This window comes from Anopheles marshallii, chromosome 3, assembly GCF_943734725.1.
Source record: "Anopheles marshallii chromosome 3, idAnoMarsDA_429_01, whole genome shotgun sequence".
Classification (NCBI taxonomy): Eukaryota; Metazoa; Arthropoda; class Insecta; order Diptera; family Culicidae; genus Anopheles; species Anopheles marshallii.
In genome coordinates, this window is record NC_071327.1 from 34,936,088 (window position 1) to 35,078,340 (window position 142,253).

A 142,253-nucleotide genomic window follows, 5' to 3' on the forward strand; every position below is an offset into this window, starting at 1 on the left:
GCACTAATGATGATGATGATTTACGCACATCCGGTGACATTGGACATTGGCGGGAAAATGATGAACCACACCCAAATAACGGTGCGCTGGTAATTAAATTGTTTGTTACCCGTGGATTGGAGTGGCAATGGAGCTGAGAGAGAGAGAGAGACATTTAACACAAAATTCTACAAGGATCCAATTCATGGTCTGCAGTACGAGTCGGAAAGTGGCGCTTCAAGCACAGCACCGCTTATTAGCTTTTTTGTTCTAATTAAAAATGAAAACAATGTAATGTAATTGTAATGATTCGCCCATTCGCGCTGTCTGGCCAATTGGTTTCAGTGGTGAAAATTCGAAGTAAAAATATCAGCGACACAAAAAATTCCTATCAGCGTTTGCATTGACCGTAGTTTTCGAGATCGTGTGTGAACTAAGGCAAACCCACGCACCTGTCGGAGTGAACCCGTGCTAGTGAACTCGTGGTTCCGGAGGAATAGTGTTTCGGTTGGTGCTTCTGTTCCGCCGCTGGTTTGCGAACCCAATTTCCCTGAGAGATCTCCAACAGCCGAGATGGCCTTTCGGAGGGCCAGTTACTGTTGTCTGGCGCTGCTGCTGCTGCTGTATTTAGCCGCCGCCCTAGCCGCCGGAACTACGACCGGAGGGCCTCAGCCACAGGCATCCCGTGGCCGTTCCAGCAACCCATCACCAAGGTTGCCCCGCACCAGTGCCAGCCAGCTGTCCGCACAGAACAATACCACCACGACGCGTGGTTCGACCTCGAGAAATCTGACCAGCAGTGCCGCTACTTCTTCCCAGGCAGCTCAAAGCCGGGGTAACTACAGAACAAGGTAGGTTCAAAGTAACAAACTTCATGTGTATAGTTTTGGTTTTTTTCGTTTTGAATTCATTCCAAAACGAACGATACGCATAAGATGCGAATTATGAAGTGAACATTTTTCGTCCATTCTGCGACCTAATCTCTCACTGTGACGAATGTGTGATAAGTTTTTTTGTGTTGGAATTTCCGCAATGTTGTGCCTGAATGGTAGTCTCCCGGTTCAGAGTCACCTTGAAAGCATCGCTATTCTATTCAAAAAGGCCAGCACTAATCAGTATTGTTTTGTTAATATATTAAGACTGGCGGGTGTTTGAAGATAATAATGCCAATCATGGTAGTGATTGAGATTTTAAATGGCAAAACAAAAAGCCGAAACATGAGAATGAATTAATTCTTAATAGGATATTGTGTTCAGTGTTTCTTTTTTGTGAGTTCACCATGAAATTATTATTAAATGGAAAACTTAAATAGAGTTGTTTGGAGGAGGGTTCTATGCGAATGATAAAACACTACTGTTGGTTTAACAGTTTTAGTATAAAATGTCAGTTTAATCAAGGTATTACTACTAATAAATTATTGACGCAGGTTTGTTTTAAGTTTTGCTCCAAAAAAATGTTTTCACATATTCCAATTCATGATGCTGAATGAATCGTAAACCCAAATTAATTATTCTGAAATCTAATATTAGGATCCTTTGCAGATTACACACCTGAAATTTTGTCTCTTCTATTTTGTTGTTAATAATTATAGAATATAGAATGAATAGAATTATAGAATGTAATAATTGTAGAATTTCAATTTGCCTCATACATTAGGACATAAAGTTCCATTATGAAGTATTTTGGGATTTTGCAGTTTACCGCACTTAACATTAAACAAGATACTTCTTTTCTTTATCGGCAACAACTACCTCAAGAGGTCTAGGCCTGTCATTCGTGGCTTTCTGTGACTTTATTTATCCTACTACTGGATACTGGATAGTCAGTCCTACGCACGGGAGATTAGTCAGGATGGGATTTTGGTCCGGTCCGTTCGTGTGAAGAGCGGCGTCAATACCATCATGCCACCGGGCCGCCAAAAACAAGTTACTATTTACGTTTAATTTCGGAATCCTTTTGATTGCACTGCACAGTGCAAGAAAATGTGGTGGAATGCAAGTGTACGCGAGTTTATCCATGCAGTGCAAATTACTTTTAATTACACTTGACAAGAGCCCAGGTGCTAAATGTATTGGATCGCCGATAAAGGCACACAAAGCACGGACACCGACACCCCAACCCGCAGAGGAAACGCGAGAGGAATGCGCATGGGTACGGCGTGTGTGGCTGTGTGTTTGGCCGATCATCTTCAAATTTGTTTCCATAGGTCAAAGTTAATCCTACCGAGAGTCGTCATATCAGACGACGAATCGATTGGATACCACCACCATATGCGAATCGGCAAAAAACCATCTCTTGCTCGATAGATCACAGCATTTTCGTCGCTTTTGCCGGTAGCTATGCGGCGCTTAACAGGTTTGCTGCCATCTCGGGGAGGACTGGTGCTTTAATCGGTCAGCGCAGCAGGTTGCTGTCGCTTCTTCAGCTCGACTAGAGAAACTTGTCAAAGGGGATGGAGTAAAGGCAAGAAAAAAATCAATGAAAGGTAAAATACCGGACGCCACGTTCCACGTTCGGTGCAGTCCACTGCGTGCGTACGGTAAACCGCCGTGTGCCTAGCTTATTTCGCCATCACTCAAATTAATGACACTTACCTAAGTCCTTTGCGCAGTTCCTGGCTCGGGGTTAAGAGGCAGCAGGGATACTATTCAACCACCAAAAAAGTAAAACACACACATGCAAACAACGTGCGTTTGTCTTTTTGCCAAATTAATTAATTGCAGAAAACGGTCGCGCAAAACCCACAAAATGGAGAAGTCAGATAAAAAATAAAACACATTTACATACACACATATGCGGTGCAAATTTGTGGCACGCATAAGGGAGATATAGCCACTCGTGGTATACTGATGGGAATAAAAAAAAACACACACACACCGCTCATAGTTGATTTTGACCTCCGGCCTGGTGGCATGCGGCCAAAACAGGTTGCGGTGATTTAGGAGGCATTTAGGAATTGTTGCAAAGTTGAAATTTGTCAGTGACGTTATTTTTTTTGTTCCATTTTCGCTTAGTTAGCGAAATCCAATGACCTTTCGTCTGACAGACGTAGATATGCAGAAAAAGCTAGAGGCACGGCTGTACGCAATCGTGCAATAAGTGTCATCGCTTAACACTCGTTGAAGTCTTCTGTTTTCTTTCTGGCTACGTTCTTTATTCCCACGGCCGTAGCTCTATTTACCATAAACTTTCAAGAAATTCATTTCAATGTAATGCCATCCTTTTAAAAATAATTCGTGGAATCTCAAGATTTGGTACACTTGTGGTAGTTTTAAATTGCCATTTCTCCACATTCGTCGGGGTCATTTTTTCAACACTCAAATCAATATAAGCTCAAATCTGGAAATCGAAATCAATCACTCACGCGCATAGCCAGCGGTACATGATTATGGCACTTTCTTCCTGGTGGCACTTTACCCAAACCACTCGAAGCGTTTGCGCTTGGGAGCTCACGATGCCACCGTACACAGATATGGTAACGAAACCTGCTTGATAAAAACAAACGGACGGTTTCCCAAAAGCGGTTGCCTATCATGAAACGGGCTTTACGATCATGAAACGATACGATAGCGATCAACAAACCCGTTGACAATCTCCATCGATTCCGACCGTTTGTGCCTCCATCGAAGCAATTTTTTTTTAATGTATGGGAGCGAGTGTTCGAGCCACGCGTGCTGCGCTCCGTCCAGTTGGTAGTTCGGAGGGAGCCCAATGGTTAGCTATTGCGTGAACGCATAAACATTTCTCCAAACTTGCTAAGCACCAAGCAACAACTTGACATCACACGCTCTATTTGGGCTTTTGGCAAATGATAAATCTACTGCCATGGCTCCCTCCTGTTCGTTGAGCCCGGTTTAATATTTCTCTTACACACATTGATCTTCTTCTTCTCGTGCGCATTGAAAACAACAACATCATGTTATACTACCATCTGGGGTTATTTCATTACTAAAATTATTTTTGCAACTAGAAAAGATGATCGCTAAAAATTGTCAATACGTGTTTCTTAGTTGTTTTTTATTTGTTAAATCGAAATCCTATACATCATCATCATTCATCAAGATCACCATCACCGTCATCATCGGCCGGCATCACGATCAGTATCACGAACGATTCCGTCTTGGGAGTGTTTTTTTATGCACAACATAAAAACATTCACCAGAAGAAAGAGCAACGTTTGATATTTGATGAACTCTCATCAAATTGTACATGGCTCCAAAAGCCTTATAGACCGATGCTACTTATCGCAAGATGTTTGAGTTCCTTGGAATAGGATGGGTTTTGAGTATGGCGCAGAAAAATAAAGCAGCGAAAAGAAAATTCATAGGTTGAAGTTCGCGATGCAGAGATGAACGAAGCTATTTGGAATTTTGTTTTGTGGGTTTTGCGTTGTATCGTGTTCTTTTTGCTTTTCACAAAACCAATATGGATGTTGTGTAATATTTTCTTTATTCTAAATATACTATTGATACAATTTTCGCATCTTTCACATCAGCTACATTTTATTAAATAATAGAGTGAAATGACCTGAATGACTTTCCATTCGCTGCAGTTGCTCAGTTCTCATCAGACATCCGCTCCCAATATGCGAAGCGCATAATAAATCTCCACGCCAAAGTATCTAAGGGGCAGCCCAACATGCAGAACAAACACACTGTCGAACCCCTTTCGAGCCGGCTTTCATCCGGACGGATTCGATTGTATCAGAACGGTGCCCCTTCGCGAAGGTTACCGGTGCTCGGGTGGAAACTAGGCGTCCTTGTCGTCACCGTCGCTGGTCGCATGTGTCGTTACACGGTACACATGTAGTAATGAATGCCGTCGGCACCGCCTACTCTGTTTCCAGGTCGATTTACCCGGTACAGCATGTTCTTCCACGTTGCCTCATGCTGATCGTTGGGGTCACCGGAGCTGGATCATGTTTCTAGAACTTCCGAAAACATTCTCCATCCATACGGTGTGCGGTTGCTGGGTGGATAATTGTATAATCGTGGTTAATGCTTTTGGTTGTCACTACTTCATTCGAGGTGATCCAGTTTCTTCCAAAAATCGCACATTGGACAAGAAGCCAAGTGTTACTTTCAATTCGCCTTTCAGAACATCCTGCAATAATCCCTCCTGGAGATCACACGGGGCAACATGTTTGTAAATCCTTCTCAACTGCTTAATGCATGTGCTCGGATGTGTTCAAGGACGAAGTAAGATCTAGCTATAGCTCCATTAGTTTGTAACGCTTCCTTTCACTTTCGAGCGGGTTATATTGTTCTTCTTTTTACATTTCATTATCAACTGTTCTTTCGATGATTGCAAGAGTTCGCTTATCCTCAACGTTCCCGTTAATATGTTTTTCTTCCCTACCTGAGCTCTTTATACTACGTAATACACTGTTTACTACGTCTTTAATACGTAAACACGTAAAAACTCTTCTTATCTACCCACTACTCTAACCTTGACCTATCGAACCGGCAGTTTCTTCCGTTTTTCTTTCTAAGCAGATCATCATCACCTGGGAAGCTTGTTTGTTTTTAAGCACTTTGATGGTATTGGATCAATCGGAAATCACGCTGTGCTTGATTCGCTTGACCAAATGTCTTGAGCGGAATGTAAATGAGCCACACGCCAATTGGGTGATGGTTACGGTATGGGAAAAAAATGACGCTCATCGTAAAATCCCCTATACATCCAAAGAACGCGTCAGGCAAAGAATGAAATCCAGATCGGCCTATAACTTAAAGCTTCTAATTGTAGCGACCCACCGCGCACACTGCCCCAGCGCTGGGCAGCTGCGTCATTCTTATTGCCCAAATAAAATAAAGCCATCGGAGCGTGGAACGGGTTTGAACGAATGTTAAAACTCTTTCTCATCCGATTCTATCACCATTTTCGCTTCGAAACAACTCACAGCTACTTCTCCTACACTGTCGGTATGGGGATAGTGTCTGCGATCGAAATTCAATCGGAATTTTCCGATTCGGTGAACTTGGACGCTTGGAATGGATGCATCGAACGAACCGTGAAGCTATTATCGCCAAATTTGCACATCATGTCGTGGGAGGTTTGAACTTTATGTTTCCGAGTCTTTTTTTACTGAGGAGCTGTAAAACAATGAAAATCAATTTCACAAACGCCACCACACAATATTGGATTTGTGAGTTGATTCCCAGAAATTTATGAGTTTAAAAGATACTTTAAGTCATGTGGCTCTCAAAATATTCATTAAGCGTTTAGGAACAACTGCTTGAAAATGTAAAGAAAGCAGAAAGCAGAAAACATATCAAGAGAAAATAATCATCTCAGTACAACAATTAATTGTAGAGGATTGCTGAAAAAGGTTCTAATTACTTATGGAAACCAAAGAGTTACAACATAAATAAAATTTTAATTACGATTGATTAATTTAAAGAGTATGTAAAAACGAACTAACTGTATTTACCTACCACATTAAGCAACCTATCTCAATGCCAAAGAAATCTTACAAACCGCACCAAATGTTGTCGCTTGGTTTTGGTGTTAGTGATCACATGTACGGGTCACATTTCGTGTACGCATTGGAGATGGCGATGAGCCTTAAAGCTAGAAATGGATGAATCCATGAGTTGGATCATTCAACGTTTTTTTATCGATGCCAGCCGGTTTTTTCAACTTTTTTTGCATTTCAAATGTTAATCTAATACAGCTGATGTTGATCGTGGCCAGCAATGGGGCCGGTGCAGAAACCATGGAACACAAGCAGAACGCCGTGGGGTGGAAAAACAAACCATGAACTTTGCGTTCGATCGCACCGTGGTAGTGGTCAACGACCATGCTCGAACGAATATGTTTGACTAGATGCCCCACTACAACGGAGCGTCTGCCGAGAAACGTAAAGAGTCTCCGGAGTATGTTATGTTTTTGGGTGGAAGTGTGAATGTGTTTGTTTGAAATATTCGCACCATAGAAAAGAAGCATTCGATCCGAAAAATCGATCACCTTGTATCGGTATGGGTTTTGTATGTCTTTTCGAAGTTTTGGCGAATAATCGTACATCCGTACGAATGGTGTCAGGTGAATTTGGTATCGCCGAAGCTATTGATAATAGTGAATTCATTTAATTTCACATTTAGCTCTGGAACTGTTAATGGTACATGACAAGGCATACATTCAATCCAGATTCCTGTGAATGAGACGGAATGGATGATAGGTTTCGCATACCAACGCTATCCTATGATTGATTCTTAAATTACAATTAGCAATGATTTTCGTTGAGAAACCTGTTTAGTGCATTTAATTATCATCCAAATGGGAAAAATGCAAATGCCTGATGTATAACCATATTTCTTCTCACACAATCCAAAACATAAACTCCTTCATAAAGACCCTATATGTTGAAGAATCGGAGTTGCGCTGTAGGAAACGCTGTAGTTAGGTTGAAGATTAAATGTGGAATCTTTTCCGAAAAAAGCCCAATCACCAACGAAAGGAGTGATGAAATAATAAAATACGATAGGGTTAACAAATATTGAGGTCCAAAAGGCCCACTGGCTTTTATCAAAACTTTAAAGCTCCATTATAGCTGCAATTGCGGGAAATGGAGCTATATGCAAAAGCTCGATGTAATTATTTCAGTACGCGACGGGTTTTTAAGGCCGAAGCAATGTTTTTATTGCTTCATTTGTAGGCCAAGCAAACAGCAAAGCAAGAAGAGATAGAGAAATTGAAACATTCAGCGATGATCTGCAACGAGACTGCAGCGAAAGATGCATTGTGCAAATATAATAATTCACATTGGCAATTAAAAATACATAACAGAATATATTCGGTTAGTAAATAATTGGAGAATCGCAAACTTTTGAGCGGATTAAATATTTTTATATTATAACATTATGGTTATTTGATGCTGAAAGGATTCAAAAAATCATACAAACTCAGTGTAAATGAGCTATGATCTGTAATTTACTGCAAAACTGGATTTGGTATTATTGCATATCATTTTGCATTGCAAGGATCCGTCACGAAAAACAAAACTAGATAAACAGAAGAAATCAAAAAAAGAAATCGAGACAGAAGACCGTGAAGCTGCGGGCAATCAACAGTTTACCCATTAAATGGAACAATTCACTTCCACGAGCGAAATCCGTGATTCACGAGTGGGATGCACGATTAGATCGCTAATGATCGGCTTACAGTCTGGCTTAAGGTTCGTTTACTTTCGGATGCAACACAAACGGAAGGAGCACAGCACAGAAATCCATCGAAACGATCACGGTGGCATCAAAGCGTTACAATCAAGCGCCTCGCAGCGGCGAGATCCGGAAGATGAGGCCAGATAAACCAATAGAACGGATAGCTGCTCGTTAGATGGCTGCTGAAGCCCACAGGGCGCTTACAATCTTACCCCATTTCCGTGCAACGTTTCGCCAAAGTTGCCCAAGTGGCAGGAAGCTACGGCGTCAATTGTTTTGTGCAATTGCGCAGCTGTGATTCACTGTGCGCTGTTTCGGGGGGGGGGGGGGGGGGGGTTTCTATTGGAATCATATTTTCGCCTAGATCGTAACTTCCTTTACCCAAAATACAATGAAAGGAAGCGCGGCCACACTTTGATTGCTGCGAGCATTAATCGATGAGCACACCTCGTAATAATCCCCTTGACACATTGCCGTCTGTGTTCTAAAACAAACTGCTGTTGATGGTGTACGGTACATTCTACGGTGCTCGATGCTCATTTCGTTAATCTCTAAAAACGAAGTTCATCTTGATGACTTCCTTTGGTGCGATATATCTATGAAGGGTACGCTTTGCACTTATCGCTGTATGCGAAGTGTTAACTTTGGTGTGTAAAGCGACAGCTAAGGAAGAAGATGCGGGCGGTACGTGGTTTCACGCAATCGTGCCAAGATAATGAGGAGATGATGATGATGATGCTCCTCAGACCCTTCGTACGTCAAGCCATCACTCAAATCGTTCCAATGCTCGTAGGCCATGATTGACGAGCTCGCAAGCTACAACCATGAATCAGACCTAGAAGTTCCTGGGAACCAACGGAGCTCGAGCGAGATCTGATGAGGACATCTAACGCGGTACATGCCTGAAATACAGAACCTGGTGGAATGAAATACAGGATTAAGGTCATCGCGGGACAACCGTCGGTTTCGTTGGACAGTCCCAATTGTTGAGAACCTGCAAAAGATTGAGTACAAGTCGCATTAACTCGCACGACCTCCCGAGTGCTCGTTGGACGGGTGGTTCTAACGATAATCCCAATCATGAATTAATGTGCACTCCGGTACCTTACACCCATGGCACACGCACGTATGCAAACAAACTCGCGTCACTACACAGTCTTTACAAACTGGTTGATTGTGTTCACCAGAACCAAGCACCCGTGGGTCTATCAAGGTCGCTGCATAAATCACGGCGAAACGATCCCGGTTCGAACGCAGCGGAACTGGCCAAGTTCTGCAATTGGTCGACGGGAGAGAGAGCGGGCACGGTGTTTGCCGGACCGTTTTGCATGCCGATTGTTGTCGTCTAAACGATTTGTTGTCTATTAGAAAGATATATTTCGTTAATGGCAGGAACCGACGGTGACATTGACAATGGGGTTCCTTGTATGGGCATGGCATAGAGCGGATTTTCATACGATCAGTAGCGTATACACCTGATGGATCGTTATGTTTTGCTGACACTTTGCACCGGCTAGGTCCCTAAAATGGCGCGACCTTTTTGTTTGTTTGCAGCTCTTTAGCGAAAAACGACAGAAAGGTTAATCAAACACCCTTAGGCTACGATATGATTAACGCATAGATTGTGATGTACTTACAATAAGTCGAACTATTTCGCAATTCCATGTTATAACATTTGTAACATTCTCATTACGTTTTCCTTCACATCCATTTAAACGTTATGTGGGTCTATGTGAGCTGTGATCTTCATCCTTAGATACATAACAACGTGATTTTACGATGTGGCTTTGATGGTGTAACACAGCATGATCAACAGCATGCCGACGAACGACAGAGTAGATCCAACTCATTTAGATTTGATCATCATCTGCAACGACGTACATCGACTCAGGTTAACGACAATAATGACTTCTCAGCACTAGTTTCCCTATACTACGACCCAAGTCGTCACTTATAAACAATAACTAATGAGGCACTGACGTTGGGGTCGAAAGTTCGTCATCTCGTTGCGTTTATAACCACTCTGCCTATCCAATGTAACTTGGCAAATGAAGGAAGCAAACAGCTTAATTCTACTACAGACTCCCATACGGAAAAGTGATACGATGCTACTTACGGTTATGCAACACTGTTGGGTGTAAGTTAAACTATATTAAAAGGCACTTTCTTTGAATTCCACACAAAACAGCTGAGAATACGATAGACAATTTACTACCTCGCCTGTACATTTATCACCATTTTGCATGGATCGGGCGAAAGTGAGTTTCATTTCAGGCAATCATGCAGTCCCAGTTCAAAACACTATCCCCGTGCATTGCCAACTCAGATTTATTGTCTACACGATTTGTTACCGGCAATGCAACAGTTGTTGATTATCAACAACGTGGTAAATGCTATTGATTGTGCCGTGACGTCGTGGAGCAGTTGGCGAAAGCTTTGTAGTTCTAGCGCTACAAAGAAAGGCAAAACCGACCCAATCATGAACGTTCCAATGACCGGAAAGGCACCTTGCACCTTGCAACTCAATGGGCATCAATCTTTGCTGTGGCATTATTTATGGAAGCGACCCTTGATGGTCGCAGGTTTCTGGCGCAAGTCTTGGGCCTGGGCGGCATTGCAAAGAACGTGAAACAAATGTCCGAAAAGCATAGCAAAGGCCTAGATCATTGAATGTTTTGCAGTAATCCCGTTTCGGTCACATAAATCTGACGTGAGTATCGAAATCTGATCGCACCGAGTGGATCGCACAATCACCGGCAAGAGAGATCTCGCAACAGATTACGTCCCAGGTGCCGCGACTGGTAGCAAACATGATGGCAAGCAGCAAATGCTTACCATCGGCCACCATGTTGCCACCCCGGGTCGCTGCCATTAAATGTGTAACGATTTGCTGGGATGTTTTCTTGTTCTGTTTTTTTCCTTCTTTTTCTCCTATTTCGAGCGACCTCCAAGATCGATGGCGAAAAGTTGTGGCAGGTGTGGTTTCGCAGAGCGGAGAGTGAAAATTGGCAGGTCCCTGCGAGTTGAATCTATGATTAATGCTTGTCAAATGTTGGTAACCCGGCGGCACCTGTACCATAGAGACCTTTACTACCATTTGCTCCATTTTTCAACCTACAAATCAGAATGTACGAACCGGTCAGATCCGTCCCGTTTCGAAGCGAATCCAATGGCAGCGGTGGTCGTTTTTAGGCGTGTAGTCTTTCAGACGTAGCAAGCATGTTGGTGGCGAACGAGCCCCCAGCTCGTACCCATCTTAGCGGTTTGTAGCAGGAAACCGTCTGTTAATCAAGGCACGGACTTCAAACTGGTTCAATCGGCAACACGCGCCATTGGGTCACGCCGAGGTTCCCCAGCGCGCGCTCCCGGTTCAGCAACACCCAGCGTGTTCTACCGACTTTGGGACAAAAGCTGGAAATTGCAAACACGTCGTTATGCAATCGGAGCGCGATCGGGTGCTGATCATATGGGAAGTCTCCGCGGGCAGCATGTGCCACCATCGCTCACATTCTGCAAAAGAGCCGAATGTACCCAATTGATTTGTGATGGGCTTCTGCAACCTGCTGAGGATGTTGATGGCCAGTGTGTGTGTATGTGTGTGTAAATGTGTGTTGTACGCTAGCGGCAGTAGCCATGTACGGTTGGGCTTATGAATTTTCCATCCACCCGGGGGACACTTGGTTGAGAAAACTAATCGATTTATCACTTCGCCATTTGTCGCTGGAATCAATATCTCGTGCAATGTGTTCGCGCGTTGCGAATAAGACACAGTTGTTCGAATCAACATCGAAGCGTTTGATAACTCTCACAGATATTTTTTCTATCTCTTACTCTATCTTTCCTAGTTTGTCGATCACCTAACCTGCTAAACAGTCCTTAGAAGGAAGGGGACCACAGTGATCGAAATTCCATTTATCGCCAATGCTTTGCCATTCGAGAGATAACAGTTTTGTTGCACACTGCGTGGAATTGATTTTCATAGACTTTTGTAGTGCATTTGTCACACATTCTCTTTTCAATCAAACCACGATTCAATCAAACTTATCCAGTATGGCGTCATCGGTCTTGGTCAATTTGTTCCAACCATGTTCTCGACATGCATACATGCATTCCACATGAGTACTTATGTTTTTTCTTTGGGTTGTGACGACTTATAAACACTGGTACAGTGTTATGAACCTACTAAATTAATTATATTGCGTAGCATCATCATTGATGCATTTATCTCAATTATTGAGCACTATTGAGCATCCTTTGTACACACTTACATCAAGAAAAATGATAACTGCACAAACAAACATTGTACGTTAGTCAAAATCATAAGCGAAAAGAATGACAATGAGAATAGTTTAGCGCCGCTGACCATCATCGCATGCCTGCTCTATTGGTAATTTTTTCGGAACGGTCTTAGAAAAGGCCGACACAAAAGATGTTTGTACGAGAAGTAGATGGACGAAGAGATGGACAAAAATCCTTGGCTTTTCCATATGTTATCCAAGTTGTGTTGTACTTTAAAAGTATTTACTCGCTTATGTCCCCTCTCAGCGAACAACAGAAGTTGTTCTCGATCAGACAATCACGATACTTATTTGATCGACGCTCAAATGTCGCCTGAAAGGTTACTCAACTGCATCATCTCAATGTGCGTTTGAATTTGAATGGATGGCAAGGAAAGGCAGAAATCAGAAAAGAAGGGACATTCCAATTCTATGTTCTATGTTGGCATAGGCAAGACTTTTTTTCGCAAATGTCGCAAGAGATGTCATTTAATTTATCGTTTATTATGTTTAAAAGGCACCAGAAGCTGGACTACACGTTTGTCCATAGACCGCTGTACCGCTTCCGTAATGTCCTAGATCTTCAAAACATGCCGGCAAGATGTGCATAGAAATATAGCAATTTGAATACATTATTTCTTCACGGGGCACGGTCAGTAGGTCGTCATAAGCAGCAAAGCAGATGCCTTCTGACCATTAACCCAGTGCGTCGAAACATGGGACATCCATCCAGGCGTAGAAAGATGAAAAATGCATTGATATCAACGATTAAAAGTGTGCTGACAAAAACAATATGTTTTGAACATTGACTTGTAGCACTCATTTCTCGGCACTGTTTTGGATGGCATCACGGCGATTGGAGATGAAGATACACTGCATGCATTTATCGCATTCGCTAACGTTGAACCATCTTCCTACAGTCATAATCGAGAGAGAAACTTGTTTTGTTGATCACGAGTTCGGCGCACGGGCGGCAACCTTGAAAGCGAAAGTGGCTCATGCACCGTAGCTTGCAGCCCTTTCGAGTGTTGATTGGAATGCCTTTCGTGTCGATTAATTTTGACGAAAAAAAAAACAAACCTCTCAAAATGCATTCCTTGTTGAAATTTGATCAAAATCTAACACAGTTCCCGGGTGGTAAACCCACCATTATAAAGGTACGAGCCTTCGGGTGCGAACGACACACCCACGGTACGGTGGAGCAGCATGCGGATGCCCTCTATTTTATCGCCCTCAATGGCCCCCGGGTCGTTGCCACAAATCCCCAAGTTCACACGTAATCAGTCGATGCCGAGCTTCACTCGGTCGATCTCGGTCACCGGCAGCCGGTCGTACGGTCGGTCTATCGGTCACGTCGGCCGCTTTGCCGAATGCAGACAATCGGTCGATTTTCCGCGGGGCGCGAGATGGTTGAATCCGATGGCGAAAACCCCCTCGAGGGAAGGCCGGTTGCCGCACATCAATCGAGCGGATCGACGTTCGATTTACGGATTCGGTGGAATGAATTCCTCCATCGTGTTGGGTAATGCTGAAACGATACCCGCAAAACAAACGACTGCGTTTAAAGAGAAGAAAATAAGCGACGAACCTACTGAGCGTTGTGCTGTGGTTCGAAATTCAGGTCGATTGAGACGGGTGAATGTTTGTAGAGAATTTTGGGCTGAGATGTGTTGTCTGGCGTTCATTTGATGAAAAAAGCATTTTAATCAACAATATTGAAATCGTTCTGAAGGGCCTGGATTATGAAATTCATAAACCATTTTTAGAGGTTTGTCCGTAATTGACATTTTGTTCTTATTTTTCCATTATGTAATACCATACTAAAATAGTACATATCGTGAAGTGATGCGAAGTTCAATATCAGCACGTCTGTCTTACCAAATCAAGCGCCCTTGCATCGGAAAGACGAAAAGCCCCCTTGGAGCCAAGCAGCCAAGAATCCGAAATGGAAAGTGTCCTTCGTGAGAACTCTCGCTTTAATACGGTGCGCCAAATTATGGTGCCAAAAAATCGAAATCACCCTACATTCAAAAACTAGTTCCATTAACCGTGTGTCAAAGCCCCGAAACAGTCACTGAGGCGTGTGGTTAGCCGTAAGCGAGAAGGCTCGCAACACCGAAACGGACCATCAGCATGGACAGCGATGATAACGGCGAATCGTGAGCGAAGGATAATTTTGTGCCCTGGCCAAGGCACACGTGTTCCATTTTTTGACATCATTTCAGTGAGCGAGCGATTCCTGTGGGTCGAACTCTTTTCCCGATCGTTCCTCTCACCTACTGGAGCGTGCCAATAGGACAAGGCGGGTGCAATTAAAATTAATGAATGCATAACAGTATCATGAAGGACATCGCACGAACTTACTATCAAGGAGATTATTTTAAACCAAAGTTTATTTTACTATTGATCCAACGCGTAGTGAAATGTGGAGTTGGTGGATTGTGGATTGCAAATTGGTGGGGATAAAATTGGTCTCGATGAGATACACTCTCAAGTTTTACGAGCAATGCAGTTAAATTATGACCGATCTGTGGAGATAGTATAACGTCTGCGACACAGATGTTCGATGATCGAGATTTTTATGTTTCCCGCACCTTACGCCAAAAATGTCTCCCGCGATGGTTACGGGTTCAGCTTTACGATCATTAAGAACGGTATACGGTGCCCGGGGCCGTTGATAATTGGTGAAACAAAGCCAAAGCGTTCTCTCACTTCGGTGTGTATCGAAGCGTCTGATTTTTACAGTCGCGATCAGGTGCACGGGCAACGAACGCCGCCGCTGACCTTGAGTGGATGAAATCACTCAATCCCGCCCGCTAGATAGCGGTTGATCGAAATGAAACGGAACCACCTTTCCCTAGAGCAGGATACTTATTTTTTTACCTTTACCTCGATACGGAGACTAATTTACAGCACGCCAAACAAAGCTACAATCAAGGTGGGATCGATGGTAGTCAGATGCAGGTGCAGATCCGATACATAATTCGTTCCAGCGACCAGCGAACAAAGCATCACCTAAAAAATAGAACGGAGACAAAGCGATTCGCACGTTCATCTATATTTGTTCTGTGTTTTCGGAGTCAGTCTGCAACTGCTCAATTTTGGAGGGAAAAGGCGTTGGCCATGGCGTTCCTCAGCCAGAGCAACGTAGAGGTTAAAAATGCACTCAAAAATTACCACCAATCTGCTATGAGCTCCATTCAAAGTGTCCGTTTCACGCTGTCGGTGCAGCATCCAATTAAGGACGTCATTGATGGTTTCCATTTGAGTGAGGTGTGTTCAGCGATGCTTGATTTCACTAGGTGAATGTTTGAAATGGTTCGCCGGATGTACATTTCACATGTATTTTGTAATTTCCCAAATAATCGGCACTATAATTAGTTGGTGGAAGTTTTGTATATTCTGTGTAACAACATTGATCAAAATATTGTAAATTGTGTTACTACTGCTATTTGCTTGTTGTTATGGTTGTGATGATACAGTATTTTAATAAATTTCTCCGTCAGTTTATGAACTGTTGCTACTGTATTAAGCTTTAAAATATATCTTTATAAATGCCAACGCAAAATTCTAATTCTAATATTCCTAATAAAACTATGACCACATTTCATAATTTTGTAGATTTTGTAAAGTTATTCAGCAAATAGTTCCTCCGTAATGATTCCATTTTGTTCGATTTGCATTGTTAAATTTCTCTTTCCATTTTACTCGTTTTCACCAACAATAATCCAGTCTCAATTACGCAACTAGATTAGCAAAAGCCGATAACTTTTCTCAGTACTTTCCTCTTTGCGACCATTTTCGGTAGCGATTGTTTGCAACAAACTTTTAACTATTCAACTGCCAAACAACGGCACACTCTAAGCTGCACGCATCACAAACATCGACAAAGAAATTTGTGTCATAATACGCACCCGAAAGCCGCGCGTGAAAGAAAGCGAAAATAATTGCACAAATGGCGTTGCACAAAAATCGGAGTAGTGCAGCAACGTAGGCGAGGTTATTCAATTGCAGGGGAAACTCTTAGCAACTTTTTTAGTTGAACTTATGCTATCCATCGGTGTAGGTGTATTATGGATGTTAATAGTGCTGTAAAATTGGTGAAATATATAATTTCAACTAACGCTATCTACGATGACATCTACGCAAAATTAGTTATATTAATGGGTAGTACAAAAAATTGCCATTGAACTCTTTAATCCAATCAATTTACTCGTTAATATGGTCTACCCTAACGAGTTGCATTTCATGCGTTTATCATTACATCTAATAAGTAATCGCTCTACTAAGAGCAACCACGCGATCCGTCCTAAACTACAAAAGTGAACAACCTTTCCCGCACAGTATGCAACCGACTTTTTATCGCTTCATCAATCAACGACAACATCAACGTCGACGACGAAACTATTAAGCAGCGATCGTGTTCTGTACCACGCACAACATGTTACACTTTTCGCACTGTTCGCATATCCATTAATGTGAGGCGAGCTGCGTAGTGGCACTGAGCTGGACAACTTCCCATGTTTTTTTTTCTACATACGTTCAAAATTGATCTAGTTGAACATCGGTGTAACGCTCCACAGCGGAGAAGGTGTTCTTCTGGTTCTGCAATCAAGACGCGGTGGAGAAGTCGGGTGGAATTTCAACGAAATAGTAGTAGTTAGATACACACATCTAAATAGTAATCAAATGTTTATCTACATTTTTACCCTTGCCCCGACTTGCCACGATTCCAGTAGGCCAACGGGCTGTGCGGCATTACGCAAGGACGGACAGAATTTTGCGTGCATGCAGTTTCATACGGTTGCGTACGTACGCATCATTAGCAAGCACCCGGTACGAATCAGTCGCAATCGAGTTTCCTGTGCCGCACCGCACTCGTTGCCAACCGTACGAAAACGGCAAACGGCCAAATAGCCGACCACACAAACGAAGAACTTCAATGTATGAGCCAAGCGACGAACCCCCGGAGCCAATCGTAACGAAATCAACTGCTGCGGCTACTGCTGTTGCACTTTCGATGTAAGACTGTGTTGTGATGCTGACCAAGAAAGCATCAATGTTACTTACACACTTATGCACACACGCAAACGAGACCCGCGCTGGAGTTAGCTGGTGTAAGTCTTCGCTAAAACGATAAAGGCTTCTCGCCACTGAGCTGCATTCTGGTTTGCTTACAAATTTAACAGATTGATTAAGTTAGTACTTCAAGTCCCTTTTGCAGTTCCATGTTAGTGCGAGAGAAACATTCTCGTTTGATCCTCGAACACATATCAAAGTTCTCCATGTTGCTTACCGAAAATCTAGCTGATATAAATAAGATTTTTAAGGATTTCATCGTGACAGTTGCATTGCATTGATAATTGTTACTCAATCCATCAATTAATGATTCCAAATACGGATAACTTAAGGTTATGTGGCGCCAATAATTGGTTTGCTAGCAATGAAAAGGTTGCTATGAAGTTTTCATGAGAATTTATGTTCATTATTATGATTATTGAAGCCGAGCTTTTGAAGAAGCTCTGGATACACACAAAAAAGGCGAACGCGCAGACGCTGCACTTACAAAATCGAAAATCAGATGGTGATGAAGAGATATACGATTATCAAATATTGTGTTGGAACCACCCCGAATCAGCATTTGGCACCACGATTCACAGCAGCCAGTATAGGCAGGTGACATTTTCGGCCCATAATGAGCGATTGATCTTCATGTTTAGCGTTGGCCGGATGACATTTGCGTTGAAGTTTTTCAGCTCAAACGACACCGGACAAACGATAGCGGCCAAGATGTGCTGCCCAATGCCTGTGCCAGATGAGCAGCGCTTCTTGGTCGACGCATAAACAACAACAGGCAGGGATGAGTTGAGATTTGAATGTGCTGGCAAGTGCATGGCATTCAGTAAACGAAGAAGATGACCCGCGGAGGGCAACGAAACGAACTTGACCGACCTTTCGAATGTATGCTGCACCTTTCACTGCGCTGACACTTCAATGAGCAATGGTTGATTCGAGCAGGAGCAATGGATGAAATGAAAGGAAATTGATGGAACACGAGTGGGTTGGGGTTGCTTTTTTTGCTGCTGGGTGCTCAATTTAAACATTTTATGCGCAGTACTTCTCGCCAAAATCGATAATTAAATAACAGATATTACTCATTGCTTAGCATGCCAAAAGGATTTGACAACTTATTTGTCAGCGCGCTACCCGTCAAACCACTGTTCAGAATAAGCAAATTTTGCAAAAAAAAACATTAACTTGTTTGCCGATGTGATAAATGGTCGGCAATTCTTTAATGTCTAGATAATGTGAAACTCCTCATGTTTTGCTAGATAACAGCGAGTGAATCGGCCCTGTTAAAAAGTATCGTTACAAAAGAACATAAAAACTACCACGAAACACAACAGCGACAACTTTTGTTTGATGTATTGAGATAAAATGTGTTTGTTTTTTGTGCTGCGCAACGTAAATATGCATCTTCATTTCTGCACACTTTGGAAATAATCCGTGCTAATGCTTCGAACTCGCAATCCTTCGATGATAAATTGATGCAAAAAGTTCTCGCGTGAATGTGGTTAATTCCTTAAATAACATGAAGAAATACAAAGGTGCATACTTTCATAAGTTGTTAAAACTGCGAAGCAAACTGAACCATACTTGGTGATTTCTTCTCGACGGTCGACTGTATTCATCCCATTCTTCTCCATCTGTTCGCACAACTACACATACACAGTGGAACGGCGGCCACACATAAATAATGTTCGTTTAACCTGTTGCGTGCGTGCTGGTTTCGAAAAACTACCAGCAGCCAAATTTCTCAGACGTGCAAGCACGCGTTCGCGCTCACGGATTCCGTTTTGTATGCAAATTGTGTCTTCTCATCAACCGCTGGTTCGGTCAGTGCGAGGATGCGACGCAGGTGGAAGGGGGAAGGGAAGTAGTTGTGATAACGTTGTTTGGGGCGGCCCAGCATAATATCATCAACACTACCAACAACACCAACACCATCATTATTATTATCATCATCGTCAAAGCTTTACCTTCCTTTCGTTTCGCCTGTGCTGTGCCGTTCAAAATCTGTGCATTCGACGAAACGTTCAAAGGAATCGATTAAAATCCATCCAAGCAGACCGTTATCTAACGTTCCTTTCGTCTCGATTTTCGCTCACCTTTGGCTCGCAGACGTTCCCTATATGTGTGTTATGCTTTTCGCCGTGCAATCAATCATTAATTTATTGTTTCACAATTCGAACCGCGCTCACACGTCCACGTTCGCACACAATGCGCTCCGTTTTTGACTGCGTGTCATCTATTTAATGAGCAATCTCCGGAGATTCGTAGAGCAATATTTTCAATTGTTTTGTACGATTCTTACTTGCTGATTTTTGCGAAAACATTTCCAATTTCGCTAGTAAAGTACTCTTATTGCTCATATTATTTGAAGTATAAATATTTTCATTAGTTCCGTTTCGAAGAACCTTTTGTGCCATATTTTTTGTGATCCTCAAGCAACATTTCTATTGTTATTAAAAACATTTACTTCACTAATCACTACACTTTACAGTCACTAACCAAACAAATTCGGAAAATTGGGTATTGCTGCTGAATGTCTCTACATAAATATTGTGTATCTGTTTGCACATAAACTTAATCAAAGTTATAAACTCCACTACTTAAGACGTGTGTCAATCACAAAAATATACCGCCTGAAATACAAGACGGTGAAATTCAAATGCATATCGATGAGCTATTTCATCACTCGGAAGCTTTCCTGTCGACCATATTTGGGGATTGATGATCCAATAAAGTTATTAATAAATTTCTCGCCACCTGTTCGGTGTACAAGACAGAGCGCATTTGCCGGCAGCAGTTGACAGAAAGGATGGATCATTTTTCGCTTGGCCCCAAACCCAATGCCCGAGGCTCACGGTGGGAAAGCGGAAAACATGCGACATCCCATAACCATCAAATCGAAATCATCATCGAAATGATCAAAACAAATTGGTTTTTTCGTTTTCGAAGCATTGGTTAGCTGGGAGTTGGAAGATTTTGTCACCCGTGATGCATTTTCGGGAGGAAACTCGTTTTCGGTCCTCTAATGGGGTTTGTAATGTGCGAAAACATAAAATCGCCCGGAATGCTTTTCAGCTGGTGTTATATCATTTGCTAATGATGGTCGAAGGTTTAAACGATGCGTTAATAGGATTCCGTTGAATGTGATCCTTTTGATCTTTTACACCTTTGCATGACAAGTAATCCAATATGTTCGATGGTAGCTGATAGAAACTCCATGTTAAGAAGTATGTTACAATTCCAAAACTCACCTTAGACCAAATATCTGTACATACTCCTCTTGTTTCTCTGCTACATGTTATTGGAATGATGTACGCAACAAGATCACCATGCCTTCACTTTCGCATCACTTTATTATGTCACATTTGTGTTGGAATGATTCAAATGGAAATCATTAATATGGATGCGAATTAATTAAAAGTGCGGGTTCAAATATGGGAATAAAAAATTATCAACCCGATGAAGTGCATGTGTCGCATATCGATCAAAACCGAGCATTGAACTTATCTGGTGCAAGCGTTTTTTTTTTTTTGTGCGCATTATCAACAACTGGACGGATACGCGACTGGGTTGCTGTAATGCAGACGGTCTGTTTTTAGAGTAAACACAAACATCGCTTCATTCACGGTGCACGATGGGTTCCACTGGGGACAATCCAAAAGAGGAAGCTCGTCCATAAAATGGACAGCGCACGCGTTGATCGAGTGGTTGCATTAGCTTTTGTGGTGATCTGCACGAATAGTACTACACTAGTAATAATGTTCTATGTGGTATATATTAACAAGGAAGATATTGTTTATTCGTTGATTAGATTGATTGGGTGTACTTGTTGTTGGAATGCAATGTTTGATGTCATAGGTTGTAAACTAAAAGAAATGTGTTAGTATCGTATTTTATAACAGGCATCTATCTAATTCAGATTCATATTACGTAAATTTTATTCGTTAGATTTAGCTATGCTTGACGGCAAAAAACAAAGCCGGAACGATTCACGTAAAATAACGTCTACAAACCAAATGGACAGGCTTGTAATCAATTTACTGTAGCGCTAATCGTCCTCATCTAATTGCTCGCAGCATGTAACGATTGTGTGAAAATTGCAAGTGACAGTAGCTAATTGATTTTCCACGTATCGAGTATCATTCGTTCGCTAGTGCGGTGTGCCGGTGCATTATAATCCACCCATCAACCGCCCGGATGCTGTTGAGTAACGCTGAGCCACACTCACCAACGAGCAAATATACACATGACAGTGAGGACAATGCTTGGAATTGGGAAAGGCTGTAACTGTTCCTAAAGAAAACTTGTTCCATAGAAAGATGGCTGTTTTTTTTTCGTCGATCCGTGAAATGGTTCGGGTATTTTCGGTACTTTTGCGTCTGAAAGTGTTTGCCACGGTTAAACAAAAAGTGCCATTTAGCGCAGGGCATCACAACGCATCGCTGTTGTGCGATAAATCCTCCTATTTCTCGCTTCACACCACTTTGGGAGGTTTATGTTTCCATATCTGATTTTTTCTTTTATTTTCCATGCTGTTCCAGCAGTAAGTAATAGAGCAAACATCAGTCTGAAGGTGTTAAATGTAAAGTGTGAAAGCCAGTACTAGCTTTCGGGTCGAGACCGCGAAATGTATGCTTTCCTTTCTGCAACACACACAATCACCCACAGTTTGTTCAGTTCCTTGGTGCGTGTAAGATGACGACAAGTTTTTGAGGGCTTTTCGCCTCTGCTATCTATGATGAGTTGTGGTTTAGATCGTGCTGCAAAAAAACACCCAAACAAGAAACCAGTTGGGTGATTTTGACCATCCTAAATCCACAATTGACCGCTTCATACGTGACACAAACGATGAAGGGCGGCCGAATGCAATTGTTGGAGCCGTGACAGGTAATTTTTCACCTGCAGTCTGGCCACCGACAAATGGTCATTTGTTCGTGAGTGTGCAAAATTGCGTCAGGATTTATGATACGTTTTTTTTTCTTTCACATCTTGAAGTTCCTTTCGTCGCGCTCGTTAGGTGACCACAAAGGTTGGTGCTAGTGAGCGGGTTGGGCGTCGATTTCTTTAGCATTTGTTCGGCGGACAATGAAGCAATAAAGGTGTTTTGCATACGGCAGAGAATGGACAATTTCGGTGCTTCGATTTGGATGTGTTAAGGCATAGGAATGTCAAATAATAAAACTATTCAAAAAAGAATATTTGCACGTACTGCTTTCAGTACACTCTTTTCATTACGCTTTCTTTGCGTAACCTCGCTTGATGGCGCTACACAATACAAACTAAACTGTTCTTTTCTTTGCATATTTGCCAACTGCCACCGAGGTTACTGTTGGGTGCTGTTTGTTGACATAAACGAGGTTCGTCGCTTGCTGTCACGCAAAAGCTTCTACTGCGTGCCAGTTATTATTGGTTTGAAACGCTTTTTAGGTGCACATCGTTATTTTTCACATGAACATTTTCAATCCATAGTTTGGTAAAAAAAAGTTTTTTTTTTCAGTAACATACCAAAAGGTAAAATAAATTTCCAAAAATGGCACTCTGTTTCAATCTCCAGGTTTTCTTTCGGTTTTCTATTTGCCCGTTTCTTAATCGCTTGAGTATTTCCTGCAGCTGAATCAGACACTCGTATTAAATAACTTTTTTGCACCTCCACTTGTGCCTTAATTTTTTATTGACTTTTTTTTTTGTTTTCTGTCTCAGTACTATTTCGTACCGGGCTTGTTGCATCTCGGCCAGTCCGCCACGCCGGTATAACGCTTACGTGTCGTAACATGTGCGATTGCTTTTGGATCGCGATCATAATGAATCGATAGCTGACCAACTGACTGACTGACTGACTGACTGAACTGGCCGTGCGGGAATGACTCGACGCGAAACTCGAGCAATCTCAAGATGGAGACGGTATAAAATGAGAGTGGAAAAATGAATTTGTAAAAAATAAAACCTTCCACCGGGTGAGCAACTCCCAAAAGAAACTGGTCAGTAGAAAATGAGATTGCGGAAAATTGAACAGCGTGGAGGCCTGCCTGCACGTGTTCAATGATTACCGGTGAAAGATTTCCACGCGAGTAGATGTGGATGTGTGTGGCTGTGTCACACATCAGTACGGAAATATGAAAATAACTATTGCATCATCGCTTGTTGATGCTCGGGAAGGAGCCTATACTGTGAGAAGAAATGACAGACAATTCATTTAAAAGGCATAGTCTTATGTTACATCCGGCCAAGTACGATAAGACAAGAAAATCGATGGTATAAGGAAAGTTACATGTTACGCATTTTACGCATCTTGGGACCCGCCCTCAGCAGCAGGAAAACTAATCACTCCGATCCACTACAATCACTCACAGCTACCTTCACTGTTTTGGTTGATTCAAAATGTATGCCACACAACTGCTCTGCTTCCTTTCTCTTCTGCACGCATTGGGTTTTCTTTCCCATTTGCATGCGGGCAAATGGGGGCATTGGTATGAAAAAGGTATATTTAACAAATTGCTTGTGTCGGTAGCTGAAAGTTTAGCTTCCGAAGCCCTCCACAAGTGTCCTAACAAATAGCTCCCGTTTTCCATAGGTTTGTTTTTGTCCGCCATGAATGGAAGCAGTTTTCGTTCCGTCATTATCGTCATATTGTTATTGATTGTTTCTTTTACTAGCCAGCTCGCAAAACTGGAAGGTCCTCTTCCACACATCTATTCACGCCAAGCCGGCACTATGTCACTAATTAGTGTCAATTATACTAATTCTTCTTTCTTTGTGACGTTTTTTTTTCTCTCTTTCTTTCCTACTCTTAGGTACGTTGCTGGCAAAACCATTTCCTGAAACTGACCCACAGCAAAAGCACATTAAGTTGATGGCGCTACTCTCCGGTATTTATGGCGCACTATGGTTCCAATGAGAAGTTACCTGATATTCGACCCGACTTGTCATGGAACGCCCGTACAGAAGAAACAAATAACCGTATCTATGGTCCAGTTTTCCGCCTTTTATGTTTTGTAACAGGAATGGGATAGGTTACATGATGCACCGCAGAAAAAAGGGTTATCCAAGAAGAATCGCCGTGAGAGTCGTGCTTCTTGGACTCGTTACGCGGTTGCACTGTGACAAGTAGCTAAACGCCCCGTTTGGAAATCAATTACAATCTAGGTAAACGATAGATTTTTCCCAGCTATCTTGGAGAGGCGGTTTTCTGCTGCTTATCCTTAGCAAACGAACAACAACAGAAGCAGAGCGAAATAGCCGCCGGTAAAAGTATCGGGACCCGGGGTTTTGTGTGCTTTGCGTGTGCATACTGTGCAAAGTGTAGCGCATTACATAATATTGCTGCTTGGTTGGGCGTATTGATTTTTCTCTCATATTTAACAGATTCGAATCAATAGAGCTCAAGAGAGAAACTACGGACGACCGCCTACCGTGTTGTTGATCAAACGATATTTCCCTGGCGCTTTATGAAAATCGTGCACATTCATTTTTGTCATTTGAGTGAGCTCATGATACTCAGGCCTGCAATGACTATTTATTGTGATATAGTTAAGGGTATATGACGTTTTCGTAGTAATGAATGCTACATATCAGCTATTTTTGAATAGTTCTATTTACTTCTTGTTTTGGAGACATATTTAGTATTAGTCCTTACCGTATTAACATTAATAAATAGAGAGATCTGATTAAGACTTTTTGTTAAAACTCAGAATAAATTGAATCATCTAGAATATATAATAATCTAGAGATCTTGAGCGATTTATCTACCTAACTCTGGACAGATTTCGTTTAACTGTCAATACTTAATTTTAAAATCATTAAAAAAAACTACAAATACTTCCTCTTAACGATGTTTTTTTCATGTGCTTTGTGTTTGCTTTGTCTGCTTTGCACGAAAACACTCCGACGTGATAAGTGTTCGTTGAATACCGTTAAATGTTACTTCATCACCATCACAGAATGAGTTGCATTTGCATGATTATGCAAATGGTGGCGGGAGTGAGAAACTTTTTGGCACATATATTCTTAACACAGTTTCTTCTCTTGCTGTACCTTCTCTCGTGACGCGTGCGGCACGAGGCACACATTGTTAAGCATAGATAAATTAACAACTTTCGTAAGTAACTCCCCCGCACTGTCTCTTTTCATCGAGCACTGCTTCCATGTTGAGACCCTTAGGTTTGAACGCTGGCATGGAATTGGAAAACCGAAATGGCAAAACAATCAACCAAACTTGGCAACAAACTTGCGTTCCTATCATGCACCTCTCACTCAGGGGAAAAACGCTCTGGTGGATAATTGCCACATGCACTGCCGCTGGATGCAGCACGCGTTGCTTTGGTTTTTAATTTTTCCCATGCGTATGGTGCGGCTGGAAAATGGACCACCCAAATGGCTGGCGATCACGAACAGTTGTGCTTTGGACGCGTTGTAATGTAATTAAAACTGTTCCAAAACAATCATGCCTCAATTTACATACGCTTAGTCACGTCATCTGCGTGCCGGTGGTTCTCGTACTTGTCCAAGAGGCGATTTATCTACGCGAGAAATATCAATCTTGGTAGGGACGGACAGAGAAAAGAGTTCGAGAACACGCAACACGATTTGCTCTAGAAGGCTATAAAGGCAAACGTTGCACGTCGGCTTAGCCGGTGATTTAAGCTAACTATCGAAAGCAACGAAAAAAAAAACAGAAGGAGGTAATACCTACTGCAGCTACCAAGTGCATAGTCTAACACTGGTGACAACGGCTGTAAATCCGACGGAACCCAGGGCAACCTATGCTACCAAATGACGCAGTTAATGTTCTCCACCCTTGTACAGTGTTGGCGTGCAGGGCAGGAATTTCATTAAGGTTGTCATTGATCGAGCTCGAGCAATAGAAAAAAAAGAAACATGAGGAATGGAATGGACACAGTGTGAGAGTACTGTGCAACAACACCTGAACACTCCAAGTGGTCCGCTGGGTGAGCTTCTTTGAGCTGGTCTGCCATCTGGGGGGCCAAATCTCTAGCGCGGTGACACGAATGACGAGATCACGATCCTACCCTGTTACCTACTGCAATCAAGATCCGTTCAATTACGATGGAAAACTATGTGCAATGTTATCGATGGTATGCTACGGAAGGTCAAAGGGATCAGTGCATATTGAGATCACGGAGTAGCGAGTAAATTGTAAGCTTTTTTTAAAAGATCCAATATTTGCGAGCCTGTGTATAGTAAATCAATACAAAAGCGTTTGCATAACTCGTACATGTCATAGCTGTTAATTTTATAACCCGATTGGTAGTTAATCCCGATGCTCGTATTTACCGAATACAATTTTCAAACAAACAGCACATAGTGGGCCGCGTTAAGGGCGTGTGAACCTTTGCTCTATTAGCAACACCGAAACGGAATGTTTGGTCCAACCATGGTTCAGTATGATTCAATCTAGATACCAGTGTGGGTGTAATGGGCAGCTGCTAATTAAAATTCTGCTGCAACAACCGTTCTATCGGTAAGATTTCCATTTGCGAGCTTCAGCTGAAAGGAACATGCTGTAGAAGAAACCCATTTGGTCGTTTCGCAAAAGTAGTTAGAAAAAAATCCAGAAGCTCATAACTTTAACTTTAATGAACAGTTTGCAATATTGACCACATCCACCCTTAATGAGGAACCGATGGAAAAACAGAATAACAAACAATTATATTAAGTTAACTACCGGCATAAGCCAAACACAGTCAACCCGTTTCTATCAAGCACAGCATCTGTGAACTTGTGCGTAGTTCATTCGGTAACGTCTTCTCGAAATCATACGATCTGAATTAATCCATTAGCGGCGGATTACGATCGTAAGAAATTGATCGTTTTTCGTTTGCCAAAACTTTTTTGTATTTTAATTTCGCCGCATGCGTTTAGCCGGTCCGGTTTCCCTATTTTTCATCCGTTGTTTACTCTGTTCCAGACAATATCGAATAAAGACTCTAAAGTATCCCGCTGCCACGGGAGTGAATTAATTATGGCTTTTCTGAAGTTTCCATCGTGATTCGTGTAAGCGGACCACGAAAACCGAAAACTTGGCCCCGCACTCCCGAAGATTATCTGGGAACAGATTGAATTTTATTTGTTTCCCGCAAAAATTCTGGAAGAAAATTTGCATAAAATCACTTTGCGCGTCTTTTCGATGGAGTCGCAAAAGTTGATTTGCGAAGAGTTACCTACCCAGAACGCATTTCGTGACCTTGGCGTGGTTAGCCTTCGACCGTTGACCTTTTGCGCGACGGTTTGAGATTCGGCGAAGTTTGCTATCCTAATCCGTTGTGCTATGGGTTGAAAGTGTTCCCGAGACGAAACCAATCCGACCCCTGGCTGGAATAATGGCCTGACCGATTGGCACTCAGTGGAGTTTTCTTAATTCCTTTCTTCTATGGTTCTTTTGATTGTGCTATAAATCTTGGAATAAATTATCGCCCGGCTTGGAGATGGACCGTACAATAGAGCGGGATACATTTCTGAAGAAAGAAAGGTCTGCACATAAAATATGCATTTTGATCGGTTTCGTTACTACATTCACCTGCAAATGAAGAAAGGTTATTCAACTCACATCTTTCGTTTTTACCTGATTGTTTTATTTCTTTTTTAAATCAATATAAAATAAACTTTGAAACTTGTTTGCATCAGATGGATACAATTAGTGTTCGAAACTGAACTCGTTTGCAGAGCAATAATACAGCCCAACCAAAACGTCGCCACTTGATCTGAGTAGAATGGAGAATGAAGTGGAGGTGTAATTCCACACAATTGTCAAGTTTGGACAAAAAGAAAAACTCCCTTTTGAACGGGCCACCTGTTTATTGCTGATTGCGCGAACACTAAAGTCTTTGGCAAAGCAAGACAAACCGCCGGGTGGTGGAAATCTTTGTGGTCATTGTGGCATCCGGACGTCCTTCACAGGGTTGCAGCAAATCGATCGATTGGATTGAGCAGCGTGACATGCGCGAAACTGGATCAAACCGTGTAGCAACCTGGCTGACGTAGTGCTGCCTAGTGATATGGCTTTAGATTGTGCTATGCCGAACGCGTAGTGTATGTGTGTCCCATTAATTTATCGCCGCCGGCTATGAAACGGGTTCCGGTAGAATGGTTCGTCGGGGAGGTCTCGATGCAGTGTTTATTTTATTTCTCACCATTCAATACTATTGTGCAACAGATCCCAGTAGAATGGTCGCTAGCTTTAATTTTGTTATGCAACCAGGATATCCTTTTGCAAGGTGTGGTAACCTTCAATTGGTAAGTATGGGATTCAAATTATTTACATAAACACATTTCTTAGAAACGCATCTTGTGCTCCATGAATATAGCAGACAAGCTGTTTTTATTATATTTTATAGTTATTCGAAATTTTGTGTGTTTTAAACAAGACTTTCCGATAATGAATACTCTTGCATCCATCCCCAACACATACTAAGACAGTTCAGCAAATTATCACGTCGATGTGCTAGTGCATAAATCATTGCTTCGTCACTTATGTTCACGGCGGTTGATGCTGATGTTGTTGATGATAACTCACGATGCTAATGAATTGCATGAATGAATGGAAGTTAATTGAACCATCCAAGCACGCGCACCGTCCACCGTGATGATGAAACTCGAATAAATCATCTATTCTTGCTAGGCCGGCAGCAGGAATAGCCGATTCCATACGAGTTGCATTTGCACCGCTACTTGGGCAGCACCGTAAACCGAGATGCATCGTTAGATGTGGTGTCTTTCTTCTTTGTAGGCCGACATCCGTTGTATACCGAATCAAGATTGGTTCCTGCATTGGGAACATCCGCTCGATGTGCTCCTCTACGATCTATTCAAAGATCCAGCAGTAGAGATACAGCTTTTAGAGGCCATTTTCATGCCTAGGGCCGCGGGATATGTAAGGTATGCGTTGCAGCAAGGTTTCCAGGGGAAGGAAACATTGCAAACAAGTGTGAAGGTCCTGCATTGCTGACCGCATCAAACGAGCTTCGTTCCACGCCGCTCTCTCTCTCTCTATCACTCGCTGAGATCCGCGACTAATCCAATTCGAGTGTGTCTACAATTGGTGATTGTCATCGGAAAACTGGTGTGACCAATGCAATTAAAATTGCAGCTATTTGTTTGCACTTTGAGGCTAAAGCTTAACCTCCAACTTTGGCACTGCGCCATTGTTGTGCGTAGAAGCTTTTATCAAAGGTGTTTCCTTTGCGAATCGTATTTTTTACGGTGCTTGTCTGATTGTATCAACTAAACCAGTGGCCTTGACTTGCTTTTCCTTCCCCCGAAAATTAGCGACCCGAGTGTTATGAAGTGCCGGTGGCGGTGGTGAAGGTATTCTCTCTAATAACACATTTTTATGACCTTTTTTCATTCCGGCATCATTATGACCACCGTTCGATTGGCTGCTAATTAGCGATGAGCTTCTGCACACTGGTACGGGCAGACGGGTTTTATGAATATCGTTCGCACGTCTCGCAGTTTCGTCGTTTCTTATAAAACACTGCATCGAACGCTTTAAACATGGCGTGATGCACTGTTACCTCTTCGATTGCAAAATATTGTTAAACAAAAAAGAGCCAAAAATCAATAAACCACGCTACATAGCAAAAGCTGGACAGCGATACGCAGCGAATGCAGTCCAATAATTGAAAACCGGTGGACGAAGGTGTTAAGAAATTTACTGCATTGCTTGCAACATTCTCCCATTTGATCGGATCTGGGCATTATAAATGGTGGGTTGTGTGATAGTGTTCTTTATCTTGACCATAATCACCTCGTGATATGAAAATTGCCAAAAAATGTTACGAATGTTTCAGGTTTTTTGTTTTTCGACTCACTTTGCGACTACGAATACGCGAATAGGTTTTGCGTTCGTTAAACATTTCACTATTTTTTTCTGTTTGTAAAGCGACGCGGGAATGGTTTTATTGTTTGTTACTCTTGCCGGATAACCTCCCGCACGTAATATTGTGATCGTAAAAGTTTATCACGGTGCAATTCCCCATTTTGGTACAAGATCCAGTCCACTGCCAGGTGAAGGAGTTTAAAGTATATTCGTTCGTGTCGGCAGTGGAGATCGTTTTCATTTATTTTTTTGGGAAACATAGATATTTTTATTCCACTTACTTCGATGGTATCGTTCCTTCCTTATTAGACGCAAGGTCAATGGGGTAATGGTACGTTTTTTGGTAAATTATGATCAAAAAAGACATTCCATTCCATTCCAAGGTCCTGGATTAGATTTTGCTGTTCGATGTGTGTTAATAGATAGTATTAGCGTTGGTGTTGACTATATCGTTACAAGAAATGATGAGAGATATTTGCAGATATGATTGCAGATTTTGTTTAAATTAGGTTAAAATAAAGAAATTTCCATCAGGTATAACTCTATTGAAAAATCATGTATGTAAATCTATGCAAAAACAAAGCTTTTTCATAGATGCAATACAGTGCGTATTCTAACTATACGAAAAGGAATAGTTACAGATACGGAAGGAAATGATGAATTATAAAGTTGTAAACTGTTTAAAAATATTTCATTTCATTTGCACTTCATAATTATTTAACTCATACGTTTGTGTGAAGATCTGCTACACAATAGACAGAGGAACAAGACTAACCTTAAGTGACTTTCTTTATGGCAGAATTGGAAGAGCAATAGGAGTTATAGAATATATGGCATACAAGCATGTTATATTGACAGAGAGAGGAGAAAATCGAATAAATTAAATTAAACAGTTGAATGGCACGTATATCATAGTATTAATACGACCATCTGGGGTAAGACTATTCAAAGCCTACAGAGATCCAAAGAACAGCACTTGTAATCGTAAACGGGTAAGCTAGCGGAACATTCATCAGAGTATTTGCGTTAAGGAAACCTATTGAAGAACCTCTGAACATGTTCGACACGATCGACGTTGATCCTTGTTGAGGAAAACCAGATTGCTGAACATTACCCGGCCTCGACCAGACCAACCATCAGAAAAGCACGCTGGTACTCAAAGGTTCATTATAGTTTCGGGCGATTTTTTATAAGACTGAGAATTCTTGGGGCTGAGCTAACAACGGAATCGATATGATGGTAAATATGGGACCACAGTTAGACTCAAAACACTTGTTCAATGGCAAGAGAATTAATACATATGCAAATATAAAAAAATCTTTACAGCTACGTAGGCCATCAATTTTTTTAACTGAGGTGCCCTTTCTCTGAATGGTAAAGGAAATGTCTTCAAACTTCTGTGAATTGTACCTTACGTTTTTATTAATAAAAAAGGGTTTGCTCTTACTTCGTACAGTTATGGTAGCAACATAAAAAAAAACAGAAAAGTTTTAATTTAAATAACTATATATTTCTTAATAATCTGGATAAATTTACGGCCAGGCCGCTCTTTCGTTAACAAAGAGATGATCATAGATGAATTTGCTGACACACATTACACACATTTTTTTTTATTTATCGGAAGAACGGCCGGGCGGTATATCTAATGACACACATTTTAACTAATGTAAAAAACTACAAAATCTATTTATATATTTTTTTTGTTAAATGAGTGATAAGTGCATTAAAATTAATGCAATTCTTATCCCGCAATTGGAATACAATAGACAAATAGCACATAAAATCATCAAACTGTTCTCATAAACCAGGAAGCGAGCCAACATTTTGACCGTTGAACGGTCGTTGTGAGACCGTAAAGCATAATCCACAACTGTTGTAGCTGATCTCTCCCCATTTTGTGGGTGGTATTTGGTCATTGTTGCGATCAGCTCGCTTACCCCAGTTATTATTGTTCCCGGCGTACCTATTTTATATTACATCCAATGCCGATTTATTGTGCCTTTTTTTGTTATGGCTGCCAACGTAACGATTAAGATTTGATAAATTGTCGTTCAACAACGTGTTACGTGCCATAATACTAAGCTGTAACCATTCCTTTGTAACATAATTTCTTTCTCGGACCCCATTCCACACTGGCGCATAAACGGCAAAAGTAACAGCGCTCGGCAAGGGCGAAATTATATGATCTCATCCGATAGTAGATCCACCCTCGAAAGGTCGACCCTGCCCGCCGGATGATCTGATGGAATGCTGGACAAACATTGACTTGTAGAGCAGTACCATTGAATGAAAACGAAAGGAATTTAAATTGATCTCCCCCTTCATTTTCCCGCCGTCTGGCTCTCTTAGTACCTTCCCAGTTCAAATGTCAGCTGTGTAAAGAAACTGTGAGTCAAAACATTGAACGGTTAGAAAAGTACCTTTGGGTTCGGTACCTAAAAAGGAAATCACGCCGATAAGCTAAAACAAGGGTACATTTCCAAGCAAATAGACAAAATAACAAAACACTTGGCTGCCAAACGTAACCTCACTTTCAAACGGTAACGGTGCTCTAAGGCGGCGTTGAAGAGGTTTTGGGCATTCGTGACCCTCTTGACATGATGGAACATTTCCATTTAATGAGCAGTGGTACTCCAACAAGTTCTTATTTTAATTCCCGTCATTATTGTTACGGAGGTCACGCGGTAGATGTAAAGCACCACACTGCATTACTCGGTGCAGAAGCTGTGCTGGTACTAATGTTACCCATTTCAATGGGAACACACAATTCCGCGAAAACGATATCATTTCCACCGCGTCTGTGTCTCATTGAACTTTTCGAGAAAGCATCTCCATGTAGCATCTTTCCGATAATCCGAAACATTCACTTAAGCCAGCTTGAGAGCGTAAACGGCCCGGTGAACGTCTTTGTCGGTTTAGCCTTTCGTTTCTTGATTCATCCACCACAGCCACTGCACCCTGGTGTGTCCGGAGAGGACACCTTTCGGAAAGCGTTCAAAACAAATCATATATAATTTTTCACTTATTCACCACCTGCAGCTTATGCTACTGAGCCGTGAAGAAAAAGAAAATAAAATATATGGGGTGTTATGATTCGAGGTACGATCGCAACATGTGGCCGGTAATATTAACACTTTGCTGCTTCTGCTGTACGCTGTGACCTATCGACGTTCTGTGTGTATGCACTTTTATCGAAATATCAAAACACCACCCAACCAGTCGACCATTCGGAGCATCCTATCAATCGTCCAGCCACATTAAAGTTCAAGCATTCGGTGTTGACGGAACCTACTTCAACTTGTGCCACGCATCTCCAGCTGCTACTGAAACCGCCTCACAGCATCATTCTCGGGTGACTTCGGGTAACTTCTTCGGGTGGACGTTTGCGTAACATCAAAACTTTAACCGATCGGGCATGAGAATGGAGGAGACAATTAGCGATAAATTATGCTCTACATGAACATAATTTAACCGGCACGGGTGACGGGTCAAAGCATGTGTTCGTCTTCGTTAACCGTACGGTGCGCTGGTCGATACGACCTCCCCGATCCGTGTGGGTCGTCTTCATCACAAATCGAGTGCATGGAAAAGTACTAACTTTGCCTAATTAACGCTTCCAACCACATGCAATCGAATTTGTGAATGTATTTGATTCGCTGGCTAAAGGTCATTCCGGTTTGAAGTGAATGCAGCTTGTGCTAGTATAGCAATTGGTATCTTGCAGTCAGAATTGCTGGTCCTTAGAATCTACAGCCATCGTGCAAAGCTATAAGATATGGTTCTTTCCACTTAAGCCCACAACAAAATCAGGGAATTCAGCAGGAAAATGTCTTAGTCCTACATTCAAGGACGTCCTCTCTTTAGAACGTATTAAACATGACAGTATTCTTGCCGTCTTAATGGCTTATTCTGTCTTTCGTTGGGCTTTAAACCGAACACTTTCAAGGCTTATTAACCGGAAGATTAAGTGAAGGAAACATTTTTTATTCCTGCCGAAGTAAACGATCTGGACCGATAAGAATATTGGCTATTACTCTTGTTTTGAAACTTGAAATGTCACCCGGGTCTTTATTTAAAAATTCTGGTTTATAACATTCTGATTCGGAGTGCTTTAGACAGTGCGTTGAAACAACATTGCATCGTACTCCTTAAATAAAAAACTGAGACGAAAAAGGCCGTGAATTGGTATTTGTTACTAGTTTATTTATTCTTTTATAAAAGCCATTATTTGTCTCGCATTTGTATGCATTTGTACAAAAATATTCAAGTGATTGTATAGTCTATACTGCCAGTTTATTGCCGTTTTATATTAATACACTCTGAATGTGATTATGCCAAACGGAAATTGTTTCACTTTTGAAAGTAATGATTATCTTTAACATCTAACGATCAACAACGATTTCTACCAAACTGTTTGTCCAATGATCCAACGCATATTCAAGCGTGCACATGAAAATGTACCATTAGTGCGAACTATCGTTGGTACACAAAACCAATTTAATTTTCAGACGGCAGCCGAGTTTTAAAAATCAATCGAGGTCATCTTTAGCCGGGTACTATTTGTGGTCCAATTAATAACGTCGTTTCCTTCGCTGCGGCTGTCGTTTATGTAACTGTTCCCATCCATTCATCATTGCCCACAGGGAACGATAACGGCTTGATGGACAGATAAAAGAGAGTTTCGTTTTTCCTCGCTTAATTAACCACTAAATACACCATTTACGCTCATTGCAAGATAATCTCGAGCCAAACCGACGATCATCCCGGCATTGTTTCACCATCAATAGCTGTACTGTACTGGTATGGTTGGTATGAAGCATCTTTTATTATGCGTGGACGTTATGCGTTCAAGGTTTACTTTTCAGCTCAAACCGGCGAAGGCAGTTTTCCATTCCCCTTGGGCATTTAAAAATCGTTATTGAATTGATCTACTCGACCATTTTTCGGTTCCTCATTCCCATGCAGGTTTGCGTTCGATCAAGATTTGGTTAAAGAATTTCTCACCGCTTGTGCGTGAGTAATTGAAACGTCATAAAAACATACTCTCGCACAACCATCCGAACATTCCACAAAGTCGCTTCATTCTTGCAAATTTCTTTGATCGACCACCGCTTCCAGACTGTCTGCCCTTTATCGGAAGAAATGAATCTCTAATGTGTACGTTAATGGTAGACCGCGCGTGCCCAGACGGAAAGGGTTAATTTAATTATCTCGACATGTGAACGTGGCCTCACGCCACGACACACGGCACACGAACGCAGGCCGACCGGGCTACATCTTTGGGCAATTATTCATCGCGCATGGTTACGCAGGAACTGAAACCAATAGCGATAGGGAGGAAAATGCAAGACACTAAATCATCTCCGCTTCGAACATGGAGTGTTGAGGTGAATTCTGAGTGCATCGACGGGGATGGCATTTCATAAACACATATTATCCCATAGACACTCACACATACACTAACTCAGACATACTGTTGTGAGTTTTATTGCTCGTTTTGCTGGGTTTCTTGCTGATGCGAGCGATCAAGTTTCTTCAGTGGCAAATCGTTTGAAACACACGACGATGCGCGATCGTTGGTCGTTACTAGTGGTTTGTTTATCCTTCACTAACTGCCATGCATCATCGTACCGCGTAGAGATGTGATTAGCGTATGCGTAATCGATTGATTGGTGGTTGTTGATGAGGAAGAATCGGAAAATTGCACCACCTCTCGTTTCGATTCATTGAGAGGAAATGCATAAGCAAAAACGTTAGGAAACCATGTTAGTTCTCTTGTTATGTTTTGATTGAATAATAATTGTTTGAGAATTCCAGCGCCCGGAAATGTCTATGCAAGGTCCCAACATATTTAAAAATATGTATATTATTATTTGTATATTGGTATATTTAAAACATAAAGAGAATATTTTTAATAAAGCAATTTTCTCAACATAGTTGTGTGTCTGATTTTATTACTAAAACTATGAAGTTTCCTTCTTTACTGGGGATGATAATAACACCAACCAATACTTTGACTAGGTGGTCGGGTTCAAGGTTGTTTAAACAATTTGTGATTATGCACTGTGAGGAATACTCGTTTCGGCCGGCATTCAATTTATTAACCTAGATAAAGTGACACTAGCTCTGAAATGACCAGGAGTTCTTTATAATCCGTCTTGTTTTTCTCACGTTTTTTTTAACTGTGTGAACTACAGACACACATATCTAAGAACTATGAACGACAAATGATCTGGTGGTTTATTAACGCAAAGCTAACCTGTCAACCCGCAGGCACTGTCAAACATTTCACAGATAGAATTTTTTAGGTTGAAACCTGGCATGAAACCCTGTTTCCATTCGTATTTTATTATTATTGATCTGCAGTCTTTCTTCATCATATTAGAATTGCTCCCATTTAGTAGCGTGTCATTCGGCAGATTGTGTTGTGCCCTGAAGGAATAAGTTTTTAAACCTACTTCCAATTTGATGGTTGTATTTAAGTTCCTTTCTACCCTGGGGTATTGATTCCATTTAGCTGTAAGCTTACATGCAAATAACTTACATGGCTTATGATCTGCTCCGGAGAGGCCACCAATGTTATGATTGTGACAAGGTTGACACGCGAACGTGAGGAACTGTTACGTGAAGTGCTGAAAAAATACGGTTCCATGTCGTTAGCCTTTCTTTCATCTTTTAAATGGTGTGATATTATGGTGATCATTTCCGTTTGTTTCAACTATTGGGTAATTTAATCCTATATTTTATTCAAAACCGACATTTTGTGAAAGGCAGCGGTTTAAAATCTGCCCTTGTTTGCAGCAAAGCAACAACAAAAAATCACAAAACATTTTCCGTTGCTCGTAAACATAAACTGAATGACTTTTAATCCGCCGCAATACTTTACAGATTGATGCTATTTCCGGTAACTGATTCAGTTGTTTTTTGAATTATAAATTTAATTTTTCTTTTCTGCATCAGCATCCGTTGGTTTTAAGAAAATTGTGACAGAAAGATTAATTGTAAGCATAACAACAACAATGATAGACAATCTCCAACAAACAGTTCTGTAAAACTTTCTTAACACGGATAATAGTTTTATTAACCATTAGGTTTGATTAATCTTCAGGATAACACATTTTAGCTCTGTAACCAACGAAAATTTTAATTTAAATGAAGGTGTGTTGACTATCTTTGCTGCTAAAAATAAAAAACAAATCTTTTCTCCTTAAACTAAGATTTATGGATTACATCGACAACATAAAAAAGAAAATCACCAAAAAAGTAGGGATTTTCTTTAGGCTGAAAACAGATAACAACTGTTACGGTAAGATACAGCTCTGTCGCTATGTCACTCATTGGACCTCACTTGTCACAACTCTATATGTCGCACCTTACGAAGAGGGTGGTTAGACCATCTCAATCCAAAGTAGAAGTTAAAGGGATCTCATCATCATGAAAAATATGAAAGTTCTATGCGCAATTCTAATATTCTATCGTGGATAACTAAGGCCCACTTACCATTGAACCATGACCGGGCGATGAATTGCAAACTGTACATTCTGGGACATCGATCGTCTTATTCCGAATTCGTCGACTACGTCTAACGATTTATACTCCAAAAATGATTTCAAAAACTTCCCCAGTAGTGAATGTGGGTCAATTTAAATTCCTCCAATTTTCAATCCAAACCCACCGCTTAACCGCTGCAAATGATCTCATAATGAGATTGACCGGTTATGTTTGGATCGTTTAGCTTTCCTTTCTCCCACGCTAGCTCGTTGGTGAAAATGGTACAATGCGGGGCCCGGAGATCATTTTAGTAAGATAAAATTATGTGCGCAGGTGGGTTCGGTCCAAATGATTCGAGTATCCCTAATTTATTATCATTCTATTGATTAGAATGTTTGCAACAGACCTTTGTACCAATTTTCTTTGCAGTCAAAAATCTAACCCCATTTTCCGCGTTCATGCCTTCCATTCACTGTGGTGGCTCCAATTTAAAACACGCTTGCACTGAAAGCGAAAGGGAAACGTGGCACAGTTCTCACTCAACTTCCCTCAACCTTGTCGTGCATAAAATCGTGCGCTTATTTGGCAACCGCATGTAGCCGGCGAGGACGAAAAGTACGGACTTGCTCGTTCGGGCCCCTTGTAGTTGTTTCTTCCTCGTTCTTGCGAGCACACTGCCCGGGAGAATTGACGAAAACGAATGGTTCGGGGCTGGAGTGTGCGGTGTGGTGTGACTCCGAGTTCGACCAGCCTCCTACGGTCGCGATGTCGCAACCATTCACCAGAAACCGACTAAACGAACCTCGGTGCGGCTGCGCAGATTATTGTTACAGCAGTTCAAGTTTGCTCTCAAACCCAACGTGCCAACTCCCTGGCACCCGTACTTCGTACCTGTTGCCGGGGTACCCAGCGTTAGGGAACCATTTTACCATTTTCCGACCAGTACAACAGAAAGCAGCACCGGTTTGGTGGTAAGCGGCGACCTAGCGACGGTTGCAACGACCGACTGACCGAAAAGAACGCTCCAACGAGACGGCCCGAACCATAGTGTGTGGTTTTCAAATTATGGGAAATTGTCTCACTAACGATAGATTAATGCTGGAACTTGAACAACACGCTCGCTTCACCTAAAAGGAGGCCGCCGTGCGTAAGTGCGACGCGTGCGTGCAACTAAGAAACTAAGCCGCTGCAGCGGCACAGACCGAGGCGTAGAGACTTCTTTACTTTGTAATGTATTTTCAATGAATGCAGCTGAACCGATCTAAAGTACCGAACAGAAGCGCTCTGAAATTCGATCCATCCATGAAGGGACACATGAAAGGAAAGCCGATGCGTAGGGCCGTTTGCAGCAGGAGGAAATCCCTTCAAACACTTGTGAAAAAGCGCTAATGTTTCCTTAATACCTTACCCTGCGGTACGAACGAGCTCTGCTCCATGCATCGTGCCGCTGCTGCTAGTCGATGGACCAATTTTGCGAAATTGGAGCAGTTAATTAATAATTATACACACCTTTATTAGTCACACCGGTAATCGGTCCAGTGAGACATTAGCTCTGACCACAACCGACTCCTTCCTTCCCTGCCCAATTCCCTCGGAAGTGAGGGCAATTTTTGCAACATTAGCTTCGTTTTGCTCCCGTCCTGCCCTGAACTATACCCGTACCACCAGAAAACCGCGACAAACGGTAAGCCTTTTTGATGCGTATGTGATACACACGGTGGTCAGATTGCAGTTGGCCACTTGTTGCCTGACGTTGCGCACAAGTCTTTCGCCCGTTAGGTCGATTGCGGGAGCTTCGAAGTAATGAGGGAAAGGCATAAAGCAAAAGAGAAGAACTGAACGGCTCGCGAGCGTTCTCTGCATGTGCTAACTATGACAACCGATTAGGCGGTACGGCACGGAGACACCGTATCGTTTGGTCGTGTGCCCCGCAGACAGGTTCAGTGACGGATTGCAGCTGCCAGCGGTCCGACTTGTTTCCCTGGTAGCAGTAATTTTTGATTGATTGAAGGACGTGACAGTTTTTCACCCATTGGTGCGAAGAAACAGTGTACGGCACATTGAATGAAGAACAAACGACGTGGTTAAAGAGTCAGTCGTAGTACCACAAATTAAAGTTACAAAATGTCAATTTATAACACATTCTCAACTGTCTTAACTGTTTATGTTAATTATTGAAGCACCAAAATGTGCCCTTTGTGCATTTAGAGCTTATGAATCCAAACTCCATTTTCTGGATAATATAATCTGGACAATAGAAAGGATAAACCAAACTAATGAAATAAATGGTTGCAATCGTGCTTCAGGCTGCCGTTGATCATTTCCGTCCCTTCATTCTGGCGAAGGTTACGTAAACATCACTCTCATTGTCCGGGAGAAACGCGAGCAAATTTTCAACCCCGTATCGAATGCACCGTGTTAAGGATGTGGTGGAATAAATTACTACCAGATGGGATCAAATTAACGATCGAGAAACACCCCCGGAGGGTATCCGCGACCTCATGGCATGGGCGTTGCGCGCATGCTCATGATTCATGTTCCAGATTTCCCATGTATGGCGTGCACTGTCGACTTCTAAAGGGCGCTCTCATAAGGGCTAGCCGGTCGTCCGTATGACGGATCCGATCTGTACAGCAGCATGAAAAGAATGGGTCAGTTTAAAGTGCTGAATCGCAGACAATTGCGCTCAATTCAAGCAGCGGACCTTTGGAGCTCTTCTTGCTTAAAATATTTCAAACTCCTCTTTCCAGCCTTCATAATTAGTGTCCATGATCGAAGGCTCGCTGAACCGCGTACAATGCTGTCAATTTGGACGCGAATCCTTCGTTAATTACTCAATCCGCTTACTATGTCCACTCTACCATGGAATGAGTGGGAAAATCGCAAAACTGCTTCGCATTATTTACCGCTTGCCAAAGGAAGCGCACTTCAACCGACCGCCTGCCCGCGGTGACCATTTGAAATGATATTTCCATTTAAATTGCTTCAAATAACATAAGTCCGAGGCAAGGCGACTAACTGAACTGTGTTTTATTAGTAGCGTACTGGTTGAACGAAATAGAGGAAATCGTCCAACTGCCGGTGTGAAAAGTAAACAATGTTCACTTCACTGATCCATATACCGTAAATCGTGGGAAAACGACGTTTTTTATCTTTTAGTGGCAAAGGAAACCCCGTCCGAGAAGGACGTAAGAGTTTGGAAAAACAAAACAAAATGGCAATAGAAACACACGCACTTTAATGGGCTGTTTTGGGGTGCGTATTCAATGGCACCGCGTTTTTGCTTCAATGACACATTTCAATTCCAATGGCACCTCCCTGTGTTCGTAAGTGGGAGATCTAACGAGCACAATGGTTTCGATAAAGCGCGGAAGTTTAGTGCTTTTGTTGTGTTTGCAATACCCGCTCATAACACCTTCCGTTGCTTGTATCATATTAGCTTTACCCGAAACAAAAAGCAAGGCGATACAATCGATAGTTGATCGAACTGCTGTCAACCTAGTCGATGACACGTCGCATCAATTGATCGTGAGCATTTTAAATATGATGTCAATTTATGTCAAAGGCTGATCTATTAATTAATGCTGTCAAAGTTAATCGTTTCAACTCAGTCAGTGACAATTTGAATTGGATTTCCTATATGGGCACTATTTTAACAAAATAATATGCAATAAAAATCAATATTGCCTTTAAAGTGGTATAAATACTAACTTAAAGCTACATACATGTTTATAGTAATGTATCATTTTTTGTATTAAGAATTATAGTAACCCACAAGTTCAACGTAAATGTAAAAAACGAAAAAAACTGCACACCCAAACCAATTCCCACTAGTTGATTCAATCTATCGAAAACATCCATGTTACCCGCTGCAGAACCTCAATCATTGCCGATTCGATCTGCACTTAACTCTCGCAACAAACGCTATGCTATGCCCAGACTCCCAACCCTACCATTAGGAAAGCATTTCACTTTTATTCCAACCACACAGCACCAACGTGATGAAGGGCGCCTGAAATGTGCATTTCTCCCTTCGCTTTAAACCGAACTGGCGCACCGTTTGGCACGTGGTGATGAAGGTAATGTTTCATAATAACTGTAATAATAAATGGAGCGCCCACTTACGCGTCTGATTAAGATCAGATGCATCGGTAAAAGGTTCCACCGAGCTGAAGTGAAATGGTTTTAACAGATGTCCTTTGGGGCACAGGAAATGGTGGTTCCTCCTACGCTGGGTCCCATGGGTGCATTTAAGGAGTGTGGGAAGAATAATGGGAAAAGCGATCGAATATTCGGTCGTAAGGGACACGGTGTAAAGCCATGCTCGCACCACTCGGAACACACGTTTGTTTCCGTTTGGTGGAGTCCAATAAATTATCTCCAATCAGAAAAGAGCCAATCAAAGGAAAATCTTTGATCTTTTGACACCGTTCAGCAACGGAAATGGTTTCTCATTCATTCGATGCGACGCTAGGCGTAAGGTCTTGGCATTGCTCTTTGCAACCACACATGCTCCACAAAAACAGCGCAAGTGCTCACTGTCCGGGCAGTAAGGACAAGTGACTACAACGGCACGGCGACAACGAACCGCACCGAACGGCGTCAAAAGTGACAGAAGGTCCCGCCAGAACTCGACCGGCGTCTATTCGAACGCTTTCCTCGATCGATCCGTACCACCCTCTGGCGATAGCCGTGTCAACTGGTACAAGGCTGGGCGGCATCGATTATCTCGTTTCCCAATGACCATTAATCAATTGTCTCTCTTTCACCATCGGCCAGGAGGACAGGTGCTGCGGTGCAACCGAACGCGTTTGTCGCGTTTGTGATGGATATGCATACGCTAATGCCTACATCATTCGCTTCACTTCTCACTGCACAATGCTAGCCGCCATCGAGCGTAGTGGTGTACGGTGGAATGGAAATAAATTAAAATTTACAGTTTTCGTACAGCAGGTCAAAGGGAACCAAACGTTGGCAAACTAATATCTGCATTCTGCAAACATAACTGATTAAGTTGCACCAAAGCTAATAGTAAATATGCAAAATATCTACTGCAATAGTAGAAAACAAAACAAATTATCCCCATCGCGAACACAAAACACCTGCCATACAAATGTTTCGCCCAATACCGCAATGCGTTACACTTTTGTGTGTCGAACCGATTGCTGGTGTCTTACAATGTCACCGGAGCGTAGCTGCTCGTTGGCAGAAACTATACACCGGAGCCGGTGTGACTAGAGGCCAGCAGGTGAAACAATTGCAAGACCTTCCCTTTTCAGCGCCTTCGGCACATATACAGTTCCTCCCTTTTGAACTCCACGAACTAAGCTAAAACCCACCCAACAGGTATCTAATGATACAGCCACCAGCAGTTTCATACCGTTGCCTCCTCGAAAAGTGCTCCGTTGCCTCGTTGTAGTGGAAAGCTTTACTATCACCGAAGAACTGGTGGCACGGTGGCATTAGATCGCTGTCCCTTGTCCTCTATTTATCGCCTTCTTTTTTGTGTATTTTTGTGATACCCCCTTCCTGTATGTTCGCTCGTGTCATAAACGACGTGTTTACTTTTGTCCTGGCGGTTGGGTTAAAGCAAAATTCAGCACAAAAAATAAAGGCAGCGATCACTATGCGGCCTTCATAAATCATTGCAAAGTTTACGGACAACAATTCCCCTCCGGTCGCTCGTCAAAGCTGCAGTCAAATACTAGAGAATCGTTTTAGACAAATGCCGCCATTTGATTCGCTGCACGGAACAGTGAACTTTAAGGTGAAATTCACACTAGCATGGACAGTCAATTTTGGACAGGTATATAATTGAGCAAAAATAAATAAACAATAAAATGCCAATTTTGTTCGTAATTGAAAATTTCAGTGGCCATTCCAAAAGAAAGATGACATTGCCAAATGTAATTAAATCTAATCATGCGACACGATGGAGGTCTATGTGGCATTGAACATTTTAAATTAATAATTATACTGCGGAACGAACACAAGCTTGCAAATTATCCCGGAAGGAATGAACGTTGAATGTTTTATGAACATTGTCAGCCTCTTTTGAAAAACAACAAAGCTATGATCAACAATCGATGGTTGGACGTGCATCATAATCATATTGAAATCAATCACATTATCTCCTCTTTAACATATCGTACTAGCATTACGGCGTGGCCGTTCTTCTCGAACAGAAAAACATATCCTATTATTTTTATCTGGTTATGTCCTCTTTTGCCAATCAATCTCCGTTCATTAACGATACCGTTTCCTACAATTTCCAAACCATAACCGTATTATTCCAATTGAACACAAGTATCCAAGCGAAAAATGCATTCATTCCAATAGAGCTTCGTTAAAATCGTCGCCACAAAGTGCCCGCGTACATATGAGGAACTAAATTGAGCGATCGACAGTGCAAACATCGAAAACCGACTGAAAGGCACCAATCAAGGGAGCGTTTGTCGGAAACAGGGTCGACGGAAATGCGAAACGTTGATTTAGCCGTTGAGCAGACAGCAAAACAATCGACTGGGGGGCTAAAAAAATAGTGCATTTTGATACGCCCCTTTGATTGGTCGGAACAGCAGATCCGATTTTGACAAAGGTGGAATGCATTCCGGCCGTTTTCTTTTCCCGCTTGGTGATGTCGTACTTCCTCTTTAATTTTTTTGCCAAGGCTTTCTCACCTCTACACACTGTCAATCATATTTTCCTGGAGCAGCCGGAGAGTTCAAGTGCATTCAATTTAATCATGAGTACAGGAAACAACAACAAACACAAATTGCTCCACCATCGTAAACGAGGTTCAATCTTGGCGTAGGTTACGGGGCACCTAAAGCGAGAACTTGTAACTCTCCCAACGGTAAACCTTTAAGGTACAAGCTAAAACGTACGGTCGGCACCGTTACGCTTGTGGCATAATGTGATGTCTAATAAGGGAAAGTGTTTCATGGTTTTCTATCCTGTTCTTGCCTTTGGTTGGGACCGCTTGCCTTGAATGTACCATTATGAATTAAAATGGAAAGAAATTTCAACTTGTTAGTATACTTTGCTTGCAAATGTGTATCTTGTCACCTTGGGAAACAATTTGAAATCATTTAAAACCGTTGTAATTAAAACCTAAAGCAAATGTGAACACATTTCGTACTGCTTGCATCATACTGCATCATCTGAATGTGCGATATTGTTGACTTAAATGAAACATATTTTATATGGCAACGCATATGCAATATTTTGATAAACAAATATTCGTAGTTTTTGGAAAAGTCATACAAAGCGTAAAAATTGATTCTTGAAGTAATCTTTCCATGCAAATGTAGTTCATATTGTTCAATGTTCCGAAAAGAAATTTTCTCATGGATGTACCATAACCTCAGCGGCTTTACGCATTCAGCATCACTTCAGCAACAATACCCAGATAAAACAGCACTCTGGCGACCTGGTGTCTGCGACGATGCGTACGTTCCGGGAGAAATGAAACCCCACATTTAACAGCTCGTCTCTTAGCACAAATCCCCCGCTGACTAGTGAAGCGACATTAACATTACACTGTCCGTGACCAACCGCTGCGCGGATAATGAAAAGAAACAGGAAAATAAGTAACCACTTCCCTTGTCTGAACGTGGCGGCCCTTACCGTAGGGTTGGGCCGCACAGACCTTCGCGCAAGATCACCCCGATGGTGCGATGGTGCGTCGGTCCACCGTCTTTCACTTTCATCCATAAACGGTGCATGATTAAGACGCCTCGGTACCATAGCCGGTGAAAACTTGCGGGCCCTTCTCCACGTCCTCACTAGACAACAATAACAGCCCAGAAACATGCTTGGCCATGTTACGATGGTACGATTCGCCATGCGTTAAACGCACACCCCAAAACCGGCCTGTCGGAGCGGTAGTGCGTTTGTACGACGGTGCGCATCCTTTTCGCCAGCCAGAAAGCCGTAATACTTGTTTTACCGCAACGCACACGCACTTTCCGGATTTTCATGTCTGTCCATGGTTTTTTACACACACACACTTTGTATCTCCTTTCTGGTTCCTTTCCATTCGATTCGATTTTAATCTAAATATTCGCTTCATCAAGCTATTGTAGTGCCATAATTACATCGTTAACATCACATTTCGGGGGACTCTTTTAACTCTCCGATCAGTGGAAAGGGATTCTTGTTTCGAGGAAAACGGGATCAGAAAGCTAAACCCATCACTGTCTACTGTGCGTACAAATTGACTCTGTCTTGTTTTATCCTCATCCATCATAAATAAAAGGATTACTCGGTGGAGTTGATCCGTACCCTGTCATATAAAGTATTTCCGTTTTGCAGGACCAGCATTATAACAACAACCTCCAAAATGCATTTCTCATTTGGACAAACTCATCAACATGACGATTACGAGAGAAAGAGCGCATATTAACCATTTCTAAACAAATTAGCTGCATAATCGAATTTGTCTGTTTTTCTGAGGGCTTTGTTTTATTTTTCAATTTCTAACACACAAAATGGAACAAATCCTTCTGTGCATCGGTCGATTATGGTGGTTCATTCATGGGAAAACACTGCCCCGTTGGCACAGCTGATTAAATCTTGTGCCCAAACAATCTCCGTTACTTAACCTCGGTTCACCGTGCAGTTATCCATCATCGGACGTTACGGACGGGAATTATCATAATTATGACTCCACCGCATGCATATCTTCCCGCAGCATACAATACGACTGTCACCTGGCTGTGGGCCCGGTGTAAGCATTTTCATAATTTCCCAATGCGGTAAGCGGCCACGCAAGTAAAAACGGAAATGTGGATAAGAGTCAAGGCCTTTGCCGTTGTCCGGCTGACTACCGAACCACGGGAGCACGACAACCACCGATTCCGGGTGGCTTTCGGATGATGATTTTTTAAGCCGGTGCGTCATGGGAGAAAACAGGTTAGACGAGCCAGAAGCAGAAGCTGAAGAAGAAGCAAACGAAAATACCAAACACCTTCCAGCTACGGCATGGAGGTTTGGTCCACGGCTGGTGGAACGGATGTCGCGAAAAAAGTTAAACCAACACCACAACCACCACCACCGAGTAGACCACGCAAGAAACCACTCGGATGCTGATAGCTCTTGATGGCGATTATATGCAAAGCGTGTTTCATCTCTTCTCCTTCCCAATGACCCCTCCTCGGTTGACTCTATTCCGCGGCTGGTGCACGATGCGGCTAGAGAAATTCGCGAAACCATAAACTGGATTACGGAGCATCCGGAAGCAGGGATACGGTGAGGTGATCTGCTGTGGCGATGGCTTCACCGAGGTTCACCGTAAAATGCGGGAGAAAAGGTGAGGGTCAACCGGTGCGTTCGTAGATTCGTAGCTTATCGGAGATGGGCAAATAAAAACCTACTCAAGCGCAGAAAAGCAAGCTGGCGAATTCGCCGAGCGAATTCCATTCCAGGCCTTTTTTGATGGATCAACCTGCGGATGCTTGTAAATCTTTAGGACCTATTGACATTCTAAAGGTGGAGCGTGGTCTGCGCTTGTTAGCTGTTTGCAGAACCTCTTCGGGAATGTTGTTTTGCTTGTCCGAGGAGTTTAGGTATCGTTTAGTGGACTGAATAGATTTCTAGCAATAAACATTGTTTATCGTACGAATTCTGTTTGAAAATGTCATTTACCGGAATTTTTGTCAAAGCTTTGTTTTGTTTATGTATCGAATGAATTGGAAGTATAGTTTTTGGAATTTGAAGACTATCAACAAAATTTTATTGCAGAATTGCATGCAAAATGACTACATTTTGAAAAGAGTTATTTTGCAGTAGGATCATTTAAGTAGTTTACTGCACAAGTTTCTATCAACTCTGGGATGTGTTATTTGAAAAAAAAAATCCATTACACTCAGGGAAACTCTTTTCAAATAACTCAAATCTTTGTCATGGTTTCACCCGTCTCGGATAAACATTTGCTATTGTTTCCTGTCATGCACAAGGCGACAAACGCATGTCCTCCAGCGCCACAAAACGGCTTATCGTTGCAACCGGTTGAACTTGAAATTTTAACGGATATAGTGTTCCGAGGTCTTACCGTCATTGCGTCGTCTGTGTTCACCCAAACGTACCGTGTGTACACTTGTGCCACGCTCAATCTGTATGCAACACCGCGTGCCGCCGGGAGATACACCGGCGGTAATTAGTATCTTGAACTCGGGGTCTTCCACGCCCCTCAGTAGTGGTTTGATACACTCCCTCAATCTCCCGCGTGGATGAAAACGCCGCTCGTCCAGAAACGTAACTCAACCCTCGTGGCTGATGGCCTAAATGTCACCATATCAATGACAGCGTCACCGGAACAAGTGTATTACCAAACGCACTTAAACGCCCGCAGTGCCCAGACACGGCCCGAACAAATTGCGAAGATTTAATAAAAGCTACAAATTAGCCTATGGCTTGGCTACCGCCAGCAACGATGTGCATCGTTGAGCAAATGTGATCCAGTTTCCTGTGCCAGTCGAAAGGGAAATCTCCCGTTACAAGGGGAAAACAAACTTTTCAACGTAAACAAACGCTGCGTCCGTCTGGGGTGGGGCACTTTCAAGTGCAAGTGCAACACCGGTTGATCAACTACACGACCATTCAGGAGATGATTTGCCTGAATGTTCAAAACACGAAGAGATGTGACGGGAGGTGGAAACGACTAATCATACTGCTGAGGTCTTTTTTTCTATCTTGCCTTATTTCAACGGCAAGCTAAGAAAAAGAAAGCTAAGCTAACCGAACTGTCTAGGATCAGTAACAAGAAAAGTAGCTAGTTTTTCACCTCAAGAAACGGATGCGGGCGTGCTGGTCGTTTTTTCCTCTTTCATGCTTTTGCCTCGAGTTATGATGCTTCTTGCGATGCATTCAACGAGCGTGTCCGTAAGTAAAGTTGGCTGATGAAAGGAAAAAGTGAGTAAAACATGTAAACCATTCAAGCAGACCACTGACTGATTCGGGTAAGGTTTGAGTGTGAAAAAGTGTTGTACGTTCAGTACAACGTACGTTTGCTTGAAATAGCCTACCAGTTACCATTGATATTTACACAAAAATAAAAGTGATGAAAGTGCATGTGGTACGACACGAAACGAGATACACCAACAACGTTCGACATTGATCCAGTTGTGTCGGAAAAAAGGTTACTACGCATTGTAAACAACTCAATAGATCAAGATCATTTGTTTTTATTTTTTGCCAAAATAGCACTAGCAAAATGGAAGAGAGCATTAGCCATGCCAGATATAATTGGCTCTTTTTAGCGAAATGCTCTGTCATTTTGGTCTGGTCAATTGAAAACTCAACCAGAGGGTGCAGTCATCTTTTCAAAAATTTGTTTTTTTTTTCGTTTTTTTTTCAACTCAAACACAGACGGTAATTATTTGACCTAAAAAAGTTTACTAATTGGTCTGTAATTTCGTCTTTAGTCGGTACAATAATTCAAAGTATTTTCTAGATTTTCTTCAAGGTCCTCATGGTCGAGTTTCAAGAAGATTTAGTATATAATATAATTACTAGTTTTTTTGTATTGTTTTTTTCTTAACACAAGTATCCTAGCTTATGGGTTTTTTTTTTGATAAAGTTCTTTGCACACATTGTTGAATGTATGCATTTGTTCATGAAAAAAAACTTCCGATCTAATATTTCAGGAAGATTTTCATTGCAAAATATAGAGTCTGTTACGAATCTAACCTTAATTGAGTTTGTAAATTTATCATTCCAATTCCTTTGAAGCACTCAAGTGATTATAAATGGTGTAGAGTTTCATTGACGAATATATTTTGAACTTCAAAATGACGTAGAAGTTCAATCATTGTAAATAGTAAGCTTTAAAGGCTTAGGTACACATTTTCCCACGACTACCAAACTTCCTGCACTCTTGTGATAACATTTGCTTTCATGAGATAAAGTCATTAGGCAACAATTTTTTCGTTGTTGAATGGCCCGCTTACTATCCTGAACAGAACTCCACGTCGCCTCTGGCAGTAGTTTTGCATAATTTTGTAGTTCGTGCCCCCGGCGACTACTGTGAACTGTTCAGCAATGAGCTAAGCGCAGTGAAACCCAGTAACATAAGTGATCCGTTCTGAGCAGGGGTGATTTGGGATGCGATAGCAAAAACATTCGCTGTCAAACCAACCGGATGTCATCGTGTTAATGGGCGAGCATTCAAGCATATGTTTGCTTTTTGCTTGAGTTTGGATTTATTTTCTTCATTTTTTCCCCTGATACGGAATACAACAAGATTTGGAAGCTGAAGAACCTTTTGCGGATGCGTAGCGTACAGATATGATAATTTTTATGCTTCCCCAGGAAGGTGGCGGACGGATGATGGCAATCTTGTCTTTCTTGATATAGGGTAACGTAGGAAACAGTCATTTTGTAGATGTATCACTATCGCCCCATCTGAGAGTGTTGCGTTTTGTACAGATTTTGATAAGATAGTATATTAATATAAATTAATGAATCTGTATATAGCAAATGACCGCGGAGGGACAGGAAATTTATTCCTGTTTGCTGTTTAATGATGAATCATTTTATTCAGAATTGCTTCATTATAATGCGATTGAACTTGTTATTTATCTTGCCTTACCTTATGGCATCTTCCAACACGGAAATACTTACCTTAGCCCTTGAATACTTCCATCATGATTATGATGCCCTTCGATATGTTTACCATGGACATACATCCGCCAACAACAGCATCCCTTTTCATGCGTTATGACAGCTCCATTGTTGTAGGATTTTTACTTGAAATGGTGCATTAGTTTGAATTATTTTTATTGTTTCAACCCAAACTTTAGGCTCGCTGTACGATAGTAGAAGAGTTGAGATTAGACGAGACAAGTGTCAAATCCACAACTCGCCTATCCAAACAATTGCACGCGCGGCATATGATCAAGAGCGACGTATCAAAAGCACGAATATGCACCAAAACAAACGCTCTGGTCAAGTCGCGTCAAGCCAACCTGATGGTGCGCCAGCCGTGTGAATTAATTATGTAAATATGTTCAACCAGAATCAACTGAAGCGGCCCACCTCACTGCGATTTGTATGAACTCAGGTCAGCATAGGTCATGGGTGTATTTTAATGTTTTCGATTTTATTCGCTTCAACCCGTTCGTTAGCAGCTTGTTGGCCAGAATTTGATCATCTGTTCCGAGAGAGGTGTTAATTTTCGTTCTTGTTCCACCGTACCCACTCACAGCCCTACGAACCCGAGTCCAACATCGGGCTCGCTTCGGAGTGCTCGTAGCTGTCCACTAATATTTGCTTTACATTTTAAAGTTCATTTTTTCTGTACGAAGCAACATTATGCTGGACCTAAGAGATTTTTTTTTTCTTTTTTGAGACGATCGTTCTGCGTTTGTTTGCCGTGTGCCTTAGCCGGGTGAGATTTAAGCGCGCTATTCCATTAGACAAGAGAGGCCACACAACGCACTCAAACACCTTGTAAGCTTGGAGGTGGGATTTGCGTTCACAGTCACGGTTGAATTTGTATTTGTTGTTTTTTTTTTTCAAAAAACATCGTACAATCTTACGCCACTTAGTGCTCCAACCAATGATGTCACAAGCAGGCAGAAGATTGGACATTTTGCGTAAGCGAAGGTCGACAGCGTGCCGCGTTGCGGTCAGATGGGCAGAACATTTTCGGTAACGCTTAGATTTAAATTAGTTAATTGTTTCAACCTTCCCGTCACGGTTAGCATAAAAATGGTCACAAGCACATGTAAAAATTGGGTGCCAATTGTCATCCTCCTTTGTGGCGTACTTAAAACCTCGGACTAGCGTGCAAAAATCATCTGCGAGCCGTTTATGCTTTTTAAAGCAAGTTTTAAAAGATAAGTGAAAATGTTGTCGGAGAAGAGTAAACATGACATGGTACGCTTTTAATTCCTGCTATACAAGGAAGGTGATTGCAAATTTTTAGAGCTTAAGTCACTGATGAAGCATTAGTCGCGTGATGTCTCCTTTCGGCTGGGAACAACTGTTTAATCCGATTTGTCGATCTACAACATCGTTAATTGGTTGCTTTTTACGAGCCGGTTGGAAGCGACAAGCAAACGTGTTGCAATAAACATTTTGCTCAATCAAGTTACCACAACTTAACAGTGATTACATTTCCATTCTCCAATGTCTCACGATCGTATGATAAGCTTAACGATGGTAAACCCACACCGGTTAGCTAATATATCGTACAGTATCCGGTTTCTGGTCTTTTAATGGATCATTTTTGAAGATTATTCAGTACTGAATGTTGATAACGAATAAATGGAAACGATAAACATACAAATTGATGATTAATGATTAATTGCATATTTGAATAGATAATGAGCAGATTTTATTGAAAACATGAGACAATATGCAAAACATAAAAAAGTCCTTTTTGGGCTTTTTGAAATTCTCAATTGTTTATTTGTGAGTAACAATTTTCACAGAACAATTCAATTTGCAACGCTTTTTTTCACCTTTTGATGTTCAACCCATTAAACACCAATCTCTCCGCACGGTACATTGAGTTCAGTTGCATTTACACTCTACAATCTACACCACAATCGTATTTTATTGACCACATTTGCGCGCGCTTCTGCTTATTCAATGTATTAACGCTACTGTGAAGCTCCCGCTGATGCAGTTCACAATCACCGATGTCACTAGCGATGTGAGAGCAATAAAACCATCCTTTCAATCATCCAGCCCATGCCCATTAACCGGTTTTCGGCAAAAGCCTGGGTGCGCTCGAAAACAATAATTCGTACTCAATTAAAAGCGATCATAACAGTGACAAATAACGAACATCGTATCGCATTAATTCGATAATGGAAACGGCTTTCTCGGGTCATTTCTGCACTTTATTGCACGTGATGTTGCTCCCCTTTCGTTGCTCGTGCTCTCGTTTGATCGCAACGTTTCACGACGTAATCCGGGACGATAGTTACCGCGCGTTATTAACGTGACTTTAGCACACCTTTCCGCGATCGTGTTAAATCGATCGTTTCGGTTTGCAGGAAGTGGACGCATAAAGTCACGCACCGTTGCAGTTTTTTTAGGGAAGCGTGTATGTGTGTTTGTGCTTTTACTTGGTTGTATTTTTATAGATAATAAAATTATTGAATTAACACCCAGAAAGGGGTCAGACAAAGCTAGTTCCTCTTTAAAGCTTTCACACCTGAGTCTCGTTATCAGTACTCTTTGCAAGTTGCACTCCTGCAATGATTGGATTTTTTTATCTGCAACTACCTTTTTTATTAAATCGAAATAAACGCTTACGTCTCGACTAGTGGTAATGATAAACGTGCGTTGCATTGATGGGAACCTTTTTTCGGCTTACCTGCAGTTAAGATTACGATTGTTGGGTTACGTTTCGATCGGGGTGAGAAATTAAGCAGTTCCAATCATTGAACGCCTGAATATAACCGCCTTTAGGTTAAGCGAGTAGCGGAAATAACCACACAAATTCGAACTACGGAAGGAATATTTACTGGCACTTGAAAAGGATTGCAAATTCATTCTTTTCCAATCCAACCCTTGAGAGAAAGGCAAGCTGATCGGTACCGGTAAAGCATGTTAAGGCAAAACAAAACACATCACCGAGCGATAATAAATGTTTGCGGTGCTCGTGCCCAACCATGGCCAGAGGCAAATACACGGATGACTATTACGGCCTATCAATGTTTATGGTATTCATTTTGACGCATTAAAAGGATCTCAACAGAAAATGTATGCGAAACTTACAGAAAACTTAATCGAATCTGTTTTATTCCGACGAAAAACTGTAAGCTCTTTTTCTCCTTCCGGGCACTTTGAAACGGTACTAAATTTTCGGCCAGGCACCTTCATCGGAACCGGCTGTATCTCGGACCGTACACGCCCCGAAACTGTTGCACACCGTGTGGCTTTGCTAGGCCGCGGGCTTTTCCGGGGCACTGAAACGTAATTCAAGTTGACATTCAATGTGCTTTCGATTCCCTTTCATTTTTGCGACTCCCAAAATGGACCGGTCCCCGGGCGGGTACGTACATGTGTCGCGAGAATTCCCTTAAGATCGGTAGGGAAGCTGGTGCTTTTTCTCGCATGAAGTTGGGCGTTCACAGGGCCTAACACAAAACCTTGGACCACTGAAAACCACAAAAGCACTGAAGCTTTACTTGAACGATCGGCGAACGGATTTGTTTAATGGGTTGATGATTTTTTTTTGTTCATTACCGCCAACGTTCATTCTTTTCATTCCGTTTGTCACATTAATCGTGACCACGTTGCACATTGCATCATTCGCGTTGGCTGGTAATATCGGCTGGACAGGCTGGACCCAGTATTTTAAAATGGTGCAGAACATGATCGAAATTAAAGCAGTGGGAAAAAAATTATCCAGTCCGTGGTAGCCGATTTTGGGTTTGCCTATTTCTTGCCCAAGTATAATAAGCGATGGACAATATGATACGATTCTATTTCAACTATTAGCTCATTCGCTAGTGTGGTCGATAAAGTAATTTTGCCACGTACTATTTTCCACATTCATGGTTTCACGAGCAGCGCCCGGTAGGGCGTGTTTCGACCGCATGAGCACAAAAACAATACCTTTTTATAGCGCCGATGAGCATGAAATAGGTTGCATCTGTACAGCACGAGCTTATTGTACTTACAATAATTTATTAAAATTATTATGCCACGCATAAACTCATTTTAAATATGAAGGATGAGTAAAGTAAGGAGTAATTGTAGCTATATAATACAGAGCATTTTTCTATCTTTTCAGGTGAGACAATTTATGACGTTACATCTCCAACCTTTCAATAAGGTTTTCTTCAAAACTCAATTGGAACCATGGCTAAGTATTTTCTTCATTTTTTATTGAAATATTCACTATTTCACGCCAATACTAAACATAACTTCGAAACCAGTCTTGTTAGTATTTGAACCGTGCCTAGAAAAACAACCAGTCATCTGCTTCAACTGCGTCTCATCTCAGGAAAGCATGTAGTGAATATTGATATTACTCAAGAGCCTTGCTGTCACGACAGGTTTTGTACATTATTTTGCACACCCCGGTGTGATACATCTTCCGTGCTTGTGTTCACGTGCTTAAGGAAACTTGTTGACAAAACGAAAAGAAATTACTTCCTGTTTCTTTGCTTCAGTGAGCATTAGAGACGTTTAACGCAACAAGAAGAGTTTCGTACCCTTCTTCGGTACTCAAGCGGCTGAAGTCCAATGACTCTAATTGAGCTTTCGCATCACAGGAGGTCCAAGGCAGACGGACATCAGAAAACTAGTTAGGTATTTTTCCAAGATCGATCAAAATTTCCTCGATTCAAATTACTGCCATTTTCCTGCCAGTTTGGCATTGAAAATTACAATCCATTTCACATAACAATTTGTATTATATTTTGAAGAACCTACGCGCTTACATTGAGCGGGATACATTTTATGCGGGATTATTTATATTCTTCCAGGCATCTGTTTCAGTATTATATCCTCCTCTGGGTGTCAAATGTAGAATGAAGATAGATGAATTATATGAATAGATGAATATTTCATAATGAATAGATAATATTTATAGATGAAAACTTCGCTCCATTAACACACCATTGCCAAAAAGGCTATTGAACTTTCATGACGACATGTTGCCAATCGCAACTTGTGTTCCATTGCAAATTTATCGACTAAACTGTGCATTAATTATTTTTCTGTTCTCAGAAGTACATGCATGTTTCATAAGGGTAATTTAATGTACAATATACTATCCTAATATTTTTTATAACAACAGTTGGTTCTGCTATGATTTAAACTCCGAAAGTGACGCACAGAAAATAAAACATTTGGGTCATGCGTTATAACCGAGAAAGACTAGTCCTATCTAAATACGCTTTGACTCGGGTATTTTTTTTGCAAACGAGACAAATATCCTAATACGTTCTAATCAAATTCAAGATACGAATGACACTGATCGAAAGGAGTAAAATTGAATAAATGTGTCTCGGTGAGATAGAGGCCATGCCACTATATGCAATGGTGATGAAATAGACCAAACCACATCCAATACAACAATGTTGTGCGAATCTAACAGGAGGTGCTGATATCAATTCGAAACCCCAGCGAGATCAATGGTGGCAAAAGCCAAGTACAATATCCTATGGCTGATTTCAGCGTAGATCAAGAACCATGAAGAAAAACGAAGGCACATAAATCATATTCACAATGAGTAGCGTGACTCCCTTCACACCTGGTGACCATAAACCATGTGTGTTCCTGAGACACAACAGGCCGTATTACACCTCGAAGGGGTACCTTCACCGCCCGCTGCTATCTATAATCTGCTCGTTCCGATTTGCTCGATAAATCTCCAAATACTGCATGCTCTCTGCAATGTCCTCAAAAATCATTGCAATAACAGCTGGGATGTAAAAAATAGTATACGATCCACATTCTTACCCAATGTGTGTGAGTGCGAGAAGTGGGTTCGCTGTTTGATAAATTTGAATCACCATTAAGTTTGACATCTCAATTGTGGTTGGGGACGGTACGATGCGACGGTGGAATTGGTAGCTCTTTGGCAAGCCATCTGGTCAAACGAAGTACCTTTACCATTCACGTCATTAAATATTCATCGGAACATCGAGTAAGTCATTTGTTTCCAATCCTTGTTGATGATGTAGAATCAGTGGTACAGTGACAGTAACGGGACGGGCTTCCAAATATACTGGAGTCCTGAAAAAACTAATCACTCACAAAGGCTGTGCAAAAATTGAATGTCTTCCAGCAAGTAATAAAAACATGTCAAGTGTTTGTCAAATACTTTACCGAAACACTTATTTCACATGAAAAGTATACGCAGCTGATCTGGTCGCCAAATATATCTGTTTGTGTTATGGACAAGTGACCATCATTACCTTAATTTTAGGACACAGCTATAGAAGAAAAAATGCTTAAAAACACTCAAAATGATTCTTGTGTGACTTTATAAAGGATACAGCACTGCTTCTCGATGTCACGAGTAGTGGTAAGGTGGAATTAACCTTTCCGCGCCGAAAATAATCCATTTGTTTGCACAGCAATCCATCATTGGTCTTTCTCTTCTAGGATTTCGGAGGTCACCAGAAATTAGGAGTGACCACCATGTACATTGTTCGTACGCAAGGGCGAGAAGATTGAGAAATTTTCCCCACCACCGACAACGCCATAATGTACCGATGGCGATAAAAACTCGCAGAAGTAGCTCGGCATCTCCAAAATGTCCGATTTGGCTACGAAATAATTGAAACGCCATAGTGAAACAAAGCAAAACTAAGCCGTCCCGGTATTGGCACTTGAGCCTACAGGCATGTTTGCCGTTGGGCAAGATACCAATCTTACTCGGCCACTTGCGGACTGGAGCGATTGAATCGGTAAACATTGACAGATAGACTCTCGCGTAGGTTTGGGAACCATTCGAACCAGTCGAACACTTTTTAAACATGCGGAGGCGAATTTGGTCAATTTACGGCAGTTTTGGGTGTACGAAAATGAGGCAATTAGTCAACGCACGCACTGTAACGGTCGTGTGTATTTATTTCGATTCGGTTTAAGCTTCGGCCGAAGACACATTACTCGTAGGCCTGGGAGCGGTTTGTGTTTGTTCGCCATCACCGATCCCCGTGTGGACTCGTCGACAGGTCATGCTTACTCAATCGGTGGCAACAAAGCGGTGGTGGAGGCATCGCGTCTTAATCATACCGTACGGGTATGCTTTGAATGACACAGCCGGGCAGGCATGTGAAACCGTATTAGCCACGAATTAATGACAACGATGACAGATCGCGATTTAGCGTCCGATCCGCACCAGGGGACCGCACTACACGCACCACGAATTCCTGGTGCAGTTGGTTAAGAAATGGAGCAGTGGAATGTTAAAGCCACAGTTATTGTATTATTGTATAATCGGTAAAGAGCGCATTCAGAAGAAAGCTATGAGAAGCTTAAAAGTTCACGATCGATTAAGACATTAGAAAGTGTAAGAATCAATCAAATTTGAGGCATTAAAGGCAGAATTCCTCCAATTCTCTGATTTCGGGTATGATAAAGCTATGCATCTTTAACTACTCCCTTTCCTGCCTATATGATTTTGACATTGAATATTTCCCTTCACTGGTCATCTATTCCCAGTTGATTGAGGAATGGCTAAGGTCAGACAACAGGAGCTAAAAAATCGCAAATGAGAAGCTTTATAATTACCAGATAGAACAGCTCGCCACTCTTTCTTACGCAAATGCATTGAACTCATGAACCTTGAACCAAGTATCAAAACAAAACATCGATCATCGTTTTATCGTGCTGTCAGCCAGCAACTCGTGGCACAAGGCACATCTTTCAAGAAGCTCAGGACGAAAAAGCTCAAGAAAGCCGTACGGCGTTAACAGCACCATTCACTTTCATTCCTCAGCACAGGAGAATGGAAATTGTCTTTTTCGGCACTCACACACACACACACACATTAATTAGTGGATGGATTCTTCTTCTCCACCATCCACAGGACTTGTAACCGTTCCTGCGTTCCCTTACGATTCACCTGCACAGTTCCTCGGTGCGATAATCAGTTCCCTCGTATCTTGAGTAGGATTTTAGTAGTTTTTTTTCTTTTTAAATTTGCATCACTTCAAGCTGTTGAAACTTTTGCGAACACTTTGGACCGTATTTGGGGAATGCCCACGATGGTTGATGGGTTTCACAGGGGGTTAGAAATGTTGCTAATTTGTGTGACCCTTCGCCAACATGGCAGATGACGCGCATCTTCGGCGCGACGGTCAGGTTTTCATGGCCATCAACGTTTGCCGGGGTGGCCGCATCAAATTGATTACACTCATCCACCACGGTCCAAACCGAGCAGCAAATAGGCGACGCATTTCGTTAGCGTTCCGTTGCGCATGGACGTACCTCTTCGTACGTGGGGACTACTCATCTTTTGTTCGAGCAGTGTCAGTTTGTTGCAAATTTCAGCACTTAAATGCCGCCGAAGTGACATTCGTGCGACATGGTTACGTCCAGCTAAACGAAAGGTGCCCGAAAACACCACGATCCTTTCCCTTCCTTGCATAATTCTTACAGCATTGATTCTTCAGGTGGATCGTTTTTTCAGGTGAAATCGTATTGGGAATGATATTTTTTTGGAACTCGCTGTCAAATTACGTAATACACGTAAATGGGTTTGTAGTTTTTTTTTCTAATTTCAAACAGAAGGAACCGATCAATCGAACTCTGTCCAAATTTAAAGCTTCTTTAGTGTTCCTGTTGCAGCAACTTTCGTAACGAAACTGTTCCCTCCGGTTTGCTTATGGTGTGATTTAAGCATAAAAGACACCGCCAGCCAAAGGTAGGATGTCGTTCCAAAGGGCTTCGCCTAGCTGTCGATATGGACTGCGTTCAATCATCCATATCGCCGGTGGCAACTTTCTTCCTCCCTGCCCAACCAGCTCTCCCTATCCCTCGAAAAAGGGGCTCCAACGATATTGGTGTTCGTTTGAAAAATGACCAACTAATTGGACCGTTCGAAGGCTCACTTAAGCCGCCGACAAATTGATGCCACAGTGTTCGAGCAGAACGCTGTCCAGATAAACCGAAACCATCTGCACCTTCACGAAGGTTTGTTACGGTATGGTACGAATGGGAAGGTTGAGGTTTTTATCCAATTTAAAGTGTGTAGTAATGTTGGATGCATTTCATTGCGCTATAAACGTCGGCAGATTAGGTGATAATTGGCTCACCGGTTGTACCTCAGTCGCTGTGGTGTAGCATCGTCCATTCAAATTAACTAAACAGTGGTGTAAGTTTTTGGGAGAAAATTAATAAACATAATCAAGAGCAGTGCGTTGATCCTTATTAATAACGATCATTTGACTATTTTTATGTTGTTCAGCAGTCGTCATAATTAATTAACTTATGGAACAGAAATACAAAAACCAACCTGGTGTAGAGTGAGAGCCTTATTCTTCATTTGCACCAGAAATTATTGGACAATCTTTGATACATTATTCAACGTAAGTTAATTAGAATTTATGATCAAAAATACATAAAATAAACAAATCGCTTCAACCGCTTTTTCATACATCTTATTTCGTCGTCTTTCATAAGATTACTTAACACATTATTGCATATCTGAAGAACAATATCTTTTCACATAAAAGACAATATTTATTTTGAATGCGTTTAAAGTAATGTGTTTAATAACAAAGGTAGTTTGTCCATAGATTTTGTAGAGCATCAGAACTCAACTGTCACGTTCCCACGTCATCGTGATGGTATCGTGTCCGTACTGTAAAGGTGTTAACGAACGATCACGTCCCACACTGTGCCAAATGAATATCTTCACAGTTCGGAGTTCGACTAGAAAGGAGAAAATTATGCAAAATGTAAGCGCCATCGCCGGTTATCTCTGCATGGTTGGCGAGCTTCAACCGAGCAATATCGGAAAATTGAGGCCCCGAAATCCAATATGGATTGATTGATACACGATCACAATGCAAACTTGTGAATGCGCAATTCGAATTTGTTAATTTTTACAAAAATGTAAAACAATTCAAGTGGAACTCGACCGAAGCTTTTAGACAGAGAATTTAACTCGTGTCCACATAACCACTATTTATGTAACTCATTAATAATACATTAACCACGTACGATCCTATGCATCATGTAGTGGTCCATTATGCAGAACGCGAGACGTGTTCATAATATTATAATTCCAAATAACGGAACAATTCTATTAAACCATTGTTTATCGCTGTAGCTTTGCATGCTTTGTCTCTTTGCTAAGTTTGTACGTATTATTTGTACCATCAATGCAGAAGTCAAACACCATTAGTCGCTAAGAAATGTGTAATTTAAATCTAGGTTAAAGAGTCCAAAAGCGAATGTACCCGACATCGCTCAAAGTCTCTTGAAAAATCATCCAATAACACCAATTCGTAAGATAATTCCTTTAAGGCCACGCGTTCGGTAAAATAATATTGGTCGATGAATGATTCGACACCGTTCTGCCCTCTCATTAGTATGCTAGCCATGTGACTAGCATCGAACCGTGAGCGACCATAGTCACGGACGGGTTCCACACAGGGCCAAATAAACTCCGGTTCCCTTCCCTAACAGTAGCTCCCTGAGGGAGTGAAATGATCTTGGGTCCTCTGTAAAGGGCCCGCTGGTGCAAAACCATGGTGAATGGAACTTGGCACACTGTGAGCAATCTGCGCGCCCAGATTGAAGGCGTCAATTAGAAGGCGCCTTCGAAATATGTCAGTTACCTCTGGGAAAATAGCACCTACGATAAAAAGGGCAGCGCCTTGCATCGATGCAACAAGGGAGTTCCGACACTAGTACCAATCTATTTAGTTCTAAGTGGATCGTACGTTGTTTGTTTGGACAATCTTGGCTAACCTTTGCAAGTTTCAGCACAGGTTAAGTTACCCACTAAGGGTACTGTTAGAGGTAGCCAGTGTCCTAGATCGATACCTACACTGCGACCCCTCACGATTAGCTGCCGAAATGGCACAATATAGTGGCCAATATTTCTTACCCCACAGTAACGCTCAATGAGTCCACCCGATTTGTGATTGATAGACTCAAGGGAAGGTACTGCACTGCTACCAATGCGCTCTCCATTGAGGGCGTTGGTCACTTTACATCCATATTTGCGAACAATTGATTTTTGATTGATCACACAATCTCCTGTGTTGTGTGCATAAATCCCATTCTCGCCTCCCTCCAGCCAAAACTAACCTGGACCTTTTCACCGGGTAGCTGGAAGTAGATCGCTTTGTTGTTGTTTTGAATGGACACTTCGAAAATTCGAAACCGCCACCGCTTTATTGTTGATCTTCTCTATAGGACTGCCGCCGCCTACCATTACGCGCCTTCCATTCGGATACATTGCCGATGCCGTTCGTGACCAAAGAGCGGATGTCGGCTGTAGACTGTCCGTCACACCGGAACACACGAACTGGAGCAGTTCGAGCTCTCTGGAGATTCAGCTGTCAATCAGAGTCAACGATCATGGTCTGTAATGACCGCAAGTTGGCACCACTACCGCTGATGTTTCTTTCCTCTGTGCTTTCCAGAGTTTGTTTGTTTTTCCAATGGTCCAACTAATCTCACACCTCTCACCATCTACATGTCTTGGGCGGCATTATTCGAGTGTAACACACATGTAACACCGCATTTTGTGTCCCAAGAGATGATGCTTTAAATGGGTGTGTGGTCGCTTGGTTTACTTTTTCCGTGGGTCTTTAAACTCCGTATGGAGATGATTTATGATGAAAAATCGTTTAGATCTCTACAAAATTATATTGGTACGTTCTCTTTCTATTTATTATGTCATGCTCGTTTGCAACTTTAAACTCCCTTTTGCATGCCGATTAAACAGCTCACTGTTTTTTGTGAGGTTTCTCTTAATTCCGATCACTCACGAGAAAAAGATTACCACTTGCAAAAGTTTTGCAAAGCTTTATCACGATCGTTAGTGATCGTGGGCTACGAAGCAGCAATTTACCGTCTTTCCTCTGCACACCTAAAAAGTGATACTATCTAACACCTACTTTCAACGAGAAACAAGCAGTTTGTAGAACAATTTAGCAAAAGCCGTTGTCCGCAGATGAATCGTCAAATTACGGTGGCAACGATCCTGACCTCGCCGAGTGTTAAACGATATTGCTGTCGTTTAGCTGACATCGGTGCTACTATGAGGCTTACCATTTTTTGCATACTTCTGCAGCTGTAGCACCTCATTGCTTTATCGCCAGTGCCAAGATCCAAGTGTAATTACGATGCCTATTGCTGTTGTGGGAACAAACGCTGGACAAGGTACGCGAAAAATATGAAAATAATAATAACGCACGCAGAATGCTGAAGGTGGCGTGAGGAGGGAGACAAAGTTCACAACACTTTGCGCACCTTCTGAAGACTTTGGCCATCCGTGCACGGCCGCATTAATTAAGTGATTACAGGGTTCCCACCGCAATGCAACGCATACTCGGGGGTGCGTTTGATGGCTTCGCGGCCAAGAAAGAAATATTCACGCACTCGCATGCTTGGCGGTAAAAAGGTTTTTTTCGGTACCGGGTGTCGGAATTCTGACGAACGTCAGCCCCATCCCGTTGCCACCTCGGGCTGACTCGCACTTATGATAGTGCGCGAAATTAAACTCACACCACCAACGATGTTATGAAACTCCCAGTCATTCCAATCAGTTGAGCGACGTGGAATTGGCCACGGTGTCGGTAGGGTGGCCGGTCTGTGAATTACCACGCCACACACAGAAACGCAAGACCTGCTAAATAAGTGTTGAATCGGTGATTTCAGCGTACCGCAGGCAACGAAGGCACTGCGAGGTGCTTCACGGAACGCTTATCTCGTGTCCGCTTCGTCCAAAAGCTTCGGCTAGTGATGCGAATTGTATCTCGGAATCGAAGAGCTGGTAGCTGCTTAGGCGTCGGTCACAGCAAGTCACGCGTGCGTGGGATAATTGGGTTAATTGAGCTTTACCGTCCTGTGCCCAGCCCCGGACGCCTTCGGATACCTCGGTGGTTGAGGTTGCGGTAGATTTGCTACTGGTTGAAAATTACTGGAACGGAAGTACGCCACACATCGCCGCAAATCACCGAGACGGAGTGTGTACAATACCTATTTGCAATCGCCGCTGGCGAAGGACACCACCAGCGAATTCAAGTGATCAAATGTTGGAGGCTGGGGCTTTACTCGGCGACCCGGTTTAGATGCAGTTAGAGACAGTGGGCTCAATAGAAAGATTTTTCCCTTTTGCGCTATACTACTCTTCTGGATTTTTTTTTTCACCTCCACCGTGGAGGTTACGCTTGAACGAACCGCAACACATGTTCGCTGATACGCAGTATGCGCTTTGACTGTTCCAAATTTGCTAAGCTCCATTAAACGGTTGATTGGGGAACACGAGGAACAAATGAACCGAATCAACGCGTCACGAATTTTCTAACCCCGCACTAATCCAACTTTGCCGAATTGAAATCCCTTCCCCCGATCGTTCCGCGAGTCTCGCAACGAGATCTCTTGAGTTTGAAGATTCCTTCTCGTGATCGGTGGTCGAGGTAGCGAAACAACAGAAAATGAAGTAGCCACGCTTGCTCCCATACTAGCTTTCTATTCCGCCTTACGCAACCTCGGACACCGGCAGCTTGCGAGCTTTCGGGGACCTCCCACCGAACCCCGTACGCGCCGCCCCGATAAGGGTTCAGTTGACAAACGAAGAAGTCAAACAAGTTGCATACTGCCGATCGTTGTTGATCGTAGCGCTGCGATCCCTGTGCCTCGCCTCTAGCCACAGGTAACATTTTTATTAAACCACACTGCGCTTGTGTCCACTTCTTGCATGCGCTAAATCTAGAGCAACCCAGTTTACCCGGTGGGATTTGGTGTGCGTATTTTTTTGTTGTTGCCTCCCTCGCCACATCATGGAGGAAAAAACATAATCGAACGCAAAGCACCAGCCATCCACACCAGCTGGTTTGTTTGAATTCGTTCGGCTGTTTGGCGATGCACGATTGTGACATCGTACGACGGAGAACGCCGTCTAGTGTCCCGGAGTGGAACAACATTGCTACTCCCTAGGAACCGAAGTCACCGACTGTCTGTAAATACCATTACTTTCGGTTATATTCTTGATCGCTCGAAGGCCGTAGAATAGTGGTTACACACGATTTTGCATGGCATAACCGTTCGCGGTACCGACAGGACTGAATGCACTGAATTATTCATGTCAAGTAATTTTGCAATCGATCGAATTTAAATAATTCATCGACTGTATAAAGCCGGACTTCAATGCCGATCATGCCTTCCTGTTTTTCTCCTACGGGAATTTATTAACTGCAACCTAGTTATAATTCAACAATATCCGTCAAATCAACACTATTTTCGAATGGTTATCGTCACGAAGTCACACAAAGAAAGAACGTTTCGTCAACACTTCAGTCTTCAGTCTTCAGTCAGAAAGTCTTCAGTAAGGACTGGGTCATATTAGCGCTTACCTTTTGAGACGTCTAATCAAGCATCTTTTGCTAGCTAACGTTAGTTCTCCAATAACAATCCACGACCCCTATGAATTCGTTTGAACAAGCGATGTGACTTTTTGGAATTTCTGCGCAATAGCTCTCTTTCACAATAATGCACATGATGAGCGTTGTCATTACCTTTGGCGTACAGAAACCAAAGCGATGCCTAATTTAACACCTGAAACGAGCAATAAACAGTCGTAATTGCAGAAAAAAGAGAGCTGTGCGAAAATGATTTGAATTTCGCCACGCAACCGTCAAACGAGTTGTCAAGCGAGTCATTTCCATCCAGTTCAACCCCGTCCACCATCCTTCTGGGTTAAATGGCTTTCATTCAAAAATTAATTATTTTGCTATTAGCACTCGCTGCACTCCAGTACCTACAAAGCTAACCTTCACTCTTCGCCAATAGGGACACAGTCAACGAACCGCTAAATTGGAGCTTCACATCGATTAGCTTCGCCTTCGTTACCGTTGCCGCTTGACATTACAATTTTCTGGCCCGGATTCTTGCACCTATTTTCTTCTCTCTCACTCTTTTACTCGAGCGGATAAATTTATATTACACACGTAAAGTACAGTTTTCCATCCGCAAAGCATGTACACACGATCATCAGGGTAAGTGCGTACGTCAGGACAGTCAGGACACGAAGAATTGCGCACTATTGGATCGTTGGTTCGAAAGTGATTTACGACCAAAAATGGAAAATGGTTCTTCCAGTTACACCTCTGACTCCGCGCCGAGCCTTGTTCCTCACCAAAGCCTCACCAACCTGCTGGACCCGGTGTACCTGGTACGGTAGCAAAACATCAAGCGTCTACTGCGTCAGATGCTGTGATTGGGTTTAATCGAATTTTTCGTACCGTCACCCCCGTCGCCCGTGACCAGCAGTGACAAAACAACGGCGGCGAAACAAATACAAAAGTAAATCCACGTAACGTGACGCATAGAGAGCACAATTTTATCATTTTACGCAAAACCGGGAGAAGGTGGACAGAAGTCGCGCACATTCGAAAGTTCGCTCATGTTAAGGTCCGTAAATGGAGTTTCGCATTAATTGACAAGTTGCCACCGGTGAAGCCGGCAAAAGGTGTTTTGTGTGGATATCGCATGCGGTAGAAAAACGTAAAATGAGGGCTTCCAGAGGCCCTGAGGTGCTCCTGAGGCTCTCGGGAACAATTGTACGCCAAAAGGTAACGCAGTCCTGGCAGCAGGCAACTGGAAATTGTGCGCCAAATTAATGCCCAATCGCGTCAATATGGTTTGGCATGAGCTTATTAAGGACCGAATATGTCAAATGAGGTTCCATAGTGTTTTTTTTCTGGTAATTTTGTAAGTAGTTCAACGCCAGCATCATGTGGAGAGCTTCGGGTTGTAGTAATGACACGCTCGTTTAAAGAGCTGAAGAGATCTGAAGTTATTTTATTCCAAAAAGTGATCATTTTTATTTCCTGTCGTGTTTTTTCTTGAAATTGACACCATTTCCTATGTGTTAATTTAATTGATACATAACCCGAAATGTTCGGAACTGAACTCACTTGCATGCGGATCGCTATTAAACATGTCCAAAAACTAAGGTACTCAACACAGCTCCACTCAAAGTACAGCTGTACGACGGACATAATATAACCATCACCATATGTTCAACCATTACTCTGCAAAACGCACTGGAGAGAGTAATCCAAAACCCAAAATCCATATCCCACGTGCATGGCGCACAGTGTAAAATTAGGTTATTGCTATAAACATCGTCGGCCCCGACTCCAACAAGGGAATGAGAAATTGTACCGACAAAATGGTTCGTTTAAATTGTACCGAAATTGTGGCGAACATTTTACCATGCATCGTGCTGAGATTGCTTTTCCGCACTCTGCTTTCCGATACATAATAACCAGCGCCACTGTAGGATGGTGCTGGTGCTTGTTTATGCCTTCGATTTCCACTTTTTTCTCTTCTGTTTCCTGAAACACCGTCCATACCGCATTGTGTTGCATAAAAGTCGAGCAACACCTGCCATTAAGTGAACTACAAAGTAGCCACCCGCTTGGGGGTTTCGTTCGCATTTGCTTCGATCGATCGATGGCGTACCTCTTCTTCTTCACGAACACACATTCCCATTTACCATCACCATTGCGCAATGGCTGGCAAATACCCTAGAAGTCCTTTGCTGCGGATAGTGTTGCACTAGTGTTGAAGCCTATACAGAGTCTTGTCCTTTCGATCGAGGGGCATGTTGATTGAATTTTCGATTTCCAATTACGGTGGCATGTTTAATTTTGTTAATTAATTGATTAATTAGCTACTATTCCCTACCGGTGCGCGGTGCCTTTGCTTCAAAGGGAACCGTTTTCGAGTTACTAAAACCAAAAACCCTTTCTCCACCGTGTTACGTGTGTTTAAAGCAGAAAAACAATAAAGCAATTTCTTAAATTGAACCTTTTACCCGCTCAACTCATCGCAAGACGTAAAACAAAGAGTACATTTCTTGGTGGATGTTCAAGCGATCAAGCACTTTTACCCGCAAAACGTTTTACCATACCGATGTTGTGTCGCATGATAAATCGTATCGAGTGCGAGATTAATTTCCCATAATTCCAACGAGCAAAGTGAAAGACATCCGCCCTCTGCTTCTCAGTGAAATGGATCCTCTTAGCAGAAGATATCATGCTCCATAAACTCTCTTTCACTCTGTGCACGGTACCGAGTGTAATCGTTTATCAGGTTCGATTTTGCAAAATTAAAATGCTTTAACACGGGAAAGTGACCACAGCAACACGACACCGACGACACGAATAAATCATGTTAATTAAAGTGCGAAAATGGAGAAAACGCGAAAAAGCGGGCGCACGTTAGTAATTAAATTATTAAGATAACCGAAGACGTTCACTTTTCGTAGGTCCGGCCGGTGTTCGGCGAAAGCAACCAACTGATAATAACGTTTAGAGACAAGCGAAATGCGAAGCCAAAAGCAAAAGCGACAAGTTTCTCGCATCGGCTGCAATGGAAGCGACAATGTGTAGACGAAATAAAAATTAGTATGTGACCCCGCACGGTTATATAAATACATATTTCTACCGGAGCGGAAGAGCTTATCGATAATTTAAAATGACCATTATTTACGTTTGATTTTTTTCTTCTTCCTTTTTCCCCATCCCTCTACCACCCACACGTGCAGAGAGCAGCAGCTACTGAATGTGTTCGAGGTCGTCGTGTCAACACTCGAGGGTAAGCTGCAGCGGATAGACAACCTCGATAAGGCGGTCGAGCATCTGATGCGGCGCGTCGAGTCGCTCGACAGCAAGGTGGCGGACAACATCCTCAAGACCGACTCCGTCATCTCGAAGCTGCGCACGCTCGACAGCAAGCTGTCCATCGTCGACGACGGGCCCGACCGGCCGAACAGTGTGCGAATGGCCAAATCGACCAACTCGCTCGACAGCCGGTTGGTGTCGCTCGACCAAAAGGTAAGCGACATCGACAGCAAGCTCAACGGCCTGAAGAGCCAAATCGATAGCAACTTCCTGTCGGCGGACGACATCAACGCGGAGGCAAGCGAACGGAAAACGGTCAGCATGAACGTGGCCGAGATCACGAAAGCCATGCACTCGGAGGTGATGGGCCACATCACGAAGGAGCTCGGTCAGCTGCGCTCCATCACGGAGGGTATCGACAAGAAGCTGCAGTTCCACATCAACGTGGTGTCGGAGAATCTGGGCAAGACGCTGAACCTGCTGAACGACGTGCACGACGCGGTGGTCGATCACAACAGCAACTACAACAACTATAATGCGACCTCAACCCTGCCACCGTACGTGAAGTCGAGCAAGATCGATATCCTGGTCAAGCAGATACGCCCGATTATGTCGGTGTCGGAGAAGATGGACGAAGTGTGGGACGTGGTCGTTGGTACGAAGAGCTCCGTGGATGATCTGGTGCCGAAGTCGGATGCACTGTTAACGCAAAACCAACGCCAAGAGCGTGCTATTGGGGAAATTCATCATGATCTGAAAACGAAAACGAATCTTATCATCAACAATCTGGACATGGTCGAGAAGAGATTGAAGAAACAAGAGGATGATGTCGCCGTACTGGCTCAACGACCCGTTCCGGCGGAGCTTTTGATGGATCCTACCATTGATCGATTGGTGGAGTATGATCCAAACAGGTAAGGAAGTGATTCTTACTTCTTCAGTTTTTTTTCTGGTAGGTACTTAGAACTTACTAAGGAACTTTGCCCAATTTTTAATTATCAGATACATCGTGGAAGATTTTACCGAAGCTCTACCCACGACGACATACCCGACGTCTTCTTCGTCGGCCTCCTCATCATCATCGTCCTCTTCCACCTCAACTAGCACCGCTTCTAGCACGAGTACTAGCAGTACCACACAGAGCAACGTCAACATATCAAACAGTAACAGTCCAGCGACGACGACCGGAACAGCAAAGAACGTGTCGCGTAAAGGCGGAATCATTTTCCCCAGCGTCAAGAATAAGCCATCCGTACTGAACAGTACCTTTGCCACCGACAGTATCTTCCTGAAGGACATTAAGGTAAGCAATCAGCACCCGTACAAACAGTTCACAATTAACTTCACAATTAACGAGCGTATTGGAAGCGATAGACAAATTGAATTATTTGGAGCATGCACCAGATGTAACGTTTTTCTTTGGTCAAACATATGTCGAGACCGGTGGGGAGGAGTGTTTTTTCTTTCTTCTTTTACCCTACAACCGCACGTGCTTTGCGTGCGTAGTGCACTTGCGTGTGCGCACTTGCGCAGCTCGATGGCTCTAATTTACGACGTGTTGCATAAATTGACCAAACGCATTCACAGTTTCTTGACCAGTTAGTGTCCAGCAAGGAGATGTGGGTCTCCATCGCGTCTGGAGGAGATCAATAAGAACCAAAGCTCGTTTTGCAGGAAAGGCAAGAGGGGGAAAGAAATATCCTCATAACGGTATGCGAGGAAAGAAGAACGTGACGCAACGGTTCGACACTATTCCGACACCAACTCGCGAAACCAATATCTCCGATTGAACCTTATACGTAGTGTTCGCTTTCCTATATTCGAATGTGCATTAAGCTTTGTAGCAGCAGCAGCAACAACAGCATGCATGCATGCATTGCATACTTTGCGATCGCAATTACCTTTCTCAAGGGACAGCAAAGCTTAATAACACTCTGCCAGAACCTCGTAACGGTGCTAGGGGTTGACAGGGCACTAAGTCACCAACGAACCTGCCGGTGACTTGCTGGGGCTGAATACCAGCCGCGTCTGGCAAAAATGCCTACCATATGGTAGCTTTTAGGGCAGGGAAACCAATGTTATTTTATTGCACCAACACGAACCGATCAACCATTTATGATTGGTTTCCTTTTCATGTCATATTTTGTTGCGATCGCGTCGCAGCGCAGTGCAGTGGTAGAATTTTGGTCGACTGTAAATTACCATAAATATAGATATAACCCAATCTGTTTGTTGATCAATTAGTAGAGAATGATGCTAAAAATATGGTTGTGTAATTTTTTATAACTTCCTTGCTATTTTTTAGCAACCAGAGTAGAAAAGGTTAATCACTAACTTGTTTTTCAATTATAGTCATTCCAAAATTCGCAAATTACGGGGTATGATTAAGTAGCTTCCATTTAATATCAAAACCATGGTTCCCAAATTTCAGGATTAATTGAAGGCCTGGATAGTCAGCGAGTAAATCAATTGAGTTTTATTATTTCCTCCTTTCATATTTGAACTCTAACCAACTCTAATTTGAAGCATTTTGACTGGTACACTGCCATTACAACTACCTAATTTAAGGAGTTATACAATTCTATCGTAATTGTTGTATGACTTTTTTTTATATGTCTATTGCATGTATGCCTTGTAAGAGCTTCCAAAAATTATTAGAACATAACTCAGTAACTTTATTAAGCAAAAATCACTTGAAAGTTCTAATTGTAGCATGTAATATTGGTAAATAATAGCTCTTTTTGCAAATAGGTTATTTCAAAACTTGCTGCCCTTCAAGTCGCTCCATCATCGAATGCTACCAGATCAACATGAATGCAACCAGAAGATCTTACTTTCATTCGCAACGCGACAAACGATGATTAATTGGCGACCGTTATTAAATTAATAGTTTCGGTAGAGCTATAGCACAAAAGCCGCTGACCAGTTGCTCATATGTGTCCAGCTGGCGCGTGTGGTGTCCAGTGAATGATTGGAACACTCTCCCCCAGACGTCTATTGAGTCAACGATGGAGATTGATCAGTTGTGCGTTTCTCATCCGGTAGCTGCTACCGAGTCCAAGAGCCTTAGCTATTTTAGAGGCAAAGCAGCCGAGCGCACACGAGACGGGTGGTTTATTTTTCGCAAACATATTTTCGCAAACTCGTGCAAAAGGGTGCGGCTGAGGACTTAACCTCTGCGCTACCCAACGGCTAGGATAATCTAATCTCAACGAGCCGTAACGAATGTGGTGGTTGATGTAACGGTGATCGTTTTGTGCATTTCGGTGCTTTCACTTTCACAAACAGAGGTTCCTTCTCGATTAAACGATCATGTCAACATGCACAAAAAAGGGTACTAGCGTTTCCGGTTAGATCTGTAGAACGTATAATGCTGCGATGGATCGCCACTGTGGCTCAGTGAAGAATTAGACATTGGATGTGTTGCATTTTTACAGGTTTTTTTTTTTAATTTTATGAGGAATGCGAGCAAGATACCTTCATCTAAGAGTTATTCAGATCAACAACAAATGCATTTGCGTCAAGCGTTAGCTGCTATCTTGTACATATGTTGTGCAACGATAGGAAGACAGTAAACTACGTATGTCTGTCAAATAAATTCCAACAGTCACGATCCCTTCCTCAATTAGTGCTCTCGGGTTTACGTATGTTCCGTGCACGTTTTAACATTTCCATCAGATCATTTTAGGGCAAGGAACCGAAAAGGTGTAGAAAAGGTTCCTTACATATGCACACCTTTCCTACGAACTCGTAGTTTCCTTTTCTAACCTTTCTTCGCGGCATCCGACCGACGTCAAACACTAAAAAAGGGTGCTAATAAACATTTCAACCCCGTTATCACGTAGTATCGCGCCTTCCTGATTCCTCGGCACTCATCAACCGCGAACTAGACGTTGGGTTTACCGAACCTCTCCCGGGGTTCGTCCGGTGTATGTGTTTTTTTTCACTGCTTTATTTTGGTGCTGTTGCAGAGTTGTCTAACCGTGGCTACGAACCGGTGAGGTACGGCGCTTCCTCTTGGTGTCCGTGGGCGTCGGCCGTCGGCTGGGGACGAAAGTGAATGTATGGCAGGCAGGAAGGTGCTAAATGGATTATCGTTTCCCAACAACAGAAACCCGCGGCCGGCTAATTGACTCCGGTGGGAAGTCAATCGGATTGACATTTAGCTCAACCCAGTGGATTATGCTATCAGTGACGGGTAACTGCAAAAAACGGTCGAATTTTGCGTGTTTCGTTGCGCTTTGCAAATGGCGAAAACCTCGAATTAGCGCACATTTTCATTCGCCACTGACAATTATTCTCCCGTCCCAGTCAGAATGGTCAATGGAGTTTAGCTCGCGTTCGTGTGGTCCGACCGTGTATGGTACGGTAATTATAGTTCTTCGCCAATGGAACGTTTACGTAGTCCTTTAAAAGCAATCAATTGAAATACTTTACAGCAAACACATTGTTGTGAAAAGATCACTTGCAGCGTAACCTTTCTTTCGGTGATCTTTACTCAGCTAGTGCTTTATTTTGAAGGCACACAACTTAAGTGCTTTTGTACATAAACTTCAATCAAATGTTACAGCATTTGGACTCAATTATTTGAGCGCGGAAGTGAAAGGAAAGATAACGATTTTCTTAACATATCGATTGTGTTAGAATTCCTACAATCATTAAACGCAACGCGTAAACAGTTGGAAACAATTCACTATCTTCCTGTTGGTGGCGTATATTAAATTGCTAATAGCAACCTTTTGCTCCTAAATTATACCTCGAGTTCCCTCGTTAAATAGCTCATTCATGCCCGCTAATGAAGGACTTTTAATCCCATCCGAATGACAAAACCGGATGATCGTTTGATTTGAAGTAACCGAACGAGCCAACCGTCAGCAGGTCATCCGTTGCCGTCCGTGGCGTTGTACGTAGTAAAATGCTAATCCAATCACACCAACAACCATCGCACTATCGTACGCAAACCTCCCCCAAGTGAAGAAACCGAGCGAAAATTCCGTCCGACAAAGGTCAGCAGAATAATTAAAGCGTTGGCCCGAAACAAGAACTATTTCGGACGGAAATGCCGAGAACTTGGTGATGACCTATGAACAGGTTTTTACGAGATGGCTCACACTAAAATCCCGAAACGTTAGCAAGTGGTCGAACGAACCAGAGTTTGCAAAGTGTAGAATTTCGTCTGTTTTGGACCATTCCACCGTGTTGCCATTTTTTTTCTGTCACCATCTTTGGTGGACATCGATCGTACCGCACTCGTTTGATACATTTATCACCAAATGGCCATTTGGAACTATCGCCGGGACGCACCGTTTGTGAACACACTGCTTTCAGTTTTATAGTGTCGTCGCTTCTTTTCGTTTGTTTCGGAACAAAAAGGATGATCTTCGCAAATATTTATCGCGTCGCGCAGTGCACGTTCTCTCTTTATGACCTAACATTTGACATTTGCGCCAATTTTACGTCGTTGCTTGAAGTTTTACGCACTTCACCAATATTCAGCAAACGTAGTCATGTTTAATGATAGTCGCGCAACCGGAACTGGATTTAACTACGATCTTGTGTTTTTGATAATTTCGTACCACGATCATGTTTTGGCGCTTGTGAGAAACCATTTAAACATCGCTTGATGGATGCACAACAGTAAATCTAACACGTTTAAGCCATCCGGCCTATCAACTCCGGCAACTAAGCCTTGATGATCCATTGAACTGTAATTATCGTTTTATGAATTGATCGTGGCATTCATCAACAGTTTCTTACCACGATCTCTGGGGCCAAGGCCAATAAAGTCCAGCTTGGTTCGTACGACACACAACCTAAGCGGTCCAGCTAAAGTCTGCTCTCAATTGCGCACGTTTAAGCGGAAGAATGGATGATGGATGAGAAATGGATAAAATAATCTGCTACCACCCTCTCACAATGGTTTTTTGCTTTAAAACTAAACGATTTAAAACGTCTTAGAATTAGTGATGAAATATGATTTAACAACGTGCGCATCTGCCAATTCCGGCAAACACGGTAATTGGTACGTAATTTGTGATGATGTATGCTGCACTGCGGGAAAAAACTCTGAGGTTTATCTTTCCGGGCATCATGGGACCAGAAAAGATGGAGGCTAATGCAGTTTTATTATATCAAGATCGTGACTACATAAGAATAGGAAATTCTGTCAGTAGAGTTATTCTAGATGGTAATAATTTATCCCTCCAAATGATGAGCACAAAATAATCTTAAGTAATACACTATTTCAAAGAAGAAAAATCTCATTAATTCTGTTCTTTTTTGCCACAGGGTTATTCTTGCGTGGATCTAATGAACGCTGGAATGCGGCAATCCGGCGTGTACTATCTACAGATCCGTGGAACGACTTACTGGTTCCTGAAGGTGTTCTGCGAACAAGAAATTGCCGATGGTGGATGGACGGTATGCAAGCACCGACTTTTTTATTATCACGAAACATAATTTATATCTCATCATCACACGCACAGGTAATCCAACGACGTGACGACTATGGCGATCCGCGGGAAAACTTCAATCGCGACTGGGCCGACTACAAAAACGGTTTTGGTGATCCGGCAAAGGAATTCTGGCTCGGAAACGAAAACATCTACATGCTGACGAACAACGAAGACTACTCGCTGCGCGTTGAGTTGGAAGACTTCGAAGGCAATAAGAGGTAAGTGGTTTGGTTTGGCGAAGCGGATCGCAAAGCGATAATTGATTTCTCATCATCTATCTCGCCATAGATACGCACAATATTCGCACTTCAAGATCCACTCGGAGCAGGACTACTACAAGCTGGAGATTGACGGCTATGAGGGCAATGCGGGTGACTCGCTGAACGATCCATGGTACGGTTCGAACAACAGCCCGTTCTCGACATACAATCGCGACAACGATCGAAGTTCGCTCAATTGCGCCAGCATGCTGAAGGTACTAGCACATCATCTGTTCGATTTGATGGATACATCTCTAGATCATTTGGTTCTGCTTCTTCAATGTTCCCTTCCTTTTCTTAGGGCGGCTGGTGGTGGAAGTCATGTGGACGAGGACTTAACGGACTTTACCTGCACGATCCACAGGATCTGACCGCCCGGCAAGGTATCGTATGGTTCCGCTGGAGAGGCTGGGACTACACGCTCAAGAAGGCCACCATGATGATAAAACCGAAGGGTCCCCAACCACAAGTGGCCGGCACGACGTAATAGTGATACTTCCGTGACACGAATTGTACAAATTATTACTGTTTGTTTTCACTTGCTCCTCACACATTCACACAACGACAAACACACACACGCACATAGTCGTGAAAATCATCAAATCCACAATCTCTCCATCCAATAGTGCCCATTATCATCATCATCATCAATCATCAATCGACTGTTTCCATCTCATTTCTTTCCCGATAAATGATACCCAAAAACAGACACGTTTACAGAGAAGGTCTTCCAATCGTCGTCCATTCATAGAAAAGAGGATACAAATGTTGTTAGAGCGCTGAAGCAGGGCGATCGAACCGCCGATCATATTTTCGGTGGATAAAAGAATCATTCTAAGCTCTAGCCTTGTGTCTTAACGCTCTCCTTCCTTTCAAACCAACTCGTAAAACAAACGGCAAATGTGACTGATTTTATAACCACAATACGACTGTCCCTACACCGGTCACCAGTGTTGTCAGCAATCGAATGTTTTTTCGCGTGGACTTGGCGCTACCGTACGCTATTACCTTCATGTTGTTTATTTATTAAATTTTGTGTAACAACAACGAAAACGTTACAAATTGTCACGAAGTGAGAGACACCGTTTCAGGCGGCAGGCGAATCTTTAAATGTCCCAATTCCTTAATCGCCGAGCCTTGGAGCCTTGCGCTTTCCTTCGAAGCAAAATTATCAACGCTACGAATTCGAACCAACTTCTTTTCTTATCCTATAAACGGTGGTTTTTATAATGTAGACGAAGAAAAGATGAGAACCAGTGGACCCTTGTTGTGGACGGAAGAAAAACTGCAAAAAAAAAATACCACCGGGGGGGAGATATAGCCCGCCCGATAATTGTAAGATGTGTTGTTTTGTTGCAGTTCATTCCTGAAGTTCCTTAGAGTTCCGTCAGGAAATGCACCATTTGCTGTAGAAAGCTTTTTCTCGTACGCGATTGGTTACACGCACACACGCGGACGGTAGGACGGTGTCGGAAGCCATGTACCAACCATTTAATGCTGTAATTTAATATGGCCCAACACTTTCGGGACATCGCGCACTATGAATTACTTTGCGTTTTGCGCTCAACCCCGAGTATCCCCACCATGCTGGAAGCGGGAAAATTGGCACAAACGCTCTCGGTGTGCGATATTAATCGCTCTGTTGAAACTTTCGTACCCGATGTGTGAAGTGGCTCCACTTCGCGGAGAGTGATTTGGATTTTTCCTTTGAAGATCGTACGCGTCGCCTTTGCGCGCAATTGGAAGAGGGAAAAAACCGTTCCCCATAAATCAACGCAAATTGAATGTTATTGATCCATTTGGCGGTGGCGGTACGTGCGACGGCGTTGACCTGTAAGCATAATTTATCTATCGACTGGGCGCAAATTTTTCGCAACAGAATTCCGACTCGGAAACCCGGACGACCCGGTGCACGACTTGTCGTTAAAAGGCGGCCCGCGAGTCGGTTCGATTGCACATTTCATAATTCTGCAATCTTACTGCCAACATTTTTTTTCCTTTTGCCCATTTTTCATTCCACATTTGTCGCTGCATCTTTTAAATGGGTCGTGTGTGAGTGCGTTGCGTTGTTTTCTTTTTTTTTTGTTTTACTTCTTCTAATAGCCCGATCAGGAACTGAATGTTGTGAAATAATAATAATAGTGATAATAGCCGTAAAGCATGTTCGCATACCGACGACATCGACTGGCGGTTTGATGACGACTTGGTGCACCATTTCCACCGAGTGCTAGCCTACTTTTTTGCGCTAAAGGAAAATAATACCTGCATCGGAGAATGTTGGAGTAGGTCTGGAAGAGTGCGAATCAAAACGGCCCGTTTTGTGTGTGCTGTGTAACGATTTATGCTGCCCTTTGGAATGTGCTCATGCTATCTCGGTCCTGGGATCTGCTAGCTGTTTATGTGTCTTTGCCGAAAGCGACACTGTGATGTATCGGTTTGTTACTCACCGCTAGATTAACGTCGCCTGATGGATATGGTTTATTGAATGACTTCGGTAACAAAATGGTTTACGCAAGAAGCTTCTAACTGTCCTGTCCACCTTTCCACGGTGTGTAACGTTTGAGGAGAAATGGTAAAAGTTTTCAAACGAAAACTGGTGAAAAAACAAATAGGCGACTGCGTAACCAATCGCTACACTGAAAGTAAAAACAAAACAAAAACACTGAATGAATGAACGTTGACAATGAAAATGCACAAATACGATCGTTTTCGAGTTTCGTGGTTTTCTTCCGATCGTCCCCTGTCCCCAATAATGTGCTGGAACACGGCCACCTGCATGGATTCATGTTCACACATTACACATACACACAAACATGCAATTGTAAATATCGTTTTAATTTAATAGTTGATAGAATGTTTTATATTGAAATAAATATAAAAATCCTCCGAAAAATAATTCTAACGACGGTGTGATGAGTTTCATTATGTGTTTTGTTAAAACAGCAACATTCTATTAAGATGTGTTGTATCGAAAGAAAACATATCCCGATTCTACAATCGCCATCGGCGCATCTTGATCTTCTGTAGGAGTTCTCTATACCGCTAACAGTCCAGCGCCGTCGTTTGCCAATCTAATATTCAAGCCTTTCTGGCGTTCAACAACTGGCAACAACTCCATCACTCGATCCTCGTGTGTGCCTACGATGCATCCTCTGTCTACGCATCAATGATTTTTTTGGTGCCTGGTAGGTCCAAAACAATGTTTTAAAGTCGATTCAACATTCAGCTCGACGAGTTTGTCATTGTAGCGATTCCTCTCTTGTCCAACCACACATATGGCGTCAAAAATCCTTCCGTTCATCTGGCTCTCGAACGCGGTAAGAGGGCTTCTTCAAGGTGTTTAAATAAACTCCATGTTTATTAGGCGTATAATTGTATCCAGAATAGAGAAGAGTCTTCAGACTGTGAAAAAAAAAACAGTTGGCAGCTGGCTTCGCAGCGCGTATCTCAATATCAATACTGTTATCGATACTAATAATTGACCCAAGATAGACATGATAAGGAACATTCCTCCACTTTCAAGCCAAGATCGCCTGAGGTTTACGTGGAGAAAAGCAATAATAATAATAATATGCCACTACTCACCTCGGCTATCACAAGACAGGTACTACTGACATGTAAGTATGTCGTAAAAAAGGAGTGCCTGCGATTCGAGCTCCAGCTCATATCGTATGCTGGAAACCCTCCAAAATAGCTCATGGAGAGCTATTTTCTAATACGAAAAGATCGATCATCAGCTTGCACATAATGATCCGGATGGATACACTGGAACACAAATTTGATGAGTGTTCCAAAGTGTCATCGGCCTGAAACTCCATTGTGCTGCTATTAATCCAAAACATTGACCCTACCAATCCCTCGTGTTCGTATTCCAATCCCTCCACTTACCTTTAGTAATGAATATTAGTAAAAGTAAGCGAATCCTTATCCTTTGTTTGTTTATTAACTACGTCATCAATATTGTAGGAAACAGCAATGCTTTGATTAGTGGAAGAACTTAAATGTGCATTGTATCCTGTTTTCTTGTTACATCCGTTCAATTTTTTTTCCTTTTTTAATTATAAACAAGGATTTTTTTCTTCTTCTTCTTAAAATAAATATTTTTTTAAATATTTTGAATATAAAATACACATTTTGAAAAATATAGTGCACCTTTTCACAGTCATTGCTGATTTTTTGTTCGCGTGTATTAATGAAGCTGAAGTATTCTCGTCGATCTACCTTCATGTCTATCATCCCTCAATGCCATCCCATCCCATAATTCGTTCTACAGAAAATGATTTGTTCGAACAATATTTTGCTGATCTAACTCCATAGTTGTAGACGATCGGTACAGTTCAATATTTATTTAACTCAAAATATTAAAGTCCATATACTGGACTTGCTTTCTTCAGAAATATTTAGCAGTGGTTACACGCACGTGGTCCGCCAACGTTGATAACGATCGCAAGCTGGCATCACTGACAAAGCACGTTTAATTATTGACGTACAGAGGGCGCCAACCCCAAAACAACAGACCTCCCAAAACAACAATAACCCAATCAACTGACAAAGAGAAATTTCCGAAATGTACGAATGATCGTCTAAAAACCTATCAAAGAATAATGGGAAAATGATTCGTCTTCGTTTTTTAATGTATAATTTTTAATTTACTAGTCTTAATCTGTCTTAAATGGCTCAACAATGTGTACAGGCAGTTCCCGAGATACGCGGTTCTTATTCGCAGATTCAGAAATACGAGGTTTTTGGAAATTTGACAGCTGAGTTATTTTATAGTACAAAATCTAAGCAAAACGATGACAAAATTGTCAAAATTACCTTACTTACAATATAAAACATTTCATTTTCATTAAAGGTAATCGATTCTTTCAAAAAGTCGCCTAATTTAATGTGCGTCTTGTAAAGTACGTCCTGTAATTAAGTGTAGAGGAAAAAGTCAACTATCTAACTTTGAAGTACAAACAATTTTACTCCCGGATTCGATTTACGGGAAAATTGGACTTACACGGATTTTTCCCAGGTTAAAGCGGTCCGTTATAATAACGCATCTCGGGTACTGCCTGTTCTTCGTAACTTGGAAACGTCGGAGTAAGTTTTCGATTCGATAATACGACATATAAACGATGTTTTAGTGGAAACTCGAGATACGCGCATACAGGCAGTCTCCGAGATACGCTATTCGAGAAAACCGTGAGAACCGCAAATCTCGGGGACTGCCTGTATATTCTTGTTGCAATTTGTCACTTACAACGATTCAACCCTGTTTGTGCTGCGGTCTGCTTTTGACTGAAGTGACACGTGCGAAAATATTGAGGGCTAGTTTCACGCACTGTCAAACGCGAAGGTAGAAAAGCAAAGCACGTCGCGTCGAGATTATTTTCCTGCAGTTATTCTCTAAATTCTCGCTTCAGTGCCAACAAAGTGAAACAATCGTTGCATCTGATAGAAACCAAACGGTTGAAGACGACAGTTACTCAATAGTTTTTAGTAAAGGAAAACAGTTTAGCTGTAAGTTTACAAACCATCACCCAAACATCGTACTTCAGTGAGTGAGTGGAGAACAGTACGAGTTATCGTCATATGGAAGAAGTGCTCGTGACTCGATACATTTTCTACAAAGCATTATATTACGCACGTAAAATTCATGGGAGATGCATCGATAGCGGATATGCTGTGTGTAGGAAATTCCAAAGCGAGAAGCAATACGATTTGCTGTCGAAGTTCCCCTTGTTTATGTGTAGTTGTGTGCGTGTGAAAGATCGTGTTGCGTGTGTGTGTTCCGTTCCATATCGTATGGATTGTTGAGGGACGAAAAGAAAGCTTTTCCTCGCTGGAAGAAACGAATCACCGCCAATATGAAGCGACTTGTCCACACCGTCCAGTATTATTCCGGAATGTTGATGCTTTTTGTGCTGCTGCTGCCGATTCCGCTGCGGTGTCAAGGAGCGGTAGCGTCAGGCAGCACCATTTTTGTAAATAGCATAGTTTCGACGATAAGCAACGTAAGTGTTAGTGTACCGATAAGTTCCGATAACAACCAAGTGCCTTCGGTGGCGGTGATATCTGCACCCACATCGATATCACCCGTTTCACCGTCGTCGTCGGTGACCGCTTCCGCGCCAAGTTCCGACAGCTCAACTACATCAGCGTCTGCAGGATCTGTAGAATATAGCGTTCAGGACCTGACAAAATCACTAGAAACTACATTTGATCATATCCGAAATGGAGAACTGAGTGTTCCTAATGTCCAGGTAACATTACGACTGTAAATGCGTTAATTGAAGTATGCAGTCATGTAATGTTTATTTTCCCCTATTTGTAGAAACTATACGACAACATGGAAATCATAACAACGACTCACAACGATGCCGAGTTGTTGGAAAAAATCGCTGTCAGGCTAACTCGGAAGCTCAATCAGACAATATCGGTGATCGAACAACTGCGTCGATTCATCCAACTCACTGGCAGCAGCTATGGTGCAAAGTACAACACACTCATCAATCCCTGTCCCTACAGCGAACTCATAAATCCATGGGAAGATGAAGCGCCGTTCGATTTACAAAGCTTCATTCAGAGCACGAAACTATCAAACGTTTCGCTGAGCAGACCGTATTCCCCGTCCGGTGATGTTTTGGTCAATACCAACGGTTCCAACAACAGCGTCGCCACCAGCGGTTTCCTAGATTTCAGTGCCTTTCCAACGAATGCGGATTCCGATCGGCCAAGAATACGCATTACCGATCAAACTATCGATGATAACAATGCCAACCTGCAGCAGCTGTTTACAGAGCACAGCGCTCAAATGGATGAGAATTATCTGAGCTACCGGCAGCAGTTCTACCTTTCTTCGCTTGATCATGCAAGCGCTTACAAATGCCACTACTACCCAAGGGACGGCCGACTTAAAGCACTGTTCCTATCGGCCGTTCGAAACAAACATGTGCTGATTTTGCTGGACGTCGGAAACACAATCACATACGACCAGCTCGAGGTAGCCAAAGCCATCAGCAAGTTCGTGCTGTATCTGCTCAACGAAAACGATCGTGTTTCGATCGTGGCGATCGGACAGCGCGTCATTAGTTCGGACGAACTCCTCGACTGCCGTAAACCGAATCGATTCGTACGCGCAACAATGGACGAAAAGGATCGATTGGTGGATTTTATTGAGTCTCTCAACCGAACGAAACAGGCGACAGATCATTCGGCTGGCTTCCAATATGCGTTTGATGCATTCTCCGACATTTATCGGACGCACGACGACGAAGTTCCAGTAGTTTTCCTGTATCTCGGTCGGGCACTGTTACCACCGGGCTCATCTGCACCAATAACCATCCTGCAAACAATCCATGAAGGTCAGACACGACTGCCCTATCCGGTCATTATCAACAGTTGCTTAATATTGCTGGACGAGCGTGAAGTCGCACACGAGAAGCAGCTTATTGCGGACATCAGCACACAGAACTACGCACGGTACAATCTCTCCCAGGTCATCTATCCCGCCGGGAAGATGGTAATGATATCGAAACATTCATTCGACGCCCAGCGTTTCATCGTGGCTTTAATGGAACCGTTTTTAAGCGCGAGTCGCTTCATTGAGGAACATCTGCGTATACACTTACCGTACTACGATCCATCGCTGCACGATACCGTAGTTACCGTTAGTTACCCTGCTGGGGTTCACGGTCTTGTGGGAGTTGATCTTTATTTGAGCGATCTGGCGGAACATGTAGCATACTATCGACAGCAGGATGATTCGTATGCATTTCTGATCGATCTGCAGGGCAACACGATTATGCATCCATCCTTTCCGAGGCCACTGTCAGCTCGGGGAAGCTTTTATATAACCAACATAACGCGCCTCGAACGAGAACATTTCGCCCCGGCATATAAGCGGATGTTAGCCGATCCGGAGGGTAACTTGCGCATCAATCACTACGGCACGAACCGTACCACCATGTACTATTGGAAACGTGTATATTCTTACATCGTGTGCATTGTACGAAAGCTTGGTGTAGATTCCGACAACTCGTTAAATGTGGATGAAGCGCACACTTCTCATACTCCGGTGCAGTATCTGCATCCATTGACGGGAAGCAGCGATGGGCGCAATAGTGTCGAATACAATTTCATCGCTGCCAGCAGTATCACGACGAGGAATCTTCTCTCGACATTGCTTTATCACCGTATTGATATTTTTCCGCCTCAACTGCAACGACCGCCAGTGGATCTGCTGCAATCGGGCGGAGATGGAACGCTGTGTCGATTGGTGAAACAATTAGCCATTGTTGACGCCAGCACACTCTATCTGAGTTCCTCTTCGTTCCAGTCCCCATTTACACATATTCGCAACAACCGGGACAGCACTGGTGAGGAAGTTAACGTACGTACTATACAAAACATTATGGCCTACCTGAAGGACACGTACGGCAAGCTACTGTTTGCCAACCCAGGTCTGCAGTCTGATGTACGTAGTGATGTTTTGGCACTTTTGCAAATACTGTACGATTACCAAGTCCGACACGCTCAAAGCAATCTTAGCCGGTACATCGTCAGACGTTATGCCGCTACCGTTAACGGTGTGCTGCAGATGTTCCCCGGTGGTTTGCTCGATACTGACCTAGAACCAACGAAGCGGCCATGGTTCGTAAAGGCAATGGAATATCCGGGCCGGTTGGTGTTTACCCAACCCTATCTCGATGCCGGTGGTGCTGGATATGTGGTGAGTGTCGCTTATGCGATATCGGAAGGGCGAACTAGTACAGCGACCAGTAACACCGCACATCACAAAGCAATCGCCGTTGTCGCAATGGACTTTACGCAAACGTTCTTTTACAAGTTATTGCTTGATTCGGCATCTGTTTGTAGTATGGAGAATATAAAATGCTTCCTTATGGATGATCGTGGCTACCTGGTAGCACATCCGATGCTTGCTGAAGCACCGCTACGATCTGGAAACACCCGCCGTCCAGTTGAACACATAACGCACAAGGAGTCACAGGTCGCCAACGACATTCTCAATCACAAACAGCTCGTCACGAAGAAAATGTGCTACAACTATGTTAATCGAACGGTGCAGCGGTTCTATCAATTTAACATGAGTCTGTCCGCAGAGGACGTCATCACCAATCTGATGTATGGGGAGAAAACAAAGTACCAGATCGCGCTGATTCCCAGTACGAATCTTTTCCTCGGTATTGTGAACTCCACCAACGATGGAGGAGCATTTTGTCCTTGCAGTACGGTAAGTTATATCGTTATATTATATTGTTCTGTATGTTTAATCTTCTGTGTACGCTTATAGGTTGGTAACTCATGTCTTAACTGCAACCGGATGGAACAGACTGAGTGCGAATGTCCGTGTGAGTGCCCTCTAGACTATGGCGTTTCAGAACTTGAAGGAAGCTGTGCAACTCAGCCCAAAAGAACTAAATCTGCTGGTAGTTTCCCGGTACCACTTTGCTCTCCATTGCCCGAGGAGTTAATATCGATGAGTGCCATCAATTTCGAAGCAGACTATGAGTTGAAGAGTTGTACAAACATAAATTGCGAGGACTACACGACGCAAAACGAGTGTATGGGTAGGTGGAGCATAGTAAATATTATTTTCTGTGATGATTTGATAATTCACTATTGTTTTCTTTATTCTTAATATTGAACAGGTTTGGTCGGCTGTGAATGGTGTCAGGTTGATGTCGATGGTGAAAATCGACTCAATACCCCATTTTGTACCGCCCAGCTAGCCTGCTTTAATGGAATATTTGGAGCACCCACACCGTACGGTGATGCAGCATACACCGGTAACAACATGGAGTCAATTTTGCCACCCGCCTACAGCTCGATCGGTCCTGTTGCTGGTGCTATTCTTGCACTTTGCCTTGTGGTTGGTTTTGCGATGTATTGCTTCCGGCAGAATGCTGACCAAAGTGGAGCTTCCGAGCATTTGTATGATGATCTCGTCGCAGATCACTGCCACGGTTTGCCGTTATCGCGATTCGATTTGGATGACGGTAGCCCGTCCGATGATTGTGACATTAGTCGTACGAATGCGAAGCAAAATTTGCTACTAAACGGGCAGCAAAACGCGAATTACATGATTATTCCAAATGTAGCCTCACCGTATCAGATGTCGTCTGACTATCGTCGCCCGAACGGTGGTGGTGGTGGTGGTTCGTCCGACCATGGCTACTCTACCATGACGCACCATGAAGAATCGGAGCATCTGTGCTTGTCCAATGTGGATCCGCAGGGGATTCCGTCCGGTAGTGGTGGACACGGTACCGGTGTTGGTAACAAACGACTCTCAATGTCGGACAGCGCATCCATCAGCACATCCGTTTCGAGCCCGTACAGCAACCACACGGGTGGTCCCGGAAGCTCCTTTATGTCGAAGCCGCCGATGCTTCATGAGTCGAAAATGAACGGAACGACGCTCGATCGTTTTGGGGACCCGGCCATGCAAACCTTGCTTCCCTCGCCTACATCCATTTCTAGAACGGGTATACTGGGAACTACGGTTCTACCGCCGGGATCACCCGTCTCGACCACAACCAGTGGTCATCACATCCTCGTCCCTGTAACCGTCCATCGGAATATGGAAGTGTCCTAAAAGGAAGGTGTGTAGCTCAAATAGGAAGGAAGGTACCTTTTGTAACCTTCGATTTAACCGCAACCGCAGGATAAAGATTTCCCCATCCTTCCATTGCGCCGGATGATGGTTCATGTATAGTTTGTTGGCATTCCTCTCACCATGTTTTAAAATGGTATCATTTTGCTTTAGAACACTGCTCGAGCTATAGGTGACAACCAGTGGTAATTTTATCAACGGTTCGTCAATAATACAAACTGGAAGTTTTAGTTCCGTTTGTAGTTTCTTCAAAACATAATCATATCGTTGCTTAAAGGAACAGATTTACTTCCTTGCATCAATACTAACTCTTAACATCGTTTTAAATCGAGACTGAGATTACTTTGAATGGAAGTTCCGGGAGATGGAATTGTGCCGAAATATAATAGCTGCCAACAAAAAGTTGAACTCTGCAGGAGTGGGAGCGATTTTTGCTCCCCCACCGAAGAGAGACGCTTGCCTTTATACTATATGTTTTATTATTGTTTAAGCTAGGCTTAAGAAAATAGATCAAATGAAGAATAACAGACGTGTAAAACGAATATCAAACTAGTAACTAGCACCAGTTATATGATCAGGATAAACTGTACACCCGTAAAGCATTTATTGCTTACCACTGACTAATGTAACAAATGGCGCTCCGTGCGTGTGTAAGAGATTGTTTAACACAACTATAGGCTGCTAAATAGTGTACCATAAATTGTAACGATTCACATTACATATCCTCTCCCAGTTTCACCAGTGTTCTTGTTGGAACCAACTTAACTTTGTCGAACTGAACAAACTGGACAATATACGGATTGATCGTTCAATTAACGTTAACTGTACTAAGCTAATTGTACGAGATCATCGATCGTGATCTCTCTGCCAACTATGTACCCATGTGCTTCCTTTTTTGATGTGCAGCTTTGTAGGTTTAATTAATTTGCATTGTACAAATGTGGATCATGTTTTCTGATTCGGTTTTCTGTATACGTATACTGCAGGGAACGCGAACACATATACCTCTAGGTAATCGGATAGACCGCTACAGCGTGGTGCGGAAGAGATTTGGTAAAATGTATGGAACGTTTTTTTATGGCTGATGTTGAGTCGAAAGCGAAGAAATGGAAAATATTACGCGACATCCTAAATAAACCTATTTAACAGATTTCATTAAATTAGCCTACCTTTTTATGGTTTCAAATGTCTTGTCCGAAAATAATCTTTCATATGTAATTGTTGTAACTTCTGCAATATATTTCACACAGTTTGTGCAAGATTTTAGCCAGATGGTCGGCGATTTAGATGCAGATTTTTTTGAGCATAGTTTTTATTTACCGTTTGTTATTGTTTATGTTTCGAACGAGCTGTCATAATTTGCGTTGGTAGTGGTGCAATGTCTTGTTGATACCGCTAGGGCGATTACATGTTGAGCTCACAGTGAGTCCACAGTCCGTCTTGTTTCGTGCGTGTATTTACTCTTTTACAAAGCATATTCAGCCACAAGTTTCATTATTTCTCACCCATCATGGCCACCAAGAACATCTTTTCTAAGCATCTACCCAATGTGAAGCTGGCAACTCGCTTCGATGCGGATGGAAATGAGATTCAGGTAAGGTGGTGGACCAGAAGTGCCTGTTTTAAATTGCGTTTTGATAACGCAACTCTTCTACCAAAACCTATTTTACAGGTTGAAAAGCGTGAAGATGAAGAGCAGAAACGAAAGGAGCAGGAAATCATTGATACGCTCGTTGGTGCCGGCTACTATCGGGCGCACATACAGGGTCTTTCATCCTTCGACAAGATAGTGGGCGGTATGACCTGGTGTATCGAGGCCTGTGACTATGACGTCAATGTGGATCTTTTATTCCACGAGAATCTTACCATCGGCCAGAAGATGTAAGTATCGCTGGCAACATTTTCCATTATGCACGTATCCTTATAAACTCTGGGCGCTCTCTCCCCGTTTGCAGTGCCTTGACGGAAAAAATTGTCGGCGTGCTACCTCGAATGAAGTGTCCCTTCCTGATTGAACCGCATCAAATACAGGGCTTGGATTTCATCAACATCTTTCCCGTCGTGCAATGGTTGGTCAAACGTTCGGTGGAAAATCGAAGCAAAAAGGCAGACACGTTGCGAAAGCTGGCTGCCACTCAGTTTCAGAACAATTTCACTCTTGAATCGGACCACGACTTGCAACGATTGCGCCTCAAACAGTTGGCCAATCTGCAGGCAATCGAATCGAAGTATCTTCCTAAGCGACAGTTCAAGCAACGTAAAGCAGCCGGTGGAGGATGGATACCTGTGCGTCCTAAAGATGCTACGGATCTGGAGGAAATGCCCGATGGGGGTCGAACGATCGATGATGAAAGTGATGCTGGTGCGGAGGAAGAGATCGAGGATGAGGAAGACGTATCAGTAACTACCGAAAAGGAGGTATGCATTTATTTGTATTCGATGTATTTTAAATTTGTTTCTTGCTTGGTTTGCATTTTCTTATTCACCTTGTTTACGTTTTGTTCTTTTTTTACACATTTTTTTTAGCTTAATTTTGATATATTATTTAAAAATATCGCAAAAGAGGTAAAAGTCTTTTTTCGGTGTAAAGCTTAACGATTACCAATGAAATAACTGGTGGTAATGTTCTTCCCGTTTTAGCACAACATTCCCATCGACCTTACGGATGCAGACCAGCTAAATCTGGCGAAAAAATACGACGATATTAAACAGAAACTTTCATCCGATGTGGTCGACAACGTATCTGACCGAAATCGTATTAAATCTCAACTTGCCCTCAAACTGGCGCTAGAGAAAAAACTTGGACTGGCATTAGATGAATGCGATCAGCTACGAACGGCCGTGCTCGAGGAGGAACGGCAACTACAGGAAGCGAGCGATCGTAAAGAAATCCTCGAGGAGGAAATAAGAAATCTCGACAATCTCGAAATTACTGAAAATAATCAAAAGTTTGTTGTGGAATCTGCAGTTTATGTGTAATTTCCTAACCCGATATTTTGTTTCTTACTTGCAGAATACTTGACCACGTGAAAGAGTTAGTTTTAAAGAATGAGCGCATGAAAAAACAGGAGATCCAGTTCAAAGAAAACTGTAAGAAAGAATTGGCAGAACTGCAACAAAAGATAGAGTAACTATCGCAACATTGTCGCTTTACTGAGCTATATCCTAATCGTTGTATATCCTGTATTTTAGGAAATCGGAAAAATCCACCCCGGATGATGATATGGTCGAGCTTCAGCGACAATTGGACATGGAACTGGAACGTCTGAAATCGTTGCGTTTGCAACTGGCAAAGAAAAACCGCTCGTACGTGGCTATCAAACGTCAGCTGGACACTGTGCCGGATCGTACGGAATTGGCTCAATATCAGAGAAGGTTTCTTGAGCTATATAATCAAGGTAAGAGTTTAGTTGTTGGCCAACGTACGTATTTGAATAACGATTAACTTGTCCACAGTAAGTGCAAAGCATCGAGAGACAAAGCAATTTTACACGCTATACAACACCCTGGACGACACTAAGCTGTATCTAGAGAAGGAAATGTCGTTGCTGAACTCCATCTACGACAACTATGCAAATGCCATGCAGACTCCGCACTCGCGCGAACAATTTGTGCAACAATTTGAAACCATCGTTGAAGGGATTCGTGCAACGAAGACAAAGCTGAAGAAAAAATGTGACGACGAGAAAGCCAAGCGCGATGGGCTTAACGCTCAGCTGCTTTGTCTAATGGAACAGCAGCGCAAGTATGCTGCCACAGTCAAACAGCTCACGATGGAATGCCAACGAAACGAAACTCTGATGCAGCATTTGAAGGTGGTTAAGGTAGCGCATTCCACCACCCATCAGTAAATGAAGAAATCGAAGAACGAAATAGTTGCGTTGTTCCATATTTTAACCGGCTAAGGATGAAGAATTGAAAATATATTCAAACTGCTTCGTGAATAACCGAACCGAACCGAATCGACTAGTGGTGTTTTTATTTAACCTTTTTTAGATGAGTCTGTATTATCCGGGGGTTGTAGCACTTCGCGTAAACTTTGCATTTTGATCTCTCGCTCCACGTAATAGTTCAAGTCGCGTAGCGGGTGATAGTAATTGTGAACCACTTGTGATCCAACAAACATGGATAGTAAGGATGCCGCCATGAAAGTCAGATACTGTCGCATAGGTACACCGGCCGGCATGATTTCCCTTGAATTACGCTTATCACTTATTTCACCTTCCCTTTGGCAATCAATCGGTTAGTCCCTCTTCTGTGGAATCGGTTCTAGCTGATGCAGACGAAGTTTTTCTTCCACAATTTCTTTCGCCTGCCGTTTTTTGAAGGTATTATCTGCAAACAAAGAATAGATGAGTATCAAATGGAAATCACATCTCCACCTAATAAACGCTTACAGAAATTAGTTTCTCCTACACGCCAATGGATCATCGAAAATTCCAATGCAGCTCCAAGTGCGAAGAAGATAGGCAAAAACCGATAGATGCCAAACGTTCGCTTACCGGGCCATCGATCCAAGATCTGTTGTAGTGTATTGCTCTTTCCAATAATCATTTAATTTAACTGGGATAGATCGAGAACGTCGATCTAAATTTAAGTAAAAATGAAAACATTTATTCGTACCCTTTTTACATAATTCAATATGTTGTGCGGTTTGACGTGACCGACCTGATACCGTAGCCGTTACTAGAGGGATCCAACCTGTTTACATTCATTTCCAAAGGGGCAAACGAATCTACAACGAGCGTGTTGTCAAAATGACAGTTCACCGAACATTTATTTTCACGTGTTTTGTAGTGTGATTGGATTTTGTGTGGTCTCTTCTTGAATATATTGCTGAAAAATACGATGGACAGCGACGATGATTTCGGTCCTCTTGAGACCAGCGAAGTTAGGGAGCTGCGGACAAGGATGGGCCCCAAAACGGCCAGTGGCGATGATAAATCGTCCAGCGAAGATGAAGCAACATCGATCAAGTCAGAGAGTGACGGCGAGGAAGTTGTGCTGCCCTGTGTAACCGAGCATACAGAGCTTGACTCTGTAAAATCTGAACCTGAATCGCAAAGTGATGATAATTCCGATGATGATGAGAGAAGTGACCTAATTTCCAGCTACGTCAGCGCCTCAAAGTCGAAACTGGAATGTAGCGATTCTTCAGATGAATCGCAGGAATCGTCCGATGAATATGATGTAAAGTCTGAGGCCGAAACGGAAGATGAGACAAATCAGGCTAAGAATGAATTGGTTGAGGACAAGGATCAAAATATGGATAGTATCGATATTGTCGCACGCGTGAAGAAAGGAGATAAATCATCTGTAAACACAAAAAAGAAGGAAGCAAAGAAGCAGAAATCGAAGAAGAACGACGCAGAAGGAGAGAAGGAGGTACAGGTAGATCAACCCAGTTCTAGAAAAGAAAAAGAGCTTATGTCGCTTGTTTTTGGTGGCAAAGCGGCATTAGTTTCACAATTAAACAGACAAGAGAGGAACATAGCAAAAGATAAACGTTCAACACAACCTGAAGAAGATGTACGAACAACGGACGACAAATCCAAAACAAAACGAGCGGCCATTTGGCACGATTCGGATGATGACGATGAAGAGGATTCGGCAAACATCAAGCGAAACAAGTTCTCCCGTCTAGAATTGCCGGAACAGGTAAATAAAGAAAGACGTCGAAAACAGTTCGAACAGATTGTTGGCAAACCAAAGTGGGCCGATCTGGATCGAGTGGTGGAGCCCGATTCGGACGATGAGATCCTTCGAACGGTAGGGCACGTCCTTAAGGGAACACCTTCACAGGGACTGCCTAATGGTATGATAGAGCTAAAAAAGTTAAAGAATTTGAACCGCGAAACGAAAAACGAAGGAGAAATTAGCTCCATCAACTTCCATCCAACATCGATGGTGGCGGTCATAACCGGCAAACGTGGACTGGTGTCGATCGTCGCAGTAGATGGAGTGCGCAATGAGAAGCTGCACACGCTCTGGTTACCGAAGATGCGTGTCGTTTGCAGTAGTTTGTCGCCGGATGGCGACGAAGCCGTGTTCGGCAGCTACCGTAAGTTCTTTCACGTTTACAATCTGATCAGCGGGCAGAGCTACACTCGCAAGATACCCGAGCGGGCGACGTGGTTGATGAAAAATTTTCGAGTGTCGCAATGTGGAAAGTATCTGGCCTCCGTTGGAGAGTGCGGCGAGGTACATCTCATGAGCGCCAAGTCGAAAGAGATGCTGCAAACGATCCAGTTACGACAGGTGTGTTCGTCGCTAGCATTTACGCCCGACTCAAAATACCTGCTGTGTCACAGCAATGATACGGACGTGTCCGTATTTAGCCTGGAGAAAAAGAGGATAGTGAACATGTTCATAGACGATGGCTGCGTGAATGGATCATGCATAGCCATCTGCCCCAATGGACAGTATGTGGCTACAGGTAGTAGACAGGGCATCGTTAATATCTACGCGGTGGAAGTTACGCTAACGCAGAAACAACCAGTACCACTGAAGACCTTTTCCAACTTGACCACTTACATTGATTCGCTTTCGTTCAATGCGACATCGGAGCTGCTGGTGATTGCATCGTCTACTATTAAAAATGCGGTTAAGCTAATCCACGTTCGGAGTGGAACAGTGTTCCGAAATTTTCCGCTATATATGACACACCTAGGGCATATAACGGCGGCCCAATTCTCTCCTGCTGGCGGATATCTGGCACTCGGAACAAAGCAAAGCACGGTTTTGTTGTATAGAGTGAAACATTATCCAAATTATTAAGGATTCAAAAATAAAGTTCTTGGCATGAAAATGTAATAAAGATTACTAATGTATGTTATTTATTTACGTAAGCTAATACTTTAAAACTCATCCATATCCATTGCAGACATTTGGTTGAGGAATTTTTTGTACAGGGCCATGAACTGCGCCACGAACGCTTCCAGATGAAAGATGTGTTTGCTGCCACGCTGCATCCGATGGTCGTACAATCCGGCAAAGCTAAGCGTTTGCGTTTTCAAGCTCATGTCGCAATTCTTCACAAGAATTTGAACCAAACCTTTGAAAATGATGTCCGGCGGAATGCCTTGGGACAGCAGCTCATACAACCGCTCGCGGACAACCTCCATGCGTTGGGGCGTTTGCTCCTGCACTATCATATTGGCCGTTTCCTTGAGGTACGTCTGCCAATCCATGTCCGGGATTTCCTGGTTCGCGGTGAAAGGATACTGCATAACTTTGCAGGCCTCGAGTGAAAGTATGGCCCGGCGTAGATTGCGTTCCGATTTCTGCGCTATTCCAACGGCAAGTTCTGGCGGGATATGGAGGTTTTCCTTTTTGCAGATTGACTACCAAAAACAAACAAAGGGTGATTAATGGCGCCACCAGATCGTAAAAAATGACCTTCGACTTACATTCATGATGGATACAATTTCGTCCTCCGTCGGTGCAGAAACACGTATTCCTAGGCAACGACTCTTCACCGCGGGAATGATGCGTGACGTCGAGTTAACGCACAAGATCAAACGGCAGGTGGCCACATACTTTTCCATCGTACGACGCAACGCATGCTGTGCATCCTTCGTGAGTTCGTCAACCTCCGAAAGAACGATCGTTTTGAACTCACGCTGCCCCGATGGGTCGATTTGCTGCGTTTGGGCGATCTGCTTTATCATATCGGTGATCACCACGCGATCGTAAATGCCCACATCGGATGGGTTAACCTCGATGTGATAGTTACTGCTGACGGTCATGATTTCGATCTTCTTGTTAGATGGTGTCGTAAAGTTCATCACCTCATTTCGTAGTCGTTCAACGCCGGAACCGTACAGTTCTCGAAGCAAACAGATGATACGCGTTTTCTTACCAGCTCCGGAAGGACCGTAGAACATCAGATGAGGAAAGTCGCCCTGAGAGCACAGATTGATCAGTTGATTTGCTTGCGTTTTATGATAGTCGAGCTTTGATAGCTCTCGCGGCCGATAGCGATCAACCCAGAGTGCCATCACGATGAACAATTAGCCCGAAATTGTTAAATATTGTTAAAACAAATATTTCAACAAAACTGTATAATTCCAGCCCGGCGGCGATGCGGCAAACTCAGTTTGTATGGCGCGAATTATTCCTTGTTGACAATCAAACTGACAACAAGCCAGGTCCCTCTAGAAACGTGCATACGGATAAACGCGCATTTTCAAAGGACCTGAAAAAAGGCGTGCTAGAACTTTGTTATAAAATAACACATATATTTTGTTATTTGACACAATTTTAAAAGTTATTAGTTTTTTTCCAAGGTACGAAAATGCGTTAATTTATTAAAATACATATTTTGTGCAACAATGACCGTTTTCGTACCCTGTCGGCCCGATTGTATAGGCGAGCTGTGCAGCCGATTCGATGACGAGCTGGGTGACACACGCTCGCGGACACGCACATATCTACACAAGGCTAGCATAGGATGCATCGGTTTGACAGCTCGCACATTTGTACAATCTGGCCGACAGGGAAATAGTTAAAAGCCGGCTGTTTGTAGTGAGTTTGCAGTCAATAAACCTTAGCTACATATCCTTTTGAATCCACTACAATACTTTGAACGATGGCAACGGAACATAAAGTGATTCCCGCCGTATCGTTATATCTTAACACGGCCTGCGATCTGTTGAAGGAGATTGAAAACGCATCCAAGGTAAACTGTAGCTCCGTTACCGTACCCATCGTGCACTGCAACTTCAACCGGGAATTTGTACGAGAACCGCTGCGCTCCAAGCACGTCCAATTTACGCGATCGGATCTGCTACTCACCTCCTCGCAATGGACCCACAAGGTGATTTGTCGGATCGGGGATAATTTGGATCTGGACTCACCGATCGATCACATTCGGAAGCAGGCGGAACGTACCATCCGACAGGAATTGTCGTTCGCCGAACATTTGGTACAAGGCGGTTACCTGTACACGAGGCTAACTAAAGCAAACTGTACTAACTTCGCTAGAACGGTAGGTTGTTCCATAACCAGAGGCACACTGCTGATAGAGATTCCACTTTGCAACCCGAAAGTTACGCAGAATAGCTGGCGACGAGATGTCGGCGAGGAGGAACAGGTGGTGGAAAATCCATGGCACTGGTGGAACAACTTCCGTACACATGCAGATAGCAATTCGGTCTTAAAAGTAGCACTAGAACTGTCGATGGACTTGCCGAAAGAGGAGGAAATATTGCGCTGGCTGGGCGAACCGGTTGATGCGGTTGTAGTGCCGTCGAACATTTTTCTGACGAATGCCAAAAACTATCCAGTACTCTCGAAGGCCCACCAATCGCTTGTGAATCTGCTCTACCGCACGTTTGGATGTCATTTCATACTGAAGGCTAATCCAGCCGATGGCCATATCTCACATTACGTGGATTACATCCGGTACACCATACAGCACAATTATGTAAAGGACCCGTCACAAGGCTACGAGGATTATCTGCAGCACCCGCTCCAACCGCTCTATGACAATCTGGACGGAGGGACGTACGAGGTGTTCGAGAATGACCCTGTGAAGTATATCTTGTACCAAAATGCTATCGAACGGGCTCTGCTTGACCGGGTACCGGAAAAGGAGCGCGAAACGAAGACATCGATTATTATGGTTGTCGGTGGAGGACGTGGTCCACTGGTTCGTGCCGCACTGAACGCGGCCAAGACAACAAACTGCAAGGTGAAGGTGTACGTAATAGAGAAGAACCCAAATGCGATTGTCACACTGACGGCACACATTAATGAGCTGTGGCTGGATGAAAAGGTTGAGCTAATTTCTACCGACATGCGAGAGTTTAACCCACCGGAAAAGGCAGACATACTTGTGTCCGAGCTGCTTGGATCGTTCGGCGACAATGAGCTTTCTCCAGAGTGTCTCGACGGGGCACAAAAACATCTAAAGGAAAACGGGATTAGCATACCGTGCAAATCTACCTCGTACATCAATCCGTGCTTTGCCTCCAAGGTTTACAATCAGGTGCGCACGTTAGAGCGTAATTTGCATAGCAAAGATCGGGTGATCTCTTCACGTCACATGGAGCAAGTGTACGTGGCGTATCAAAAGAACGCGTACCATATTGACAATCCGAAGGAGCTGTTTGAGTTTGTCCATCCAAACAGGGACAGTGATCCCATCGATAATAGCCGATACAAGACGGTTCGGTTCCGTGCTTCGCTCGATTGCGTGATGAACGGTTTCACTGGGTACTTTGATACGGTGCTGTATAAGGACATCACTCTCAGCATTCATCCGTTTACGCATACGAAGGGTTTGATATCTTGGTTCTCGATGTTTGTACCGCTGACTGATCCGGTACAGCTGAAGAAAGGTGATGAGATAACGCTTCATTTCTGGCGCTGTGTCGCAGCGCACAAGGTTTGGTACGAGTGGTGTCTCAGCGAACCAATCGCGACGCATGTGCACAACATTGATGGCCGTGGGCATCCGATATGGCAGTAAAAGCTTATTCATTACCTCAGGTCAATTTTATTATTAATTAACGGGTGGTTTTTATCGCTTCAAAGAAGTAAGTTAAAGTGTTGTTTAATAAATATAATAAACATCAGCTTAGGTTCATGCAATGTGAAACGATGTAAATAAATTTTTAAGACAAAAAATAAAAATCAATTAGCATACAATTTTTCACGTTCATGGGTGACACTGACAAAAAACCTCCAAGGATAAACTTCTAGAAGTGAACATATATTCTAAAGCATTAAACCGATTGTGAAAAATCTATCTTAAGGTTAGCGAGGAAAATGAAGGTGGCACTATCATCGCGTTTGATGACAAATTTCGTTTAACACTTGGTGTGATGTGAAGATTATCTCATCTTAGATGTCAGTTAAAATGTCGTAAATAATTAGGTTAAAAGAGTGTTAAAAGGTTCTGATATTGGGTCGAGCAATGAGTGAGGACTAGTAAACGGAGTAATGAGTTTCATTTTTTCATACGCGAGTGTATTTTCGCACGCTGCTACGCTCAATAATATGCCAAACGTTAGGCCACTCTTAGATCTATCGAGAGTTTTTTTCCGCGATGCTAGGCTTAGAGTTTTTGACACGGCAGAATGGAGGCGCCCAGTCAAACTGCAAGCCCTGAAAAGTACATAGTCTGTGTAGCGTCCACGACATACCGGAAGCCGACCGTTAAGAGCGGTTTCGGAGGTATATTTTACTAGAGGCTAAACACTAAATACACTACTCGAAACATTCACTTTACACGTTTATTGTACGACGCCTCGGCACAGACTGCCGAATTGGCGTGGGCTCCAGCTTCCTGATACCTCATGGCTTGGGAACCCACGGCTATTGATTATCTCGTAGGTTTTTCTAGGGCTTGCTTCCCTTGGTCCACCTACCTTAAACGATGGGTAACGACCGATTCCTGGACGTCTGTTTCGTCAGGCGATCGATCACCTGATCAATAAAGAATCTCGAGATCGGCAACGACCCAATATGCCCAAAACAAAATTAAGTCGCAATCCGAAGTGAAAATGCCGCTGCCCGTATTTATCTATCCCTGTTTAAACAACCTCCGTCTAACCTGAGCTAGTGTCCTCTCAATTTCTTTCTGTTTACAAGCTTAAAAGAGAAACCATTAAAAATACCGGAAACCCGTTAAAGATATTCCAACATAGGTGATAACATGTTAACTAACAACACACCTAACTTTGGGTGGTTCAATATTATAACTATAGTTAGCCCTACCTGAGATCAAAGGTTAGCACCGAAAACAACATTGATGTTGTGGTTCGTGGATAGGATGCAGGTCGCCAGCCCGTCATGTTACAGTCTGAGGAAACTTTTCAAATTAAAACATATGCCGCGACGGCGGAGGCTATTTCCTCAGTTCCTACGTAAGCCTGAGACAAGAATTCTGTCCAAAAACTAGGGACAGCTCATTAATAGCGTCGAGACGAAGATGTTCGAAGGCTGACCATGTCATTAGAGAAAAAAACACCAATCGTCTTTTTAGACCAACCACGTGGGACGTAGTAGACCAATGTTTAGGTGGTGTGATGGAAATGATGCGTGATAAGTATTACGACATCCTCACCAGACTAATAAGCCAGAAACAGCAAGCATTAACCCTATGAAAAAGAACAATGAGTTCCGCATGGGAGTAAGTTCAAATTCATGCGGTGTAATGGCTTTAGCCTATCGATCGAAGAATTCTTGCAACAGACCAGCGAGTCTATTGCGTACCCCAAAAAGCATAAAATTTCTTGTATTTGTGCGTTTTAAGTTCTTCAGAAAATAGTTTTAAATAATAATAAACTTGATATCCACTAGCAGTTGAGATTTGGTCGCAAACTTTAGCATGATACTCCGTCCCATAGAATGGTTTACAGCTTTAATCGCTTTCTCAAATCCACTCGGCAGCTCTGTGTTTGGTTTAACTCTTCCGTCAGATCACCGATTAGGATAACGACCACTAACGACAACGGGTGATGATGACGTAGAACGGCTACGGTAACGCCTTTCACGACCCGCAGAACATGTAATTCTCACGTTGCACAACTGACTAGACTCGGGACTAGGGATAAAGGGGACATGCAATGCTTAAAGCATTGCGCACGTATCACCCACCAATGCCAGACACAACCACACACACGCACACACGTACAGCAAGGGCTCGGTTAGGGCTACCGCAACCCAAAGGGATCATCCAATGGAGACGCACCATCACCGCGTGTGCCGGTGGGAAACGTTTCGCTGATAATGGATAACAGTGCTATTTCAACACTTTACGAGTGTTATCATTCCGTTCCGGAGCGCGTATCACGCACGCACGCACGCACACACGCTCGCAGTTTAAAGGGCAAACGAAGGGAAATGGATAGCAAGAGCAAGAGATCGTGCATGTGGCAACCGAGCAAGAGCACCCTTATACTATGCGAGAGTTAGCGGTCTGCTGGCGCCTTGTATTCCTCAATGCACACCACGCATTCATGGGAAACATTTGTGGGCTGTGGGGAATGGAAACCGTGCGGGAGGGTTTCGCTCCGAGCCGGATGCGTACGAGAGCGGTTCCTTTAGTGATGAGTAAAGGAAATGTTAAAAAAAATACATACACACATACACTCATTCTATTCGCAGTACGCGGTCGAGTGAGAAAAACAGCAAACGATTGCGCGAGCGAAATGCATACCGCGTGGGAGATGCTGCGCGCAAGCTTGAGATCAAAATCGTGAATCAGTTCGGTTTCATCATCATCATCGTCATTCAGAAAACGGTTCGGAAGCCGTGTGTCTGCGCTCTCGGTGGACTCTGGCTTCCTCCCGGCATTGGTCTCTCCCGCTCGGTCCCGTACATTATCCTGCACGGCTCTCCCGAGACGTCCCGAAGCATTTCGGACAATGAGGGACGGGGCCGCCACAATGGTGGCGGACGCGTTTGTGAGTTATTCGGCTTCCGATCCGAATCCGAGCCCGCGGCGTAATGATGATCCTCGTTTCTGAATGAAGGCACGATTTCGCCGAGCCGTCCAGTCTCCGATAAACAAACAATCGCATCGGCAGCAAGCTAAACGGAACCGATTTGGTGCGTGACCACACGGTTGCCAGTGCTGTTGGAAGGGACCGTTGCAGTCGTACCGAAGTCCAGTGATAACAGGGGAAATACAAAATACAGATAACACTTCAGCGGTGCTGCTCCTTCAGGCTGTTGGAGGCGTAGTGCTTTATCTGGTCCTTAGTATCCTGCGCTAAATGTGTACGAATTAAATTAACATAAACATCCATCATTATCCGAGTGTGTGATAGCAAAAGAAGAATATTCTAGTTAACGGATTTGTGCATTTTGTGAGACAACGTGGTAGTGTTAAATATAAATATTGTTAAGCCCCAACGCTAGTGGTGCAATCCACTCGCTGCAAAGTGCATTGTGCAACAGAAAACAACCTATTGCAACATTTAACGCAAGAAAGCCAAGGCATTCCCGTATTTAAGTGCTTCTTTCAACGGTTTTAGTACGTCGTCCAACGGTTTCTTTCTGCCAGTTCCAGTGTCTGTGTGCGTGTCCATTTCCAAGGCCAAGTTGGCAAAGTGTGGCGTTCCCGGGAAGAGGTCAAATTGGTACACGTAAGTGTGCAACCGCGAACCACTCACGCTACCCATCGGAATGGGGAAATTTATTGAAGAAAGTGGAAAATAGAGAGCGGATAATTAAATGCAACATAATGAACTTCTCGAAGGAAGAAGCTCACGAGCGTGGCCACTAGCGTGGCCTGTTTTTGCTGGAAGGCCCGTCTCCGGAAAGTTCTGCGTCGGACCAGTGGCATGGTGAAACCAATCTAGCAAAACCCAAGACATCCGAGAACAGTGGTGCCACCCAGTTCCAGTGCAGGTCTCCGTTTGCATTTCATGCTGCACATTTGCGCGCCAAACGCCCACAGTGTGTTAAAGTTGTGTGCAAAATTTATGTACCCAGCCATCCGGCCATCAAGTTACCCGGGACGAACGTACTGTGCTGCGGGTGTGCTTTTGAAGCCATCTTTCTGCTGGATGGGTGCATCGCGTTGGCGAGGCAATGATGGAGGTCGCCGTTGTTTGGTAGTGGTGTGTTCTACGGTTTCATCTTGTTAGTGAAATTGTTTCAAATTCCGTGCGGAAAGTTACGATCCAAGTAGGTGCGAGTGTGCAAATGAATTTCCCCCGCCGTTTGATGCCTTTTCGGCCAGTGTGTACTTGTGCGAGGCAGTGAAATTCCCAGGAGAAAGAAAGAGCGTGAAGATTCGGGGCGGGGTAAAGTTTCTAGTGTGGCGAAACTTGTTGATTAATTTCCACTGTTCATAGTGGCAGATTAAACAGGAAATGAAGGCAAGTGGTGTGCTGTACGGTTAAGTTCCGCTGTGAGTGGGAAACTGCGCAAAACGTGTGCTACTGAGTGAGTGAGCTTAGTGGAAACTATTCCATCTTCCGGTTGGCAGCACTGGATGTGGAGGTTCGTCTACATCCGCAAGCGGAGCATACTGTCCGCTGCAAGTGCATTTCAACAACAGCAGGTATGCACATATAGCAAATCGATCAAAGCTGACCATAGGCCAGCACATCAATCATTTTATCTCCTGTGTTTTACTAAATGCTTCGTGTACGTGAGTAACCCCCGTGAGCTGTATGCTGTAAAGGTGAGCTGGGCATGATTTATTGGCATTTCGTCGCCGATTTGCCGTGCTGCATTGGCATTACGTTTTGGTACGATGATGATGATTTAATTATCTTCAGCTATTGCTCTATAATTACGGTACTCTATTGATCATGGTACTTGGCGTTGGTATCAGCTTAACCGATGCGTGTAATATGTGTTCCTCGGTGGAAAAAAAGCACATGTCTGGCACAAATGTCAGATCAATCAACTGCCATTGATTTGCGCGATGAAATGATTTTGAAATGTATACCATTTAGATATCGACGAATGATGAATGGTACTGCAGTTACGTGAGCTGATAATTGCGGATTTAGCTTACACTGCGATATGAAATCATAAGCAAAAAGTGCTCACCCTATGACGAGTGTACTTAGAAGTGTTGCGGAATGATCATTCATCAACAGCGACATATTTCTTTGTAGGGTCTGCATGAGTCTGAGCTTTTCTTTAATAAGTTTTAATATTTTTATCCTTAGGACCTTTGTATGCTTATCCTCTGTCTCACCAGTATGTCATACCAAAATTAGAGCGTATTTAACTAATAAAACCCCCTACTTAATTGAAAAATCCCTTGCCTAAATCGCTTTATTTAAATTAGTAGTTGACATGTGAAATTGTGATGTAAATATTGTTTCCATTACCAATTGGCATCTACTTTAACTTTCAATGTGTTTGTTATAAAAATCTCTCTGGCCCTTTTTGCATCGCGGAGTACGGATGTTTTCAAAGCTTACAATACGTTTCTTCTTTTCTTCCTTTACATAATAATTTATTTCCGTATGACTTTCGGGAGTTCATTTCTTTTAGTTCATTTACGTCATATGTGTAGAATGTCTGTTGAGAGTAGAATGTCTAGAGCGATTAACGAGATAAGAGCACATTTATCAACGCAACTTCAAAATGTCAATGTCACCAGTTCAAAAACATGTTTTCAAACTTTTGTAGTTCGTTAGCTTCTGAAAGGAGATTCGTAGGACGGAATCATTTTAATTCATTAGCGTACGTTGCGTATCAGTCGTCTGATAAAATATAAGTTACGTAATTTATGTTACATGCATGAAAAACACGAGTCAAACAACGTTACTTACCTGTGGATGTTCAGGGGTTGTTGTGAAATTGACCGAGATCATAGAGTTTGTCCTAAGAGTGAAGTCAATAGGCAATATAGGAATTATAAACACGGTGTATTACAAATCATTATAAGCGCAACCACCCAAACTCATCTGATGCACAAATCGGGTCTTAGCTGCGTCTCCAACTTCATCCCACAATCCAAAAGACAACAAAAGATTATGCAAAATGTAGATACTGACGTCCCCAATAAATAATTTGGGGATTTTGAACAATTCGATCTGTCCTATATGCCTATCTGTCTGATATATATAATGTGCCCAGACAACATTAGAATGATCGATCTAGAGCAGCAGCGATGCCAGATACTAAAAATCTTAAAGGAGCTTTGAATTTAAAGTCGAATACTGATCACTCGTGTTCTCTGCCATGCAGAATCCCTGTGGGCCACAAAGGTGTTGTAAGATGAATATATTATAAAGTACACCTTCAATGCACAAAATTTAACAAAGAAGTTAGTTGTCCTTTAAAAAAACGCGGCTATAAACATACCGCAACACGGCTGTAGGGTTTCTGAAGGTTTCAACCAGACGGTTGTTGTGCCGAACAATAAAACAAGAAACAATGAAAACTGCATGTTCATCGAAAAACATCCAACCCACAACGTGACTGTCTCTGGCAGGGACATTTACCGAACCAACCACCAGTCGGAATAAGCAATATTTTGTGCGAACCAGATGATGCCTCATTTACCGCTTTTGCACACAAAACACGTGCATGTTTTTTTTTTACAAAAGGGCAGTTTAAAAATGTCAATTAATTATGAGCTTTCCAAGAAGGCGGTGGTTCGGAAATTTGTGACCAAATAAACAACTTACGCACTATTTACAGGCCAATTCCCGGATGGAACTGTTTAACATTTCAAACGGTTTGGCCAAAAACAAAACAAGGGGTTTTATTCCAATTTTGCCAGAAGTGCCACGGATGAAAGAGGATGAATTAATTTACGATATTTCAACCGGTTCCGAATTGGTGACAGAGCCATTTTTACGATTTACCGTAACAATAATTATACTGTCCCTCGACACAAGGAAAAACCACATTAAAAAGGCTCAACTTGCCCAATTCCTAATCGAAGCAGGCGTAAAAGCTGTTAAAATTTAAAGTCATCACAAATCAGCGTCGCAATAGGAGTTTCGCGAAGCAATAAATAGTTAGGCGAATTCTCCGGAAAACTTCCAATTCCCGCTTGCTTTTCGGGGCCAGGACACGAAACGGCTTTTGGTGAAAATTAAGATATAGTCATTATAAATCGTTCCGCCCCATCACTTCACACTCACGGTGATCCGCAACGACGGGTGACGGTCGAATAGATGTCGAATAGAGGAATGAGATGGCTCTGGAGGCCACCGGCGACCGGAAACGACGATCCCGGCGTTTCAAGGAAAATCGCTATCCAAACACTGCACGGCCAGGGTTCGATGAGAGCGTTAATCACCGCATCACTTCCGACCGGTGCATGAAGGTAGCTGAGACGGGCACCGGGATCGGATTTAATTAGAACTGGATGTTTACCGAACCCCGGTACGCTTGTTTGTCGTCGTACCAATCGGTGTGTCCTGCTGCAGACAGCTGTGCAAGTTCTATCCCACCCCTACCCCGGGAACCCCGGGAAAGTTATCGTCATATGAACTGAAGTTGATTGAGTAGCTTGCGGGAATGCCACAGCATCCCGATTGCTACTGGTTGTTTTATGTATTCAACCTTTCCACACCAATTGGATTCGATCTGGTTTTGCTTCTTTTTTGTTTTAAATTCTTTTTTTCATTCCGTTCTTCCATACTCCGGTGGAAAATTGACGAGTTACAAGAAAATACTTAAAAAGAAAAAGGGAGTGTGCCGATTGCGCAATCGCTTACCGAAGAACATTCGCCAAAGGATATCCCATCAAACGCAGACAAAACTTGATCGTTACAATTCCGTTTTCCATCCAGAAAGTAGACCGAAGTTTGACCTTTTTGCCTCAAATACTTAATGTAAACATGCACGCGCACGAAGTTGTTTGAAAAGGTATCCCGCGTGTTAGCCTTCGGAAGTGTTCTTTATACGCACAGGTCTTTAGCAAATATTCTTAAACCAAGTAGGATGGATAGTCTACCGCATTTATTTTTCTTTCGTTGTATAAGCTGTTATATGCGCATTATAAGCAAGCACTGTAGCGAAAGGTTTTTGGGGTACGCTAGCGAATTGTTATTTTTGATACATATGATCCACTTTCTCTGTTACATCCCTGTTTTTACAAACCGAAGTAGGAAGTCTTCCTTGAAAAAGGGGCCATCGATATGTTTTGCTTTGATCCGTCCCTTTGAGCCACAAAGCACAGAACGAACGGCTTTTCCCATGTCCCATCGAAGACAAGCTATACGCACGCACACACACTGACAAAGTGACCGTGTTCGATCCCGTGTTCGATCGATTCACGTCGTACCCGTGTCCGGGTACAGCGGGCTGACCAATGCCGCTAACACTGTATTAATTTACTTCCCTGCGTGACAACGGCGTTGATTGATTTGCTGACTGATTAGAACGGATTAATTAAGCTCCCTGAGTTTTGTTTTTATCTTCACTTTTTCGACACTTTACTGTGCTGGAGTTTACCGGAGGTTTTCCGGAAGAATCGATACCTACGCACCGCACATCTTTGTCCATTCACGTTTGGAGCACCGCATCCGCTGTCCTCGGCAGTTAATTGTTCGCTCGACGCATTCAATTTTGAGGACGGACGGACGTAAAGTGAGGTTCTAACCGAACGGAGTCAGAGGCTACCACGTGATGGTTTCGGTGGTTTTCCGTCACAGCATGTTTGTGTTACACACTGAAGGGTTCTATATGCGTACGGAGGGTTTATTTTGTTCGCTTTATTTACTTTTCTTCGTTTTTGACGCTCCAACCGAAACTTATTTAATCCATCGACCGTTTTCCCTTTATGATGGGTGATGTAAACGAAAATACTTTGAAATTCCAACTGAATCGGGGTTGTAATGAATTGGGGTGTGAAGCGTGTGACTTAAAGGAATTGGTTTCGTGTTGTGCTAGAAATTAGTTTGCGCCAGTAGAATAGTGTTTTTTTGTTCGATAAATTGATTAATTATCTTACAGCTTTGTACCGTGGTATAAGGCGCATTGATGATTAATATCATTCCCTAACACTAGGGTGCAGGTTTTCACAAACAGCTTTGTTTTATAAATAGATTATCAATACATGCTGTGTCATTTAATCAGGATGAGTCATTAATATTCTATTTAAACAGTGTAATAGTCAACCCGGTAGAAAATCGAGAAAAGCTAAATTCCACCTGAATTGTACTGTGATGCGAGGTCTGGTGGCAGAATTTAACTTTATAATAGTTATACATTTTTGTTGCAAATTTAGCTTCAAATAGTTACTTATCAAACAAATCCTCCAAACACCAAAATAATTTAGGTTCTGCTTAATAATTCGACAATGTGACTCTTAAAGTCGAAAGGCAAAATAGAGTTTAGGCAAGCTTCTGAATATGGATGGATGAACGTCCAGCCAGACGTAGGAGGATATAATTCCTACTCGATTAGACAAGAAGGTGTTTAATAATTGAGGCGAGTCAATTATTTAATCTCAATGTAATTACGAAAATTACAAGTAAATGTTTTCCAATATGGTCAAAGCCTTTATAAATGGAATAAAAAATACATTAATCACTTTGTCATTTTCGTGAGGTTCTAATTTTCGCACTTCGCTCTATGCAATAATTTATTTCCATGCGGCCATCTAACTATGCTAATTGGGCACCGAATTATTTTCCGTAACGGTCAACGGTCGGCATAGAAATGTTCTTGTTGTTCAAAAAGGATTATAGAGTTCAGTATAGAGATGCCATGGAATTGATCCATATTTTATAATGCATTAGACTAGACTGTAGTACAAAGCTGTCATACACAGGAGGTAATTAAACGCAATTGTCATCTTACAAATTGAGCTCAAAGTCCTGTTTTCTATTCTAAAGATGCCTTGCAGACATTCGTGCAGATCGCGTTGGTGAGCTTAGGAACCTACAGTACGGCATATTTTAACATAATCGACGTTCATCAGATAGCAATCGATGGATACAACAATAATTACGTCATTTACATACAACAAGACCATAACTGTGCTAGGGTTGCTACTCTGTGGGACAACAGGAGGAATCTTTCACATCTGGAATCAGTAGAAGCAGTTTTAGCTCTAGCATTAGTTAATTTCACTCTATATAGAAGGTAATATAGGCACTTGAATGGTCAGCCTATCGAGGTTAACTAAGAGTACTTTCGCAGATACCCTGTCAAAGGCAACCTTCAGATCCGCATGAATATCGTATTAATCATTTCGTATTCTCTTATCCATACGGCTGGTATATTCAGAAAGAAACTCGATTAAATTTGTCAACGTCTGAGGATATGTCATAACCCTAAAACTTTTTTAACATCATCAGTCTCTGAGCTCTGATCAGTGATCACTGTGTAAATATCTTAAAGAAATGTTCGTCCTTTTCCAACCAGTGCTGGGTTACGAGGTTGGACTTATTATCATTCACTTGTCGGAAGAACATTCCTAACTTGAACTTAATCGAATTCGGAATAATAACATTATCATTTTGCATTGGGAATAATCCACGTGTTTTCCACAAGACGCAATTACAGTGTACGGTATATCTCAACCGCGTACATGTTAATATTTGCCAGATTTATTTTCCTTCCCCGGAAGAAGAGCTCTATATCGACAGAGCTTTTCCCAACAGACGCCAATAGCGTCGCACCTCCAAGAAACATAAACACCGTTAATCGCTTTTCCATTCCTTTTGCCGAACATAATTCATTTAATCCCCTTTCGTCGTACGCACACCATGGCGAACGGACCAGCGTAAGGACCCGGTCGGGCGCCGGTAACGATTTGCATGAGCATGATAATCCGGATGTTTTCATGGGTGGGAATTTCATCTCATCTGATTCGATGGTGCTGGTACGGCCATAGTATGGTGGTATGATATTTTTTTCTCTTTAGCATCTTCCCGAAACATTGTCTATTGTACCGTCTGTTTGGGTTGATGTGGATGTCGCTGTTGTAACACATTGAAGGGCACATTGCGTAGGTACGAGAAGCGTCGTCTCAATTTTGCCGAACAAAAAAAAATACACACACAGAATGAAAAACAAAAGCCCCTCGGGAGATGATGGCGTCCCAGTGCCAAGATTAGGAAAGTTTATCGATAAATAAAACTTCTCCCGTCTACCGTCTGGTCGAGTCGGGATGAACAGGTTCGCCCGCTGCTGTCCTTACTTGCCATCGTTGCCCTTCGGTGCTTTTGCGCTTAGAGATCAAAATTTAAATACCGTAACTCCGCTCAAATATCTCACAGGGCCTCACATGGCCTCGGGAAAAGTGTGGGCAACGAACGGTTTCGCATGGTACAAGGGAAGCTTTTCGGCGCATTTCCATAGATTGTTTTCTTGCTTACAAAGGCAATCGACTCCATGTCCATTCTAAAAAAAGTCATAGAATCTTTTGAGTGAAAATTTATTCTTAAAACAAATGTGTAAACTTATTCAGCAGTCTATTTTGCTGTTCTTTTTAAATTTTGTATCTATTTGTTGTATTGGCACTATTTACTATGAACAGTTTAATTTTAAAATATAAAATTAATTTAGATCAAGGGCAGAATAATGTTCAAATTGTTAATTTGTTCATTGGTTAGTTTTGTACCATCATGTATTACGTTGATTTAAAGAACCTTTTTACTTACATTAAAATAAAAAGCACCAGCATTAGCATGTAATTTATTATGTATGTCTGATTTTGCCGCAAGCTTCATTCCATAAAATCCAACTCCATTCGGTGTATTTGGCAAAGTGTCAACTGAAAATGGAAACGAACGTTAAAAAAAACCACAAACACATTTTGATACTTTAAGTTGAATCTCGTAATACAAATAACTTCGGGAAAATCTAAAGCATTTGTAACTGAGCTTAAGTTTCTAAAAATTAAATTACAATTACAATGGCTAGGAGATTTTCATAAATTATGACACGGTTTTTGCAAGTCAAAACTGATACATTGAAATCGAAGTTATTCGTATGGGTATTGAAGCTACATATTATGTAGTTAATGGGGTTATTCTGGTGGTTAATGGTGTAACTGGTGCGATGGTGATCTTCTAAAAACATAGGATACAGTCTAGATGCCCGACGAGGAACAATTTCAAGTTTTTTCATTTCAATTGCATTTTGTAGCAACTGAGGTATAAACAATGCATTTCCCTTTTTTTTCGTCGTTTTTCTAATGTGCCTATCCCTAGTAACACACAATGAGAAGGATAGCTCTGGGGAGCTAAGTTCTATCCCTTCCTGTTTGCTCGACATTAATTGCTATTATAGTGTGTAGTAAAAAAAAATCGTATCAATAACGACTTTTGAGTTTCAAAATTTATTCATCCTATCGTTAACATTATCGTTAATGAAGTAATTGTGCCTTAAAATACGACGTATACAGAAAGGGCCATACGATCACCCTTTTAAACAAACCCAATCAATTAAGCTTGAAGATGGTCACTATCATCAACAGAGGAAACAGTGGGGGAACAGGTTAAATTGTTAGCAGATATGAAGCGGAACTTGAGGTCAGGAATCACAGTAGACACATCATTGATAAAGAGTGATGATTGATTCTGAAGGAATCTTTTAAGTATTGAGGGATGAATTAAACATATGTTTAAATCAAACATGAACAACAACCTGTTAATAAGTTACAGTTTAATAGTTTAAATAACACGATTTCAGCTTCATCTACAGAATTTGTTATTTAACAAGATTTTCGAGTTCAAGTGAGAAAGTTGAATCAAGTTTGAAATAAATTTTAGTTGAAGTGAAAGGTTCAAGATATAACTTATAATTAGATCTTGGAATGTTGTAATTTGAGACAGCTGTGTACAGAACCAGAACGAGAAAGAAAGTTAAAATAATTCCAAATCTACCTGAGCATGTTCCACATTAACTTGCAAAGAAACAAAAAAAGGGTAAAACATCACTAGGAGAGCTGATGACAGAACCTCTGTCATGTTAGTAACATTACATTCATCATCATTTCAAATACTAAATAGCTCATTTTTCTTATTACATGTATTGGATATACTTACTTTTACAGCACTGAATGTGATATTCAGAACAAGATTTAAAACGGAATATACCTACCAAACCAAGGATTGATGTGTTAATACTTTCGGAGTACTTTTCATTTCCACGTTGCTAGCGTTGTACATTATTTCAGTCACGAAATGTTCGATCATGTACGACGTGACCTGATTTTCGCAATGGATGGAATCTTCCCATCCATGTTATTATAAGATGAAGTTTTCAGAAATACCTGTTGCATCCTTCCAACACCGTGCGCGTTTGTAGCTGCCTTTTGGTTAATTGAAGTTTTCCAACATATGAACATAGAAGTACAATGTTTTCATGAAAAACAAGCTTTGAAAAAATATTGCGCCAACGTAGGTCACTTATGAAAGTGGAATTGTTACAGACGCTAACTCAACTCTACAGCGTTGCGTGTCGCAAATGTCGAACATTCCCATTTCAAAGGCTAGAAGTTGCTGTGGCTAGGAAGCGATGCTTGGCGTTGCCAACTTTCCACAGAACAAGGTGTGTTAAGCGCTTCATTATATGGTGCGTATCGCGCAATTGAAGCAATTGTTCACAAATTGGAGCCAATCGACCCGTCGTAAAACCAGACTAAACGGACAAACACCAACAAACGCTTGTCGAGGGTGCATTCAAACGGTAAATTAGTATTGACCGTGTCGCGCTACGTGTGAGGAAAGTAACAACAAGGGGCAGAGAGGGTTGAGGTTGTCTGGTAAATGGGATTGGTGCTTGTTTTGCTGTGTGTTCTGAGCCGTAAATTATGTACACAAGTTCACCGGCAGGACACTAACTTGAAAGACAACATTATTGTGCGGCAGGGCTAGGGTAGACTGCTGTACGTGCCCGAAGCTAGAGGGCAGCATTGAAAATGATTTAAAACGGTAATTAGACGCCATAATTTATGGTCATCGGATAAGGTCGTGACGTCGTGTCGACCTGTCAAAAGGTGAACCATGGTCCACGGAGATGATGTCCTCCCGGGAGAGCGTTCTTCCTGTGGGCTTGCTGTGAGTGCATGGAATCGGTGATTGACTTCTTGTAGAGCTACCCGCAGAAAAGTGCTCGGATCGGCACGGACCGTTGGTGCTTTGGGGAGAGAGCATAGTTTATTATGCCATTGTTCGATTATGTCACTTCCGGCAGCTGACGACGTTCAGCAATGTTTTTCTCCCACGAGAGCAGATAATTAAGAGGATCTTTCATTTAGAAAATGTCAAACTCAGTTCCCGTTCGGTGAGAGATTGGTCTATAATCGGGAAAACCGGGAATAGAACACTTTGAAAGACGATAAAAATGAACGAAGGAGTGAATGCTGGAGATATAGCAGGTATTTGAAATTCTTCATTTGTTAGATAATTGATTCTGGCGTTCTAAACTAGGGATAAACATGCATATAAGCTTTGTAAACTAAAAGTTTACGATAGTAAACATTAAAGTTTGTAGATGCAATGATAATAGATAATAGACAATATAGTTTTGTACTTTTAAACTCATTTTCTACTTCCGTGATTCTCTATCATGTTGTCCACAATAGAAAGTTTCACTATGTTAAACAACTTCTAAAACACTCTCGTCAATCGCTTTGTTGTCTTCATATGTAAGATGGCAACTGCTCACTGACGTCGGGTTTGTGGTTTATGCCGACACCTCTGTTGCTAGTGGATGACCTAACTGGACTTAAAGGACTAGCTTTGTCCGATGTCACTCACAAGGCGACACCATGATGCTCATATAAGCTCGACAAATCTTGCAATAGTAAGCCATATTATATAGAACACACATGTGTGAGTAAGAGAATCATCTAGAAAAACAATTAGAATGTCGTTGTTGATGTACTCGCAATCAGATAAACGGTTCTTTCGTTGAAAATGTAACCATCAACGAAATAAAATGTTAACATAAAACTCTTCCATAGAAAAGCTTCTTAAGTATCGAAACGATTTTATTCCTGCCGGCCGTTTCATTAGCTAGAAAAATATCATTATATCGATATCTAATTTTACATCACTTCTACTTCAAAGATAAATCCTCCATCCAGTTGTCTGTGTGTGGTTTCACACGAAAGCATCTAACGGATGTGGAAACACAAAACCGAAAACAAACAAAAAAAGTACTAGAAAAATATTCGTCCCGGTTGAGTGAAAATCGCAAAGAAAATAGCCACAGAAAAAGAGCTTGTCTTCGCATAACAAAACTGTCCGCCCCGAGGAGGGGGAGGTGGTTTATATCTTCTTCCTACGATTGAAGATATCATTCCGTTCCGGTTGTTCTTTTCCGGACGGTTCGTGGCGGAAGTTGGACCGGTTTTGCACCGTGCTCAGCTATTTCCCCGTAACACCCAATCTATCTGACGTGCCTGTCAACGCATCACACTTTGTCGCCAATTCATTCGATGCTCAGTTCCGACAAATTTTGTCCGCCAAATCGATTGCACGTACAACACGAGACCAGGAGGAAAAAAAATCGCACCGACCCGAGCTTAAGAAGCTGAATCTCGTACGTTCGGATTCGCCTTCAGGAAGGGAAAAAGAAACACTTCGTAGGAAAAAGCAATGCCGTCTCCAGGGCGTCGGCTCAACTTTTTTATGTGTATGTACATTTGTCCCCAACCACCTCTCCCATGCACATCGTCATGCCGAGTGTCGCACCCATTTTCCGGTCCCCGCGCTCCCGGTTGCTTCGTGTGCGAACAGGCAAACAAATCCAGCGACAGAAGCAGGAAAAGAAATCGGACTGTCAGCTAACGGAGCAGCATGAACGATCCTATCGAAGCTAGTGGCACTTGGCAGGCAAGTTCGCTTCGACGCTCGACGCGAACCGATAGTAATTGAGACGGAAGCGAACCGACTGGATGGAACCCGTGAAAATGCGATCACGGTCCGCGGCCATTCAATCCACCGTTGACGGACAGCAACCGCGCCCGGTTTTGACATCAATCCATGATGCGGGCTACGCTTATGCGTATAGTATAGGGGTGATGTCCAGGGAAAAATGTGATGTCCCGTAGTCCGGAACCACTCATAGCAAGGAACACTGTCTAGCAATCGAAGGCGACTGTGTAAATGTTTGTGTATGATAATATTTTTTGTCACATCATTTTGAAATTAATACCATCACCCTCCGGCCAACACCCGTTTTCCGTTCCAACATCACGGTCGAGCCTAAACGCAGGGAATCGAAGGAAGATGTTGCTTTATTATTTCCTCTACCGTTACTGGGCACGGTACTGCCGAGAAGGCAAAACACACACAACACACCATGAGAGATTTTCGTTCGGTACGATTACTTAACTGTTTGCGTCACCACATGCTACAAGGATAATTAAGCGACCCGAGGTAGCCAATGCATATGAGTCCCGGTCGACTTTGGACATTGATCGAACGGAGTCCGGAGCGACGCGTAATTAATATGTTCACAAAAGCGGAAGCCAAAACAGGTGACAACCTTAATAGACTTTTTTAGGTAAAGACAAAAAAATATCCAAAATGATATAAATGAGCTTACGTACCAGTTGCTGGTACGTATGTTTTTCTTTCGTCAACGGGAAGAATAAAGTAATTTGCGAGAAAAACTCACTTAAGTTTGGTTACCGTACCGCAGATGATTTTTTATTGAATTCGTTAAGTTATTTAGAAGGATTAAAATAGAGTTTAATGAAAAATATAAAATGCAAAAATCTTTCCACCAACCAGCAAGCATCTTCGATGATCGACGAACATAATGATGGAGACGCCTGGTCGTAGGTTGTTTTTTTCAACATAAACATGTATGCTGGAAATATGTATTTGATGTACAATATACGGTTATATTTATTGTATTTTCATGCCAGGAATACGTTTGCTACGTCTATCAATTTCCTTTGTAGGTACCTTATTGTAATTGCCAAAGAAAAGTACTGTGGCGCTTGTTCGGTTTGACCGTCGCTATCGATCTCATGACGGACACACCACGAGGACGTAATCAGAAATGCGTGTGCGTGGTTTACCGATTGCGTTGCTACGTTCCCTTAATTTGCAACGTTTTCAGACACGCTTGAAAATGCATCAGCTATCTCGCCCAAATTAGGCGTTAGGCGATCAAGGAAAATAAGATTGAGGCACCAACTGAGCATGTTTTTTAAAAATCTAAAACGTATTACAGTGGAATTCAAAATTAAACTAATCTGATAATACTTCCCAACAATCGTTAACGTTCGGGACAGGTTAACGCTTTAATTCAATATCTGTCCTTGATAGACTTTTTTTCAGATAACTTCTGTGAAGATAATTGCTGTGCTGTGAATGCTATCATTATTATGTGGAACAATTAAAAATTTACAAAATTACTTTTTTCCTTGCTTTTACAAGAAAATGGAAACATACAATGAATTATTAGCTATCTAGGACTGAGTGAAACTTCATTTCAAATTGAAACATATTCTTGGAGCTAGAAGCTGACTACGATTTGTTACTTTTGTTATAATATATCCATAGTATTTATTAATTTTCAAAGATTTCATACGATTTACTCAAGTCTATCGAGTTTACGTTCAAATTTTTGCATTTACTTTATTGCATGAATGTTTCCAACAGTCTTTTTCTCTTTCACTCAAAACAATTTCATTTGAGATTTGAAAGCACTATCAGTTCATCATTTCAACCGTATATACCTTTTCTTAGTAAAATGTTTCGAGCGGCTATAGAAAATTCAACATTCCAATTATTAGTAGTACTAGAAGCAGAAGTGATACTATATATAGCACTGCAATAATTGCAATTTTAGGAATCATTCATATGAGTGTTCCACCATTGTTTTGAGCATTGAAACGGCGGGTAAGGTTTCAAGAATTCAATTCAGCGATTCCAGTATTGCCGAAAGATACTATTTAAAAAGCATCAGACAGTTCTGTAAACTTTACTTGAGATTAAATACTTTTGTTGACGACAGCACCGCATGATTGGGTCAACACGGCCGATCGACGGAACAAAATGCATGCAAGACAACTTTAAAAATAAACGATATCGAGCAGGATAAAAATGCTGACCGCGATCGGTCAGCATTAAGTTAAGCAAAACTGAAAATTGTATAAAACTGCTGACCACGATCGGTCAGCAGAAAATTGGTATATAAGCTAGAATAAATCTTTAATAAAGCGACTTTCAAACCAGAACTCAACAAGAACTAGCGTTTGACTGTTCTCGCCAAGTCGGACGGTAAATCCTCCTGTCTTGGCTCTTTCCCAACGAGTTTAGATTCGTTGTGGAAACTTTAACTTTATAAATTTTACGTTATTCTTGGCAAACCATTACAGCGAAATTAAATCATGAGAAACAATTTCATTCTACCGAACATCATTTGACATTTAGCTGTACATGAAAGTAAAGACAATTTACGTCGCGTTGAGCTCATTTTTGAAAATTAGCTTAATACTTGTTCTGAAAATATCATTTTATTTCCATGTTTGACCAACGATACCGTATTGCAGTGCGAGCGAAATTATGTACTCCAGGAAATTCCCGTAAGGTACTTGCTTCTACAACGCCTTACAATGACTTCAAATAATTTAAATTTTATCAGCCCGGTCGTGCCGTGCAGTTCTGCAGTGACATTTCATTCTGAGACCTCTATAAATAGGGTTTCTGTACTAAGCTGCCCCAACCAGGCGAGTCCAATTAATTGTTGTGTAATGAGATGATTTCTAATTTTATCTTGTTTCGACGTACTTCAGTGAGCAAACCTTTTCAGCACACCCGTAACATAATGGGCGGCGTAGTACGGTCGGGAAGCCGGCTTTGTCATCGAAGCAATGAGTTGGAAAAACAAAACAAAGTGCACCGTAACAAGAGATAGCGAATAGGATAGTGTGCGATTCTGTCACGGAATGTCACTTAGTTTGTCGCCTTCAAGGGTTTCGTTGTGCTTTGCTGTGGAAATGTACAAGTCTGCTCCAGACAACGAATGATACATTATTTAACCTTTCACAACTCTGCTTAAAGTTGGTCCCACCTTGCAGCACCAGATCCCCCCTTTGACCGACTGGTAAAAGGATGCGCGTGAAACTGTTTGTTAATTAATTTCAAATTGATTTTTGACAGTCATTAGCATTGGCGTGACAATGTCGAGTAGGAGCAGTTCGGTTCCGCTCGAACCTTGCACACTCGGTTCCGGCACACCCTTAACCGGTTGGATCCCAAAGCATACCTCGGTCTCGGGTCTCGTGGAAGTTCGCTGTGCAGTCTTAAGTCTCCTGCTGTCGGATATCAAGGTTCGGGCTGAAAACGTGTCAAGCGTCATGAATATTTAATGAACTATGTTGTGCACTCAGTACCCTCAGCGAAACGGTTTGGGCATACTGCAGAAAATTGAAGATCGAAGAAGATTCGCCTGGCAGTACTCCAAATTGTGTTGATATCCGAAACTTAATCTTTCCAAGCAACAGCTGAAAGCGGCCTGCGATACAACCCCTATTTAAGGGCCTGTGCGTGTATGGGTATGTTGGTGGGTAAACTAGGCAAAGATGTCTTAGTGCCATAACGAGAGGCAGTAATTAGATTAAACATTTTAATGATTGAATAGCAATCAATCGCTGTCGCGAGAACGGTACCATGGTGTGAGAGATTTCCTAAGTTCAAGCTGCCCGAAATGAGCCAACACGCCATTTACAGTTGATTTATGATAAAATATGAAAAAAGTTTCGCACAGCCAAACAATGTTGATTATTGGATGAAACAGGCGCGTTTGATAAATTATGGCAGTGTATCAAAACTGGTACAGCTGGGATCTAGGCTGATAATGGCTGGGTGATGAATTTTAATCTCAATATTGCCTAGCTGATCGATCGCACCGTATGCTAGCCTGATTTGGTAGTTTCTCTTAAAAGAAATTAAAATCATTCCTTAAGTCGATTGACGTTAAATGCAAAATTATCAACATGGTTCTTGAAATGCTGGTAAGCGTTTTAACAATCAAACCTTATCGATTACCGCTTGTTTCTAGAAACATAGCATTGCGTAAGACGCACCACGGAAAAAGGGCTTTATTTCAAGCGATAAAATATCCTTACCATTGCCAATATCCGTTCAATAAGTAGGGCTTGCTCAGCAGAATGTAGTTCGTTGGCCTTTGCCTCAATGTCCATCAAATTTCCGGTTGATTAGCAGCCGAAAAGAGTGGCAGTGGTGTTTGAGTAGCATAAGCGAAAGGATACTGACGCTCCGAACGATATCGCCAATATCATCGATCTTTTATTTCTGCTTATTGCTTCCCTCATTGGACGGCTGGTTTTCTTCGCCAACAAACCACCGAGAAGACATTGGCGATAAATTTATGTTTTCCGACGCTAATGCTGGGAGGGGATGAGCGGATAATGTTTGGCTTGGATTATATATATTTATTGAATAAATTGGCTAATACTCTAGGAGGTCTAGGAGTTTGCTCATATCTCAAGGCACTACAATGACACGTTGAACCTCATGGTGGCAAGCGGTTATCGTTTGTGCTACGAAGCAACCAGTAAAAATTTGGATCCATTTCGAATTTGTAGTGCCATTCGTTCGACAACATTGCACTTCACGAACGTAGAATTTCTTTAGCTTTTTTCCCTTTGCCATTCATTTCACAGCATCGTCTCGGCAGCGAGTAGACAATGATGGACGGTGTCAGAATTGTAACTGAACAGTGCAAACAAACCGGATAATGGACGAGAATTATCGATTAACCCGTACCGCTGTAAATCACGCATCAAAAGTACTGATGCATATGTGTGTGGAATGGTTATTTCCCGTCGAAGAATTGGCCAGCAGTGATCAAATTACACGTTATTACCCTGGTAACATTTCCATTACACGGTTCCCTCCTAGATGAATATTCTTTGTGTACGTTGCTGAATGTTTAGTTCGGGTGTGATGGGTTTGGCGAGACTGTAGCCACATTTGCACCAATCGTTAGAGCGTTGTGTTAGATGGGAAAACTTAGAAAAACTGCACCTAGTAAGGAAGAAGCAAAAGAGATAGTAAAACTAACCCAAAGAGATGGTTGCGATTCTTGACATTTTCCTTCTTACTTTAATGCACACAAACACTATGCTATGTTTGCTTGCTTAAAAAAATTCAGCAGCTTAAAAGCATTGATAGAATTCGAACCAAAAAAAAATCCTTTGCTTTTCTACAAAGAAAACTGAAGAAAGAAACACATGCACACACACACACACACACAGAAGGGTGAGATCGACATTGTCTGTTAAGTATGAAAATTGATTCAACCTAATTTGATTTTCGCTCGATCTCGATTTCGTCGTTACGTTGAGTGTACACAACAGACAAAAAGAAGCACTGATTTGGAGGGGGGTTTGAAAAAGAATAGCTGCAAAACAAGTGATGTGAAAACTTGTTCCTTTCGTTGTCTTTTTTCCGTACCACCTTCAAACAAGCGCCAACATCGCACAGATTCAGGAAATGAATTGAATTGAAAGTCGGGGCGTTTTTCATCTCAAAAGGTTGGGTAAAGAAGGACCAGAAGTTGGCAAAACGAAGGTACAAGCTGGTTGCTGCCATACCCGTTTTACCCGTTGATTGTTTCGTTAAATGTTGGGGTTTTCGTTTTGGCCTCGTTTTATAAGTTACCCCAAAGCGATCAGTATTCGTAATAGTGTTGCCCGTTTAAATTCGTTTACACTTTGTTTAGTGCTTTGAAGCGATTGAGAATGAAACAGCGAAGATTGCAGAAACGCAAAAGTTGAAAAGCGATACAAAGTGGTGCTTTTTCTTTTTGATTTGAAATAGTTCGATAAAGATGATTCTACAGTGCCATTTCAAGGAAACAGGATTGTGACAAAGATTGGCTGCAAATATTATAAAGTAAAGTTTTGTTTCACCTGTTATAAGATTCGTGTATTGTTTTTGCAATTAAACTGACTCCAAACACATTTATTTGTAAACATTCTCCACATATAATAAATTTCATTCAAACGACCGTCTTTCTCCAATCTTGGCTAGTTAGAAATATCTCAGAAAATGCAGTAAAGTTAAATTTAATTAACTTGCATTGAAAATGTAAGAAGGGAGATGTATCTGATAATGGCTTTGAATGCTTTACCATGTCAGTCAACGTCATCAGCGTCCCTCTAAGGTGGTCATATTCACACGTGATTTCAACCTGAAATACTCCTTCAATTTTACGAGCGGAAATCGAATTTCGGTCTGTTGACAGCACATTTTACCTTCTTTCGTCCTTTTGCTAGCACCGTACTGGAGAGCAAGCAAATCCAGTTATGTCAATCAATATCGATAAGATCTTTCCATGTTATTGCCCTGGTATATTCGACCCACGAAAGGTGGTACACTGACTTAAGCAATTAGTAAAGTCGATTTGCCACTATACATGATACACCACTGCTACTTCCACTATATGATAAATTTTTTAAATGATACCAACAATGCTTTCAGATTAGAAATGGTTTGATTAAAATGAAGAATAAAACCCCTGAAAAATTAAACATCAATTTCATACAATAATATACTTGCAAGTATATCTTCTTAGTTAAAAAAAGAACTCAATGCATGTAGAAACTTTGTTTAGAACAATTATCATTTTATAAAAATCATTTTTCATGTTTCCTTTCATTTCAAACAGGAAAGTATTTTTTACTCTACTTATTCACAGTATGTGGCATAATATTTTTGCTCAATGACACATTTTGAAACGTTTCCTGCAACAGATGGAACCATTTTTCGCTTTATTCTGTTTGTGCCATTAGCGCCCGTAGCTTGGTGGTAGTGTTTTTTTACTTGTTTACCTCACGTTGCATCGTACATTGTACTGTTTTAATATTCTATGTTCTAAAATCGATGTATCTGAGTGGAAAAACAATGCAATACACGGAACGATCGTTGACAAATGGCGCTTTTTTGACACGATTTTGTATTTTATGACTAATGCTTTGCCGTACAGATTGTATTCTGTTAATTGGTAGAGTCGTTTTGACCAGATTTTAAAATCATTTTTTATTTGTATGTCCTTTGCGAAACCGATAAACTATTCGTTTTAAAGATAGTTATCATTAAAAAAATCAACTAGCTTTAGTGTTGTATCAAAACGCATGTTTATTTATAACCAACAATTTATATCCTTGGTCGCTTGCTGCGCCCAAATTTATGTTTCCTGCAGCATTGTATCCGTGTTTGCTCCAAACATCAGTGAATTGTCGCAAATACCAGGCTTGTTGGTAGCTAAATTACAAGTCGCGCAGAACAGAAATACTGCATATGATGCCAAGTTTCAACAGGATGTGTCTCGTTCCCTGTTCTGCCTGCGGGAATACAAGCGGCTTATCGAAATTCATATTTCACTTTCAATTTATAGCACGTGCACACCCATTCAGTATCCAGTCGCCAAACCCCTTCCACTATTTCGAATATAAACGACTCCGGAAACAGTCAAAATATCGAATGAAGCGGAGGAAAGCGCGTAAACTTTTGTTTGGTTGTGAACAGCATTTGTCCATGCCACTACACCGGGACTACACTCATGCATAGATAATCAGGCCAGAGTTGAACGGTGAATCTGCTGGAGCATGATCCGTTCCGGCACGGTCGTGATGTACGCGAAACCCTCGGATCCAACTTATTATTTACCCAGATTCGTCAATCTGGCCCCACTGAGCCGTGAATCCGTTCGGGAGTCGTCCGGAATCGGTGGAATCGGGCGCTGTCACTGTGCATTGGGTTCGCAATCAATAATCGGACTATTATTAATGGTCGGTTGTATAGTTTTTTTGCTGGTCTGCCTGCTCTCAGTCAGCCAATCAAACGATCGAATGGCCTCGTGGCCTCATGAGTATCCGGACAGATTTCAGCCAATATCCATTCATTCAGCCCGTGATGCGGGCAAGGTTGGTTGTGAATTTCTCGGAAATCGAGGAAATTCGGAATTATTGGGTGATGCTCAGAATCGATAACGGCCGCCTCAACGTTCGGTCGAGCTGTGTCAACGATCCAATGTGTTCGGTGGGCGTTTCATCAATTGACACCTGGGATCATCGCGACGATTGCACAGTGTTCGAACTAAAGTTCCGATGTGCGGCACCGTCTGCTAGACGAACGTCCTTAGTTGCATCCTGCGATGGTGCTTTACAGAGCGAATCCATGGCAACACTTCGGGTTTCTCGAAACACGCATCGCGTGTCATACATATTTATGGTCAGTCGTTGTCAGATCATTTCAAAATCTCATCCTCCCGGTTCGGTTTCTCGATTCTCTACCGACACTGTTGGGGTGCAGCGATGGTGCTGCTTGAAAGTGAATGTGTATTGAAGAGGATATTTTTGTTCCCTGTTTTTTGTGTATGCTTTCGCTGCTGTGCACGTGGATGCGGTAAGGATACAACGATCCATACCACTCGGAACCGGTCATTGTTTATGGAAATGTTATGGTTATTGGAATGTCCTAAGTAAATTGCCTGTAGTGGTCGTACTACTTACGTACATTCATTTTTGTACTTTGCTTTTTTCCAGTGAAACTGGGAGAGTAAAACCAAGAGATGGAGAGATTGGGGAACACAGGGCCAGTGAGTACGAAAGAGAAGTTATGGAGATGAAGAAAACGACCTGAAAGGAATAAATGTGACAGAATGGAAATGTGCATACAGTGCAGAAAACCCAAGTGAAAATGGAAAACATCAAAATGGAATGATTTACGGTTGAGTATGCCAATAGCATGATCAAGTTTTATTGCAAAGTGTACTACTTGGGAATTTATGGAACTAAAAGTCTATCACCAAGTATTCTTTCATAAACTCATTGTGTTGATAATGATGATGATGACGATGTGCACTAAAAAATAACTTCCAGCCTTTTTTTTTTGCACTCAAAACTTATAACTCGTTGGAATTTATATTATTTTAATGCAACGTTAAGAATGCGTGCATTTCTATTGATCCTAAAAAACTTCAAAAACAATACGCTTTATGCGTTCTTCCTTAACTTGCTTAATCAAACGTAATAAAAAGACGCTTTTTTTTGCTATATGTGGTTAGTTGAAATTAATTTAAATATACTTTAAACATGTATGCCGAAATGATGTCTAGCAATATCTGTAATTCATCTGTCCGTTAATTAAGATTAAAAAAAATGATAAAAATGATCTCTGAACGATGTTTAGTTTGAGAAATTCTATTTTTAATAGATACTACGGTGCATGTAGCAAACACAAAGCTTCCAAAGCTCCGGTTTAATGGTAAGTTAAGGAAAACCGGAAATAGCAGACCGAGATCTGTTAAAGGTCAAAGATCCTCAAAAAAGCCTGAAGAAGAAGAAAAGGCTGCATTGATCGATATCTTGCAAAATGTGAAACAAGTAATTTCAGTTTAATTTCACGGGAAGCGAAATTATTTCACTTTTTGTTACGTGATGAATGAAGTTGTGAAAACAAATTCACACCGAATGTTTGTGAATTGCTCAACATTTTTCATTGCTACAACTGAGTTTTGCCCAGTAAAGTATGTCGTGCGAATAGTATCGATAAAATCACAATAAAAATTGAATTGCTCACCATGGCAGAAGTTGTAACATTGCCCAAAAGCTCAAGGTTTACTGTGAAACAGTTGCGCACCATTTTGCACAAAGCTGGGTTTATAAAGGAACTTCCTGATGTTTGGTTGCCACCGTAATTACCACCAAAAACATAATTACTTGAATTCGGATGGCCAATCATGGCAAACGGAATGAAACAGACCCTTTTTTAGAAAACGGATGGAAGCTGGAGATAAGAATTAAGTCACATACGACAATTCTGTGCAAAAACGGTCAATTTGCGATAAAGCAATTCGAATGAGGGTTAAAATGAGACCTGATGGCACATTTGGCTATGAATCTGGTGGGACCGGAAAGGATACATTTATCATGAGTTTTTCCATGTAGTCATACACAAATATTTCATGTAGTTAATTGGAAAGTTTATAACTTGAAGCTATGGATTTATCCGAATCGTGCTAAATTGTCAAATCATTGAGATTACTTTGGTCCACACTAATCCGCACATTTCTGTAGTTTCTTGCTAGAAACTTCCGGATCTTGGTTAAACACTTGCAAACTATATATTTTTCTGATGATTTTATGTAACTTTAAATATCTTTAATTTTATAAAGTTAGACAATCAGTTGCACGAGAATTATTCATCATAAAGGTGAGCATCGCTTTGCCTTTTAAGCCTTTCAGCATTGGCTTTCATAAGTTATGTCCCTGTTTGAAAATCTCCTACCAGTCCATGAGGAATCAATTTTATATAAATATTTTTTCACTGCTAATCGACTCGTGTGGGATAATTGCCATTTGTGAATTTTGCTATCAACGGACGCGATGTCCATCTCACACGTAGTTGCAATCCATCGGTCCAGCTGGAGAGTTTCAACGATGCTCTAATTCCCTAATGACTTTGGTTGATTTGTAATGCTGAGGATCACGCTAGATAGCACTGTGAACACAAATTATGCTGAGGTACCAAGGGTTGAGAGTCGGGGTAAGCACACGTAGCAGCCGCAGCAGCTGGGATGAGATTACAAGTAATCGCCATGTAAGCTGACGGCGACACACCATCTCTCCTGGTGTTGGATCAGGATGTGATTGGAGGTTGCGGGACAAGATGGCTACTGGTTGACTGGATGTGATAGTATCGTCAATGTCAAGAGCATAATATCGAGAGAGAGAGAGAGAGAGAAAGAGAGAGAGAGAGAGAGAAGAAGAGAGAGAAAGAGTGCGCGCGTGGATAGTAAAAACATTGGTAAACGTTGATGACGACTAACCCTTCGCGTCGGTTCGCACTATTGTATATCTATTTCACAAAGTAATAGAACCGTTCACTCACTTGGCTGCTGCAGTGGAGCAGAATTTTCACACTCGTGTGCATCGACGTACAATAGCACTCGCAAAATAACGTTCTACATTGGCATAAATGCACACAAATCCGTGTGTTACGAGACACACGTTCGTTCCTACCACAGCCAATGCGCCCTATCCGCCCTAGATTCCTTTGTCCGGTGTAAACCTCATCCAGGATGCATGAAATTGCACTTTCAACGACCACCGGAGCCGAGCTGATCCGTACCGATCCGGGAGGGAAGACGGTCGGCCGTTCTGTGCGCATTAACTGATTCAACCCGGGGACACTTTCATTCAGATTGCCGTGCAATTGCTAGGAACGTAATGCATTTGTTTTGCATCTCATCGCAAAAAGGATGCATTTCATAATGTTGCTGCGCTTTTTGTTGCGATTTGTTGCCATTTTTCTCGGAACGGAATGGGTTAGAATAAAACAACTGCAACCGCACACGACCGACAAACTGCTCGGTCGGTGTGATGGTAGATGGAGCTTGTAACTTTTAAATGAAATAACTTATCATTCTGCGTTGTTTTCGTTTCACCTTCTCATCGTGAATTATTTCTCACCCCGATACCGGTGGGTGATGGCAAGGTGGGTGGGAAATAGTTTGGCTTGGGAAAATAAAATAGTTTTTGTCTGAGAGACACAACAACAGAATGGGAAAGTTTTTCGCCAAGGGTTTAGCGAACATTCAGCACCGGTAGCTTCTATTTGTTCTGCATTTTGCTGTGCGGGAAAGGTACACCATTCGTTGCATTTTTATTTATGCATTCCGAAAATGTATCCTCTTGTGGAGGACCACATTTTCCACCGTGGCTGTACAGTGGGGTTGTGGTTTGTTTTCTTTTTTTTTACTATGGACACGAAAATTCGGTTTGCATGTTCGGTAAGTTGGTCGATGTTTTAAACCACTAGAGTGAGCCAGATATGTGTGGAACAATAAAAACAGACGCTTTTTAAATTGGAAGCGATCTTTATGTATCTTTTCATTTAAAAGTAGGGATAATCTTTAAATATGATTTAAACTACAACTACTGGTTGAACAATATTTGATAAGGCCGATGAAGTTTTAATTACGTAAAATATATAAAAATAAAATATAAAGTTTCGGTCACGAAATGTTTGATAGATTAAGTTATCAGAATAAGCAATACAGTCTGACTTTTCTATAAGAAATAAATAATAACTGTGAATATTTTTAATAAATACAAAAGCGACATTTATATAATCGTAAATATACAAATAAAAACACACAACACTATATCAAACGCAACTACATTTTCACGTTGGCATATGCACCAACTTCCGATGTGTGCCAGAAGATGTTCACCGCCTAGCAAACCACCTGTCAGTTGATGTGTAACTTCTGTTGAGTTTTTATCATTTGTATGTCCGCAATTTTCTTCAGTGTAGTGGGTTTTATTTGTTTCTGCCTTCTGCTCATGGTTTCACGTGTTGACACAACGGTGTGCTGTGTTTTTCTTTACGCTTTGAGCACTAAAAAACCAGCAAAGCGTAAAAGCAGTGACATTTTTTACACTTTCCACTTCGAGTGCAAACCACAGCTGTTAGTGATTTGGAAAAAAATCTGATTTTTCATTTTGAACCAGATGCCTTCTCGATAACGGCATACACTTCGTTTGCATACGAATCGGTGACCTTGCTCACCGCGCCGTTTGATAGTTCAAATGCCGAACACAAATTTTATTTTCATTCTTTTATGTATGGCTAAAGCTTTCATCGTGGAGTTTGGAAGCCTCATATTATGCAATGGTTCTATGTACTGTATGATTACAAACGAACAGATTCAACTTGTGAGAACTAGATAACCATTCACTACGGGTTTTAAATATACATAACAATGCGTGCAAGATAACGTACACTAGTTTAGTTCCAATTTCGCGAAAGAAATCCAATTAAAACTTTACAGTATCATACTTAAAATAGCTTGTACATTCATTGTACAACCATTGTTATGTTTTTAACGAAATTAAAGAAGAAAATTGGTCTACCTTTCGAAACATTGACACCGATTGAGTAAGTTTGTTATACAACTGTAGTGTATACTAGAACATGCCCAAGATTGTTTTACCAACACCTCATACCTACCTTGACTTTGGGGTTTACCGAATCAAACAACGATAATCCTTTACCGACACTTTTCCCGGTGGTTGTGAAGATATTGCACATAACCAATGTTTGCGGAAAAGTAGAAGCCAAACATGCTTTCTGACAGTGGTGTCGACCCAATGCCAAAGTTATCTTTCGTGGATAGGATACAGTACATCCACCATTGTGGCCCGTTGGCTATGGATTGACAAGGTGTTGCGATTGAATGTGGCAAAGTTTTGCTTCCATTTATCAAGTGACTTGCCGATGCTATTGCGGTGCAGTGGATATGTGATACGTGGAGTGCGATTCGATGTTTCTATGCAAGATATCTTGTATTAGTGTGGAATGACAGATAAACACGTCTATGGGCATTGATTAGTAAGCGTAGTACGATGTGCCACATGGAATATGAAACATACAATTATTTTACAACATTTTTACACCAGGTGAAGAAGAATTCTAGACAGTCCGACTAATTTTCCAAAAGAGCTCGAGGAAAATATGATGAATTGATAATAATAATTAAATTTTAGGATTCAAAAGTTATAAGCTTTTAATTTGAAATCGATCTAAATTGACAAACATTTTAATGTAATGTTCGAAAAATAGATTAACTCTCATTGGAGAAAAAATAAATAGCAAGCATGTCTAGCTCGTTTACCCATCATGGTTCTGGTCACTGTATCTAAATTGTACACGAAATGTATGGTTCTTATGAAAGGATCACAAGAAGATTTATAGACCACATAGCCAATCATTCTATTACCGCAGGCCTACCGGTGTATGCCGAAGGTTACACTCTACTTTCGTCAGGATTTATAAACCTTGGTTGTTAAAAAAAATACATTTGGTCCCTTGACATGAAATGACTTTCCCTTGTGGAGCTTCCTGGTTTTGGATCGTCTAATAATGAACAGATAACGAAACCAAAGCAAAAACAAACTTTCCACAAATCTGATGACAACCACAGCCTCTTACGGTTTCGGGTTTCCGGCTTTCCTAAACATGACCTGCCTCACAAACGATGTGCATTTGGACTCTAGGATTGTGTGTACTCAACCCGGACAGGTACCACCGGGCGTTTGTGGTTTGCTTTAGGGAGGACAGGCAAGGAAGCGCGAAAGAGCGAGAACGCAACAAAAGTTTTTTAATTAAAATTCCTTCTTTCGTTCATTACCCATTCAGTCGCCAGGCCCGTCCTTCGACCAAACCAAAGGTTCGTCGGTAGATCGTTTGGGTGACACATACACACACACACATCTACAAGCCAGCACTAGAGCGGGTTTCTTTTCCGGGTTCGTTTGGTAGCATCACTTCCAAGAATGTTGCCTTGATACATGCAGCAACCGTGGTTCGGTGCAGGGAAAATGCAACCAAGGCCACAATGTCCACTGAATGCTCGTGTCGCATGGTCTGGTATGGTGGGAGGATATGCGGGCATCCATGGATCGTGATAATGAAATTAAAATCAACTCCATTCAATGTGCGAAGCGTGCGTCGGATTCGATGTGACTATGCCCCGTCGAGTGCTGCTCGGAATGTACGTGTTTTCTTCTGTCGCGGTATCTTCGTCACTGGGTTGTGTGCATCTGCAAAAAAATCAAAATTAGCATATGAAAAAATCGGGATAAGAGCATGAGGACTCATACTATTTCAATTATCAAGTGTGTTAACTATTGACAAAATATGTCTCATGCACAGATCTCTTTTTATATTATTGAATATAACACGTTAATTACTACTAGGAAATTTATTACTACTTTACTTTAGTAAGTGGTTCGTTTAGGTTTTGGGAATAGTAAATATGCATGAAAATATCAGATCTTGTGACAACTCATTTCCACTTTCACACCTGCTCATGGTCTTTTTGGCAAAGTTTCCGGGAAAAGAAAGGATAATAGCATAGTAATTACATCTAAACCCTTCACATCATGACTAAGGACTACCAGACCTGTTCCAAATTTAATGAAAAAATCAAACAATTTACAATTACGAAAGGTCAAAAGCTAATAGCATGCAAATACGACTGTGTACAACTGGGCTTTTTGTTTACAGAAACCATTTTAATATCACCTTATATCATGTCTAACAGCTTGGGGACCCTAATTATTTGGCCGAAATCCACTTTGCTGTCGCTCGCAAAACAGTGAATGCTACGAAACGAACCATGCTTCTTACATTTGATTTAATGACTTACTAACATTAAAGCTGTTACAGCTGTGTGCGCCCTGGAATGTGAAGCCTCTTCAGCCCGGCAATTTCTCCATTAAAATATACATTTTGCTTTTGTCCTGGGGTTGCGTTCCTCCCGTTATGGTTCTACAGTTATGAATGCGAAAGAATGTGAAATACAGTTTAATTCTTTCGTCACACTTGCGCAAAGTTCGTAGAGAATTCAGCACAAAAGGGAAAGCAAAATTTAACACAATGTATTGTACCACAACTCGCTAGAAACAGTGGACCACGCGTCTGTAATGGTTTTGTTACCGGAAGAACAGCTGATGGGAAGGGCGGATGCGAACCATTCTCCACGGGGTTGTGATGAGTGACTATACCATACAGCCAACGCAAATCAAAGCCAAGGGCCAGCTTATGTATTTGCGAAAAAGTTCCATTTATATGCTAATTAGTGCGCACGAAAAGCGTTCCCGTTGCACGCGACACTAGTAATGAGCATCATTTAAGATAAGAGGGATTCAAATCATGCTACCGTCTTTCACGAAGGTTGTTCATTTTTTCTGGGATGGTAAAAATTCTAACAACGTCTGCATTTGAAAATTCTCTCCCGGTTCTGACACATTCTTGTCGGTTACGGTAGCCACTCGGCTGTTAGAACATGGTACCTTTAATTAATTGATATCGACCGTCTTGTATCTTATCACGTAAATATCTCTCTGTTCCTACTTTATCCTAACACCAAGTGCGATAAAATAATTATAAAGCAGGTAAGCATAAAGTTCCATAAGCGTACGTTAACACCAGGCTTGGTTAACTAGTGAGATTTATTGCGCTTTTTATTTAAATTATTTCTTTTTCTGCAGAACTATTCTCGTTCTGTTTGATTGTTCGATGCACGATCGTTTACCTTTTGTGTTCATGTTTTTAAATCTTTAAAGAAGTACAAAAATCATAATTTAACATAATTAAAGTATTACCTTACCATCAGGTGTAACATTAAAGATGGCTTCTTTTAACTCAATTAAATACGTTGCGATATTTTGGAAAATATTTCTTTAACAAGCGTAATGCGGATCTTTCATCGTGTCGACGACAAACGCACACATAATGAGATCACTTTTTCATTCATTAAAGATAAAAAACAACCTCGCATTTGGCTACAGAATATGGGCATAAAAAACTAATCAAATTTCAGCTTTAAATTGAAACTCATGAATAATACACTAAAACCAACCTACGCAAGCGACAGGCGACAAGCGACTTCTATCGGCAAGCACTAACGGCCCTTTTGCGTCTCGATTATCGCCATCTCTTATCTTACTCGAAATAAGATGTAAGCTCCTTTTTTTCCCCCGCAATGAGTGTTTTGAACATTTTTAGCCAGTGTCGCTCCCACCTTTGCACCAGTACGTCGCGTGTGATTGTGGTGCTTATATCTTTTAAGGACACTCACCCCGCCCCGCCCGAACCATCGCTTCTCCTTGCGATCGGGGTAAGTTTTGGAAGTTCGGAAACGGCTTGGCGAAAATCGAGCCTTGAAGTCAACGAGCCGAACGGTGCTGTTTCACCATTTTTGTGTCGTGTTATCCTCGACTGTGCTTATGCAAGTTACCACCACCGGACGCCGGCCGGAGTTATGTACTGAATGTTTAGAGAGCTTTTCGCTAACCATGAATGTGGGTTGTTTTTTTTTCGTAATGCATCCACAACCAAAAGGCGATGTGCAATAGTGCTAACCGGCGATTCTTTTGTTGTTGACCGTGCGACCAAGCGTTCGTTTTATGCTTTCCGTGTGCCTGTCTTTTTATTTGCACCGTACTTCCCATTCATGGAAGTTAGCCGAGCGTGTTACGTGAGCTAAAGTTGTTCTCTTTCGCCGGATTACACTGCTTGTTGCCAAAAATAAAACTTTGCCTTAGAATAAAGCTTTACGCAACGCTATGGAAAAAAGGCCCCCACGAGGAAGCCATCTTTGTAGAAGCTGTTGGTAGCGGCGTAGCAGCGTGGGTTCGGAAGATTTGTTTTACGCTGTGTGAAGGAGTATGGCAACACTTTACTTTACTTGTTATTTGGTGGGAAGTATTGTAGAGCGTAAAAAATGAAATATTCCGTAAGATATCAAGATAAGAACATTTGACCTTAGTAGCATCAATTTCTGGTTCAGTATAAATTGTACACATGTAAGCCATAAGCGACTGGTGTTGTGAAACTATGGTTTTTGGTTAAAATTTTTTGAACCCTTCTTGTGATAAACAACACAACAAAAAGAATTTTCGTCTGTAACAAACACTATTGGGAGTGCATTGAATAGATTGAAAGACTTTTAACGTCCATTAACATTTATTTTCACAAAACATACCACGCTGTGGTAGATGTGCATCCCGGATATCAGTTAGTAGCAAAGTGCTTCGCAATAGGATATTAAAGCATCTTCCTACGACATTGTCCAGTGATAGGCGGACGAACGGTAGGATAGTGCCTGTTTGGAAGCGCAAGGGAGAGTGAGGGCATGCGTAAATGAGGGGTATACGTGTGAGAAGCCGGAACAGGCCGAAGTTAAAGCCCAGGAAGCACTACACTTTCAACGATCCGAGAATTGTATGTTTACAAAGCATTTCGCTCCTTGAACTCATGAGCACCGTGTGCATCCTGTCACACAGTGACTCTTGACTGCACTTGCAGTTTACTTGATTCGCTCCGTATGGCGCAATGCTTCTGTCCTTGTCCTTCTCTTCAACAACTTGACGTTTGCCACTCCTTGAAGAAACCGCACTGCAAGAGTGTTACGATGGAGTGCTGTAGATGCCGGGCGAAATACATAAACATAATATTCTTGCTTGGCCATTCTGCTTCACGGTACCGACTCCAACCAGCACCAGAAACGGAGGCGGAGTGCATCTTGACTTTTCGTGTCGAGCGGCTGCTAACGCCGCTGATCTGCCTCTCCAGAGGTTTTGTTTTGAAGCCTTCTTGAAGACGGCTTCAACCGAATAATGTAATATGTACACGAGCTTCTAGCTGCCGCTCAGCTGTCACATAAGGGATATACTTTCGATTTGTAATCCTTCCAGTGAGTTCCTCTTTAAAAAATACAAACTCTTCAACCCGCAGACTCCACGCAAAAGTGGATTTGAGGCCACCATTTTCCAACAAGAAACCGGCTAAATTAAGATGACCTCATTCGCTTGTCCTTCGCCTTAAGGGGCATGTCATTTCCATTGCTGCGGCTAGCACGCGGGCAAAAAAAAAAAGGACAAGGATAGGACGGTTATTGTTTCGACGGTAGTGTTATATTTTTTGTCCCTCATTTTGTCAACGTATTCTTACATATTTTTGTGCATTTGGTTACCAAGTACGCGCTTAATCCGCGGCTGTCTTGCGGCACGGTAAGGGAAATTGCGACTCATGTCGTGACGTAGCATGATGAGTATATTTTGACGAGAGTGAACGTCACCATCACCGTTGCACTGTGCCCGCGCGAACGGTTGTTGATTATATAGCTTTCGAGTTGGGATTAGTGGGCGCCCAAAATTGCGGACCGAAGTTGATGAAGGAAATTAATCGCCACTCGGCGGCTATTTTTGTTGCGGTTCGCAGTTTTTCCGGGTATTCAGAATACTCGTGAGAATCTTGGACAATATCCACGGTGGTCATAGAGTGATTTTAATAGACTGGTTATGAAGCATTGACTAGGTTTAGGGAGCTATTCAGTCGGTTTCTTATTTGCAATGAATTCTTTATTTAGCATTGGGTGCAAAAGTGTGCGTGAATGATATTGTGTTAGTATGAATATGAACTTTAGCTACCAACGACGATTAAACTAAATATACTGTGTTAACAAAAACACAACAACTATGAAACCATCGGAAGTGTTATGGTTTTGTGTTAGTATCATTATTGTATTGTTGTAAAGAATTGTTTTAATGATAATGAACTCTTAGCGAACTATTTTGTTATCGACTGAAAAATCATCGTAAGGAATGCTTTTAGTACGGGTTTTAAAAATGCTATTATTTATCTAATTTGGTTACTATTCCAATTGCAAATGATATATTTTTGTTTGGTTTTAGTTGCTCATAAGATACTCCACCAAGCTGGTCTCACCAAAAATAAGGCAAAATTTTCTGGCCATAACCTTTCAACTTGCTTATCGAAGACGATTCATAGCTGGGATATCCAAATGCATTGTTATAACTCAGCGACTCTTCGTTGCCAGATATAATCCAATATATAAATATCTATTTTATAAGTCGCAAAGTTGTGTAGCATATCTGCTCTACATCAATGCCGAGAACGCGGCAAACTGATTGTTCATATTCCTGTATTACAATTCAAATGCTGTAACCGTGCGTTCGTCCGTAATTTGTAACTTGCCGCACGCGATCATTGTTAACGGCCTAAATAAACAACCATCCGGAAAGGCCAGACGCACAATTATTTACTATATCAGTGTAAGTGATGAACACCATCGAAGTGCAATTTGGTTTATCCCCAAACACAGTTATATTGTAGTTGCTTACAATTGAACAGTCGGCGATTGATATCTCTTGGCCACAGTTCATTTGGCACCCAATTTCTTTCATTCCTAATAACTTTCAAAATATGAGAAATGGCTTGCATTTTGCAACTTTTGAAGGGCTTTTCCTTAAACTTCAATTTATTACTCAGAAACTATAATTCACTTAATACAGCAAAATTACAGATAGTGAAAAAACCCTCATAACACTTCAAAATGACAGAGCTTTCAGTTTAAAAACCATATGATACACTAATGATGTCATCTTAAATCAAACCTCATCAACTCATTTTTACTCGTAATATAAATTCTTCTTCTTCTTCTTTATCGGCACAACATCCTCAAGAGGTCTTGGCATGCCACTTCTGGCTTTCAGTTTCTTTATTTACTCGTAGCTGGATAGTGAGTCGTGCGTACGGAAGATTGGTTCGGATGGGATTTTCGGTCCGGTCGGTCCGGTCCGTTCGTGTCCGGCGCCTCTGCCATCATACCACCAGCCTGCCCCAATATAAATTACTTGCGCTTGAAAATTTAAGAACTTTCCTCGTGCACGAAACCATTATTATTTTTTATGTCCTATTCTTTAGTAATACTAACAATAATTGCATTGTATCTTTTTGTTTCATTTAAAGTTCAGAACAACTTCCTAGCTCTATTTTTAAGTTTTCTTCTGCCATCCTTCACGATGATATGACGGCACATCTTTTCTGGGCACTCAGCCATTACAAAAAAGCACAAAAAATCCCACCCATCCGCCCATCTTAATCCTTTATCCTTCAAGTAATAACACGCCGTATGCAGCGATTTCCACTGTATCTGACGTCGATGTGTGTCATCCATTCCATGACAAACAGCACCATCAGAAAATGCACCAAATGGTGTGACCGAGATACAGCATTTGCGCATCCTTTCCGCGTGGTAACAAATTGTACGACATTCGATCCGTGTTTGCGCGCGCCAGCGTCACAAACACGTGCCACCTTTCTTTGGTGCATGTTCTTATAAGCCTCCTTCTATCTAGCCTGCCAAGCACGATACTCCTTCGGGAACGAGGTTTCCTTTGTTAGCCGCTGCTCTTTGCTGTGCTTCAAGCCGCCAACATCTTCTCTCGTTTTTCGCCGTTTGTGTAACATTCAGCTTGGTTTATGGACGGGTGCTTTGCATACTGATGTTTAATTCATTAAACGATGCGCTTTTCGCATTGGGGACAGAAAGGAATATGATACAAGTGCGGACGATCCATTTGCATGAATATGTTTGCGCTTTTTACTATGGTTTTTTGATTTGTTGTTGCCATTCGTTTCGGTTGCCGGTCAGCATGCATGGCGTCGGTATTGGAACTGGACTTTTCCATCTTCCATAATGGGGTTGCTTATTTTCTGAAACTTTGTTCACGCTGGAATTTTTACTTATTACTTACTCGTAAGAATCTGAACATTATGAAATCGATAGAACTCGTCATTTTATTTTATCATTCATAATTTTGCAGGGAAAATTTCACATTGATTCGCAAAACTTCAAACTAATCGATACACATGTTTCGGTATCCATCAAAAGCAACCAACTTTCCGTCAACAATATCACGATTGTCGTTCTTGTAAGTATCTCTTGTTTTATAACTCTCAAAAGAGAAGACATTTTCCGCGAATTACGGATCGATCCACCACACGCTACTGATGTGTTGATGTGGGAAGAGATGCTTGAAAAATTGTTCGCGGATTGCGTGGTATTTTACTGCAATGTCAACGTGGGAAGCAAATGCCTGACATTCTAGTACTCTCGAATGCACTTTCACCAGCTGTATCTGCTGCCGCCTCCATCTCTCAACTGTGGTTGACACTTCGTTTCGAATGCCATTAACGTGGCGGTTTTCTTCTTCCTTCTCATATCACTCACAACAGTATGTACGCGTTGTCGCTCGGTAGCCCACGCACCCGAATAACACTGGTGGAACGATCATTGCAGATTTACCACCTTCTGGTGAAGCTAATCCAGCACAGAACGTTGCACATTGTCCGTGGCAGTAGTAGGTGCTTCAGTGCAGCAAATTTTCTTTCTACACTCAATGCTCAGAAACAAACACACACAACCATTTCAAGTACACTCAAGCACTCAAGATCAGTCAAATCTTTGGTGATGGTACGAAAACTTCGTAAGCTGCGTTATTCACGTTATCTTGGTGTAGATGCTATGTTTAGCTGCCTGTTGTAGTTGCGTCAGTAGTACGGCCGATCAAACAAAAAGACAGCAGGAAGTAGAAAAAGTACAACTCGTTTTTGTGAATTATCCATTTAAATAAAAAAAAAAAAACAAGTTAAAATGTTACAAAACAATATCTAGCCGCTCGATTGAGTGATTTTTTTTCTTATAATTGAATATAATCAATACTCCAAACAAAATATGTCTATAGCGATACTTTCTGTTTTTTGGTACACACGACTCTGTTGATTTAAAATTTTCACTATGCTACTATTCACAGGAACACAGGTTATTTCAAGCTACCATCCGATGGCAAAAACCCACTCTGCCATCTGATCGACATTATTTTGCGACCTTATTTGCATACAAATGAATTATACCGTTACAAACGATAAATTAACTCAGCTGTATGCTGTTGGATGAACAATCGGAGGTGTGGTTTAAAAAGATGGTCAGCTGGTATGCTACCTGAGGTTAAAGCATTAATAAAACTTAACTCATTATATCAAATATCGATCGCGTGAGCCCGAGTCTCTCGTACGATGGTGTTGATTGGTATTGCAATTCAGTATCGTTCCACGCATGTGGATCGGATTTTCGTTGCGCTACTAAGAGCTCTAATTTTAAGTCGAAGATTGTTAACATTTCTTGGAACTTTTAAGAAATAGGAACATAATAGAAATAGTGTTTTTTTTTATTACTTTTTTGCTATGGGCGATGTCAACCTAGCGCTGCTAAGATGTATGATTTAAAATTTATTCGTAGTATATAAGCATTATTAGATAATAATTTAAGCTATAATTATTTTCAAACAACGTATTCTGAATGTGCTGAACTATTTTTATCACACTTCATATTTTCTTACTTTTTTTTAACTATTCCACTTCCACTATGAATCGAACCGGTTACCATTGTACCCAGATGCACACCGGACTGTGTGCAAGGTATCAACCGTCGGCTATCATCTTTTGCTAACCTTTACCGCTTCTCGGATCACCACCACCATTCAGCTGGTGTTATTTGAATAATTTTCCCATAAAACCAACACCAATGGCCGTGCGGTTTGAACGGATAGGGTTCGGTCGTATGTTTTCTCGTCCGATAATACCGCACGAATCACAATCTACCCATCTCCCACGGGACCCCTATAGTAGTGTGCGCGGCAGTTCATTTGTGCATACGCTGCACGGTTTTTGCTAATATTATCCAAAGAATAAAATCGATCAGAGCATCGTTCGATGCGCGTTGGTGTAAATACAGACCGAAGGCAATGAATCGGTGGAAGCAATGGAAAATTAACCTTACCATCGTTGGTAGAATTTGCAATCAAAAGTATCCTTGAAAAACCGGAGCACAGCGTCCTATCAGCGCATGAATGTATGTGTTTTTTCTATGTCTGTTTTGACTCAAAAGCAAATTCAAATCGATACGCCCTGATTGGCTCGGTTGCCCGGGGTTACGATTTATTGCCGAAGACCGTCTTTTATTTTCAATCATGGTGGAGAAATCAACGACGCCGGAAGAACGCAGGTGCTGCAAGTGTGGTACATTAAACTTTCACTGCAATGGTCCAAATTTTCAGTGAATAAATTGTATCTTTTTGTGTCAGCGCAATGGAGACGCCTGGTGTTTGAATGGGAAGGTAATGGAGACGCGTGGTGGTTCAGTGGGAAGGGAATAGAGCCGCTCAGTATTTTTTTCATTCTCACTTCGCATACAGACTCTCCCCAGACCTTTTGCCTTCCAAAGCGCCTCACATTAGTGAGATGTTGTGCCTTCTATGCTACACCCGATAAAGTGGCTATGAAAAATTCAATAAACGATTTTGATTACTTTCAAATCATCCGTAACGTACTCATAACCTTCACAGGTTACTACTTTACCGACAGTGTCCTGGTAAGTATCCGTCTCGGTAGCCTAAGTCTCTTAAAGCGTAAGCTACGGTGAATAAAGTGTGGTTAAAAATCATACCACGTTGCGTGATTCGGCTGATGATGAAGGTGCTTTTCCGCCTGACGGCTTCCGAACCCAGCTTTACTTCCTGCGGTTCACCGAATACGGGTGCTAAAAGCAATAAACTCTCACTCCGTTTGCAAATGCGGAACATAACAACTCACCTCGTTGTCGGGTGGGCATCGGATAGCTTCAGTCAACCCTGAAACATGGTGCATGTTGCTTAACATAAATCACTCATCCGTTAAAGTTATGACAAAATTATTCCTCAATCTCTTTGCCGAGGGTTTGGTACTGAAAAAGCCAATGGAGAGTCGGTTCGTTTCGGGCTTTACTCGCCGCAGCCTTTTGCTTTAAGCGACGTTTCAACGAAGCACCACTGATAGCATCCTGCTGTGTTTGAGAGCCTGCAGGTGACTGGATGTTTTACATCACCTAATGATGCTATAACGTTAGCCCCGCTTACTGCGTACGATAGCATTCTGGTAATCTTAAATCTGGTCGGATTATCGACAAACAGAAACCGAATCGAGAACGTGTGCAGATTATGCGGCTCCACAACACACAACAAAGTCACACCATGAGGTGTGCGGTTAACTCAGCGTGATAGGAGTGTGAATGCAAATTTGAACGATTTTGCTCCAAGATGGAACATAGATTGGATATTAATGTATGCCTACGTTCAATGTCGATTCAGGGCCGATGGAAGAACGGCGATAAGGATAATTGCTTACACACAAGCGAAGAAACGAAGTTATTGAACCAGTAAAATGTAGACCGGATCGAGTGAAGAAACTTTAATCAATTCGCAATGTTCATACTCAATTGATTTCACATTTCTGAGCCATATCAGCTATGGTCAATGCTGTTTGTATCAATGTAAAATTGGATCTGAACGATGATAGCCTCACAGTACTGTTTGGTATTAATATTTACGCTTTATGATATAGTTCTATTAATGTCTATCCGATGTATCCATATATTTCAAACCATTTTTTTCGCAGGTTTACAACTTGGCTGATTACAGGAATATCTTTATTTGAATCAGTATACGTTTTCTTCGAAGATGTGTCTTTAGTACTCGAACATGTTCCATCCATAGTTGGATCAATGAAACGTACAAATATGCGCATCAGTTCAATCAATCCCATCCGTACCTGATATGTTCGATCTATCGCACTACCGAGAAGGTTTAGCATCGACAGCTTCCTTTTAATTTGACCCACATGCAATCGCTCCACCGGTATTGTGTGATTCGTTACCCGATTTCCGGAATTGCATCGGCACCATCCGGCAAACATCCGACCGGAAATGAATTGATCCATCCGTCTGCTTGCCAAAAGGGTGCACATGTGTTTGGGTTTGGGTGAGAAAATGCTTTGATACGTGTGATCGGCACGGTAGATACATGTTTCCGTCAATGGCAAAGCTGCGGACGATAAGAGGACACGTCATACGATTCGGCGTTGAAGTGGTTGTGAAAAATAATCTACACGTATAGCACGGTACAGCGCAAATGGTCAACAAGGGATTTAATCGGCACGAGTACACAGAAACATTCATCACATTTCCATTACGTACCGGATGCGCAGCAAGCATTTATGTGCGTTCCACTGTCAGCAGTCGCTATTTTAAGAATGGAATTATTTATGGGATTCATTCGGAACATGTTTTTCGTTTATTCGTTTTCTATGTTCGATTTTTACTACTTCAAATTGGCATTTTTACTGACCCAAAGGTTGTATTTCTTTGTCCTTGATTTGAGTTTTGATTGTTTACAGCTAGATTTAAGTTTGCAGAATTTCCAACCTCACAAGAACAAGACACACAGTTTATATTTTTATACAAAAATGCAAAAAACGCTATGTAAATCAAGTTATAAATAATCCTATTCCATTTTATGTTTACACAAATATATGACAACATTCACTGGCAGGATAAATAACCAAACAGGGGCAAACAAATTTCTCAGTTAATTTTTTTTAATGTTCCATTTTAAGTAAAACCGTACCAAAACAGAAACATAACAACCGAACCGCAACTCTAGGCTAGCTACTGCATGTACACGTGCCCTTTTCAATGGAATAGAAGCGAAACTCGCTTCGACATGGAAACATGGAAAAATTGGTAGACCTTACTGTTGACACATCTTATTATTTTTTTGTCCACCTTCCATTCGCGGCAATTCGCCTTAACAAACCATTGAAGCCACAACAGTGTTTGAAGAAGCGAAGCTTTTGTTGGCTTTTGTCGTTGGTTTTCCATTGCTCTGGTTATGGTCCAAGGAGTGGTAAGGGATGATTTTTTTGTTCATCTTCTTTCGCTCTCCAACAACCACAAGAAACATAGCAAAACCACCCCAACATACTGTTTGCTCATGCCCGAGTCAAAAATAAAGACCGAGGGTCAACTGACCAACTGACCGTTACTGGTATTGCCCAGGAGTGGGAACCAGGGAGGAATTGGTGGTTTAATATTCTTTCTTTATTATTCCTTCAACCCTCATTGTTCAATCGAGCACCTGATTCCCCGGGAGTATCCTGAAGGACGATGATCCTTTATTTGCTTCCCAAAGGGGAACCCTCGTGCCAAGGCATTGCTGTTGAAAATTGTATCCAGAGAAATCAATCCCTTTTTCCGTTGAACCTTCGTGTTTCGATATTTTTCCCCTTTATATCTCACTTTTGTTGGTTCGGTTTGTCGGTTAAATCGATTTATAAGAGCCTGATGGGAAAAATATCTTGCACTATGATAGTAATGACCAAGGAAATACCGAAAAGAAGCACCATTACATTCTGGAACGCCACGTCACGGTTGGGGAATAGTAAAAACAAAAGCAACAGAAAAGCGAAAGCGAAAAACAATTTCCCTCGCGTCACTGTACGTACGTGTCCCGGGCCAGGGCACATAATTTTTTGTTCCCTCTGAGTTGTAACCCACTTTTGGGTGTAATATATATATTTTTTTGTTTTGTTTTCAATCTTATTCGTGCGCGTTTTTATGTCCATCGGTCGGTTTCGGTTGGCAACATTCCATTCGCGTGAGGATATCCGCCAGATAACGGCGACAATGGCGATTAATTATGTTTGATAAAGAGCATAAAAAGCGAGAGCGAAAGTTTTATGCCTCGTGCTCGATGCGCAGCATCCTGCATCGAGCAAATGGCCCGGAATTGGATGCGAGTTATACATCGGGCGCGCGCGAGTGCGACATATTTCACAATTGAATTGCTGTAGGTCGTTAAGCAACGCATGATGGATGGTTTAGTTTTGACAGGAAGTCTAGCGAAAGCGCGGTAAAAACTTTATGACATGGGATGCGTTTTTGAGCTGCTGTGAGAAAAAGGGGTTCCTATTTTTCCGAGCACTTAGAACTAGGTTAATTGGTCACAAGCGGTGCAAAATGAATGGATGGGTTTAATTTCGCAATAGCTGATGTTAGTGACATTTCTTAACATACTTATTGCACCATTTGTAAATTTTTATCGTTTAATAAAGATTTTTAACTACAGAGTTTTTTATAACCCACAAACCCCCCGAAGAAAAGGTCACATTCGGTTTGAACCACGACCTTCATAGTCATCCTCGCTGAAGCTTTTAATAAACACAAACAAACAATCCACTATCAATTAATTATTTTCATGATTTATTTCAATTTTTGTTTCTGTCTTTAAGCAAAACCAAAATAATAATCAAACGATCCTATCAACCTTATTCCAGCCAGCTAACAGCGCAACAATAAAATTTCCATTATTTCAATCTGATTGTTTGCCAATTGGACCCTAGAGAGTTTAAACCCTCGAGTTGTCAGCAACAAGTTGTTTTTCCCAGCCCGTTGAAGGTAAATTAAACTTTCGATCTAATTTCATTCAATTTGCTTCAAATAGGTTAATGAGGACCGTTGAGGCGTGAAACAACGGTGAATTGGTTTCATTATTGAACGCGCTCCACGGATCATTGCATAGCTTGAGTGTTAGACAAACTGGAAACTTTACCTATTTGTCCTGTGTTTTTTTGTTTGTTTTTAAACCGTTCAACTGGGTCACTTCCAGGGAAAGCAGATCCCATAATTCATACAATGGAACGGAGACAGTTACACCGCCGGTGTAAAGTGACACAAACGTCACACAAAACTGGATCGGACGAAAGGGATGAAATAGGAGGGTGATAAAAACTTTCCAATGAATGGATCATCGATTATGCTTGGGGATTCGTTCGTTTGGGGGATGCGTTACGGTTTACTTGAGTCTGCTGCTGTTGCTGACAGGTTGAAGAATAGCTTTACCGCCCGTTGATGGGATGGTTGGAAAGTTTTACGTCACACGCCTCCAGTGCAGTGCAGAAAACGGCAGGATCGAGATTATGCAGGAAAGGATGTTTTGCTGCACGCTATTCTCGATTAACTTGGCTGCACGCTCGTGAAATAAATCCTTTTCTGCAGAGTTACCTCGGTGGAAAGATTCGCTTGAATAACGCATCTGTTAATGGGAAAGGCCATAAAATTACTCGTGCTAGTTTCCCGTGAAAACTTTGCACTTACTGTTAATGGCTGCTTTTAGTGTTTGTGGGATAAAGTGTACAATCAATATAATTTTATTTTCATTTTGTTTAAAGATGAGTACTTAGTCTATTTGTTTTTGGTGTGAATAACTGATTTTATGATAAGTTGCATTGTGGAAAGAAGGTTTCTTCTTAATTCTAATTCTTCTATGGCTCCTTCTACTTCTAAATCTTTGGAACAATATGTTTTAAATAGTGCTCCAGAATAATTAAATATGCATTGGTTTGCATACCGAAAAGAGTTTCAGAAGAAGAATGAGCTGCAGTTCAGTTTTCTATGGTACATTGTATGCTAGAAAAATCAACATGCTTTCCAGTAACGATGGTAACAACATAGATGGTATGTCGAGTGTTGAGATTTCAGCGGGAAAGTACATAAAAAGCAGCGTTGGATTCTTACCCGCAACCGTAGACGAAACGAGAGGCCAACTAACAACCTCATGATAGCAATGGCGGTCCAGAGAAAACCTGAGAATATTTCTGCATTGTTTTTATGGGTTATATATAAAACATCATATAAAAATGGTTCAGAAATTGCCGAAAGAATAACATTCTCCGCCCAATACCTTTTGCACAGCGAACCCTTTTAAATGAAAGGAAAGGCGAGAACCATACCCGGTTTTATAGGGGCCACAACCTCGTAAAAGTAGTAAATTGTTCGCTGAATGTCTTGACGGAGCGGTGTGAATAGACGGTAAAAAGCAGCAAGTTTACTAAACGAAAACAAAACAACAATACATCCAGTTGTTGATAAGCACAATGATTGTACATTACAGGGTTCGAGTCAACAGTTGATCTATTAAACCTTTTACTTGTTTATGTATTTGTATTTAAAATTTAAATACATGCTCTTCGTGGTTGTATAATAGATTTTTCCGTATAATTTTGTTTACAGTAACTTTCCATGCGATTGTACTATGAAGTATTAATCTAAAGAATCACTAAAACTGGAACACATGTTCTCTCCTGGTAAGCTGTTATATGGATTACTGATATTATCAATTGGGATTTGAAATAAATTCCTTGGCAAATAAACCTAATACACCTTCACTCTTCTCATTCTACTCCCACTCAAAGCAATTGCTTAAAGTGTCGAGTGTTCTTGGCTATTTCCACCCAGCATCGCGATCGAAAAGTATTTTCAGATGATTCAACACGTTGAACATGACAAGGACCCTAATCTTACCGACATTTAATAACGATCGTGTGAGCAATACTCGCAAAAACTTGAAACTGTAACGAATAGCAAAAAAAGAACTTAATAAAGTGGTCTGAAGTAACGCAGCTTCAAAACGGACACGTTCCGGGCGCGTGAAACTCGTTAGCGCAGGTGCTTCTTTCGGCAATTATCGAGCCATCACCTCGCACGCTCCGTTCACGACCGTCACTGTGTAAACGTCCTTACAACGGTAAAATACACAACAACGTCCCTGAAAAAATTGCGGCGCCGGAACGAACAAGTTGGAATGGTGAAGATTTATTTACAATTTCACTTCACCCGCAATTGTGGAAGGGAAAATGTTTTTTTTCTCACTGTAATATTTCTTACCAATGATGGAAACATAAACACGGGGCTCATCGTCATACGCACCACAATTTATATGTATCTAATCCGATTTCCGTGGAATATTGGCAAATTTTGCGGTTTTTTTTTTCCTTCCAATATTTGTGGCTTTGAGAGGGATTCCGATTTTTTTTTTGTTGCTTTATTATTTTACAAACTTTCCACAAATGTTTACGAATAGACTTTTGTTATAGCTTTTCTTTTTTTTCTTTTCTAGATTAAAGGAACCTTAACAAGGTCACCGGTGGCGTGTATGCAGACATTCCAATGATGACAACGACAGCAAATTGACACGGTTTGCTGAATTCGTACCATTCACCTGCAACGGATTGTGTAAATAAATTGGGACCCGTATATCGACTGACGACAGCATGAAAAGCTCGAGAAACCTTGACCCAACCAGTTTCACTTGTGTCACAAAATAC

At 42.0% G+C, this 142,253-nt stretch overlaps 8 protein-coding genes across 8 annotated transcripts; 5 read left to right on the plus strand and 3 right to left on the minus strand.

The window, feature by feature from the left end:
• The first annotated feature begins 552 nt into the window (after positions 1–552).
• On the plus strand, positions 553–75,312 carry LOC128711400 (serine-rich adhesin for platelets). The gene is made up of 7 exons (XM_053806270.1): positions 553–830; positions 68,035–69,024; positions 69,113–69,413; positions 74,399–74,530; positions 74,596–74,783; positions 74,854–75,040; positions 75,127–75,312. The coding sequence occupies exons 1-7, from the start codon at positions 553–555 to the stop codon at positions 75,310–75,312; spliced, it is 2,262 nt and encodes a 753-aa protein (XP_053662245.1).
• A 5,368-nt stretch (positions 75,313–80,680) lies between these two features.
• LOC128714484 (VWFA and cache domain-containing protein CG16868) lies at positions 80,681–85,431 on the plus strand. Its single transcript, XM_053809358.1, has 4 exons — positions 80,681–81,076; positions 81,148–84,066; positions 84,127–84,403; positions 84,485–85,431. The coding sequence occupies exons 1-4, from the start codon at positions 80,681–80,683 to the stop codon at positions 85,429–85,431; spliced, it is 4,539 nt and encodes a 1,512-aa protein (XP_053665333.1).
• Positions 85,432–86,959: 1,528 nt separating this feature from the next.
• LOC128714369 (coiled-coil domain-containing protein 93) lies at positions 86,960–89,300 on the plus strand. The gene is made up of 8 exons (XM_053809242.1): positions 86,960–87,043; positions 87,122–87,330; positions 87,405–87,867; positions 87,976–88,014; positions 88,090–88,397; positions 88,463–88,576; positions 88,642–88,847; positions 88,906–89,300. The coding sequence occupies exons 1-8, from the start codon at positions 86,960–86,962 to the stop codon at positions 89,298–89,300; spliced, it is 1,818 nt and encodes a 605-aa protein (XP_053665217.1).
• A 131-nt stretch (positions 89,301–89,431) lies between these two features.
• On the minus strand, positions 89,432–89,635 carry LOC128714931 (protein BRAWNIN). Its single transcript, XM_053809813.1, has one exon. It carries the CDS (start codon positions 89,633–89,635, stop codon positions 89,432–89,434), a length of 204 nt encoding a protein of 67 aa, XP_053665788.1.
• Positions 89,636–89,692: 57 nt separating this feature from the next.
• On the minus strand, positions 89,693–90,003 carry LOC128712534 (small integral membrane protein 4). Its single transcript, XM_053807427.1, has 2 exons — positions 89,847–90,003; positions 89,693–89,784 (listed from the first exon to the last, which is right to left on the minus strand). The coding sequence occupies exons 1-2, from the start codon at positions 90,001–90,003 to the stop codon at positions 89,693–89,695; spliced, it is 249 nt and encodes an 82-aa protein (XP_053663402.1).
• A 294-nt stretch (positions 90,004–90,297) lies between these two features.
• LOC128714646 (U3 small nucleolar RNA-associated protein 18 homolog) lies at positions 90,298–92,226 on the plus strand. The gene has a single exon (XM_053809522.1). It carries the CDS (start codon positions 90,298–90,300, stop codon positions 92,224–92,226), a length of 1,929 nt encoding a protein of 642 aa, XP_053665497.1.
• Positions 92,227–92,306: 80 nt separating this feature from the next.
• Positions 92,307–93,449, minus strand: LOC128714117 (replication factor C subunit 3). Its single transcript, XM_053808993.1, has 2 exons — positions 92,859–93,449; positions 92,307–92,792 (listed from the first exon to the last, which is right to left on the minus strand). Exons 1-2 carry the CDS (start codon positions 93,447–93,449, stop codon positions 92,307–92,309), a joined length of 1,077 nt encoding a protein of 358 aa, XP_053664968.1.
• Positions 93,450–94,039: 590 nt separating this feature from the next.
• On the plus strand, positions 94,040–95,923 carry LOC128713756 (protein arginine N-methyltransferase 5). The gene has a single exon (XM_053808623.1). The coding sequence runs from the start codon at positions 94,040–94,042 to the stop codon at positions 95,921–95,923; it is 1,884 nt and encodes a 627-aa protein (XP_053664598.1).
• Positions 95,924–142,253: the final 46,330 nt, after the last annotated feature.

What these genes read in the sequence shown, in the direction of transcription:
- LOC128711400 (XM_053806270.1), top strand. Translation starts at nt 553, where the DNA reads ATGGCCTTTCGGAGGGCCAGTTACTGTTGTCTGGCGCTGCTGCTGCTG. An exon ending in CGGGGTAACTACAGAACAAG is followed by an intron (nt 831 to 68,034) that starts GTAGGTTCAAAG and finishes CCACACGTGCAG; the next exon opens with AGAGCAGCAGCTACTGAATG. An exon ending in GACTTCGAAGGCAATAAGAG is followed by an intron (nt 74,784 to 74,853) that starts GTAAGTGGTTTG and finishes ATCTCGCCATAG; the next exon opens with ATACGCACAATATTCGCACT.
- LOC128714484 (XM_053809358.1), top strand. Translation starts at nt 80,681, where the DNA reads ATGAAGCGACTTGTCCACACCGTCCAGTATTATTCCGGAATGTTGATG. An exon ending in CATTTTGTCCTTGCAGTACG is followed by an intron (nt 84,067 to 84,126) that starts GTAAGTTATATC and finishes GTACGCTTATAG; the next exon opens with GTTGGTAACTCATGTCTTAA. An exon ending in GACGCAAAACGAGTGTATGG is followed by an intron (nt 84,404 to 84,484) that starts GTAGGTGGAGCA and finishes AATATTGAACAG; the next exon opens with GTTTGGTCGGCTGTGAATGG.
- LOC128714369 (XM_053809242.1), top strand. Translation starts at nt 86,960, where the DNA reads ATGGCCACCAAGAACATCTTTTCTAAGCATCTACCCAATGTGAAGCTG. An exon ending in CTTACCATCGGCCAGAAGAT is followed by an intron (nt 87,331 to 87,404) that starts GTAAGTATCGCT and finishes CCCCGTTTGCAG; the next exon opens with TGCCTTGACGGAAAAAATTG. An exon ending in CAGTAACTACCGAAAAGGAG is followed by an intron (nt 87,868 to 87,975) that starts GTATGCATTTAT and finishes CATTTTTTTTAG; the next exon opens with CTTAATTTTGATATATTATT.
- LOC128714931 (XM_053809813.1), bottom strand. Translation starts at nt 89,635, where the DNA reads ATGCCGGCCGGTGTACCTATGCGACAGTATCTGACTTTCATGGCGGCA.
- LOC128712534 (XM_053807427.1), bottom strand. Translation starts at nt 90,003, where the DNA reads ATGATTATTGGAAAGAGCAATACACTACAACAGATCTTGGATCGATGG. An exon ending in TGTAGGAGAAACTAATTTCT is followed by an intron (nt 89,785 to 89,846) that starts GTAAGCGTTTAT and finishes CTTTGTTTGCAG; the next exon opens with ATAATACCTTCAAAAAACGG.
- LOC128714646 (XM_053809522.1), top strand. Translation starts at nt 90,298, where the DNA reads ATGGACAGCGACGATGATTTCGGTCCTCTTGAGACCAGCGAAGTTAGG.
- LOC128714117 (XM_053808993.1), bottom strand. Translation starts at nt 93,449, where the DNA reads ATGGCACTCTGGGTTGATCGCTATCGGCCGCGAGAGCTATCAAAGCTC. An exon ending in AAATTGTATCCATCATGAAT is followed by an intron (nt 92,793 to 92,858) that starts GTAAGTCGAAGG and finishes TGTTTTTGGTAG; the next exon opens with TCAATCTGCAAAAAGGAAAA.
- LOC128713756 (XM_053808623.1), top strand. Translation starts at nt 94,040, where the DNA reads ATGGCAACGGAACATAAAGTGATTCCCGCCGTATCGTTATATCTTAAC.